General features: G+C 39.5%; 8 protein-coding genes, 1 non-coding gene and 1 pseudogene across 15 annotated transcripts; 3 read left to right on the forward strand and 7 right to left on the reverse strand.

Annotated features, from left to right (window-relative positions):
- Positions 1-13,737: 13,737 nt before the first annotated feature.
- Positions 13,738-14,775, forward strand: LOC136318455 (olfactory receptor 52D1-like). Its single transcript, XM_066250786.1, is given in 2 exon segments — positions 13,738-13,773; positions 13,776-14,775. Coding segments are annotated over 2 exon segments (1,011 nt in total). The 3' UTR covers positions 14,751-14,775.
- Positions 14,776-31,390: 16,615 nt separating this feature from the next.
- Positions 31,391-35,201, forward strand: OR52D1 (olfactory receptor family 52 subfamily D member 1). Its single transcript, XM_066250789.1, has 2 exons — positions 31,391-31,500; positions 33,774-35,201. Exon 2 carries the CDS (start codon positions 33,824-33,826, stop codon positions 34,775-34,777), a length of 954 nt encoding a protein of 317 aa, XP_066106886.1. The 5' UTR covers positions 31,391-31,500; positions 33,774-33,823; the 3' UTR covers positions 34,778-35,201.
- A 5,809-nt stretch (positions 35,202-41,010) lies between these two features.
- LOC136319617 (ubiquilin-1-like) lies at positions 41,011-42,567 on the reverse strand. Its single transcript, XM_066252791.1, has one exon. It carries the CDS (start codon positions 42,565-42,567, stop codon positions 41,011-41,013), a length of 1,557 nt encoding a protein of 518 aa, XP_066108888.1.
- An 11,895-nt stretch (positions 42,568-54,462) lies between these two features.
- UBQLN3 (ubiquilin 3) lies at positions 54,463-56,260 on the reverse strand. The gene is given in 2 exon segments (XM_066250771.1): positions 54,463-54,489; positions 54,491-56,260. Coding segments are annotated over 2 exon segments (1,797 nt in total).
- A 7,606-nt stretch (positions 56,261-63,866) lies between these two features.
- Positions 63,867-63,942, forward strand: TRNAF-GAA (transfer RNA phenylalanine (anticodon GAA)). Its single transcript has one exon. It is a non-coding gene; the product is annotated as a tRNA-Phe (tRNA).
- A 6,908-nt stretch (positions 63,943-70,850) lies between these two features.
- UBQLNL (ubiquilin like) lies at positions 70,851-72,622 on the reverse strand. The gene is given in 11 exon segments (XM_066252792.1): positions 70,851-71,047; positions 71,050-71,073; positions 71,076-71,121; positions 71,124-71,257; positions 71,260-71,316; positions 71,319-71,591; positions 71,594-71,773; positions 71,776-71,910; positions 71,913-71,990; positions 71,993-72,310; positions 72,313-72,622. Coding segments are annotated over 11 exon segments (1,752 nt in total).
- A 2,253-nt stretch (positions 72,623-74,875) lies between these two features.
- LOC136318451 (olfactomedin-4-like) lies at positions 74,876-81,878 on the reverse strand. Its single transcript, XM_066250770.1, has 6 exons — positions 81,761-81,878; positions 79,871-80,023; positions 78,811-79,035; positions 78,459-78,624; positions 77,896-78,055; positions 74,876-75,760 (listed from the first exon to the last, which is right to left on the reverse strand). Exons 1-6 carry the CDS (start codon positions 81,827-81,829, stop codon positions 75,037-75,039), a joined length of 1,497 nt encoding a protein of 498 aa, XP_066106867.1. The 5' UTR covers positions 81,830-81,878; the 3' UTR covers positions 74,876-75,036.
- A 10,388-nt stretch (positions 81,879-92,266) lies between these two features.
- OR52H1 (olfactory receptor family 52 subfamily H member 1) lies at positions 92,267-93,205 on the reverse strand. The gene is given in 9 exon segments (XM_066253786.1): positions 92,267-92,407; positions 92,409-92,454; positions 92,456-92,732; positions 92,735-92,828; positions 92,831-92,894; positions 92,896-93,013; positions 93,016-93,087; positions 93,090-93,157; positions 93,159-93,205. Coding segments are annotated over 9 exon segments (927 nt in total).
- Positions 93,206-101,193: 7,988 nt separating this feature from the next.
- On the reverse strand, positions 101,194-144,011 carry LOC136318454 (tripartite motif-containing protein 5-like). 7 transcript variants are annotated; one of them, XR_010728076.1, is made up of 9 exons: positions 143,893-144,011; positions 138,581-139,065; positions 137,440-137,535; positions 136,587-136,817; positions 117,450-117,472; positions 116,045-116,145; positions 115,731-115,757; positions 102,240-102,410; positions 101,194-101,444 (listed from the first exon to the last, which is right to left on the reverse strand). XR_010728076.1 is itself a non-coding variant. In XM_066250784.1 (8 exons), the coding sequence occupies exons 1-8, from the start codon at positions 143,954-143,956 to the stop codon at positions 102,403-102,405; spliced, it is 1,035 nt and encodes a 344-aa protein (XP_066106881.1). In that variant the 5' UTR covers positions 143,957-144,011; the 3' UTR covers positions 101,194-102,402. The 7 variants fall into 7 exon arrangements, 5 of the variants coding, with proteins under 5 accessions (XP_066106881.1, XP_066106880.1, XP_066106879.1 ...); XM_066250784.1 differs by having other exon boundaries at positions 101,194-102,410; XM_066250783.1 differs by lacking the exons at positions 101,194-101,444; positions 102,240-102,410 and adding an exon at positions 110,448-111,959.
- LOC136318458 (tripartite motif-containing protein 5-like) lies at positions 108,302-109,448 on the reverse strand (annotated as a pseudogene).
- Positions 144,012-144,179: the final 168 nt, after the last annotated feature.

Raw genomic sequence — 144,179 nt, forward strand, 5'->3', positions numbered from 1 at the left:
GATGCAGCCATCAAAAGAGCCACATCTGACTCATGAGCCATAGGTTCCTGACGCCTGTACTAACCCTTTCAAAACAAACCAAGATAATTGGCCTCCACATCCTCCTTCTGTTGTTGGGAGATGTTAGCTCGGACCAATCTTTCAAAAGTGGAATATTTACAATTTATGACTTGGTGGTAGGATCAGGCTCATATTCAAGCTAATTGGAATGCTAAGGCTAACCTGCATGTTAATTTTACACAAGATGAGCTTCTGGGGGGACAGTTTGCTGACTTACAACAGCAATGTGGGCATATAGGAAGGGTGAGGATTTGCTCTTATCTTCACAGATATGGGAGACCAGTGGATACCTTACAGAAAATTGAAGCCTTGGCATGAATCCGAAGTGGAAGAGAGAGAGATTTAACATCTTTGAGCTGCCAGAAGAGGAAATGGAGAGACTAAGCCAGGAGCCAAAGGTTATCAGAGAAGTGACGATGAAGACAATGGCAACACAAAAAGCTGAACTGCCTACTTGGGGGCAACTGAAGAAACTTTCCCAGGAGGCAGAAAATGTTTTAATTGGGACTAAGACTCCAAAAACATCCCTGACTCTGTTTCTGACAATGTTGGCTGTTGTGTCCATAACAATAAGTGGAACTAACTATTCTTACTAAATTTACATTCCTAATCTCCTTTAAATACACCTGTTAATTGGAAAAACACTCCCTTTTTCTGTTCATGTTAATAATTCTATTTGGCTTCCAGGACCACTTTACAGGTGTGGACACTTAAGGTCTAAAGAAGAAAGACAGGTTATATCAAATTATACTGTGGGCTCAGGTGGATTACCCTTTTGTATAGTTGCAGGATATCATTGCTTAAATATGACATCTCAGGGTTCATTATCTACTACACAGAATGGGTCACATCACCTTATTCTCTATATATGCCAAGGGTGGACCTTTCAGACTTATATTCGCCTACCTTATATGTTCATGATTGGTCCTGTGTTCTGGAATGAATCAATTAATCTCATTACCTGTGTGAATTGTTCTTTTTATACATGTCTCAATTCCTCTATTAATTATAATCAGTCTGTTGATTCTGTGCATATATTTAAAGCTATAACTGAAGTCTGAATTTCTGTTCAGATGCATAGGAAATGGTAAAACTCACCTGAAATGTATTTAATAGATGAGGCTTTAAAAATGATATATATGACACTTTTAGAGAAAAATTGAAATTGCTTTTTAGAACACTTTTATTAAGTAATATTGCTGATAAATTTTCTCAACTAAACCCTGTTAAACATTTAAAGTTATTGAAAGCTTCTACAATAAGCGCATTAATTGTCATTACTGTTTTATGTTTTTGTATTTGCTTGGTCTGGAGAAAGAGCAGAAGCGACTGTGTCGTTTTGGAAGATGAGCCTCCTTACAAGGAGGCTTAATGTTGCAGAATGAGTTAAAGAAAAAGGGGGGAGATGTTGGATGAATGCCAAAGCACCAAGTGACTTTCTGTTCCCATCCTGAGGAAGTGAAGGTCCAGACCAAGCATACATGATGAAAGGCAGTGGCGCGTCCAGGGAAGGCCTCAAGGACACGATGATTGGCCCTGCTGGAGCTTTCCGCAGGTCACGAATCAGACAGCAGATGGTGTGGTGTTATGTCTCAGAAAGGGCAAGAGCAATCAGTTTTGCAAACCTAAATAATAAAATTTGACACTGTACACTGCTTGTTAGTTTTTTATGCATGATGTCATGTTTCTGCTTAATAATTTGGATAGCTGATCTCTCCAAGTAACCTCAATCTTGGAGAGATTGGGGTCTTCTACTTGAAATATTGTTCCTGCCTCATTCCTTTGTGGCTCCTCTTCATGAAAACCTGAAAACAACAACTATGCCTCTCTCTATTTTATTCTCTAATCTGGAGTAAGACTTATACTTTTTAAGGGCAAATCTAAAAATTTACATAGTTTTGATTAGAAAACTTACATGTTCTCTCACTGCCAAGAGATCAAATGCCAACTCACTGGCCTAGAATTAAAGGCCCTCATGGTCAGTACTAAATGAATATTTCTGGCCTCAAATCTCAAATTTTCTTTCTTCAAAATACCCAGATAGGACTATTTGTTATGCAAACTTGAACCACAACTCCTCAACTCCCAGAGGTTGCCCAGAATGTGTATACCTACTCAAACCATTTTCCAGGCCACAAGATCAGTGAGGCCCTCCAAGAATACTTGGCTGATCACTGCCAACAGAGATAACTTCTCTCTCATAATTCTTACAACTCTAGTTTTGCATCTTCTTTTGTACCTGTTTCTCTGCCTGCCCTGCATTATAGCTATGTGAGTCCTATCTTTTCTACTGACTTACAAGCTGCAAGAACTTAGTACCGACTCTTTTTCCTTTAAATATTTATTTTGGGGGCAAATTCATAAATTGTTCTCTAGGGTCCAGGTCCATAAGCTTAGTACCTATATTTTCTTCTATGTAATTTATTGTTTCAGTTCTTATATTTAGGTCTTTGATATGTTTTAAATTAATTTTTGTGCAGGGAGACAAACTGTAGTCAAGTTTCATTCTTTTACATGTGGTTTTTCAATTTTCCCAGCACAATTTATTAAAGAGGTTTTCTTTTCCCCATGATGTGTTTTTGGCTCCTTTGTCAAAGATTATTTGTCCATATATATGTGGTCTTATTTTTGGTTTCTTTATTCTGTTCCATTGGACTATATATCTATTTTTTTGCTAATATCATGCTGTTTTGATTATCATGGCTTTATAATATAACTTGAAGTCAGGTAGTATGATACTTCTGGCTTCATTGTTTTTTCTCAAGATTGCTTTGGCCATTTGGGTTTTTTTATAGTTCCATACAAACTTGTTAAAATTTTGTTCTATTTCCTTAAAAAAATGACATTGGGATTTTGATGGAGATTGCATTAAATTCCTATATTGCTCTTGGTAACATGGCCATTTTAACTATGCGGACTGTTCCAATTCATAAACATAGAATATTTTTCATTTCATTGTGTTTTTTTAAATTTCTTTTAATAATGTTTTGTAATTTTTGTTTAGTCCTAGGTACTTTGTTTTGTTTTGGTTTGGGGTTGTTGTTTTTTTGCTATTGTAAAACGAGTTTTTTTTTTAGTTTATTTTCCAAAGTTTCATCTTTTGCATATAGAAAATCAATGTAATTTTGTATATTGATTTTTTATCCTGTGACTTGACTGTATTGGTTTATTGTTTTTAATAGTTATTTTGGTGAAATCTTTGGGGCTTTCTATATACATAATCATGTCTTCTGCAAAGGAAAGATAAGTAAAAGCCAAAAAATGAATGGAACTATATCAAACTAAAACACTTCTACACAATAAAAGAAACCAACAACAAAACAAATAGGCAGCCAACTAAATGGGAGATGACATTTTCAAACAACATCTCTGATAAAGGGTTAGTATCCAAAATATATAAAGAACTCACAAAGCTCAGCAACAAACAAGCAAATAATTCAATTAAAAAATGGGGAGAAGACCCGAAGAGACACTCTCCTAAAATGACATACAAAGACCAAAAGATATATGAAAAGATGCTTTCTTCACTAGCTATTTGAGAAATGAAAATTAAAACTACAATGAGATACCACCTCACATCTGTTATATTGGCTATTACCAACAAGACAGGTAATAACAAGTGTTGGAGAGGCTGTAGTGAAAAAGAAACCCTCATTCACTGCTAGTGGGAATGTAAATTAGTATAACCATTATGGAAGAAATTATGGTTGCTCCTCAAAAAATTAAGACTTGACCTACCATATGACTCAGCAATTCCCCTACTGTGTATTTGCCCCTAAAACAAAAACATTGGTACAAAAGACACCTGCACCCACATGTTCATGACAGCATTATTTACAGTGGCCAAGGCATGGAAACAACCAAAATATTCCTCAATAGAGGTTTGGATAAAGAAAAAGTGGTACATATATACACAGGAATACTACTCAGCCATAAGAAATGATGACATAGTGCCCTTTATGACAACATAGATGGACCTTGAGAATATTATACTGAGTGAAATAAGTATAAGTGAAATAAGGATGTGTAAGAGCTAAGAATTGTATGATTTCACACATAGGTGGGATGTTAAACAGAGACTCATGGACATAGATAAAAGTGAAGTGGCTACCAGGGAGAGGGGCATTTGAGAGAAAGGAGTGTGGGGAAGGGGTCCAGGGAAGAATGTAAAGAGGGACAAATACAAGGTGATGAAAAATACTTGACTTTGAGTGATGGGTATACAACATAATTCACAGTTCAGATGCTATAGAAGTATTTACCTGCAACTTATGTACTCTTTTTTGTGTGTGTGACAAAGACAGAGAGTTACAGAAAGAGGGACAGATAGGGACAGACAGACAGGAAGGGAGAGATATGAGAAGCACCAATTCTTTGTTGCAGCACCTTAGTTTCTCATGGATTGCATTCTCATATGTGCCTTGACCGGAGGGTGGTGGGCTATAGCAGACCGAGTGACCTTGCTTAAACCTTGGGCTGAAGATGATGAGCCTTGCTCAAACCAGATGAGCCCATGCTCAAGCTGCCAACCTCAGGTTCTCAAACCTGGGTCCTCTGCATCCCAGTCCTATTCTCTATCCACTGCACACAGCCTGGTCAGACAAACTATGCAGTCTTATTGATCAATGTCAACCTTTTAAATTTAATTTTATAAATAAAATGAAAAACATAAAAAAATAAAATATTTATTATATTCATTTCAGAGAGAGGATGGGAGAGAATGAGAAAGAGACAGGAATATCAATTTATTACTCTGTGTGCCTTGACTAGGGATTGAACCAGCAATTTCCACACTTCTGGATAATGTTTTAACCAGCCGAGCTATCCGACCAGGCAGCCTTGACTCTTCTTTACTATTTGCAGTCCCAGCAGGCTTACAGTAATGCAAGGTCTTGAACAGGAGATGTACTAAGTGAGTCACTGATCCCTTCGGAGGTTTTGTTGTCTTTATTGTAAATTGGAAATGCTAAGAAACTTAGCTAAAGATGTTGTGTATATCTAAATGTGATAATTGTGAAAACTCTTAGGAACAAAGACTTTTCAACTTTGAGTTCTAAAGCCTTCCTTATACTCTCCCCTCTAGCCTTCATCTGCCTTTGCTCCTCTCTCTGCACCAGAACTTCTCTATATTTTCTTCTCAGGAAACAATATTTTCTCCATGACATAGTCGTAGGACCCTTTTGCTTTTCCTACCTGAAAATATTTCTTAAACATTTTTGTTTGCCTTTGTGTGCAATATGTGGATACCTTTCATTTAGAGTCTTTTAGCAATACATAAAGTCCCGCCAAGTGGCTTTCAAAACACATAGAGTCATTTTATATATCCCTACATAACATATTATTCTCAGATAAATGTGGTGGTGCTTATTCATACCAATACATCTATATAGCCTAATAGGGTGTTTCTCCTGGGAAAGTAATGACTTGAAGAAGAGAGAATGGCATAATTTCAGTGAACAAGGGCATCAGATAGAAAATATAGAACTGAGGAAGTGGTAAAAGTAGAATCATGCAGGAAAAGAACAAAAACAAGAACCTGACTCAGATCAGAACAGCCTTTCTTCTTTTATATTGTCATAGTCTAACACTGAGAATTTTTACACTAGAGGCAGAGTACCTTAGGCCTGAGTCCAAAGTGTCTGAAACCCCAATTTACCTACTAAAAATAGCTCCAGGCACGGAAGATGCTGAGGGAGGTAGAGCAATAGTAGAGGTCCTGCATGCCCTGCCAATAGTCCCCATTTACCTCTGCAAAGTACATTACCTACACAATATAAGACTACCTCCAGAAATCAATCCCTTAAGCTTATGTCAACTCAGAAGCTCACAAACTACTGGGAATATAGAACACCCACAGTGCTCAAAACTTCACTGACTTAACATTACTTCACTCATATACAGTAGGAATGATCAGAACTGGAGGAATCTGTAAGAATATTCTATGTAGCCTCTCATTTTACAGACGTGATCATTAGAACCTAGAAAGAAACGGAGAGATATCAAATTTATACAGCTTGACAGTGGCAGAATATTTCAACCTAGGTCTTCTAACGTAATCTATGACTTTTTTTTTATTTTATTTATTTATTTATTTATTTTTTACGGAGACAGAGAGTGAGTCAGAGAGAGGGATAGACAGGGACAGACAGAAACAGAGAGAGAGATGAGAAGCATCAATCATTACTTTTTCATTGCGGGGTTGCAACACCTTAGTTTTTCATTGATTGCTTTCTCATATGTGCCTTGACCGTGGGCCTCCAGCAGACTGAGCAACCCCTTGCTGGAGCCAGCGACCTTGGGTTCAAGCTCGTGGGCTCTTGCTCAAACCAGATGAGCCCGCGCTCAAGCTGGTGACCTTGGGGTCTCAAACCTGGGTCCTCGGCATCCCAGTCCAATGCTCTATCCACTGCGCCACTACCTGGTCAGGCAAATCTGTGACTTTTTAATAGATAACTGACCAATATCCACAAGAAATAATGAATCATACGAAGAGTGCTTAAGTTTCATATAAATTAATTTCAGCTGAGTGTATTAGAATTTGAGAGACTCTCCCTAGAAGATCATCAATGAAATTGACTCAACCAGGATAAGAAGCACTAGTACTCTGCAGCTGCCCACATACACAGTATAACTACAAGTCAAATTATTGAAAGTACTTGCCTAAGTCAAGAAGGTGTTGAGAGCACTGCAGTATGCTTACCTTTTCACAAATTATTTTTGAATACTTGCTAGAAAAACAACATTAAGTAATAAATATTAGATGAAAAAGTTTTGAGCTATACAGACATGAGCTTGAGTCTAGAATATGCCACTTGCCTTGAGAAAGTTTCTGAATCACATACAGTTTTATTGCTTCACCCGTAAAGTAAATTACAATCACTCTTACATCCTAGAATGATGGGGATGATCAAACAACCTACAGAATGCACAGCATTTAGCCTATTGTCTGACACATAGCACTTTATGGATCTAATGATTGTGTTTCAATCCCAAACACTGAGTATTGAAAGTAAAACAATTAAGAATGGATAGGGATCTAGGGGTACAACACAGTAAGAATTAATTCTTGAATAATGTTGACTCATTTGTAGGAAAACACAAGCAGAAAGAGTTGAAAGGAATAGTGATTAGTAACAAAAGACACATACTTGAACCAGATTTGGGAGTGCAATAAAAGAAATCTGGTTTAGAAAGAACTTCTCAGATACCTGAGGTTTGTCTCAGACTAACAAGGCTGAAAATGTAGTAGAATTCAGTGCATTACCAAATATACTCCAAGATCTCATAGTCACACTGATTATCAAGGGAAAGGCAGGAGATCACCCAAACCCTGATCAATACACATAGATTTATCTGAATTTTATATCTATTGCTTCTTTTCTTATTCTATTGCTTTTTTGTCATAAGCCAATCTCTTTAACTTTCCCTTATAAAAAAAGTAATACTCTTAATTTATTGCAAAGTTGCTATCTTTACCCTAGGGTCTACGATGTACAGTATATGTTAACAACAGTAATAGTAAGTCAAGTTCTTTATTTAATGTAGACACACTTTTAGTCATGGGAATGTGTATATGAATAAGTATATCAAGTAATATTCTGGTTTACAAGAGTCATAAGGAAACATAATAATTTAGTGTATGCATTTCATTAAATGCTTCTTAATCTCCTGGATGACTTCTCCCTAAAGACCTCCATTCTCTTTCTTCATTCTGGACCAGCTGCTTCCTGGTTCTATTACGTAGCTGTCATTAAGGCATTCACTCTACTGCTCTTCAAGGTTGATATTCTGTTTCCTGGCTCACATATTTTACCTGGCTTTCATATTTTTGGCTGAGGGTCTTTCTCTTTCTATTTTTTAGAAAGACATTTATTAATTGTATAGCATGTCTTTTTTATTTTAAATGCAATACATATTTTTCTATCTCTCCTTCAACTGTTTGTAGAGAAACTTCCCTGTGCAATACACTTTGCCAAGCATCATAAAGATCTGGTGCCAATTTCCCTGTGGGTATTTTGGAGGAAGGGAGGAGGGGCAGTTTCTCCACACTTCCAGACATTAGCTGAATGTCCTACAATTTAAATAAATTCTGACACCACCTACCCAAAGTTAGTACAAGATTCCACAGGTTAAAAGCTCAGTCCCATAAGACTGCCTTCCTCTGAGCAGTGGAATGGCTATAAGCATGAAATCCCCCAGCCAAATACTGTTGGAAATTGGTTCCTCACAGTGGGATTCCTCTTGCTATCTCCACGTGTGATTGAGGCGTGTTTGAAAGACCAAGAAAAAACCTCCTCTCCACTTCTTCCACCTCTATACCATGTTTCTGGCTTCTGAGATCTTATCAAGGATGGGTCCTAAGAAACCTTGGGCAGATGAGAAATATGAGGGCTAAGGGTCCCAATGGTAGTAAATGCTATATCAGGAATATAATTCATTTTCTTGACCTTCAGCTCCAGGGTTTTCTTTTTCTCCCAAGCCAAGTCCTCATCCAGGGGCCCTCTTTCTTAGGGGACTTTCAGAAGCTAAAATGTGGGGTTGGCTAGAATTGAAGGTGATAGACATAAAATCACCAATGCTACTCAGTGTTCACAATGTTTCTCCAACTTCATCAAGAATTTGGGGGGCATTGTCTCTTTCAAATATAACAATCAAATTTAGAGGAAAATACACTTTACCCATTTTACAGATGAGAAAAATTAATGCCCAGAAGGTCAAATTAAGTTCAAAGTTATAATGCCATTGAGTGGCTTCATTCAAACATTCATTTATTCACTTAATATTTTCCTAAACCTAATAATTTTTATCCAGCAAAGACACTGGAACATACCTCCTTTGTCTGTGAACCATTACTATCTCTGCCTTTTTTTCTTCTGTTTATCCTTATTTCTCTATTTGATTGTCTCTCTATCTTTAGCTCTCTTTCTGCTTCAAAAATAAAGAAAAAAGAGGAAAGAAAAGAAACTAAAATCAGTCTCCCTTATCCTTGTGACTGGAAACTCTTTGCTTTCCCCTAAGGCCACCAGCTAAGACCTTGGAGACACACCTGACCCCTTTCCCTCCACCCCACACGGATCTGGGGCTTGCATCAACTTCATTTATAGTGTCACAGAAGCTTTTAAGGTCAATGATTATATAATTTTATTATTTTAAATATTTTTATTTAATATATAATTTTCAAAGATAAAATTTAATTATGTTTACAATTAGGTGTTTTTTAATACATTTACAAATTTAAACAACCATCATAAATATCCAATTTTAGAATATTTTCATCACTTTAAGAATAAGCTCTGTAGAAGACAATTAAAAAACTTAAGTAGCAGTATTATTTTACAATATCAATATTGACACTAGGATAAATACTATATCTTTTTCTACTAGTTAAATATGGAATGAAAACTTTTACATGTCAACTTTACAGTTTTGCGGGAGCATGTATCATTTCAAAATTATTTTAGAAAATAATCAGGCAAAAATGTTGAAGACCATTGGTTGGAATTAACATAAGACATGATAGGTACAGTAGTCTCCTCTTATCCATGGCTTCAGTTATTTTTGGTCATCTGAAGTCTGAATATTTAAATAAAAATTTCAGATATAAATAATTTATTAGCTTCATATTACCCACCATTTGGAGGAGTGTGACCAAATATGGCACCATCTCATGGAGGACCTGAATTATTCTTTTGTCAAGCGTATCCACACTGTATGCACTACTTGCCCTTTGGTCACTTAGTAACCATCTCAGTTATCAGATCACCTGTTGCACTGTGTAGTGCTTGTGTTTAAATAACCCTTACTTTACTTCATAATGGCTCCAAAAATCAAGAGTAGTTTCAGTTCTATCACAGGTATGTATGAACAGAGAATAATATAGTACATGTAGTGTTCAATTCTATCTGTGGCTTTAGGCACTCAAACTAAGCAAGGGGACTATTGTATGTACAAGAAAAAAGAATATAATACTTTGAAGGTTTTGACAAAAGGAATCCTTGGTATTGAGGCTTGATGTGTAGCTAATGTCAAAGGATGTAAAAGGAACTTGCTAAAACATTGATGTTATTTACTACCATGGCTAGTCTCATGGGCATGATATCCAGGCAGTGCATAAAAAATAAACCCACGCTTGAAAGGATCCTGTGTTTTTCTCTGTCCTGCTTCCATGCTCTTGCAATTCTTAATAGGCATTTTTGAACTAATGTTTTGTGAAATGAAATGTAATAGGACAACAGAGTATAAAAATGTCCACTGTCATTTCTTGCCACCTTATTTGTTTATATCAATAGTATTAGTAATGCTCTATGAACACAGAATACTATAGACTCATGTATGAAAATTCAGTGAGATGCACAGTATTAATGTGAAAAGAAGTAAGAAAGGAAGAGAGACTAATGAAGAGAAACAAAAATTACTGGATTGTATTTCCACTTTTCTAGAAAATGCTCTATACATAGCTTCCTTTTTTTACCTCTTTCTCAACTTTCTTCACTCCCACTTTATGCTCTCCTTAAAAATAAACACCATGGCTCAGATCCCTAGAGTAGGCCCTCTGGGTTTTCACACCTGAGTGTCACAGGGAGCAATAAATAACCTCCTGAGCAGAGGAAGCTGGGACCCAGAGCTAAACTGAAGACACTCACTGGGCTCAAAAAACAGGACAGATTACAAATTTCAACTCAAACATATCAACATTCAGACACCATTATCCTCCAATTCACACTTATACAACCTGCACAAAAAACACAGTTTTCACATCCCTAAATGAACCATTGCACACTGGTATACACCTGTACAAGCTATTATTTCAGCACATATTCTCTCATATAGCCTCACACTCACATATAACACAGGTCACAGAGCTCCAACCTCAGCATGCTCAACTTGTAAGCACACATTACTCACATAGGTACATTCTGGAAATCAGATTCCTCAAAAATCTGTGTTGAAAAAAAGAACTCAGAGTTCATTTATTGAAGACTAACTCTTGGGGGAAATTTGAGAAAGAGCCTTTATAGTGGCCCAGAGACAGGGCTGAATGTAATGCATTTGGAGGGATGCACTATTCCACCCAGAATGGTGCTTCAGCTCACTGTCTTTTTCCCTATTTACTTCTTTGCAAAACAACATTGCTTGTACCTAATTTTTCTGGTACTCATATACAAGATGCTCACAGAGTAAGAGCTTCCTTATAATAACCTTTAGAAATCTTCCGTTCAGGCAAGAATAGGCTAGGGAAAAGAGGGAAGAGCAGCTGGTAGTGACTCCAACTCTCCACTCTTCACCACCCAAGCTTTCCTTTAGTGGCTGGGGCCACTCTTGAAAGTCTCCAGGCAAATCAGAGGGGCTTTCTACTGTATCTTTCTCTTTGGAATTCAGGTGAGTAAAGTGAAATAGCATTAAATAACTGATATTACAATGCCTTTACAAAAAAAATAATAATTCAAATGTTGGCCATATATATAAACAGTTGAGATGAAAACACCAAATGTTAAATCAGGAGACTTGAGACCTAATTGTAGTTCTGACAGTAACAGGCTTTGAGGTTTGGGTGATATCAGATCACTTCTCTGAACTTGGACTTCCTCTTGGCAACACAGATGTGAGTATGATTATTATATTCTTTATCACTCCCATGTGATATAGAATACCTCCCATGCAGGTATAAGGTAAAGAGCTTGTAAAATTGTGGAGGGCATTGTTTTTGTGTCCAAACTTTTTAGTTTCATACACTTTAATTTTTTTTAAGCTAGAAAGACAAAGAGTGGGACAGATAGGGAGAGACAGACAGAAACAAAGAGAGATGAGAAGCATCAGTTCTACACTGTGTCACTTTAGTTGCTCATTGATTGCTTTCTCATATGTGCCTTGACCAGGGGCTACACCAATACTAGTGATCCCATGCTCAAGACAGCATCCTTAGGCTTCAGTCCAGCAACCTTTGGGCTCAAGCCAGTGACCAATGTGTCATGTCTATAATCTCATGCTCAGCCAGAGATCCTGCACTAAAGCCAGATGAGGCTGCGCTCAAGCTGATGACCTCGGGTTTCGAACGGAGGTCCTCTGCGTCCAAGATCAAAATTCTATCCACTGTGTCAGTGCCTGGTCAAGCCACTTTAATCTTTCTCAACCACAAAAACAGTGTGACATAAGTAAGCCAGCTGTTTTCATTCCCAATTTAGAAATGAGAAAATTTAGTCTCAAAAAAGTTATGAGAATTATTCAATGCTAAATAGTAAAGAAGTAGAAAAGCTGAGACTAGAATTACATTGTTGTCATTTTTTAAAATTACAGTTTACATTCTCTATTTTTCTATATTTCTTTCAGATGTACAGCATAGTTGTTAGACAATTATGAACTTTATAGAGTAGTTTCCATGATATTTTTAGTATCCACCTGTCCCAATAAATAGTTATTACAGGTTTATGACTATATTCTCTATACTGTAATTTGCATCTTTGTGACTATTTTGAACCTACCAATTTGTTGCTTTTTATAAATTCAGACTTCCCAAAGAAGAAAAGGAATTGTCCTAGGTCTCTTGTAATAGAATAAGGACTAAAATTCATGATTCTAGGCCTCTCATAAAAGGTTTTTTTTAAGAATTATAATATTACTGAGATACACAGTACATTATACTAGCTCTCTACAACAAAAAATAATTTACTCTTCCAGGATGTGTACTGTTGGTGAACTCTAGGATATTTCACTCCCTCCCTCAATTTACCTCTATTATCAATGACATTCTGAACAGGTCATTAACTCCACCATTGCACTGGTAGGTATACAGTGTACTGAACTGGTTCTACCATAGTTAGAAGTGCTGTCTCCTCAGCTAGCATAATTGATGCACATCTTGCTTTCATTCATGTTACCCTCAAGCAGGCACAAAACACTGTAGTTATTTAATCATGAAGCATTTGAGTATATTCAGGTAGCCTAGTATATTCTTTGTAGATACTAAAAGTGACATAGAAAATTAAGACATTTGGTGTATATCTGGGTAGATATGGTATAAGACACTGAATAAGTCAGTAAATCATTATGACATGAAGGCAAGGCGCCAATACAAGGCAAGATTCAATCAGAATTGAATCTTACAGTGAATATTGAGATTTTAGGTACAGAGATAGCTGTGTTGTGCAAAAGTTGCAATTGTGCAAAGATATAGTTCTTAGTTCAATAGACCTTTAAAAAGTAATGGATGAATAAAAAATATAAAAGATGACTAAAGTCTAGAGTAGAGGGGACGCTTCTGAGAGGCAAAGGCCTCCCAGATGTTAAACATACAGTTTTACTTATATGTAAAAACTAGAGAGGTTAAAAAAAACCCAAAAGTAAAAGGGCTCCTTGAGCAAAGGGAAGAGCATAAACTAAGAGCTAGAAAGTTTTCTATATGTAAACAAAAGAGAGTGAATGATGTGCAGGATGTAGTGGGAGATAAATCTGTAAGTATTGTTCTCATCTAGAAAGAAAAATCCTTAAATTCTTAGCTTGGTGCTTTGAACATAAAACTCAAAACATGAATTTTGAATATAGAGAAGGAAAAATGATAAAAATGGATTATATGTAATAGTATCTTTTAAGATTCTTGAACACATTAATGATAAACATTTCTCTTAGTCTAAAATAGATTGTTGATAGATCATCATTTTATGTGAATAAACCAAATACTTAATGTTACAGGACAGGTGTACTATCTTCCTTTGGATAGAGTCTTTTATTTGCCAGACAGAATGTCAACTTCCAACATTAGTGATGACAGGCTCCCATCGACTCTCTTCCTGATGGGGATCCCAGGACTGGAGTGGGCACACACCTGGATTGCCATTCCCTTTTGTGCCATGTATCTGGTAGCACTGGCTGGGAATGCTACCCTCATCTTTGTCATTGTCATGGACAACGTATTTCATGCACCCATGTACATCTTCCTTTGCCTTCTCTCACTCACTGACTTGGCACTCAGCTCTACCACTGTCCCCAAAATGCTGGCTATCTTGTGGTTTCATGCTGGAGAGATTTCCTTTGGTGGCTGCCTTGCCCAGATGTTTTGTGTCCATTCTATCTATGCTCTGGAGTCCTCAATTCTTCTTGCCATGGCCTTTGATCGATATGTGGCTATCTGCAACCCACTCAGATACACAATTATCCTCAACCATACAATCATAGGTAAGATTGGCCTTGCTGGGATATTCCGCAGTGTGGCTGTTGTCTCCCCCTTCATCTTTTTATTGAGGAGATTGTCCTACTGTCAGCACCATGTCATGGCACACACATACTGTGAGCACATGGGCATTGCTCGACTGGCCTGTGCAAACATCACTGTCAATGTTGTCTATGGGCTGACTGTGGCCTTACTGGCCGTGGGTCTGGACTCTATTCTCATTACTATCTCCTATGGTTTTATTCTCCGTGCTGTCTTTCGTCTTCCATCCCACGATGCCCAGCACAAGGCACTGAGCACTTGTGGCTCCCACCTTGGTGTCATCCTGGTCTTCTACATTCCTGCCTTCTTCTCCTTCCTCACCCACCGTTTTGGCCAACACCGAGTCCCCAAGCATGTGCACATCTTTCTGGCTAATCTCTATGTGCTGGTGCCTCCTGTGCTCAACCCACTCATCTATGGGGCTAGGACTAAGGATATTCGGAGTCGACTTATAAGACTGTTTCATTTGAAAATTTCAATATGAACTCTGAGAAAAGGTTGGAAATAAGAAGAGTAAATTTGTATGGTAGCTGTCTCAATGCATGTACATCGGCAGAAACCTATGATATCAGAGGACTGTGTTTATATGGGTGCAAACTCTGAAAAGGCCAGAAGAGTTGGAGATATCAATAATTACGTTGAAATGTCTTTTTATCCTGAGGTTCTTTGAGCAACTCTGAATAGCCCAGAAAGGTAAAAATATTTTTAATTTTGTCTCAGAAATATCTATGATTTACAAAATAGTGAGTCAATTACTGTTCTGAAAGGAGTCTCAGTTTCATGGTAAAAATTGTCTACTCTCAGTTCAAATAGAAAAAAAAATATTTGAGGTAAATTGAATTGAGATCCAATAGTTTGAGTGATTAAGCACACAGGATCTCAAATCAAAGTGCCTGGATTTGAATCCTGGTTCCTTCACTCCCTAGTTTTGTGGCCTTGAGCATTTTGTTAAATCTTTTTATGCCTCAGTTTGACAAACTGTTAAATGAAGGATAACGACAATATATAACTCTTAACGTTGTAGTGAGGAATAAATACATTTAAAAATGTCCTTAACATTTAACATGCTCAATAAAATAAATATGAAAAAGTTATCTGATCTTTTTAAATATTATTAGCCAAAGTACAACTTACTTAAGGCTGTTGTATATTATATCACTTCACAGGATTAGTATGATAAAGATATAACACATTTTCAAATATTTAGACAGTGCTTGTGATATGAATAGTGTTCTTTAAAACTCTATTTTCTCTACTTCTCTAGACTTCCATTTTGAAATACCTTTCTTTTTAGCCATAAAGTAATTTCTTATTTAAGATTTAAGGAAGATTGTTCAGAGGCCAGGTACTGTTCAAAATAATTCTTTCCTGGCCGGTTCATTCAGCGGTAAAGCGTCGGCCTGGCGTGCGGGGGACCCGGGTTCAATTCCCGGCCAGGGCACATAGGAGAAGCACCCATTTGCTTCTCCACCCCCCCCTCCTTCCTCTCTGTCTCTCTCTTCCCCTCCCGCAGCCAAGGCTCCATTGGAGCAAAGATGGCCCGGGCGCTGGGGATGGCTCCTTGGCCTCTGCCCCAGGCGCTAGAGTGGCTCTGGTCGCGGCAGAGCGATGCCCCGGAGGGGCAGAGCATCACCCCCTGGTGGGCAGAGCATCGCCCCCGGTGGGCGTGCCGGGTGGATCCAGGTCAGGCGCATGCGGGAGTCTGTCTGACTGTCTCTCCCCATTTCCAGCTTCAGAAAAATACAAAAAAAATAAAAATTAAAAAAAATAAAAATAAAATAATTCTTTATTGCTTTATTAACCTCAGTTCTAAAATACAGAAATTAGTCCACAGAAACTGCTCCCAATGGCCCCCAAATAACCCTAAGTTTAGGTATTTGTATGGACAATATCTCATATATTATCCAGAGTTTTTTGATGAAAAGAAATGTGATGTGTGTATCCAAATAGACTTGAATTTAAATTTTGACTTTCTCTTTTACTAACAGCTGCATAAATTAGGGCACACCACTTAACCCCAACCTTAGTATCATTGTGCATTATTGTTCCTTAATAAAAAAAATAAGCACTTAATAAAAATTAGTGGTAGTTGATAGTATTTAATTAAAAATCTTTAATTTATGAAAACTATGCTATGTTTATTATAATTGCATGTTCTAAAATCATTTATATTGTTTATATATTTACTTCTTGATTGTTGTATTTATTAGCATTCTAAACTTGATCAGATTAAGCATCTTAGGTCTTTTGTATGTATGCTAATATACTCTTAAATATTATAGAAAAGTTCTATAGACCATACTGGTATATATCAGATTTTCTGATGTATTAATAAATAAATGAATTATGTTTTTATTGTGCTATTACGATGAGTGATAACAATGTATGTCAAGCATAATGTCTGGCACATGATAAACATTCAACAGTTACACATTGCTTATTTTATATTACACTGGGCTGGTCAGCTGAAAACATATCCACAAATATCAGGACAGAGGGAAGGGAGAATTTTTCACTAAGAATTACAATTTAAGAAAGAGTATCACAAACTGCCTGGGTAAGACAAAAAGAGAAAGTGATAGTTTTGACCATGAAATAGTCCAAGTCTAACTATAGTTCACACTCAGGGAGCTACCAAGGACCAAGGCCAGTCATGTCTGTGGCCTCAGTAGAGCTCAGAAGAGAAAAAGCAATGTTAATCAGCTTAGCAATATATAAATTAAATGCAATCCTTATCAAAATCCCAATGTCATTTTTTAAAGAAATAGAACAAAAAGTCACAAGGTTTGTATAGAACCATAAAAAACCCCAAATAGCCAAAAAAATTCTGAGGAAAAAGAATGAAGCCAGAGGTATGATACTGCCTGACTTCAAATTATACTATAGAGCCACGATAATCAAATCACTATGATATTGGCAGAAAAACAAATATACAGACCAATGGAACAGAATCAAGAGCCCAGAAATAAAACCACATTTATATGGACAAATCATCTTCAACAAAAAAATAAAAAACACACAATGGAGACAAGAAAGCCCCTTCAATAAATGGTGCTGGGGAAATTGGAAAGCCACATGCAAAAGAATGAAACTTGACTACAGTTTTTTCCCCTGCACAAAAATTAATTCAAAATAGATCAAAGCCCTAAATATAGGATCCAAAGGGTGTAAAGAGGGACATATATAAGGTGATGAGAAATCATTTGACTTAGGGTGATGTGTATGCAACATAATCAGCAGTTCAAATGATGTGAAAATATTTACCTGAAACCTATGTATTCCTTTTGATTAAAGTCACTCTGTTAAAATTAATTTTCTAAATAAATTTTTTTTAAAAATAAGAGAAATGCAAAGGGTAGAACAGGAACAGGAAGAGAAGGAGGGACAGGACAGCTGTGCAGGAACAGCCACCAAGAGGACTGCTGAGAGAGCTTGAAGAGGTTGGGTGAGATCAGGTCCCTGGGGGCCACAAAGCCGGACAAAGATCAAAAGAAATGTGCAGCCCTTACAAGTTTTATAAATTTACTGAAACAGTGATGGATAAATCTCAATCAGGTCTTTGATAGGTTTATTGAGGTGAAATTGATATACAAACACTGTACATGTTTAGTGTATACGATTTGATTTGTTTGGACATATACATAACTTCATAGTCTGCATATTAAACATATTCATCACCCCTGAAAGTTTCTGTGTGTGTATGTGTGGGTGTGTGTTAATAATCTTCAATCAGTTTTAACTCAAGGCTGAAATAAGGTTAGTGGTTAACAGGAGAAAGCAATATTTTCCCCAAGTGATACTTCCCTGATCACCACAACCCAGTATTCAGTATTATTCATGCTGTCCAGGTTCATCCATGCTGTTTTAAGGGTAAGATTGTCTTCATTTTTATGGCTGAGTAGTATTCCATTGTATAAAATACACACGTAAAAAGAATTCAACTATTGAGGAAAGACAAAAGTCACTAATCATCAAGTATTTGCAAATTATTCAGCCTGCTCTTTCAGCCTGCCTCTGCTAGAGCCTTAAGCAACCTTACTAGACCAGTTTGTAAGTCACACATTGATTGAGAAGGAATCAGTGCAATGAGCAAATTGCAGAGAACAGTTTACAATGAGCCTAACCATGGAATCCTGCCATATTGGATATTCCTGTTCTTTTTGCCCTGAGTTTAGCTCTTTCAGTTTGTGCTGAGGGAGATACTTTTTTTATGATGCATAGTATTTCATAATTTATTTTTATATTTACTACTGTGCTGAGGGAGATCCTTTGAACATGGACTTTGAGTAATTAAGTCCCGATGAGGTCCTGAACAGCCAACCTTCTGAGTTCTCCCCAATGTCATAGCCCATTCTCAGATCTAACATTCACCCCATCACGCCCAAGTCAGTCTGTATGTGTCTCATACAACACACACACACACACACACACACACACACCCCTACATTCATTTTCTTGTGTATGTACAATTTTTATTAAAAATCCTTTTTCTGAGTCCAGAGGAAACTCTCTCTACCACCTCCCTTAACCTCCTACTTGATGGCCTCATTACTTTATTTTGATTTATTTGGTGCTTACTATAAATAAGCATAGTAAATTTCTTCACTGTGATTTGGATTACTCTCTGAGATTAGAGGAATTGGAGAGACTAAGCCTAGAGCCAAAGGTTATCAGAGAAGTGAAGATGAAGACAATGGCAACACAGAAAGCTGAACTGCCTACTTGGAGGCAACTGAAGAAACTTGCCCAGGAGGCAGAAAATGTTTTGATTGGGACTAAGACTCCAAAAACTTCCTTGACTTTGTTTCTGGCAATATTGGCTGTTGTGTCCATAACAATAAGAGGAACTAGCTATTCTTACTAAATTTATATTCCTAATTTCCTTTAAATAGACCTGATAATTGGAAAAACACTTCCTTTTTCTGTTTATGTTAATAATTCTGTGTGGCTTCCAGGACCACTTGACAGGTGTGGACCCTTAAGGCCTGAAGAAGAAAGACAGGTTATATCAAATTATTCTGTGGGATCAGGTGGATTACCCTTTTTTATAGGTGCAGGAGATCATTGTTTAAATATAAAATCACAGGGTTCATTATCTACTACATAGAATGGGTCACATCACCTTATTCTATATATATTCCAAGGGCAGACCTTTCAGACTTATATTCGCCTACCTTATATGTTCATGATTGGTCCTGTGTTCTGGAATGAATCAATTTATCTCATTACCTGTGTGAATTGATCTTTTTATACATGTATCAGTTCCTTTATTAATTATAATCAATCTGTGATTCTGTGTATATATTCAAAGCTAGCACAGAAGTCTGGATCCCTGTTTAGATGCATAGACAATGCCAAAAGTCGCCTGAAATGTATTTAATAGATGAAACTCTAAAAAAGATATATATGACACTTTTAGAGAAAAATTAAAATTGCTTTCTAGTACACTTTTATTAAGTAATATTGCTAATGGATTTTTTTAACTAAACCCTGTTAAACATTTAAAGTTATCAAACGCTTCTACAATAAGCGCATTAATTGTCATTGCTGTTTTATGTTTTATTTGTTTGTTTGTTTCTTTGTATTTTTCTGAAGTTGGAAACGGGGAGGCAGTCAGATAGATTCCTGCATGCACCCGACCGGGATTCACCTGGCATGCCCTCCAGGGGGCGATGCTCTGCCCATCTGGGCTGTTGCTCTGTTGCATCCAGAGCCATTCTAGCACCTGAGGCAGAGGCCACAGAGCCATCCTCAGCTCCTGGGCCAACTTTTCTCCAATGGAGCTTTGACTGTGGGAGGGGAAGAGAGAGACAGAGAGGAAGGAGAGGGGGAGGAGTGGAGAAGCAGATGGGTGCTTCTCCTGTGTGTCCTGGCTGGGAATCAAACCTGGGACTCCTGCATGCCGGGCTGATGCTCTACCACTGAGCCAACCAGCCAGGGCCTGTTTTATGTTTTTGTATTTGCTTAGTCTGGAGAAAGAGCAAAAGCAAATTGTGTCATTTCCGAGGACGAGCCTCCTTACAAGGAGGCTTAATGTTTCAGAATGAGATAAAGAAAAAGGGGAGAGATGTTGGAAAGAAGCCAAAGCACCAAGTGACTTTTTGTTCCCATCCTGAGGAAGTGAAGGTACAGACCAAGGATACATGACGAAAGGCAGTCGCGCATCCAGGGAAGGCCTCAGGGACGCGATGCTTGGCCCTGCTGGAGCTTTCTGCAGGTCAGAAATCAGACAGATGGTGTGGTGTTATGTCTCAGAAAGGGCAAGAGCAATCTAATCAGTTTTGCAAAATTAAATAATAAAATTAGACACTGTATTCTGCTTGTTAGTTTCTCACGCATGATGTCATGTGTCTGCTTAATAAATTGGATAGCTGATCTCTCCAAGTAACCTCAATCCTGGAGAGATTGGGGTCCTCTACTTGCAGTATTATTGCTGCCTCATTCCTTTGCGGCTGCTCTTCAAGAAACCCTGAAAACAACAACTATGCCTCTCTCTATTTTATTCTCTAATCTGGAGTAAGACTAATACTTTTAAAAGGCAAATCTAAAATTCACGTTGCTCTGATTAGAAAACTTGCATGCTCCCTCACTGCCAAGAAATTAAATGCCAACTCACTGGCTTAGAATTAAAGGTCCTCATGGTCAGTACTAAATGAATATTTCTGGCCTCAAATCTCAATTATTTTTCTTCACGATACCCAGATAGGACTATTTGTTATGCAAACTTGAACCACAATTCCTCAACTCCCAGAGGTTGCCCAGAATGTGTATACCTATTCAAACCATTTTCCAGGCCACAAGATCAGTGATGCCCTCCAAGAATACTTGGCTGGTCACTGCCAACAGAGATAACTTCTCTCTCATAATTCTCACAACTCTAGTTTTGCATCTTCTTTTGTACCTGTTTCTCTGCCTGCCCTGCATTATAGCTATGTGAGTCCTATCTCTTCTACTGACTCACTAGCTGCAAAAACTTAGTCCCGACTCCTTTTCCTTTAAATATTTATTTTGGGGGCAAATTCCTAAATTGTTTTTTAGGGTCCAGGTCCATAAGCTTAGTACCTATGTGTTTTTTTTTTGTTTTGTTTTGTTTTTGTATTTTTCTGAAGCTGGAAACGGGGAGAGACAGTCAGACAGACTCCCGCATGTGCCCGACCGGGATCCACCCAGCATGCCCACCAGGAGCGACACTCCGCCCACCAGGGGGCGATGCTCTGCCCGCGACCAGAGCCACTCTAGCGCCTGAGGCAGAGGCCAAGGAGCCATCCCCAGTGCCCGGGCCATCTTTGCTCCAATGGAGCCTTGGCTGCGGGAGGGGAAGAGAGAGACAGAGAGGAAGGAGGGGGGGGGTGGAGAAGCAAATGGGTGCTTCTCCTATGTGCCCTGGCCGGGAATCGAACCCAGGTCACCTGCACTCCAGGCCGACGCTCTACCACTGAGCCAACCGGCCAGGACCAGTACCTATGTTTTCTTCTATGTAATTCATTGTTTCAGTTCTTACATTTAGGTCTTTGATCCGTTTTGAATTAATTTTTGTGCAAGGAGACAAACCGTAGTCAAGTTTCATTGTTTTACATGTGGCTTTTCAATTTTCCCAGCACCACTTACTGAAGAGGCTTTCTTTTCCCCATTATGTGTTTTTGGCTTCGTTGTCAAAGAATTTTTGTCCATAAATATGTGATCTTATTTCTGGGGTCTTGATTTTGTTCCATTGATCTGTATATCTGTTTTTCTGCTAATATAATGCTGTATTGATTATCATGGCTTTATAGTATATATATTTTTTACTTTTTTAAAATTAATTTTAATGGGGTGACATTGATAAATTAGGGTACTTTTGTTCAGAGAAAACACTTCTAGGTTATTATGCCATTTGATTATGCTGCATTCCCATCACCCAAAGTCCAATTGTCTTCCGTCAGCTTCTAACTGGTTTTCTTTGTGCCACTCCTCTCCCCCAACCCCCTCCCTCTCCTCCCCCCACCCTGTAACCCCCACACTCTTGTGCAACATGGATGGACCTTGATAACTTTATAGTATAATTTGAAGTCAGGTAGCATGATACCTCTAGCTTCATTCTTTTTTTTTTTAATTTTCTTTTATTTATTCATTTTTAGAGAGGAGAGAGAGACAGAGAGAGAGAAGGTGGAGGAGCTGGAAGCACCAACTCCCATATGTGCCTTGACCAGGCAAGCCCAGGGTTTCAAACAGGCGACCTCAGCATTTCCAGGTTGACACTTTATCCATTGCGCCACCACAGGTCAGGCCCAGCTTCATTCTTTTTTCTCAGGATTGCTTTGGCCATTCTGGTTTTTTTATGGTTCCATACAAACTTCTTAAATATTTTTCTATTTCCTTGAAAAATGACATTGGGATTTTGATGGGCATTACATTAAATTTCTATAGTGCTCTGCGTAACGTTGCCATTTTAACTATGTGGATTTTCCCAATTTATGAACATGGAATATTTTCCATTTTATTGTGTCTTTTTTTAATTTCTTTCAATACTGTTTTGTAGTTTTTGTGTATTCCTAGATTTTTTGGGTTTTTCTTCTGTTTTAAAACAAACTGGTTTTTTTAGTTTATTTTTCAAAATTTCATCTTTGGCATATAGAAAAGCAATATAATTTTGTATATTGAATTTTTATCCTGTGACTTTACTGTATTGTTTTTATCATTTCTAATAGTTTTTTTGGTGGAATGTTTGGGGCTTTCTATGTACAGGATCATATCATCTGCAAAGGCAAGATAAGTAAAGGCCAAAACAATAAATAAAACTATATCAAACTAAAAATAATTTTTTTACTGTATACAATAAAAGAAACTGACAACAAAACAAATGAGCAGCCAACTAAATGGAAGATAATATTTTTAAACAACAGCTCTGATAAAGGGTTAATTTCCAAAATATATAAAGAACTCACAAAGCTCAGCAACAAAAAAGCAAACAATCCAATTACAAAATGAGGGGAAAACATGAAGAGACACTCTCCTAAGATGACATACAAAGGCCTTTAGATATATTAAAAGATGTCTTCTTTATTAGCTATTTGAGAAATGCAAATCAGAACTACAATGAGATACCACCTCACATCTGTTAGATTGGCTGTTACCAACAACACAGGTAATAACAAGTGTTGGAGAGGCTGTGGAGAAAAAGGAACCCTCATTACTACTGTTGGAAATGTAAACTAGTACAACCACTATGGAAGAAAGTATGGTGGTTCCTCAAAAAATTAAGAATAGAACTATCATATGACCCAGCAATACCTCTATTGTGTATCTACCCACAAAATGCGAAAACATTTGTACAAAAGACACCTGCACCCACATTTTCATGAGGCAGCATTATTCACGGTGGATAAGACATGAAAACAACCAAAATGTCACTCGATAGAGGATTGGATAAGAAGATGTGGTACATATATACAATGGAATACTACTCAGAAGAAATGATGACATGCTATCATTTACATCAACATGAATGGACCTTGAGAATATTATACTGAGTGAAATAAGTATGTGTAAAAGCTAAGAACAGTATGATTTCACACATAGGTGAGATGTTAGAGACTCATAGATATAAATAAAAGTGAAGTGGTTACCAGGGAGAGGGATATTTGGGAGAGGAAAATGTGGGGGAGGGGTTCAGAAAAGGGTTTAAAGAGGGACAAATACAAGGTGATAAAAAATTATTTGACTCTGAGTGATGGGTATACAACATAATAGACAGTTAAAATGCTATAGAAACGTTTACCTGCAACTTATGTACTCTTTTTTTGTGTATAACAAAGACAGAGAGATACAGAGAGAGGGATAGATAGGGACAGAGAGACAGGAAGGGAGAGAGATGAGAAGCACCAATTCTATATTGTGGCACCTTAGTTTCTCATTGATTGCTTTCTCGTATATGCCTTGACCAAGGGACAATAGCAGACTGAGTGACCCCTTGCTTAAGCCAGCAACCTAGAGCTCAAGATGGTGAGCCTTGCTCAAACCAGATGAGCCTGTGCTCAAGCTGGCAACCTCGGGGTCTTGAACCTGAGTCCTCTGCATCCCAGTCCTATGCTCTATCCACTGCAACACAGCCTGGTCAGACAAACTATGCAGTCTTATTGATCAATGTCAACCTTTTAAATTTAATTTTATAAATAAAATGAAAAACATAAAGAAATAGAATATTTATTTTATTCATTTCCGAGAGAGGATGGGAGAGAATGAGAAAGAGACAGGAATATCAATTTATTACTCTGTGTGCCCTGACTAGGGATTGAACCAGCAATTTCCACACTTTTGGATAATGTATTAACCAGCCGAGCTATCTGACCAGGCAGCCTTGACTCTTCTTTACTTTTTGTAGTCCCACCAGGCTTACAGTAGTGCAAAGTCTTGAACAGGAGATGTACTAAGTGAGTCACTGATCCCTTCGGAGGTTTTGTTATCTTCGTTGTAAGTTGGAGATGCTAATAAACTTAGCTAAAGATGTTGTGTATATCCAAATGTACACAGTTTTGAAAACTATTAGGAACAAAAAATTTTCAACTCTGAGTTCTAAAGCCTTCCCTGTACCCTCCTCTCCAGCCTTTCATCTGCCTTTGCTCCTCTATCTGCACCAGAATTCTTTATCTTTTCTTCTCAGTATACAATATTTTCTCCATGACATAGTCTTAGGACTCTTATGCTTTTCCTACCTGAAAACATTTCTTAAACATTTTTGTTTGCCTCCATGTGCAATATGTGGATACCTTTCATTTGGAGTCTTTTAGCAATACATAAAGTCCTGCCAACTGGCTTTCAAAACACATAGGGTCTTTTTATATATCCCTACATAACATATTATTCTCAGAAAAACGTGGTGGTGCTTATTCATACCAATACATCTATATAGCCTAACAGGGTTTCTGCTGGGAAAGTAATGACTTGAAGAAGAAAGAATGGCATAATTTCAGTGAACAAGGGCATCAGTTAGAAAATATAGAACTGAGGAAGTGGTAAAAGTAGAATCATGCAGGAAAAGAACAAAAACAAGAACCCGACTCAGATCAGAACAGCCTTTCTTCTTTTATATTGTCATAGTCTAACACTGAGGATTTATATGTACAATAGAGGCAGAGTACCTTAGGCCTGAATCCAAAGTGTCTGACACCTCAATTTACCTATCAAGGATAGCTCCAGGCATGGAAGGTGCAGAAGGAGGTAGGGTAGTAGTGAGGGTCCTGCATGTACTGCCCATAGTCCCCAGTTACCTCTGCCAAATAGGTTGCCTAAGCAATATAAGGCTACCTCCAGAGAATCCCTTGAGCTTATGTCAACTCAGAGCTCACGAACTAATGGGAATATGGAACACCCACAGTGTTCAACACCTCACTGACTTAACGTTTCTTCACTCATATACAGCAGCAGAAATGATCAGAACTGGAGGGATCTGCAAGAAAATTCTATGTATCCTCTCATTTTACAGAAGAAATTATTAGAACCTAGAAAGAAAAGAAGATATCTCAAATTTATACAGCTTGACAGTGGCAGAATATTTAAACCTAGGTCTTCTAAAATAATCTGTGAATTTTTACTAGATAACGGTGACCAATATCCACAAGAAATAATGAATCATATGAAGAGTGCTTAAGTTTCATATAAATTAATTTCAACTGAATGTATTAGAATTTGTGAGACTCTCACCTGGATCACTCATGAAGTTGACCTCCACCAGAATAAGAAGCACTAGTACTCTGCAGCTGACTACATACCCAGTATAATTACAAGTCAAATTATAGAAAGTATTTGCCTAAGTCAAGAAGGCGTTGAAAGCACTGCATTATGCTTACATTTTCATAAATGTTTTTTGAATACTTGCTAGAGAAACAATATTAAAAAAAAAAAGATTAGCTGGGAAAGTTTTGAGCTAGATAGACCTGAGCTTCAGTCTAGGATATGCCACTTGCCTTGAGAAAGTTTCTAACTCACACACAGTTTTACTGCTTCACCTGTAAAATAAGTTATAATCACTCTTACATCCTAGAATGATGAGGATGATCAAACAACCTATGGCATGCAAAGCATTTAGCCTATTTTCTGACACATAGCACTTTATGGATGCTAATGATTGTGTTTCAATCCCAAACACTGAGTATTGAAAGTAAAATAATTAAGAATGGATAGGGATCTAGGGGTACAACACAGTAGGAATAAATTCTTGAATAATGTTGACTCATTTGTAGAAAAACACAAGCAGAAATAGCTGAAAGGAATAGTGATTAGTAACAGAAAACACATACTTGAACCAGATTGGGGAGTGCAATAAAAGAAATCTGGTTTAGAAAGAACTTCTCAGATACCTGAGGTTTGTCTCAGACTAACAAGGCTGAAAATGTAGTAGAATTTAGTGCATTACCAAATATACTCCAAGATCTCATAGTCACACTGATTGTCACAGGAAAGGCAGGAGATCACCCAATCCCTGGTCAATACACACAGATTTATCTGAATTTTCTATCTATTGCTTCTTTTCTTATTCTATTGCTTTTTTTTGTCATAAGCCAATCTCTTTAACTTTTCCTTATGAAAAAAGTAATACTCTTAATTTATTGCAAAGTTGCTATCTTTACCCTAGGGTCTACGATGTACAGTATATGTTAACAACAGTAACAGTAAGTCAAATCCTTTATTTAACGTAGACACACTTTTAGTCATGGGAATGTGTATATGAATAAGTATATCAAGTAATATTCTGGTTTACAAGAGTCATAAGGAAACATAATAATTTAGTGTATGCATTTCATTAAATGCTTCTTAATCTCCTGGATAACTTCTCCCTAAAGACCTCCATTCTCTTTCTTCATTCTGGACCAGCTGCTTCCTGGTTCTATTACGCAGCTGTCATTAAGGCATTCACTCTACTGCTCTTCAAGGTTGATATTCTATTTCCTGGCTCACATATTTTACCTGGCTTTCATATTTTTGGCTGAGGGTCTTTCTCTTTCATATTTTTAGGAAGATTTTTATTAATTGTATAGCATGTCTTTTTTATTTTAAATGCAATATATATTTTTCTTTCTCTCCTTCAACTGTTTGTAGAGAAACTTCCCTGTGCAATACACTTTGCCAAGCATCATAAAGATCTGGTGCCAATTTCCCTGTGTGTGTTCTGGAGGAATGGAGGAGGGGCAGTTTCTCCACACTTCCAGACATTAGCTGAATGTCCTACAATTTAAATGAATTCTGACACCACCTACCCAGAGTTAGTACAAGATTCTACAGGTTAAAGGCTCAGTCCAATAAGACTGCCTTCCTCTGAGCAGTGGAGTGGCTATAAGCATAATATCCCTCAACCAAATACTGTTAGAAATTGGTTCCTCACAGTGGGATTCCTCTTGCTATCCCCATGTGTGATTGAGGCGTGTTTGAAAGACCAAGGAAAAACCTCCTCTTTACTTCTTCCACCTGGGAAGGGCCTAACTGCCTCTATACCATGTTTTCTGGCTCCTGAGATCTTATCAAGGATGGGTCCTAAGAAACCTCTGGCAGATGAGAAACATGAGAGCTAAGGATCCCATTGCTAGTAAATGATAAATCAGGAATAGAATTCATTCTTCTTGACCTTTAGCTCCAGGGTTTTATTTTTCTCCCAAGCCAAGTCCTCACTCCAGGGGCCCTCTTTTTAGGGGACTTTCAGAAGCTAAAATGTGGGTGTAAAGCCAAGAGCCAAGGCCAGGGCCACTATCAGAGGAGCCCAGCCCATGCAGGTTCGCATTGGATTCGGACAGTCGGTAAAGAAACCATGGAGCCAAAAACTGGTGGGCCATAGTCTTTAATCTAGCTTGCACCCGGCGGGCAAGTAAAAATACACACTGGGCTCCAAAACCCAGTCACATTCAGTGCTCACAAAGCTACTGATTTATCCGAGTTTCCTAGAATCAAAGGTTTCTAGCTCAACAGCCTTATTCTCCTCAGTTCCCCATTTCCTTCCTTATCCCAGATACAAACTCTGTACAAACTGGCATCTCACTCAGCACTCTGCCATCTTGGCTGCTTTTCCTGGCCTTCTCCACGTGGCCTCCTCCCGCTGCTGGCTCTATTCTCTCTGCTCTCTCATGCTAACCTCAGGAACCAAGAGAGCAAACTCCTGCTCCATTCCCATTTTATAGTGTAGAAATCCAAACCCTTAATCCAATATACATAATGGGGAAGTCTCTAATACAAAATCACTTCTATGAGGCATGATAGGATTGTACCACCTCACACCAAAAAGGGTGGGACAGGCTTAATCCCAAAACCAAGCCTCAGGCTACAACAATTCTCAACACACATTAATATCACCTGGGCAACGGCCTCTTTAACAAAGTGAGCATAATACATTTTATCTGCCCAACAGTGGGGTTGGCTAGAATTGAAAGTGATAGACATATAATCACCAATGCTACTCAGTGTTCACAATGTTTCTCCAACTTCATCAAGAATTTGGGGGGGCATTGTCTCTTTTAAATCTAACAACCAAATTTAGAGGAAAATATACCTTACCTATTTTACAGATGAGAAAAATTAATGCCCAGAAGATCAAATTAAATTTAAAGTTATAATGCCATTGAGTGTCGGAGCTTCATTCAAACATTCATTTATTCACTTAACATGTTCCTGAACCTAATAATTTTTATCCAGCAAAGACACTGGAACATGCCTCATCTGTCTGTGAACCATTACTATCTCTCCCTTTTTTTCTTCTGTTTATCTTTATTTCTCTATTTGATTGTCTCTCTATCTTTATCTCTCTTTCTGCTTCAAAACTAAAGGGAAAAAAGGAAAGAAAAGAAACTAAAATCAGTCTCCCTTATCCTTGTGACTGGAAACTCTTTGCTTTCCCCTAAGGCCACCAGATAAGACCTTGGAGACACACCTGACCGTTTTCCCTCCACTCCACATGGATCTAGGGCTTGCAGCAGTTTCATTTATAGTGTCACAGAAGCTTTTAAGGTCAATGATTATATAATTTTATTATTTTAAATATTTTCATCATTAATATATAATTCACATGATAAAATTTAATTAAGTTTAAAATTCAGTGGTTTTTAATACATTTACAAAGTTACACAACCATAATCAATATCTAATTTTAGAACATTTTCATCACTCTAAGAATAAGCTCTGTAGAAGACAATTAAAAAACTTAGGTAGCAGTATTATTTTAAAATATCAATATTGACACTATGATAAATACTATATCCTTTTCTACTAGTTAAAGATTGAATTAAAAAATTTATATATCAACTTTACATTTTTGTGGGAGCATGTACCATTTCAAAATTATTTTAGAAAGTAACCAGGCAAAAATGTTGAAAACCATTGGTTGGAATTAACATAAGAGAAGATAGGTACAGTAGTCTCTCCTTATCTATGCCTTCAGTTTATTTTTGGACATCAGCAGTCTGAAAATATTAAGTGCAAAATTCCAGATATAAATAATTTATTAGCTTCAAATTGCACAACATTCAGATGATTGTGATCAAATATTGCACCATTTCATGGAGGACCTGAATTATTCTTTTCTCAACATATCCACACTGTATGCACTACTTGCCCATTGGTCACTTAGTAACCATCTCAGTTATCAGATCACCTGTTGCACTGTGTAGTGCTCGTGTTTAAATAACCCTTACTTTACTTCATAATGGCTCCAAAGTTCAAGAGTAGTTTCAGTTCTACTGCAGGTATGTATGAATAGAGAATAATATAGTTCATGTAGTGTTCAATTCTATCTGTGGTTTTAAGCACTCGTGATTAAGCGAGGGGATTACGGTATGTACAAGGAAAAAGAATATAATACTTTGAAGGTTTTGATGAAAGGAATCCTTGGTATTAAGGCTTGATGTGTAGCTAATGTCAAAAAATGTAAAAGGAACTCGCTAGAAGATTGATATTATTTACAACTCATGCTCATGGGCATGATACCCAGGCAGTGCATAGACCCATGCTTGGAAGGATCCTGTGTTTTTCTCTGTTCTGCTTCCATGCTCTTGCAATTCTTAATAGGTTGAGCTCCAGCCTCAGCATGCTCAATTTGTGAAATGAAATTGTGAAATTAAATGTAATAGGACAACAGAGCATAAAAATGTCCACTGTCATTTCTTGCCACCTTATTTGTTTATAGTATCAGTAATGCTCTATGGTCACAGAATACTATGGACTCATGTATGAAAATTCAGTGAGAATGCACAGTATTAGCATGGAAAGAAGTGAGAAAGGAATGGAGTGTAGCAAAGAGAAACAAAAATTATTAGATTGTATTTCCACATTTCTAGAAAATGCTCTATACATAGCTTCCCTTTTTCACTAATTTCTCCCCCTTTTTCTCCCCCTCTTTATGCTCTCCTTAAAAATGAACACCATGGCTCAGATCCCTAGAGTAGGCCCCCTGGGTTTTCACACCTGAGTGTCACAGGGAGCAATAAATAACCTCCTGAGCAGAGGAAGCTGAGACCCAGAGATAAACTGAAGACACTCACTGGGCTCAAAAAACTGAGGACAGATTACAGATTTTAACTCAAACATATCAACATTCAGACACCATTATCCTCCAAATCACACCTATACAACCTGCACAAAAACACAGTTTTCACATCCCTAAATGAACCATTGTATACCAGTATACACCTGTACAGGCTATTATTTCAGCACATACCCTCTCATATAGCCTCACACTCACATATAACACAGGTCACAGAGCTCCAGCCTCAGCATGCTCAACTTGTAAGCACACATTACTCACATAGGTACATTCTGGAAATCAGATTCCTCAAAAATCTGTGTTGAAAAAAAGAAGTCAGAGTTTATTTACTGAAGACTAGCTCTTGGGAAGAGATTGGAGAACAAGCCTTCATAGTGACCCAGATACAAGGCTGAGTGTGATGCATTTGGAGGGATGCACTATTCCAGCCAGAGTGGTGTTCCAGCTCCCTGTCTTTTTCCTATTTACTTCCCTGCAAAACAACTGCTTGTACCTAATTTTTCTGGTACTCATATACATGATGTTCACAGAGTAGCGGCTTCCCTATAATAATCTTTAAAATTTTTTCTTTAAGGCAAGAATAGGCTAGGGAAAAGAGAGAAGAGCAGCTGGTAGTGACTCCAACTCTCCACTCTCCACCACCCAAGCTTCTTTCCTTTAGTGGCTGGGGCCACTCATGAAAGTCTCCAGGCAAATCAGAGGGGCTTTCCACTGTATCTGTCTCTTTGGAATCCAGGTGAGTAAAGTGAGTACAGCATTAGATAACTGATATTACAATGCCTTTACGAAAAAAAATAATAATTCAAATGTTGGCCATATATATAAACAGTTGAGATGAAAACACCAAATGTTAAATCAGGAGACTTGAGACCTAATTGTAGTTCTGACAGTAACAGGTTTTGTGGTTTGGGTGATATCAGATCACTTCTCTGAACTTGGACTTCTTCTTGGCAACACAGATGTATGATTATTATATTCTTTATCACTCCCATGTGCAGGTATAAGGTAAAGAGCTTGTAAAATTGGGGAGGGCATTGTTTTTGTGTCCAAACTTTTTAGTTTCATATACTTTAATCTTTTTGTTAGGCAAGAAAGAGAGAGACAGATATGGACAGACAGAAAGAAAGGAAGAGAGATGAGAAGCATCAATTCTTCACTGTGTCACTTTAGTTGCTCATTGATTGCTTTCTCATATGTGCCTTGACCGAGGGGCTACACTAATGCTAGTGTCTTCATGCTCAAAACAGCATCCTTGGGCTTCAAGCCAGCAACTTTTGGACACAAGCCAGAGACCATGGGATCATGTCTATGATCCCATGCTCAAGCCAGAGATCCTGCACTCAAGCCAGATGAGGTTGCACTCAAGCTGGCTACCTCAAATTTTGACCTGAGTCATCTGCATCCCAGATCAATACTCTATTCACTGTGTCAGTGCTTGATCAAGCCACTTTATTCTTTCTCAACCTCAAAAACAGTATGAAATAAATAAGCCAGCTGTTTTCATTCCCAATTTAGAAATGAGAAATTGAGTCTCAAGAAGATTATGACAATTATTCAATGCTAAGTAGTGAATAAGTAGAAAAAATGAAACTAGAATTCCATTTTTTTTTTATTCTTAAATTACAGTTTAAATTCTCTATTATTTTATATGCATTTCGGATGTACAACATAGTTGTTAGACAACCAAGAACTTTACGGAGTAGTCTCTGATATTTCTAATAACCATCTGTCCCAATAAATAGTTATTACTGGTTTATTACTATATTCTCTATACTATAATTTGCATCTCTGTGACTATTTTGAACCTACCAATTTGTTGCTTTTTATAAATTGAGACTTCCCAAAGAGGAAAAGGAATTGTCCCACGTCATATAACACTCTTGTGATAGAATAAGGACTAAAATTCAGATTCTAAGCCTCTCATAAAAGGTTTTATAATATTACTGAGAAAGGCCGTACATCATATTAGCTCTCTACAACAAAAAATAATTCACTCTTCCAGGATGTGTACTGTTGATGAACTCTAAGACATTTCACTCCCTCCCTCAATTTACCTCTATTATCAATTGACATTCTGATCAGGTCATTAACTCCACCATTGCACTGGTGGGTATACAGTGCACTGAACTGGCTCTACCATAGTTAGCAGTGCTGTTTCCTTAGCTAGCATAACTGATGCACATCTTGCTTTCTTACATGTTACCCTCAAGCAGGCATAAACACTGTAGTTATTTAATCATGAGGCATTTGAGTATATTCAGGTAGCCTAGCCTCTTTGTAGACACTTTACGTGACAAAGAAAATTAAGACATTTGGTATATATCTGGGCAGATATGGTACAGACACTGAATAAGTCAGTAAAACATTATGACATGAAGGCAAGACACCAATATTATGCCATTAAGAGTTGTTATCAGAATTGAATCTTTCAGTGAATACTGAGAAAAATTTCTAGGTTCAGAGATAGCTGTGTTGTGCAAAAGTTGCAATTGTGCAAAGATATAGTTCTTAGTTCAATAGACTTTTAAAAAGTAATGGATGAATAAATAATATAAAAGATGACTAAAGACTAGAGTAGAGAAGTAATGCTTCTGAGAAGCAAAAACATATTGTTTTACTTATATGTAAAAACTAGAGAGGTTAAAAAATACTAAAGTAATGGGGCTTCTTGGGCAAAGAGCCCCTTTAGCATAAACTAAGAGGCCAGAAAATTTTCTAGATGTGAACAAAAGAGAATGAATGATGTGCAAGATGTAATGGGAGATGAATCTGTAAGTATTGGTCTCATCTAGAAGAAAAAATTCTTAAATTCTTAGCTTGGTGCTATGAACATAGAATTTAAAACATGAACTTTGAATATAGAGAAGGGCAAATAACAAAAATGGATTATGTATTTTAGTATCTTCTAAGATTCTTGTACACATTAATGATAAACATTTCTCTTAGTCTAAAATAGATTGTTGATAGATCATCATTTTATGTGAATAAACCAAATACTTAATGTTACAGGACAGGTGTACTATCTTCCTTTGGATAGAGTCTTTTATTTGCCAGACAGAATGTCAACTTCCAACATTAGTGATGACAGGCTCCCATCGACTCTCTTCCTGATGGGGATCCCAGGACTGGAGTGGGCACACACCTGGATTGCCATTCCCTTTTGTGCCATGTATCTGGTAGCACTGGCTGGGAATGCTACCCTCATCTTTGTCATTGTCATGGACAACGTATTTCATGCACCCATGTACATCTTCCTTTGCCTTCTCTCACTCACTGACTTGGCACTCAGCTCTACCACTGTCCCCAAAATGCTGGCTATCTTGTGGTTTCATGCTGGAGAGATTTCCTTTGGTGGCTGCCTTGCCCAGATGTTTTGTGTCCATTCTATCTATGCTCTGGAGTCCTCAATTCTTCTTGCCATGGCCTTTGATCGATATGTGGCTATCTGCAACCCACTCAGATACACAATCATCCTCAACCATACAGTCATAGGTAAGATTGGCCTTGCTGGGATATTCCGCAGTGTGGCCATTGTCTCCCCTTTCATCTTTTTATTGAGGAGACTGTCCTACTGTCAGCACCATGTCATGGCACACACATACTGTGAGCACATGGGCATTGCTCGACTGGCCTGTGTAAACATCACTGTCAATGTTGTCTATGGGCTGACTGTGGCCCTGCTGGCCATGGGTCTGGACTCTATTCTCATTACTATCTCCTATGGTTTTATTCTCCGTGCTGTCTTTCGTCTTCCATCCCACGATGCCCAGCACAAGGCCCTGAGTACGTGTGGCTCTCACCTTGGTGTCATCCTTGTCTTCTACATTCCTGCCTTCTTCTCCTTTCTCACCCACCGTTTTGGCCAACACCGAGTCCCCAAGCATGTGCACATCTTTCTGGCTAATCTCTATGTGCTGGTGCCTCCTGTGCTCAACCCACTCATCTATGGGGCTAGGACTAAGGATATTCGGAGTCGACTTATAAGACTGTTTCATTTGAAAATTTCAATATGAACTCTGAGAAAAGGTTGGAAATGAGAAGAGTAAATTTGTATGATAGCTGTCTCAATGCATGTACATTGGCAGAAACCTATGATATCAGAGGACAGTGTTTATATGGGTGCAAACTCTGAAAAGGCCAGAAGAGTTGGAGATATCAGTAAGTACATTGAAATGTCTTTTTATCCTGAGGCTCTTTGAGCAGCTCTGAATAGCCCAGAAAGGTAAAAATATTTTTAATTTTGTCTCAGAAATATCTATGATTTACAAAAAAGTGAGTCAGTTACTGTTCTGAAAGGAGTCTCAGTTTCATGGTAAAAATTGTCTACTCTCAGTTCAAGTAGAAAAGAAAAAGAATATTTGAAGTAAATTGAATTGAGATTCAATAGTTTGAGTGATTAAGCACAGAGTATCTCAAATCAAAGTGTCTAGATTTAAATCCTGGTTCCTTCACTCCCTAGTTTTGTGGCCTTGAGCATTTTGTTAAATCTTTCTATGCCTCAGTTTGACAAACTGTTAAATGAAGGATAATGACAATATATAACTCTTAATGTTGTAGTGAGAAATAAATACATTTAAAAATGTGCTTAACATTTAATATGCTGGAAAAAGTAAATATAAGATGAGAACGTTATGTAATGTCTTTAAATATTATTAGCCAAGTGATAACTTATTTTAGGCTGTTTTATATTATACCACTTCACAGGATTAGTATGATGAAGATATAACACATTCTAAAATATTTAGACAGTGCTTGTGATATGAATAGTGCTCTTTAAAACTCTATTTTTTCTACCTCTCTGGTCTTCCATTTTGAAATATCTCTCTTTTTAGCCATAGGGTAATTTTTTATTAAAGATTCAGGAAAGATAGCTCAGAGGCCAGGTGCTGTTTAAAATAATTCTTTATTGCTTTCCTAACCTCAGTTCCAAAATACACAAATAAGTCCACAGAAACTGCTTCCAGTGGCCCAAAAATAACCCTAAGGTTATGTATTTGTATGGACCATATCTCATATATAATCCAGAGTTTTATGATGAGTAGTAATGTGTTGTGTGGATCCAAATAGACTTGAACTTATATTTTGACTTTCTCTTTTACTAACAGCTGCATAAATTAAGGCACACCCTTAATCAACCCCAACTTTAGTATCATTGTGCATCATTGTGACTGATACAAGTCCAGCACTCAATAAAAATTGGTGATAGTTGATAGTATTTAATGTAAAATCTTTAAATGTATAAAAGTATGCTATGTTTATTATATTTGCATGATCTAAAATCATTTATGTTTTTTATATATTTACTTCTTGATTGATGTATTTATTATCATTCTAAACTTTATTACAGTAAACATATTATGTCTTTCTTATGTAATGCTAATATATTCAATAAATATTATGGAAAAATTCAACAGACCATACTGGTATATATCATATTTTCTGATGTATTAATGAACAAATGAATGATGTTTTTATTGTGCTATTATGATGAGTGATAACAATGCATGTCAAGCATAATGTCTGGTACACAGTAAACATTCAACAGTTGTACATTGCTTATTTTATATTACACTGGGCTGATCAGCTAAAAACACATCCACAGAGGTAAGGGAGAGTTTTTCACTCATGATTGCAATTTAAGAAAGAGTATCACAAAGTCCCTGGGTGAGGCAAAATGAAAGTGATAGTTTTGGCAATGAAATAGTCCAAGTCTAACTGTAAAAGCCAGTTCACACTCAGGGAGCTACCAAGGACCAAGTCCAGTCATGTCTGTGGCCTCAGTAGAGCTCAGAAGAGAAAGAGTAATGTTAATCAGCTTAGCAATATATAAATTTAATGCAATCCTTATCAAAATGCCAATGTCATTTTTTATAGACATAGAACAAAAAGTCACAAGGTTTGTATAGAACCATAAAAAAACCCAAATAGCCAAAAAAATTCTGAGGAAAAAGAATGAAGCCAGAAATATCACACTGCCTGACTTCAAATTATACTATAGAGCCACGATAATCAAAACACTATGATATTGGCAGAAAACAAACTTACAGACCAATAAAACAGAGTCAAGAGCCCAGATATAAAACCACATTTATACAGACAAATCATCTTCGACAAAAAAATCAAAAACACACAATGGAGACAAGAAAGCCCCTTCAAAAATACAAATGGCCAACAGATATATGAAAAGATGCTCATCTTCTTTAGCTATTAGAGAAATGCAAATCAAAATGGCAATGAGATACCACCTCACACCTGTTCGATTAGCTGTTATTAGCAAGTCAGGTAATAGCAAATGTTGGAGAGGCTGTGGAGAAAAAGGAACCCTCATCCACTGTTGGTGGGAATGTAAAGTAGTACAACCATTATGGAAGAAAGTATGGTGGTTCCTCAAAAAACTGAAAATAGAACTACCTTATGACCCAGCAATCCCTCTACTGGGTATATATCCCCAAAACTCAGAAACATTGATACGTAAAGACACATGCAGCCCCATGTTTATTGCAGCATTGTTCACAGTGGCCAGGACATGGAAACAACCAAAAAGCCCATCAATAGATGACTGGATAAAGAAGATGTGGCACATATACACTATGGAATACTACTCAGCCATAAGAAATGATGACATCGGAACATTTACAGCAAAATGGTGGGATCTTGATAACATGATACGAAGCGAAATAAGTAAATCAGAAAAAAACAGGAACTGTATTATTCCATACGTAGGTGGGACATAATAGTGAAACTAAGAGACATTGATAAGAGTGTGGTGGTTATGGGGGGGAGGGGGGAATGGGAGAGGGAAAGGGGGAGGGGGAGGGGCACAGAGAGAACAAGATAGAGGGTGACGGAGGACAATCTGACTTTGGGTGGTGGGTATGCAACATAATTGAACGACAAGATAACCTGGACTTGTTATCTTTGAATATATGTATCCTGATTTATTGATGTCACCCCATTAAAAAAATAATAAAAATAAAAAAATAAATAAAATTATAAAAAAAAAAAAGAAAGCCCCTTCAATAAATGGTGCTGGGGAAATTGAAAAGCCACATGCAAAAGAATGAAATTTGACTACAGTTTTTTCCCCTGCACAAAAATTAATTCAAAATAGATCAAAGACCTAAATATAGGATCCAAAGGGTGTAAAGAGGGACATATATAAGGTGATGAGAAATCATTTGACTTAGGGTGATGTGTATACAACATAATCAGCAGTTCAAATGATGTGAAAATATTTACCTGAAACCTATGTACTTTGATTAAAGTCACCCTGTTAAAGTTAATTTTCTAAATAAAATTTTTTTAAAAATAAGAGAAATGCAAAGGGTAGAACAGGAACAGGAAGAGAAGGAGGGACAGGACAGCTGTGCAGGAACAGCCACCAAGAGGACTGCTGAGAGAGCTGGAAGAGGTTGGGTGAGATCGGGTCCCTGGGGGCCACAAAGCCGGACAAAGATCAAAAGAAATGTGCAGCCCTTACAAGTTTTATAAATTTACTGAAACAGTGATGGATAAATCTCAATCAGGTCTTTGATAGGTTTATTGAGGTGAAATTGATATACAAACACTGTACATGTTTAGTGTATACGATTTGATTTGTTTGGACATATACATAACTTCATAGTCTGAGTATTAAACATATTCATCACCCCTGAAAATTTCTGTGTGTGTATGTGTGGGTGTGTGTTAATAATCTTCAATCAGTTTTAACTCAAGGCTGAAATAAGGTTAGTGGTTAACAGGAGAAAGCAGTATTTCCCCAAGTGATACTTCCCTGATCACCACAACCCAGTATTCAGTATTATTCATGCTGTCCAGGTTCATCCATGCTGTCTTAAGGGTAAGATTGTCTTCATTTTTACAGCTGAGTAGTATTCCATTGTATAAAATACACATGTAAAAAGAATTCGACTATTGAGGAAAGACAAAAGTCACTAATCATCAAGTATTTGCAAATTATTCAGCCTGCTCTTTCAGCCTGCCCCTGCTAGAGCCTTAAGCAACCTTACTAGACCACTTTGTAAATCGCACGTTGAGAAGGAATCAGTGCAATGAGCAAATTGCAGAGAACAGTTTACAATAAGCCTAACCATGGAATCCTGCCACATTGGATATTCTTGTTCTTTTTGCCCTGAGTCTAGCTCTTTCAGTTTGTGCTGAAGAAGATCTTTTTTTTTTTATGATGCATAGTATCTTATAATTTATTTTTATATTTACTACTGTGCTGAGGAAGATCCTTTGAACATGGACTTTGAGTAATTCAGTCCTGATGAGGTCCTGAGCAGTCAACCTTCTGAGTTCTCCCCAATGTCATAGCCCATTCCCAGATCTTACATTCACCCCAACACTCCCAAGTCAGTCTTTATGTGTCTCTTACAACACACACACACACACACACACACACGCACACACTCACACATGCACATACGCACACACACATACATTCACTTTCTTGTGTATGTACAATTTTTTTAAAAAATTCTTTTTCTGAGTCCTAAGGAAACTCTCCCTACGACCTCCCTTAACCTCCTACTTGACTGCCTCATTATGGTATTTTGATTTTATTTGTGCTTGTTACAAACTCTAGAATCAAAGAGCTTGGGTTTCTTCATCTCTGTTAATCACAAACTGTGAGACCTTGGAAAAATTATAAACTAAATAAGGCACACTTTGTCTGCCTATACATGAGTCACCTCAGTGATAGAGCAGAGATGTGCAGAAGATAATGGGTGAACTGAGAAAGTATTGATGACTTTCACTAAGACATTGGAACCACAGAATTCAGAGTAGGGATAGGAGCCAGGGGAAATAAGCTGAGTTATATTTGGAAGTGCTGAGCCAGAGGTTCCTCTGGGACATCCAAGGGAAAGGATAGTGTGCTGTGGAAAGTACAAATAGATTAGCTTTAGGAACCATGTTAATTAATAACCATGTTAGTAGAAGTAAGAGCAAGTACTAAGAAAATGGCCAAACTCTTTGAAGGATGAATGAAGAAATAACCCATGTCAGAGGGGAATTAAGGTTGGTTGAGGCCTCGGGCACAGATGAAATCTTTGGGCCCCTTACAAAAAGAGAGACAAGAAAAATAAGAATGCATTTTAACCATATTTTTACATAATTTGTACATAATTAAAATTACACATGTGAAATCATACTTGGTGTCATTAGAAAAAAGTGTAAAGTTGGGTTTTTCCAGGGCCCTTTAGAAGTCGGGGCCTAGGACGCACACCCAGCACTCCCACCATTAAATCCGCCTCTGATCAGTTTAACATCCTCTCAGGATGCAAGTCTCTCTAAGACAATAGTTAAGAGAATAGATTAAATAAAAGAGCTTAAAGAAAGAAAAGTCGGTATATTAAATTCCCCAGAAAATTTTGGGAAAATAAAAAAATGAGAAACAGTCTTGAGAAAGTTTCTGCACCATACTGAGGATAAGATAGAGACTACAGAAAGTGGTAAAACATGATCACTGGAAGGGCAGACGAAATTCAGGGGTAAAGGGAGAGATAAAGTTTAGTAACCAATAAGGCAACAAATGCAAGCATTTTGCAGCATAAAGGCAGGAAGTGTGCAGAGGAAGGGAGGATGGAACTTCAGAGGTCATGGAGGTGGACCATATAAGAAAGGATCCTGTAACAGGGAGATATCAAAGGAAGAGCCCCGGCTGAGAGGGAAGTTAAACCTCCTTTCTTTGCAATACCGAGACTGGACATAATGACAGAGAGATATGGTCAAAGAGTGGGAGGCTTCCAGACATAAAGAAAACCATGGGTTCCTGGGAAGCAAAAGCCAGGATTCCTTTAGAGTCACTCAGGTTGGCCTAGCAGGGGATCATGGCGACGATGGTAAGGCTTGGTGAGGAACTGGGTTGCCAACTGAACAGGAACATAAACACTGAATAAACCATATATGATTTCCCTACTTCATGTTCAAATTCGCAAAATACTCTATTACGAAAGGTATCAGAAGGTGAAGCCCAGACCCAAGACCATTTAATATGATCATTTCTTTCCCCAAACAACATTCCCTTTGCCCAACCACCCCCCCAAATTGACATCACCCATGAGTTCCAAGCAATCTTTTTAATGTAGAGTAGGCTTGGGTAGTGAGGGAGGGGATGTTTCAGTATGCACATGTTCTGAGTAAGAGGAATTTCCAAAATAAGCTACTTCCCCTCCCTTCCCCTTTCCCCTTCTCGACCTCTTTCTCCATGGATTGGTGCATTACGGGTGTAAGCTGAAGGGACCTAGGCCTCTGGTTCCCCCAGCAACCTCTCAATGGCAGCGTGGATGTCTCCGCCTGTGGCCATCAGGGCCTGCAGGTTAGCATCACGATTAGTAAAGCCCATGGTCTTCAGATGTTCCACTTCTTGCTGGTACCTGCTTTCATTGAGGAGGGGTGAGGATGGTGAAGATTGGGTAGACAGGGAGCAGGCATTGGCCAGTGCATGGAGAAGCTGGAGAACGGCCACAGTTGGTTGGACAGGGTCTGTTCTGTAACCCTGTCCTGCACCCTTAGTTTCAGGGGCTCTTGTAGTCCCATGTGGTCTACCTGCACCCCAGAAACAGGATCCCAGACCAGATACCTCCCTGGACAGTATCTGCAGGCCCTTTTCTATTTGTATCAATGCCTGCAGTGCCTGTGGGTTGGTGAGGATGGGGAGTAGTGGAATATGATGTCGCAGGGGACTGCCAGAAGCCAGCTGCTGTAGCAGAGCTGGATTTTGCTGAAGGACATGCAAGGCTCTACGCAAGGCAGAGGGTGAGGGTCTTAGCTGACTAATTAGAGTGGCTTTCTCTGTGGGCTGCTGGCCATCCTGGGAGGAAAGATCTTGGCCTGAGCATGAGAGTGGCATACCAGTCTTGCACCCTGAATTGGCCTGGTTTGAGGCCATGCTCTTGGCCTGGGCAACTACTCCTGCACTGACCTCTTGTGCCAATGGCCTGACAGGAGCAGAAGTGGTGGGGATGGCAGTGGTGGTGTCAATACTGTTGTTTACTTTGGCCTCCCCATTGCCAACCTCTGAACCCAGATTGTGGCCTCTGGAAGTAACCAGTGGGGCCAGAGTGAAGAGTAGGAGCTGCTGGATATCAGAGCAGACTGGACGCATGGTATTATCACCACCTGGCACTGCCTTCAAGGCCTCTAGCCCTGGCTTATCTGCCTGAAGGAGCGCTTGTTGCTGGGCTGGGCTCTGCAAGGTTTCCAGAGCATTAAGATCTGGCTCAGGTTTCTGTACTGGCCTTGAGGACTCAGGAGCATGGCTAGTATTGACTGGTTTCTCACTTGCCAGGCCTTGAACCAGAGGGTCTTCTAAGAACTGCACCACAGGCTCAGGTGCAGCCATCAGGAGTTGAGCCAGCTGGCCAAAGAAGTCAGCCAGATCAGGTGAGCTCCGGGCTAGCCAGCCCAGCCTGGCTACGATCCCAGCACTCTCTGAGGTAGAGGGTTCAGAATGATGGGGGCAGTGGTCTATAGGGTCTGGCAGAGTTCTGGAACTGGACAGAGTTCCTTTCAGATGCATCCTTACCACCAAGTGGACTGTAGTCCCATCAAGGATACCACGTTGGCTCAGAATGTCTTGATCCCGGAGGATCTTTCCTGTGAAGATGAGCACCAGGCGGTCAGTATCACAGTGAAGGCGTTTGGAAATCAATTTCTTAAAGTGATGGACACTGCTATTTTCTGCCACCATAAATTCCTGGAAGTCCTGAGGGGTCTTGACAGACACTCTGATGATATGTGATGACTCTCGACCAGATACCAGGTGGCTGTCCCCTGCTTCTTTCCTAACCCGTTCCATATTTCCTTGAGAGCAGAGGCAGGACCACCCGAGGACCTGTAGAAATGTAGATGTAGCACTGAGCCCACCTGGTGGCAGGTACTGGTAGGTGTCCAGTGATGTTCTCTCACCCAAGTCCTATAGACACCACCTCCCAGTGTACCCCTGCAGCCACCGGGCTCCCGTTGGGATGGCAGCTGTCCTTCTCCGGGGCCAGCCTTAGGGGACATGATGTCAGTGATGAGGTCACAGTTGAGATCTGAATGGGGGAAGGGCAGAGGTCTCTACCATCTGCCTTAGGTTGGCTCTCTGTGATTTGAGTTAAACAGAAAAAAAAATTGTTCTTTTTTTAAAGACATGTTTTGCAGAAGCTTATTTTACTGTTAAAAACCATACCAATTGAGTTTGATCAATGAATATATATGAGTAGCAAAGACTACTATGGAGTCAGCTACAAAGTACTGATTCTAGTCACCTATCTTTCACTAAATTTCTATCTAATGATCATGGCCTAGTCAAGACGACAGGTTCCCATTTCTAAACAGAGTAGAGATTTGTATAATTAGTCCATTCAGCCTTAATTAAGGTCTTGTAGGCAGCTAGCATCTCTGAGAACCACAGGCTGAGTAACCCATGTAGTTGGTTATAAGAAAGAATCATGTTCCCCCAAAACTTGTAAACAGTTACTCCCAAAGAGATAAACTATGATTTCAGCTCTCACAAGATCAGACCTGAAACAAGAGAAATTGTAAGAAAGTAACAGCTTGAATTCAGGTCTTTATGACTTAAATAGATTTAAGGTATATTTGAAAAGAATATTTGTTACTTGGGAGGGGGCATATTTTGGTTATAAAGACAGAAAACAGGGTCTCTCTCAGGCACTGTTTTGATCAGTGGGTGGGCCCCTAGGTAAAGTCTCTAAATCCCTGTAGCAATTATTTATTTTATTTTATTTTATTTTATTTATTCATTTTTAGAGAGGACAGAGAAAGGGAGAGAGAGAGACAGAGAGGGAGAGAGAGGAGAGAGAGACAGAGAGAGAGAGAAGGGGGGAGGAGCTGGAAGCATCAACTCCCATATGTGCCTTGACCAGGCAAACCCAAGGTTTTGAACCGGCGACCTCAGCATTTCCAGGTTGATGCTTTATCCACTGTGCCACCACAGGACAGGCCCCCTGTAGAAATTATATATTTTTATTGAAAAGATGAATATATCAGGCTGTTCTAAGTTTTTGCCATTATAAAATGGAATCAGAGCTGCTATCCCAGAAAAATTGCTGGGTACATCTTACTCCTCAAACCTTTCGAATATTCGAACTGGACACAATAACCTTTGGACTGGGCCAAAAAACAGTGTGCTACAAACAACTCTTTGGAAAGCAGACACCCCAAAGACAGTACTGAAAATGAAACTACTTCTTTAGAATTAGCACCACTGGGTATAGCTAAAGAATAACTTAGCTTAGTTGCACCTATAGAAATTCCTTTCTTGGCTACTAACACCAATAGAAATTTCTTCCTTCTATTCATGCAATTACTCCCCTTCCCTTTGCCATTAATAGCTCCTAATGGAAACACTATCTGGGTTTCTGCCTGAATTACTGTTCCTTAAAATTGCAAGTTCCTAGAGTGAGTGAACTCTTGACTCGATCTTCACAAACCTGCCTTACCCATAGTTTTCCCTATCACAGCTAAGTACACAGCCAGACAGCTAATGTCAGAACAAGTCTTAAATTTGCCTTTCCCTTTAGTCTCCTTCCCTTTTCTAATAAGATTATCATTCAGTCGACTCTCCAGGCCCAAAACATAGAAATCATCCTGATTCTGCTCTTTCCACATCTAATTTATCAGTGGCATTATGAGCTTTTTCTTTGAAATATGTCCTAAATGTGATCATCTCAATACTTTCAATACTGCAACAGCCTGCTGCTGGTGTCCCTGCTGTCTTTCTTAGTTCATTAGAGTCACTACTTCCCATAGTTGTGCTGGTCTTAAATTGTCAATTACCAACATGGTAGCGGGATGGGCCCCATTGTTCTTATTGTAATCGTCCTCAGCAATAGCTATCAGGGAACTCTGAAAGAGACACACATTATTTACAAGTCCTGGAAGTTACACAGCACATATGGGACCCCATAAAAAGGTCAGAGAGGGAGAGACAGAGAGAGGGAAGTACAGACCTGGGGTTCTGCATAATTCAGGCAGAAAGCCAGATAGTGTTTCCATTAGGAGGTATTAATAGCAAAGAGATGGGGAGTAATTGCCCGAATAGAAGGAAGAAATTTCTATTGGTGTTAGTAGCCAAGAAAGGAATTTCTATAGGTGCAACTAAGCTAAGTTATTCTTTAGCTATACCCAGTGGTGCTAATTCAAAGTTGGGGCCCTAGTGTTCTGAAGGCTTACTTTTTATTGGTGGATTTAAAACCTGAGAGAAGTAATTTAAACCACAGTAAGAGAAAAAACAAGATGCCTCAATAGTCTATTATGGAAGTCAGCCATGATCTCTAAAACAAAGGAAATATCAGACGAGAGGGGGCACCATGGCTCTTTATCTAGTCCTGTAGCTGGCAAAGTGTTTCTTTGGAGATAGCTGTCTTTGAAGTTGAGGCCTCTTTGAAGTGGGTATCTGAGAAATCAAAGCTAAAGTCTGGCACTTGCATTACAAAAAAAAATATGCACCATCAAGGCTTAAAACTAAAAGTAGTGAAATGATATTTTAAAAATATAGCCCAACCACAATAAACAAAATAGGATGCTATTGGCAGAAAAACAGACACAGAGACCAATGGAACAGAAACAGGAACCCAGAAATAAAACCACAAGTCATCTTCAACAAAGGAGCCAAAAACACACAATGGAGAAAAGAAAGTCTCTTCAATAAATGATGCTGGGAAAATTAGAAAGACACATGCAAAAGAGTGAAACTTGACTACAGTTTGTTCCCCTGCACAAAAATTAATTCAAAATGGATCAAAGACCTAAATATAAAATTTGGAACTATAAATTACATAGAAGAAAACATAGTTACTAAGATCATGGACTTTGACCTCAGAGAACAATTTATAAATTTGAACCCAAAAGCAAGGGAATTAAAGGCAAAAATAAATCAATGGGACTATATCAATCTAGAAAGCTTTGCACAGCAGAAAAACAAAACAAAACAAAACAAAATACAAGAAAAAAACTGACAACAAAACAAATAGGCAGCCAATTAAATGAGAGATAATATTTGCAAAAACAGCTCTGATAAGGGGTTAATGTCCAAAATATATAAAGAACTCTCAAAGCTCAGCAACAAACAAGCAAACAATCCAGTTAAAAAATGGGGAGAGAATCGGAACAGACAGTTCTCCCAAGAGGACATACAAATGGCCAAGAGATATATGAAATGATGCTCATCTTCACTATCTATTTGAGAAATGCAAATCAAACCTACAATGAGATACTACCTCACACCTGTTAGATTGGCTATTACCAACAAGACAGGTAATAACAAGTGTTGGAGAAACTGTGGAAGAAAAAGGAATCTTTATTCACTGCTGGTGGAAATGCAAATTAGCACAACTACTATGGAAGAAAATATGTCAGTTCCTCAAAAAATTAAGAATAGAATTACCATATAACCTAGCAATTCCTCTACTGGGCATCTACCCCAAAAGCTTGAAAACATTGGTATGTAAAGACCCTCACATTTATTGCAGCATTATACACAGTGGCCAAGACATGGAAACAATCAATGTGTCCCTCAATAGAGGATTGGATAAAAAAGATGTTGTACATATATACAATGCAATACTACTCAGACATAAGAAATGATGATATAGTGACATTTACAACAACATGGATGAACCTTGAGAACATATTGAGTGAAAAAAGCAAATCAGAAAAAGCTAATAACTGTATGATTTCATACATAAGTGTGATATAAAACTGAGACTTATGGACATAGATAAAAGTGAAGTGGTAACCAGGGGGAAGGGGATGTGGGGGAGGAGGATGGGGGAGGAAGGATATAGAGAGGGACAAATATAAGGTGAGAGAAAAGGATATGACTTTGGGTGATGGGTGTACAACATAATCAACAGTTTAAATGCTATAGAGATGTTCACCTGAAACTTCTGTACTCTTATCAATTATTGTCACCGTGTTAAAGTTAATTTTCTAAATAAGATTTAAAAATTAAAAAAATAAAAATATAATTCAATTTACCCCACCTTTTATCCCAAAACCATCAATGGTTTTTCTTATTATACTTTAGTGAATCTAAATGCAGACTGCTTCTGTCCCTGGAACACACTTAGTGCTTGCTTGTTTGTTTGTTTTCTTTTTCTTTCTTTTTTTTTTTTTTTTTGTATTTTTCTGAAGTGAGAAGTGGGGAGGAGAAAGAAAAACTCCTAGATTCCCACATGCACCCCACGGGGATCCACCTGGCATGCCCACTAGGGGACGATGCTCTGCCCATATGGGCCATTGCTCCATTGCTACCAGAGTCATTCTAGCACCTGAGGCAGAGGCCATGGAGCCATCCTCAGAGGCCAGGGCAATTTTTGCTCCAATGGAGCCTTGGCTGTGAGAAGGAAAGAGAGAGATAGAGAGAAAGGAGAGAGGAAAGGGTGGAGAAGCAAATGAGTATTTCCTCTATGGGCCCTGGCCAGGAATCGAACCCAGGATTTCCACATGCCGGGCCGATGCTCTACCGCTGAGCCAACTGGCCAGGGCCTTCACTGTGTGTTTTTTGAACTGATGTTTCTTTTGACCAGGAACTCTTCTTGCTCCTGCCCTTCACTTTCATAACTCCCTTTGTTCATCACATCTCTGCTTAAATGATGTTCTTCCTAGACTACCCCAAAAAAGCCCACCTGTGGTTCTCTGTCTCCTTATCATACTTACTTTCTTCTTAGCCTCTCACCTTTGTTTGAAGTTAGATTGATTATTTGGTGCCTGTTTCTCTGTTGGTTCTGTGAAGGCAAGGCTTTGTGTCTAGAATACCCCCCTTCTTCAGCACTTAGCACAGAACCTGTCATAGAGATGGTGTTCAATTAACATTAGCTTAATAAATAAACAGATCTCCAAGTCTCCCTTCCCTAAACCTTGCACATCTAAGCTTATTTAAAAATTTTATAAATTCTATCTCCAAAATATATTTTCAGTTTGCCACTTCTTGCCATATGCCCTGTGGAAATCCCCAGTCTGACCTGGCTGGTTGTCAGTTGATTAGAATATTGTACTTATACACCAAAATTTGATCCTCAGTCAAGACATATAAAAAAATCAACCACTGAATGCACAAATAAGTGGAACAACAAAATCAATGTTTCTGTCTCTTTCTCACCTTTCCTCTTTCTCTAAAATCAATAAATAGTTTTTAATTGCATATTCTAAACAATAAAAAGTGACTCAAAAACCTTTATTGAATTATATATATAAAAAAAACCCCAGAAAACCTAAGGGCAACACCATCTCTCGCCACAATGCCTGCATAGGTATTCTGACAGGACTTGGCTTCCACCCTTGCTGCCCTCTCATTCACGTTCCATATAAATTGAAAACAAAAATCCATACTCTGTACATGTACATTATAAGTTTCTTAAGCATTTGTATTTCTAGCACTAGGCACAGTTTCTGACATACGATAAGTTTCTGGAAATATTTTACCGAACTAATAAGTTGCAAGAGATGACGTTAGTAAGTTGGAAGTAAAGCTCCATACTATACAAACAAGTTGAAAGGCAGGCTATACAACAGTGTGTGCAATATAATACCAGTTCTGCAAAATATATAAAAGAACACTGTCATAGAGTTAGCAGTGTTATCTCAGTAGTGGATTTATTGCAGGAGGTTTTTGTATTCTTATTTTATTTATTAATATTATCTAAATATTTTTAAATATTAAAATTTTTAAATTGGAAAGGGAAATCAAATTATGTTTTTAGAAAAGAAGGGTTTCGACTGTTAGAATAGTAGAGACTCAATGACGATTTATCAAGAAAATATTGGCTTGCTTTTTGAAAATCAATGACAAAAAGGAAATAAGAATTTAAAATGTAACTGATGACAGCACGGTTTCATCACAGCAATATCCTTTCTAAAAATATAATGAAAAAATTTTACTTAAAATAACCAAAAATATATAATGTTTAAATAAAGCTAAATGTGTAGAACTTATCTGAAAAAAACTACAGTTCTAGATTAAAAAAAAATAGAAACATTTCTTATTTTAAAAGAATAAAACTATCTCTAATACATTTCTCAATTTTTTTCTGATTGATAAATGTAAAGGAATGCCAACCAAAATGCCATTTTCCTTTTTCTGAAATTTGACATCTGAATTCAGAAAAAGCAACAAATTAGACAATGGGATTTTATAAAGCAATAATGAGTCATGCACTGGTCTTTTACTATTAAATATTTCAAAATTAAAATAATTGAAGTCAGGGGATTTGAAAGACTGGGGGAAAAAGATGAAGGAATTAAAAACTACAAATTGGTAGTTACAAAATAGTTCAAAAGAGATAAACTATAGCATATGGAATATAGTAAAAAATATTGAAATAACTGTGTATAGTACCAGGTAAGTACTTAAAATAACAGAGAGACCACTTTGTAAAGTATATAATTATCTAACTTTTATACTGTACACCTGAAACCTGCATAAAATATTATATATTGAGTGTAAACTGCAATTGAGAAAAATTTTTAAAGAAAAACCAATAGACAGATAAATAAATAAAATAATTGAAGAAGCATAGCAGTAGTACATTTTTAAAAATAGATACACGTATACTCATATGAGAAACATGAAAAGAAAGATATTTTAGTCCAGTGTAGATATTTTCAAAAGTCAAGGGTGAATAAATTTCAATTTAATACCACAAACTCTGTCCCTTGCACTATGAGTAAGGATTAAAGCATTAACATCATTTAGTGCAGTGCTTAAGAGTATAGGCTCTGGAAGTAGACTGTTTAATTTCAAATCCTGGCTCTACTATACAGAAACTGTGCAACTTTAAAGGAAATGCTTTTACCCTCTTCCTATGCCTCAGTTTTTCTCATTTGAAAAATAGAAATAATAATATGACCTGCATTAAAAAAAAATGTTGTGTGGTTTCATTTGTAAAAACACAGAACAAGGCCTAGCATATAGAAAAACATAAAAAAGTGTTAACACTTATTAAAAGTCAATGTAATTTTTGCAACCCTAAAATATCTAGAAAATTTTGGGCTTGTATTAATCCCCTTAGTGTGGGATCTTTTCAAAGCCCTGTGGATGAAAAAGGAGCCACATGCTGAACCTGACAAGCTCAGAAAAAGCATGCATGGTGGCCTTTCAAACTCAGAGACCTAAAGTGACCACACAGGATGGTCTGAAAGGAAAACTTTCTTAAGAAGTGAGAGGAGGGGAAACAGAGACAGATTCCTGCATGCACCCCAACCAATCAACCTGGCAAGCCCCCTATTAGTGATGGTCTACCTTTAGAGGGTCATTCATTGCTTGGCAACTGAGCTATTTTTATCATCTGAGATGGAGGCTCCAAGAAGCCATCCTCAGTGCCTGAGGTCAACTCTCTTGAACTGATAGGGTCATGGATGTTGGAGGGGAAGAGAAAGAAAGAAAGTGAGTGAGATAAGAGTGGGTGTGGAGTGGAGAAGCAGATGGTCACTTCTCCTGCCTGCTCTGACTGGGACTTGAACCTAAAACGTCCACACACTGGGCAGGTCGATGCTCTGCCACTTAGTAAATGGTCAGGGCCAAAACGTTCTAACTAAAAGCAGTTTATGGTGGGTAGTCATGTCCTAGAGTGGTATTTTTCTTAACAAAGGTCAATGCTCACCTTAATCTAGCTTGTTTGTTGTCTTTTCTAGAATATTGTCATATCTATAATAACTTACCTGATAACATATGGGTAATTTTCTTTTTCTTCCCTCCTCAGGGCATGCATCATACCAGAGCAGGAACCAACAAACACCCTCATTGTTGTTATTACCATGTCAATTACCACGTGTCCAGGCAGTGGCACAGTAGACTATTGGACTGGGATGCAGAGGACACAGGATTAAAACCCCGAGGTCACCAGCTTGAGCGTGGGCTCATCTGGTTTGAGCAAGGCTCACCAGCTTGAGCTCAAGGTCATTGGCTTGAGTAAAGGGTCACTTGCTCTGCTGTAGCTCCCCGATCAAGGCACATATGAGAAATCGATCAATGAACAACTAAGGAGCCACAATAAAGAACTGTTGCTTCTCATCATTTTCCCTTCCTGTCTGTCTGTCCCTATCTGTTCTTTCTGACTCTCTCTGTTTCTGTCACACACAACAAACAAACCATGTAATTACCTTATGTCTGCATATGCAAAAGAAATTTCAGTATAGAGGGAGTGTCCTTGGGTTATGGCAGTCTCAACATAGAATATTTAAAGTTTATGTCACTTCCAAAAACTTAAAAAAACTGAGACGTGAGTGTTCGGTTTACACTGTTAGTGTCATACTTATGAACTACCTGGGCGAACTAGTTTGGTTGCACACTGTGGAAGAATATGCAGTTATACGGCCTATGAGTGAGGGAGTTGGCATCTCCCAGTATGCTTCCCTATACCATTTTGGACTGTAAAAAGTGCAAGTATTACATTTGCATTAAGCTAATCTGTGTTTTGACTTACACCAAAATTTGGGTTACGTCACTGTCATAGGAATGAAACTATGTCGTAACCCAAGGACCCCCTGTACATACTTTTACTTTTAATCCAATCCCAAATATTTCCCCACTTTGCTTTCTTGTACCTCCCTAATCTATCACTAATCAATTTTATGTAACCCGCTTACATCTTCCCCTTTGATTCTAATGTATAAAATAAGTGGTGAAGCTGCCATTTTCCAGAGCATCTTCTCAATCCATTGAGACTTCGCTCCCCGGCAATTGTAGACAGCTTGGCTCAAATAAAGTCGTAAAAAATTCTTATAGGTTTGGAAGTTTGTTCTGTTGACATCACTTAATCTCCTCAACCATTTTCTCATTCAGTCACTCATTTCCTCACTCCTCATTCAATACTGACTTAATTATTTACCTACTGCTTTGCATACACCATACCCTATGTTAGCTGCTATTGGAGAACAGTGACTGTGCCTACCCCAGGAAACCCCTTCTCCTGGAAGTTCACCTCTTTCACTATGGAGCAAAGAATAGGGCTAAAGAGTTCAGTTACTGATGAGTCTATAGCAAAGATTCTAAATACCCCATCTACTGCAGAGGGCGGCTCTCCAGAAGACATGGCCATAAATGAGTCCATTTAATGAACTCTTCTCCCTATCCAGGACTTTTAGATGCAGATTCCCTCTTTTCCATCCATCCTGGTAAATTTTCTTTCCTTCCTCATAATAAGACACATGAAAGCAGCAACATTTCTTTATCCATTTTTTGTTTTCTTTTTTTCCAGGATGGAAATTAGAGATAGTAGCTGTACATCTATCTTTCCAGTCGGAAGTAGCCCCCAAACACTTGCCTTGTTAGTTTCAGAAAATGGAGAGGCAAGACTTTTTATCTTTGTTTCCCCTAGCACAGTCATAAACTACAGTTTCTTTGATTTTGACAAGCACTCTCCCACTGATGGGGATTAAAGTGAAGGATAGAGGAGGTCTTGGGATCTGGTGCTCCACTTAGATATTAAACACTAAAGCAATGGGAGAAAGTTGTCCCTAAAACCTCTTTTTATCTCTAAGCCACCTACAGGTAGTTAAAAAGTAAAGATAGTTTTGTTCAAGTATCTTGGGTTCTAAGTAGAGTTTCTGTTTCTCCCAGTCTCTGAAAGGGCCTCCAAAGCTGAGTCTCTGACATTTGAACACACGCCACAGCCACTTGTACCACAGCGGTGTCCTCTACCAAAGACACTTCTCTTTCCTTGACAGGAATATAATTTTTAAAAATGTTTATATTTCCTTTTTGTGATAAAACTCTGTGTTGTGTGTGTAGCCTTATACAGGTGGACATAAGGTGTGCCTCTGTGAAGACGTGTTTACCTGTGAATATGCACTGCATGTTGGTGCATTTCTCCATAGTGTGCTTATCAGTGTGAGTCCATGGGTATATTTACGCCTATGGGGACTGGAAGGCATGGTTTTTTCACTGGATTTATGAATTGTAACACTTTCACCCTAGAAGTAATAAGCAACAGGAAGCAACCCTGAATGGAAACTAAAATTTAGTCCAAAATTCCAAGGGCACTTCCTGTGTGTGACAACTTCTACCTCAGTGCCTTGTATCTAATGAGTCTTCTGCTGGAATAGTCTTACCTCCCCTCTCAAACCTTTACCTACTTCATTCTTACTTTTCAGATGGTAGCTTAGAGTGCATTCTCATGGCAGTCTTCCTTGTCTCGGCAGAAGAGATCAAACTCATCATATATTTTACACTCTGCTTTTTCTTCTTAGCACTTATCATCGTTTGTAATTACAAATGAGTACCACTCTTCAAATACAATGTGAACAGTTCCTACTAACAGATGATAAACTGATGAGGGCAGTATCATCTCTCTTTTACTCACATTGAATGCCTAATAGTGAAGGTGGAGCCCAAGGTAGGTATTTAATGCCATAGCTAGGAGGTGCAAGAAAGACAAAAATACAGGGCAGGTAAAGTCTGTGTCAATGACAGAAATTCTCTGAATCTGCTTGTTAAGGAAAGTAACTTTGTACACTTGGTGATATAGGGGCGTCTTAGAGCTCAGCCTGAATTTCACTCAGGGATCAGCCTCAAATCCAGAAAATGAGAGCCACCTGTACAATAGTCTTCAGGGGCAATAAAAGTAAGAACCTGTCCATTTTCACTCTTCAGTCAGGCCGGTGGTAGAAGCACTAAAGAATGAAATACATGGCCCTGGTCAGTTCACTCAGCAGTAGAGCATTAGCCAGGCCTATGGAGGTTTGATTCCTGGTTGGGGCACACAAGAGAAGTGCCCATCTGCTTCTCCACCCTTCCTCCTCTCCTTTCTCTCTATCTCTCTCTTTCCCTCCCTTCCCTCCTGCAGCCAAGGCTCCATTGGGACAAAGTTGGCCCGGGTGCTGAGGATGGCTCCATGGCCTCCGCCTTAGGCACTGAAATGGCTCTGGTTGTAATGGAGCAACACCCCAATGGGAAGAGCATCACCTCCTGATGGGCATACCAGGTGGATCCCGGTCAGGTGCATGCGGGAGTCTGTCTGACTGCCTCCCCACTTCTAACTTGAGAAAAATACAAAAAAAAAAAAAAAAGAATGAACTACATGGTAGCAGTTCCCACAGGACACAAATTTCAGGGGACCTTTGGAAGCTCACTAAGAAACCTGCCTCGGCTCACCCTGCTCTATTCTTCATGCCTCTGAATCTTCTAATTTCACACTTCCAATGTCCCCTCAAGCCCTCCCATCCATGCACAGAGCTCTGACCACTTCTCCCACATGTTCCCATTTCTCAGAGCCCACAAAGAATCAGACACAGGCAGCAACTGACACTGGAAATTGGATGTAATTGCATCTCAAGTCAGGCATAGGTGGAGCTCAGACTGGGGCACCATGATGGCACAGGGGCAGGGGTGGTTGGGTCACTCACAGCACCTTCACCCTGTTTCTGGCCCTCATTTGTCCTCATTGACTCTGAAGTGACAGTGTCTCTGCAGTAAAGGGCATCATAGTAAATTTGGTTCATAATGCGGTTGCATTCAAGAATGGGGGAGCTAAGCAGTGGGATATGGAAGAAAAGAGGAAAAGGTACAGTCAGAATGACTCATGCTCCTACAACTGCTTCAGCTTCTCTGCCGCAGCATCCACATCACCTCCTGTGGCTATGAGGGCCTGGAGGTTGGCTTCGGGATTTTGAAAGCCCATGGCCTGCAGTTGTTCAAGCTGTACCCGGAAGTGAGAGTCGGGCTGCTGCTGCTGGGAATTGTTACTAGCTAGGGCTTGCAGTATCTGGAGGAAGGGAGAGGAGTGGAAGCCTAGCTCCATAGATCCTTGTGCTGGGGGATCCTCAGGAACTGGGGCTGGGGAAGGAGCCTCGGGTATATGGGTGCCTTCTCTAGGCTCCGCACCTCCTGCCATATGTTCCAGCCCTCCTAGGCAAGGCATAAACCACAGTAGGAGATGAGGTGATTCAATTGCCAGGACCTTCAGAGCCTGCTCAATTTGCAGCAGGGCATGCATGGCACGAGGGTTTGCCATGGCTGCCTGAAGGTGCAGCAGCAGGGGCAGCTGCTGGCTCATCTTATCCTGCAACTGTGGGGCCTGATTCATGCTGGCTGGCCGCAGAGATCTTGGATAAGTTGGTGGCGGCAGCCAGCCATGTTCAGAGATCCCAGGGGTAGCCACCATGGGGGAAGGTGGTGAAGGAACAAATGAGGACCTGTTGGAAACACTCCCCAGCCCTGAGATAAGATCAGGCAGGCTGCTGTTGTGACCAGTGGAGCCATTCCCTGTACCATCTTGGCTTTCATTTTCCCTAGGACTAATCTCTGTGGGATATCTCAGGAACGCTGGACAAGAGGACTTGCCCTTCATTGCTACTGACTCTTTGAAGAGTGGGGGGGCTGACTCAGGTTTCTGGGATGAAGATGAAGTTGGAGGATCTTGATTTCCTGTTGGTGGTGCTTCTTGGCTTGGGCTGAGGGTAGATGCAGTCCCCTGCTGGTAGGTTCTCAGGAACTGGGGGGTCTCATGTAATTGCTGGAGATAGTCATAAAGCCCTATATTATCCGGAATGTTGGTAACCCTATTTTTAACTTCAGATATGTTCTGGTTCTCAGGCCACCTACCTCCCCTGCCACCTGAGCCTCCATATGTAGAAGCCCAGGGGTTGGGAAGAGGGTCACAGTTCTCCATCCTTGAAGGTTGACTGCTGTTCGTGGTGGCATTAGCAGTAGTGATAGCAAAGGGATTGCCACCAAACTGCTCCTGTACTGCATTGAGCATTGGGTCCATAATATCTGTGTACATGGTCCGAAGCACATTGTAGCCACCAGGGATGCTCTCCAGGTTACTGAGGGCCCGGTCCTGGCTACGCATCATCTCTTGCATCACGGCAGGATTGCGTAAAAACTCCAGCGTCTGCCGCATGATTTCGGGGTTGTTGAGAATATGGCCAATCTCAGGGTTGTGCTGGATCAGCTGCTGCATATGAGGGTTGTCAAGAACCAGCTGGTGCACAAGGCCTGTGTTGGATAGAAGACCCTGGACAAAAGGATCATCAATGATCTGAGCCACAAACTCGGGCACAGATACATCCTGCCACAACAGGGAGCTTGGATGGTCAAGGAAACTACCAGAAGTCAGACCCAGCCCACTGAGGCCTGTGAGGACACCTAAGCTAAAGGTGGGTGGCCCATCTGCTGGGTAAATGGAGCTTGGCTGAGGGAGCAACCCAGGGGCTGGGGAAGAGACTGAAGAAGCTGGGGACTCAGTGGCCACCATACAGCGCTGCATCTTGATGACCAAGTGGACAGTGAGTCCATCTCGCACTCCACACTGTGCCAGTGAGTCTGGATCCTTGAGAATTTTTCCAGCGAAGATTAGGATCAGCTGATCAGGGTGAGCCTTAAAGCGCTGAGATATCTCTTTCTTCAGCTGCTGGATGGTGCAAGTGTCTGTAACTGAGAAGTCCTCCTTGTCCTTGGGCATCTTCACTGTCACCTTGATGAAGTGGGGATCCTGGACAGGTGTTAGGCTGTCCTTTGGCACGGCCCCTCCACTCTTGGCCATGGTGTACAAGTAGAAGGCCCAGGTCTGTGGGGAAACAGCTGGAGGATGGGAATGTGAGACCAAAGTCATCCTTTTGGACAGTGGTGAAAGTAGGAAAAGTAAGCAGAAGAGGGCTTGGGATTTCAGGGTGGGAAAACTGGAAGGTTCAGATAGGAGAGGCAATGAGGGTTCCTGGGATATGATCCTTTGAGAGGATTATGGGTCTGAGAGATGATGGGGTTAGGGATGGAACACCTGAGACCCTGAGAAAGAGGTCCACAGTGGCAAGAAAAAGAACCCAGTTTGGCAAATACATACCAATCAGCTGTGACCCCGTCCTTCTTCTACTTATAAAGCATTCCAACTGCCCTCATCTTGCTGAACAGCCAGCCCTGAAGACTTCTGGGCTGAAACCCACTCCACTAGGTCACCTCTGTGACCTCAGCTGTGACATCACAGCTTCATACAATGGGCTCTTGAAATTTCTCCAGGATCCCTCACCCCAACCTTCAACTTTGCCACTTACTTTGTCTCAGTTGCCATTTTAATAGTGAGAGGCCTTGGCTGACCCTCCTTCTGAGTCTAAGAGTCCTGTTTCCACAAACCCTGGTATGTAGTATGTGGAAACTCACTTGGTTAAACAACTAAGAAAGATTCCTTAACTTTTTGTGTCCTCATTAATACTCAGATCCAGCTACTTTTCAGTCTACCTTCTTCTTCCTGACAGCTTATGTTTCTGTCTTTGCTCTGAGTCAACATTAGTCAAAAATTATTTCTATATTTTTAAAGTACTGAGTTTCTGATGGGCAGAAGCTAGAGTATGAGAGAGGGATGAAGGATAACAATTTTTTAGTTAAAAAGAACTGTTATTATCCTCCAGAACAACTCCAACAATAGATAGGCTATTTATTGAGATTAGAAAAAAGAAAAACAAAACAGAGAAAATATGGTTGTTATAGAGAAAATTAAGATTTCATTGTTACCTATATCTGATATGTCTATTTTATATCCAACTGGAAGTGTAGAAGATAGTTAAATATCATGAGTCTAAAGTTTATCCACATTGACAAGGTATTTAGAATCATGAGCTTAATGAATATAGAAAAAGGACAGAGGTTAAAAATAAAGACCAAGAGAAAGAAAGAAAGATAAAAGTTTTAAAAAGGAGAGAGTAACCACATGTGTCAAATGATGCTGGTAGACCAATAGGATCAGAACTTATAATTTATGTTGGATTTGACAAGACAGAATTACGACTATGATGAAATGAGTTTTGGGAAAACGGTGGGAGCAGAAAACTTGATGGCTTGGGTTTAAAATCACACGGGCTGGAAAGAAACTGGATCCAATAAGAGTATTCTAAATGAGGGGGAGAAAAAGAATGCTGGCTGTATGGTAATGTGGCGATAAAGGCTTTTTTGTTTTTTCTTAAGATGACAATATTACAACATAGTTTTATTCTGATGGGAATTATCCAATGAGAAAAAAAGTGATGCAGGAGAAAGAAAACAATTTCAAAAGTAAATTATTGAGTAGATAAATTAGTGGAGAGTTTGATTTAGGAGCATGGACATGTCATTCAATACAAGATGGAGGGCAGAGTGTACAAGTACAGATGCAAGTTAATCGTTCAAGTTAATGATGTACACAGCTGTAAGTCACTTCTGATCACTGTCTTCTTCTTGGAATATGCAAAAAGCAGAACATGCATTGTGATCAAGAATAGAAATGGAGCCCCTGGCTCAGCAGTAGAGCATTGGTCCGGTGTGTGGAAGTCCCAGGTTCGATTCCTGGCAAGGGCACACAGGAGAAGTGACCATCTGCTTCTCCAACTTTCCCCCTCTCCTTTCTCTCTTCCCCTCCTGCAGCCAAGGCTCCACTGGAACAAAGTTGGCCCATGTGCTAAGGATGGCTCCACGGCCTCTACGTCAGGCACTAGAATGGCTCAGTAGCAACAGAGCAATGCCCCAGATGGGCTTAGCATCGCACCCTGGTGGGCATGCCAGGTGGATCCTGATCAGGCACATGCGGGAGTCTGTCTGTCTGCCTCCCTGCTTCTCATTTCAGAAAAATACAAAATAAATAAATAAATAAATAAGAATAGAAATGGGGATGGTGAAGGTTTGAGAAAAGTGGAAGAATTATAAAATTGTTATCTCAGAACATAAGATCAAGGACTAAAAGACATTGGATCTTTAAGTGTGGTTCCCCAGACTAGCAGCATCAGCATCGCCTGAAAACTTATTACAAATGCAAAACCTGGAGCTTCACTCCCGACCTATTAAAACAGAACCTCTTGGAATGGAGCTCAGAAATGAGTGTTTTGACGCACTGTCCAGGTTATTCTAATGCAAATTCTGGTGAGACATATTGGAGTAAGATTATGTAGGAGGTTCACTAACAGATCAATTAAGGCTTTTGGTAATAAACTTAGATGTGATTAGTCAGCACAGTTGTCTGGTTTTTTTTGCCTACACAGAGATCAGGTGGAGTTGGATAGATCATGGTGAGTTTTCTAGGTGAGTGCTGTGCCAGAATGGTTATATCGATAGATATGGAATAGTGGTCAAACTATATAATAAGCAGAAAGCAAAAGATGGTGCAAGGAGAACACCTACCCCATTTCTAAGTCCACAGGGAATGACAAAGCAAACAGCACTGCTGGAAGAGCAGTGTCCCCAGTGCACAGACAGAATTCAGTTACAGCAAAAAAGATGAGGGAACTTTTGGAAAGTTGTAGGGAAGGGATAAGGGTTTTGTTGTTGCTAAATGGCAAGGTAGAAAGGTTTGGAGAATTGATGATGATTGGAATGTTGAATCAGAGAGATGTTCAAGTATATTTGGATAAGAATTTAAAAGATGACCTGGAAAGCCTAGGCTTTTTATGTAATCTGAGCCAACTAAGGTATAAGACTTAATTAGATTAATAGGATGTCTTATTGGGGATATAAAGCATCAGTTTTAGCTATATGTTTTTTTTTTCTTAAGGTGTATCATTTTAAGAGGTTGTGGTGGTGGAATGGAAGTCTTTGGGAATAGGTTTACAGGTGCACTTGGAGTTTTGTGCACCTATCCTTTGCTCATGCTGATGAATATGTCAAGGCTGAACAATGGGTGGTCTGTGAAGAGCACAGACATTTCTGTGGATCCCTTTTGCAGTCGAGAATCAGAATATTTACCACCTCCACTGTTAATGCCCTAGTCTCAGACACTGCCATCTTCTACCTGCTCTATCACAAAAACACCTACTTGTTTTACTTTCAACTTTTTCTTTTACCACAGTCTAGTCACTTCTCAGAAACAAGGCTAATAAATTAAATCACTTCATTCCTTTGTTCAAAATCCAGCACTGATTTCCATAGTAAAATCTAAAGTCCTCACTAGTCCTACAAATCTCTTCATGATTCCTGTGATGTCCTATCCCCCCTCCACCCCATTTTCTTGTTCACTCCAGCTACATCATTTGCTTGTTATTCTTCAAACACAAGAAGAGTCCTACCTGATGGCTTTTACTTTTATTATGCAGGCTCTTCTTCCTGAACATCCTTTTCCCAGGGAAATGCATGTTGAAGTCTCGAACTCCTTCTGATTTCTGCTCAATGGTCACCTTTTCAGAGGTCTTGATTATTGCCTATTTAGAATAAATAGCTTAATGGCCCTGGCCGGTTTGCTCAGTGGTAGAGTGTCGGCCTGGTGTGCAGGAGTCCTGGGTTCGATTCCTGGTCAGGGCACACAGGAGAAGCACCCATCTGCTTCTCCATCCTTCCCCCTCTCCTTCCTCTCTGTTTCTCTCTTGCCTCCCACAGCCAAGGCTCCATTAAAGTGAAATTTGCCCGGGCGCTGAGGATGGCTCTGTGGCCTCTGCCTCGGGCACTAGAGTGGCTCTGATTGCTGCAGAGTGACGCCCCAAGATGGGCAGAGCATCGCCCCCTGGTGGGTGTGCCGGGTGGATCCCGGTCAGGTGCATGCGGGAGTCTGTCTGACTGCCTCCCCGTTTCTGGCTTCGGAAGAATACAAAAAAAAAAAAAAAAGAATAAATAGCTTAATGTCCTTCATATTTCTTTATGGTATATCACCACCTGACATGTCTCTAAGTTGAATACTGTATCCCCACAAAAGGGAGTAAACTCCATAAGTAATGAATCTTTAACACTGCTGTTTCTTTGATGCTTAAAACAATAGTTGACTTATTAACTTATGGCAAGAACTTATTAAATTATTTAATAGTTGAGTAGTTGAACTACAATTGTTTTTGTACCAATTGGCTGAGATACTCATGATGAGATATGAAAAAACAAGATGGGACCTTGGTTCACCATAAAAAATGAAAGCTACCAGGGAAAAATTAAAAGCAACCCTCTTAAGATCAGAAACAAGACAGGGGTTCCCCCTTTCATCCTTCTTATTCAACATAGTTCTGAAAGTCATAGCCACAATCAGACAACAAGAAGAAATAAAAGGCATGCAAATTGGAAAAGAAGAAGTAAAACTGTCATTATTTGCTGATGACATGATACTGTACATAGAAAACCCTAAAGTCTCTGTCAAGAAACTACTAGGCCTAATAAATAAATTCAGCAATGTGGCTTGAAATAAAGTTAATATTCAGAAATCAGTAGCATTTTTATACACCAACAATAAACTGTCAGAAAGATCAATTAAGGAAACAATCTCCTCTACTATTGCAACAACAACAACAACAAAAAAGTATCTAGGAATAAATTTAACCAAGGAGGTAAAAGACTTATACTTGGAAAATTATAAGACATTAAAAAAAGAAATCAGGGAAGATACAAACAAGTAGAAGCATATATACCGTGTTCATGGATAGGAAGAATTAACATCATTAAAATGTCTATGTTACCCAAGACAATCTATAGATTCAAAGCAATTCCTATTAAAATACCAATGGCATACTTTGCAAACTTAGCACAAATATTTCAAAAATTTATATAGAACCAAAAAATTACCTGAATAGCCTCAGCAATCTTGAAAATGAACAACAAAGTGGGAAGTATCACACTTCCTGATATCAAGTTATACTATAAGGCCATTGTAATCAAAACAGCTTGGTATTGGCATAAGAACAGGCATACAGATCAATGAAACAGAAGAAAACCCAGAAATAAACCCATGCCTATATGGTCAATTGATATTTGATAAAGGAAGCAAGAGTATACAATGAAGTAAAGACAGTCTCTTTAATAAATGGTGTTAGGGCCTTTCCCATAGATGGCGATGGAGTAGGCAGATGTACCAACTTCCAACTCTCAGAACCAAAGTTGATAACAACTTAATTTTAAGAACCATTGTCTGGAAAAACCAACTCTCAACTAAACTAAGAGGACTCTTCAACCAAGGAACACTGAAGAAGCCACGTTGAGACTGGTAGGACAAGCGGAAATGTGGAGAAGACTTCCCAGCTCCCTGGAGCAAATGGCAGCCTGGAGAAAATTGCGTGGTAGAAAAAGAGTTTAGCAGAGGGGGGAGGGACCTGGGCCCCAGGAACAAAGCCTCAGCCTGCAGCCCCAGAAACTAGAAGAGGCATATGGACAGTATCTAGCTGCGAATCTAGTCAGGATACTGTTTCTGAGAAAGAGACACTTTTCTCAGACCCAGAATTCTTCTTAAAGGGACCACACAGAAAACCTCCTTCACAACCACCCAAACGGGGCTCTGGGGGATGGGAAGAGAGGAGAGAACTGAAGTAGCAGGAAGAGAGTGTAATCTAGGAGGCACAGGGAGAAACACTTTGAGGGACATCCACCCTAACCCCTGGGCTGAGTCTCTCCCCAAATCTGAAGAGAATATTTCCCCTGGAACCAGCAATACCAGCAAAGGGAAGCAGGACACCAGCCAAACAAGCTTTCCCACAAAACTCAGAGCAGAGTCACTAGGAAGGAGGAAGAATTCAGGACTGCAGTATGGTGTGTTAGGGTCTGACCTGCAGCGCCACCACCCACACTGCTGAGGGCTAGCTGGAGGGCAGGCAGCAGCTGGACACAGAAGTGCGGTGAGGGTGGAAGCCAGGCCAGCCATGCCTGAGGCCCAGCGTGAGCTCACTCTAGCCCTGCAGGGGCAGAGGGGATGCACAAAAGCAGTCAGGCCCAGCTGCAGGCCCACCTGCAACCCCGCTTGCAGGAGAAGGGCAGGAGCCCAGGATGGGTGGAGATTTGCTTCTGAGCAAAGGCCCTCAGGCATGCAGCCTCACCCAACCTGCAAAGCCGAGGCTTGTGGCCCTACACACGAGCTGGCTCCACCCACAGGGGTGGGGTGAAAGCCTGGGAAAAGGTGGAGACTAGCAGTTGAGCAAAGGTGCTCACCCCTGCCCTTAGTGCTGAGGCTAGTGGCCCATGCACAGCGTGCAACCCCACTTGTGAGTCTAGGGCGAAAGCCAAGACCAGCTGAGGCTTGTAGAGCTGGGCAATGAACAAAGCCCCTCCTGTGGAGGAGAGTCAGAAACTGCAGCAGGCCAGCAGTGGTAATGCCCATACCTGAACTTCCTAGGCAGCTGTAGTGGGGGTGGTGGGCCTGCAGACAGGCCACACCTAGGGAACACAGAGGCAACACCCATTGGACTCCAATGGCCAAACCCTTCTTATACACAGACAAAATGGGCACGCAGAGAAATGCAACCCAAATGAATCAAGAGAAATCCCCAGAAAAGGACCTGAATGAGTATAACCAAATTAAAAGTTGCAGAGTTTAAAAGAATGATTGTTAGGATGTTCAAAGAGCTTAGAACAACAAAAGATGGTTATTACAAACACCTAAATAAAGAGATAGCAAATATAAAAAAGGAAATTGAAATAATAAAAAAGAATCAGTCAGAAATGACAAATACAATATCAGAATTAAAGGCCACAATGGCAGAAATTAAAAGCAGGATGAATGAAGCTGAGGATCAAATCAGCAAGTTAGAGGACAATAAAAACAAAGGTATAGAAGCAGAGCAGCAAAAGGAAAAGAGACTCAAAAAGTCCGAGGAAACTCTAAAAGAGACTCAAAAAGCCTGTGACAACATGAAAAGAAATAACATCTGCATCATAGAGATTCCTGAAGAAGAAGAGAAAGAACAAGGAATAGAAGCTTTGTTCAATCAAATCATAATTTGAAAATTCCCTAAATTAAGGCAGGAAAAAGTCTCACATGTTCAAGAAGCCTGAAGAACTCCATTAAAGAGAAACCCAAAGAAATCTACACCAAGACACACCATAATTAAAATACCAAAGCTAAGTTATACAAAGAAAATATTAAAAGCTGCTAGAGAAAAAAAGACTATCACCTACAAAGGAACCCCCATAAAGATGACTTCCAACTTCTCAACAGAAACACTTGAGGCCAGAAGGGAATGGCAAGAAATATTCAAAGTAATGCAGAACAAGAACCTACAACCAAGACTACTAGGCTATCATTTAAAATTAAAGGAGAAATAAAAAGCTTCCCAGACTAAAAAAAAAAAAAAAAAAACCCTCAAGGAATTCACTACAACCAAGCCAATGCTTCAAGAAATGCTAAGGGACTTGTTGTAAACAGATCAAAGGGGGAAAAGAATATAGCAAAAGAGGAATACAGCTTTAAAGAATAAAATGGCAATAAACAACTACATGTCAATAATAACCTTAAGGTCCTGGCCTGTTGGCTCAGTGGTAGAGCATCAGCCTGAAGTGCAGGAGTCCTGGGTTTGATTCCCAGCCAGGGCACACAGGAGAGGCATCCATGCTTCTCCACCACTCCCTCTCTTTTTCCTCCCTGTCTCACCCTTCCCCTCATGCAGCCAGGGCTACATTGCAGCAAGGTTGGCCCAGGCACTGAGGATGGTTCCATGGCCTCTGCCTCAGGTGCTAGAATGGCTCTGGTTGTGGCAGAGCGATGCTCCAGATGGGCAGAGCATCGCCCCCTGGTGGGAATGCCAGGTGGATCCCAGTCGGGCGCCTGTGGGAGTTTGTCTGACTGCATCCCCATTTCCAGCATCGGAAAAATACACACACAAAAAAATAACCTTAAATGTAAATGGATTAAATGATCTGATCAAAAGACATAAGGTAGCTGTGTGGATAGGAAAACAGAACCCTCACGTATGCCATCTACAAGAGACACACCTTAAAATAAAAGATTCACATAGAGTGAAGGTAAAAGGATGGAAAAAATATTTCATGCAAATGGAAATGAAAAATAAGCTAGGGTATCAATACTTATATCAGACAAAATGGACTTTAAAACAAAGGCTATAATAAGAGATAAAGAAAGACACTACATAATGATAAAGGGAATAATCCAACAGGAAGATATAACTATTATAAATATCTAAACACCTAATATAGGAGCACCTAATATATAAAGCAGACTTTGATGAATATAAGGGGTGAGATCAACAACAATACTATAATAGTAGGGGATTTTAATACCCCACTAACATCAATAGATAGATCCTCAAGAAAGAAAATTAAGAAAGAAACAGTGGACTTAAAGGACATACTAGATCAACTCGATTTAATAGATATCTTCAGAACCAGAATATACATTCTTTTCAAGTGCTCATGGTACATTCTCCAGAATAGACCACATGTTAGGGCACAAAAGTGGTCTCAACAAATTTAAGAAGATTGAAATCATATTAAGTACTTTATCTGATCACAATGGCATGAAACTAGAAATCAACCACAACAGAAAAACTGAAAAATACTCAAACACTTGGAAACTAAATAGCATGTTATTAAATAATGATTGGGTTAACAACGAGATCAAAGAAGAAATAAAAAATTCCTAGAAACAAATGATAATGAGCATATATCAACTCAAAATTTATGGGACACAGCAAAAGCATTCCTGAGAAGAAAGTTCATAGCATTATAGACATACCTCAAGAGGCTAGAAAAAAGCTCAAATAAACAACTTGACCTTGCATTTAAAAGAACTAGAAAAAAAAACAGCAAGTAAAGCCCAGAGCTAGTAGAAGAAAGGAAATAATAAAGATCAGAGCAGAAATAAATGACATAGAGGCTAAAGTAACAATACAGAGGATCAATAAAATCAGGAGCTGGTTCGTTGAAAAGGTAAACAAGATCGATGAACCTTTAACCAGACTCACCAAGATAAAAAGAGAGAGGACTCAAATAAATAAAATTAGAAATGAGAGTGGAGAAATAACAACTGATGCAACAGAAATACAAAATATTGTAAGAAAATATACACTATGAAAAACTGTATGCCAAAAAACTAGACAACCTAGATGAAATGGACAAATTCCTTGAAACATACAATGTTCCAAAAATCAATCTGGAAGAATCAGAAAACCTAAACAGACCAAATATAACAAATGAGATTGAGACAGTTATCAAAAAACTCCCAAAAAAGAAAAGTCCTGAGCCTGATGGCTTCACAAGTGAATTCTACCAAATATTGAGAGAAGAACTAACTCCTATCCTTCTCAAGCTATTTCAAAAAATTCAAGAGGAAGGAAGACTTCCAAGCTCCTTTTATGAGGCGAGTATAAATCTGATTCCACAATCAGGAAAAGACAACACAAAGAAAGAAAATTATAGGCAATATTGCTGATGAATTTTGATGCTAAAATCCTCAACAAAATATTAGCAAACCGGACCCAGCAATATATGAAAAAAATCATACACCATGATCAAGTGGGATTTATTCTGGGGAGGCAAGGCTGGTACAATATTAGCACATCAATCAATGTGATTCATCATATAAACAAAAGGAAGGAGAAAAACCACATGATAATTTCAATAGATACAGAAAAAGCATTTGATAAAATCCAGCACCTATTCATGATCAAAACTCTCAGCAAAGTGGGAATACAGGGAACATACCTCAACATGATAAAGGCCATCTATGACAAACCCACAGCCAACATCATACTCAATGGGCAAAAATTAAAAGCAGTCTCCTTCAGATCAGGAAGAAGGCAGGGGGCCCCCTTGCACCATTCTTATTCAACATAGTTCTAGAAGTCCTAGCCACAGCAATCAGATAAGAAGAAGAAATAAAAGGCATCCAAACTGGAAAAGAAGAAGTAAAACTATCATTATTTGCAGATTATATGATACTGTATATAGCAAACCCTCAGTCAGAAAACTACTAGACCTGATAAATGAATTCAGCAAAGAGGCAGGATATAAAATTAATACTCCAAAATCAGAGACATTTTTATACACCAACAATGAACTGTCAGAAAGAGAAATTAAGGAAACAATCCCCTTGACTATTGCAACCAAAAAAAGAAAAAAAAACCTAGGAGTAAATTTAACCAATGAGATTACAGACTTGTACTCAGAAAATTATAATACATTGATAAAAGAAACCAAGAAAGATACAAATGTGGAAGCATATACCGTGCTCATGGTTAGGAAGAATATACATCATTAAAATGTCCATATTACCCAAAGCAATTTATAAATTCAATGCAATACCAATTAAAATACCAATGACATACTTCAAAGATATAGAACACATATTCCAAAAATTTATATGGAACCAAAAAAGAACACAAATAGCCTCAGCAATCTTGAAAAGGAAGAATAAAGTGGGAAGTATTACACTTTCTGATATCAAGTTATACTACAAGGCCATTGTACTCAAAATAGCTTGGTACTGGCATAAGAACAGGCATATAGATCAATGGAACAGAACAGAGAACCCAGAAATCAATCCACACCTTTATGGACAACTGATATTTTACAAATAGGTAAGAGCATACAATGGAGTAAAGACAGCCTCTTCAACAAATGGTGTTGGGAAAATTGTACAGCTACCTGCAAAAAAATGAAACTAGAGCATTAACTTACACCATTCACAAAAATAAACTCAAAATGAATGAAAGACTTAAATGTAAGCCGTGAAACCATAAGCATCCTAGAAGAAAACATAGGCAGTAAGCTCTCAGACATCTATTGCAGCAATTGCCAATTTATCTCCATGGGCAAGTGAAATAAAAGGCAGAATAAACAAATGGGTACTATATCAAACTAAAAAGGTTTTTCACAGCTAAGGACAATAAGAACAGAATAAAAGGACAAACCACGCAATGGGAGAATATACTCAACAATAGGTCTGATAAGGGGTTAATATCCAAAATTTATAAAAAACCTGTAAAACAACACCAAGACGACAAAGAATCCAATCAAAAAATGGGCACAAAAAATGAATAGAAACTTCTCCAAAGAGGACATACAGATGGCCAATAGGCATATGAAAAAATGCTCAACATCACTAATCATTAGAGAAATGCAAATTAAAACCACAATGAGATATCACCTCACACCAGCCAGAATGGCGCTCAATAAAACAACACAGAATAAGTGCTGGCAAGGATGTATAGAAAAGGGAACCTTCCTGCACTGCTGGTGGGAATGCAAACTGGTGCAGCCACTATGGAAAACAGTATGGAAATTCCTCAAAAAATTAAAAATCAGATTGCCTTTTGACCCAGCTATTCTTCTTTTAGGAATATACCCTAAAAACACCATAGCACTGTTCCAAAAGGAGAAATGCACTCCCGTGTTTATGGCAGCATTGTTCACAATAGCGAAGTTCTGGAAACAGCCCAAGTGTCTGTTAGAGGACAAGTGGATTACAAAGCTTTGGTACATATATACTATGGAATACTACTCAGCCATAAGAAATGATGACATTAGATCATTTACAACAACATGGATGGACCTTGATAACATTATACTGAGTGAAATAAGGAAATCAGAAAAAACTAAGAACTATATGATTCCATACATAGATGAGACATAAAAATGAGACTCAGAGACATGGACAAGAGTGTGGTGGTTACCTGGGTGGGGTGTGGGGAGGAAGGCAAGAGAGGGACGGGGTTGGGGAGGGGAGGGGCACAAAGAAAATCAGATAGAAGGTGACGAAAGATATTTTGACTTTAGGTGATGGGTATGGAACATAATCAAATGTCAAATGACCTGGAGATGTTTTCTCTGAATACATATACCTTGATTTATCAATGTCACCCCATTAAAATTAATAATAAAAAAATTTAAAAACCCCAAAAACTAAAAAAATAAAATAAAATAAAATGAATGGTGTTGGGAAATTGCACAGGTACATGTAAAAAAATGAAACTAAACCACCAACTCACATTATTTACAAAAACAAACTTAAAATGGATAAAAGACTAATATGTAAGTTGGGAAACCATAAAAATCTTGGAAGAAAACATTGCCAGTAAACTCTCTGATATCTGTCGTAGAAATATTTTTGCCTATATTTCTCCAGAGGCAAGTGAAATAAAGGATAAAATAAACAGATGGCACTATGTCAAACTAAAAAGCTTTGGCGCAGCGAAAGACACCATTAATTAAAATAAAAGAGACAAACCACACAATGGGAGGACATATTTGCTGATATGTCGGATAAGGGGTTAATAACCAAAATTTATAAAGATCTTGTAAAACTCAACACCAGAAAGGTAAACAATATAATTTAAAAATGGTCAGAGGAACTGAATAGTCACTTCTCCAAAGAGGAAATAAGCATATGAAAAAATTCAACGTCACTGATTAGAGAAATGTGAATTAAAACCATAATGAAATACCACCTCACACCTGTCAGAATGACTCTCATTAGCAAATCAACACACAACAAGTGAGGGTGTGGAGAAAAGGGAACCCTCCTGCACTGCTGGTGGGAATGCAGACTTGTGCAGCCACTGTGGAAAACAGTATGATGTTTCCTCAAAAAGTTAAATATAGAACTGCCTTTTGACCCAGTTATCCCACTTTTAAGAATATAGCCTAAGGCCTGACCAGGCGGTGGCGCAGTGGATAGCGCGTTGGACTGGGATGTGGAAGGACCCAGGTTCGAGACCCCGAGGTCGCCAGCTTGAGCACAAGCTCATCTGGCTTGAGCAAAAAGCTCACCAGCTTGGACCAGGGTCGCTGGCTCCAGCAAGGGGTTACTCAGTCTGCTGAAGGCCCGCGGTCAAGGCACATATGCAAAAGCAATCAATGAACAAGTAAGGAGTAGCAACACGCAACGAAAAACTAATGATTGATGCTTCTCATCTCTTCATTCCTGTCTGTCTATCCCTCTCTCTGATTCTCTCTGTCTCTGTAAAAAAAAAAAAAAAAAAAAAAAAAGAATATATCCTAAGAATCCCAAAACACTAATTTAAAAAAAGATATGCACCCCCGTGTTTATTGCAGCATTATTTACAACAGCCAACATCTGGAAACAGCCAAAGTGTCCATCAGTGGACAAGTGGATAAAAAAGCTATAATACATATACACAATAAAATACTATGCAGCCGTAAAAAAAAGATATTTTACCTTTTGCAATTGCATGGATAGACCTGGAGATTATTATGCCAAGTGAAATAAGCCAGGCAGAGAAAGACAAATATTATATAATTTCACTTATATGTGGAATCTCATAAACAAGGAACTGAGGAGCAGAACAGAGGCAGAGGCAGAGTCACAGGGAACAGAGGGACAGCTATCAGAGGGAAGAGGTGTGAGAAGATGGGATCAGAGAAGATAAAATAATTAGTGAAATTATATATACATAGCACATAGATACAGATAAAAGGATAGCAAATCCCAGAGGGAAAGGGAGCAACAGAGTCAGAGGAAATGGGCTATAGGGGGTGTAATGGGGGGCGCACTGTTGGGGAGTGAGGATGTTATATTGAGTGGGACACTTGAATCCATGTTAACACAATAAATTTAGAAATTTAATAAAAACTAAAAAAAAAGAAAATGCAAGCTACAAACATATGCTGAAGAATGGTGTTACTGGAAAATGTTGTGTCCCATGGAAGCCTGTTTTTTGTTTTGTTTTGTTTGTTTTTTATGAATGTGAGTAAAGGTGGTGGCAGCCTCACCTCTCCATGCTAGAGAGAGAACAGTAACAGTCCAGCAAAGCCCTATGGTTGTAAAACTGGCAATTAATAAGAGACTCTTAGGAGGATTAATAGTCAGTAAGACCTGACTGAAATGTGGACTTTTCCTATGCTGGCCCACTATTCTCCCACTTTCAAGTTTGAACAATTTGGATTTGAGAAATCAAGAAAATCTTTAAAACTAAATATCTGATTCTATTTATAATATTTTTCCCTTTAGTTTGTTTTGCCTTCCTTACATGTGGGTTTGTTATGTATCTTTGTGTATGCACATAAATATGTGTACCTGTATGTTGAATGTGTACTTATATATATATGTGAATCTTCAGCTGTGTAAATCTGTGTATCTTTACATCCCTGTCTGAGGCTTATATGTATGCATGGTGTTGGGTATATGAGCATGGTATGATATCTGTGCATGTAGTTCTATGTGTACTATGATTATATTAATATAAACATGTGTGTGTTTACATATGAAGGTAAGTGAGACTGGGATATCACACAGAGAGTTGCCTTTTTTGTGTGTGTGTGTGAAAGGAATAAAGCCAAACCTCAGATGGGAACAAGTGGGTGTAGCCATTTTATTGACATATCTTTCTACCATGGCCAATGGTCAATTATTTGGTAGAGAAGGTATTGGTCACTTTCTCCTACTCCAGGACTTCTCTGGCTGGCAGAAGAGGTGGTCAAAAGAGTTAGCAAGCAGGAAAGAAGGAAATAGGCAGGCATTGTGGCTACAATCCCTGGGATATCTTGAGCTTGCTAAAACAGCACTCAGTGGCAATGAGCACCTGCAGATTGGTGTGGTGGGTCTCAAATCCCATGGCCTGAAGAGATGCCATTTGCTTGCTGAAACAAACCTCAGGGCTTATAGAGGGTGGAAAGGAAAGTCTCCAGCTAGAGACTAGCTGGACAGCTCCAGATTTTGGCAGCACTCAGGTCCTTTGGGCTCAGCCTATCTGACACAACCCAGATGTCATGTATGTTGCAGTCCAAGCCCCAGAGAGATAAGGTGCAACCCAGGGCAGAAGAATAGGATCCTCACTGGCCAGCAACTTCAGACCCTGCTCAATCTGCAATATTGCTTGTGATGCCTTCGGGTTGGTTAGGGCTATAAGCCTGTCAGAAAGCTGCATCTGTGCAGGAAGGTGAGCAGCTGATGCCTCCACTGTTCACTCAGCTGGGACATACAAACAAAATCATCTGGGCTTCCAGGAAGGGGTTGTTCAGAAACAATTGCATCATGTTTCCTATGTTTTGGGAAGTGCTGTTCTCCTCTGACAGCTAGAAATCATCCTCTAACTTCTAGTCAGAGCTGATGCTGACATCGTTGCTTTTTCCCTGGGGTTGCTATGTGAGTTGTATGCTAAGTAAGGTTAGTTCCCCAGCTGACTGTTGAATGGCACAAGTATGAGTCTGGCCCCTGGTGGAGGTAATGATAATAATACTAGCCCTATAAGTATGGTTCATCTCACTGGGGTAGCACTGGCTGAGGTGATTAAAGATAAACTACAAGATCTATTATAGATGACGCAGGTAATAGGGAGCTGTGGGAGCTAGCTGGTCATGCTTTCCTGCAATGATGGTGGAGATAGGGATGATGACTGGACTTGTTCTTGCACTTGATTTTCCAAGAGAGTTGTGAAAGTATTGCCCCAAAGGGATCTTGTGTACTATTGAGTAATTGGTTATTAGAATCAGCATAGTTCTGATCCAGGGCACTGTCCCCATCTGTGATTGTCTCTACATCCAGGTGTAAACAAGGGCTCAGTGGATGCTCAAGATTCTGAGCCAGTATCTTATGAGCTCTTGAATCAAGACAAGGTTCCTGGCCAGCTCCAGCATCTGCCATAGGATGTCAGAATTGTCATAGGTGAGACTTCTGGGTTCTGCTGCACTGGTTGTTACATTTCTGGGTGTTCTAAGATGAACTGTCTCATGAAGTCCGTGGTGGACAGAAGCCACTGGGTGCTATTCTCCAGCATCTGTGTTATATACTTAGGACCACCCAATTCCAGGGCCTGCTTATGCACTTGAGGTGCACTAGGCTTCACAAAGAGGGCTAATTCCACTGGGGTATGACTCATACCAGCAGGCTGGAACACCCCACTGCTGTTTTCTTTGGTGATTCTGTCCCAGTGGCAGAGCTCATTGGTCAGTAGGTCCCAGGAGGAATGGGCTAAGGTTCTGAGACTTGTTTTGACTTGATGACCAAGTAGATAGTGTGGCCATTCAGGATGACCCTCTGTCTCAGTGTTTCATGGTCTTTGAGAAGATGGCCCGTGAAGACCAGCACTAGTTTGTCCATTTCACATTAAAAGTGAACCAATAGCTTCTCCTTGAACTGCCTCACCAAGATGTCATCAGCTATCATAAAGTCTTCCTCCTTGCCTAATGTCTTCAGTGTCACTTGAATGGTACTCAAAGAGATGTTCTTGTTGGCAGGCAGACCTGAAGGACAGCCAGTCTGAGCCATGCTGGATGTTCTGTACATGACGTGCTGCATGAATTTTAGTGGGAAGGCAGATGGGGAGCAAGTGGTAGTAGGGGCAGAAGGGATGAGGAGAGACTCTGTCTCAGGTATTATGTTCTCAGGCTACAGGCTTGTTTGTTTTTTTTTTGTCACCCCAAAAAGGAAGAGTAACCGGGCTGGACTAGGTATTTTGTGATGTTCTATCCTCATCCCAGTTGTCCAGATGTGGCCCAGCTGAGATCTGTCATGACTACTGATTTATACTTGCTACAAAATGGTCTAAGTAGAGATGGCTTCTCCTGGAGCTGTCCCTCCCCTTGCCCCACCCACCAAGAGCATAACTTCTTCAGAAAAAGGATATTGTGATGTTAACTCTGGCCTCACAGTCTCTGCCAGAACTAACAGAGAAAGGAGGATATATTTAGGGGGTTCAAATCTACATAATAAAATAAATTTTAAAAATTATGCAGAAAATTGAGAATAAAGTTATCAGGTTGGAACTATTAAAAATATATAAATAAATAAAAGGCCAGAATGGTTGTGTGGAATATGTAGTACTATGTGGGGTCCCTTATAAGAGCATTAGGCTTTTAGTATAAACAGTTGGGTCTACTGAAGCCATACACTAACCACCTGTAGGTAAGAATGAAATCTCTCTCATAGAAAGAAGCTTATTGCTTTTGTTAGTACTGTAATCTGGAAAAAGTTGATTACAAATAAAAATAGAGCAAGAACAAAGTTTTTAAATGAAAGAGAAGGTCATATTTTTTCTCTGAGTCTAAATTTAGGGATTGCAGACTTAATTGCGAGCATTCAGAGGATTGGGATCAAGGGTAGAGATTTTCTTTATCCTAAAAGCAGGAGCAGGGTTAGCCAGTGCAGCTCCCTAGAGGCATTCCAAACTAAAGGTTAATGAGCCCTTTCTTGCAAAGGTTAATAAATTATCTTATCATTTGGTCTTTTCTACATGTTATTACAGCAGATTTTTTTAGAATTATTTGTTCCAATGTTCTAGCATGATTTTAATTGCCTGCCTTTGTGTTGAAGCATTAAGAGGAAGATACTTCCATAAACCAAGGTGAGAGGGAAGGTGGTTAACAGTGGAATTTCTAACTAGACAAGTTTATGCAACTAAAATGTCAGATTCTCAGTACCATGCAAATTTGGAAGATGGTGATGGATTTTTATTTGGGTAGTAGATGAATTTCCTGTTGTTAGTAGATAGGTTAAAATGCATACATATGTCCAGGTTGGTGTTTGAGTGTGGATGGAAATATTGTATATGAGGATGCTTACCTCTAATTGGATAAATATTTGCAAATGTATACATGTGAAAGTATATTCATGAGGTAGTGTATGTAAAGTATTCTGGTATCTGTGTGACTGAAGACTTCAGGACCTGAAACCTTAAACATTCCATTCACCTGCCTCATGCGTAGGTGTACTGTGCAGATAGGAGTCAAGAAAAGTGTTCAGGCACATATGTACCCTGTGTCTTGAAGATGAGCAAAGAAGCTCCAGACAGTTGTCTAGGAGACTTCCTGCTATTACACTAAAGGGTTCTTTATTGAGAATGTCTGGATCAACACCTCAATACACGTCAACCCTACCTCAGGCTCAGCCATCAGTTGCTCACTTACTGGAGCAGGACTCAGACCTTAGCCCCTTTTCACTCACACTCAAAAGTGAGACTATGTTACACAGTGAGATGTTGATTTTTACACCAAGACACTGCCCCCTTTTCCTCCAGATACTCCACAGGTGGCTGGGAATAAGAAAGGGAACTTGGGCCTGACCTGTGGTGGCGCAGTGGATCAAGCGTTGACCTGGAACAGTGAGGTCGCCGGTTCAAAACAAAAACAAAAACCCTGGGCTTGCCTGGTCAAGGCACATATGTGAGTTGATGCTTCTTGCTCCTCCCCCCTTCTCTCTCTCTCTCTCTCTCTCTCTCTCTCTCTCTCCCTTTTCTCTAAAAAATTAATAAAAAATAAAAATAATTTTTTAAAAATACTATTTAAAAAAAAAGATAAAAAGGGAACTTGCACATCCCAGTCTAATGACCATCTCTCCTGGATCTTCACCAGAAGCAGAGGCTGTCAACCTGAGATCAAATCTAGCTCACAGAGTCCTACAAATGTAGGAGCTGAATTCACAGTTTCAACACAGAATATGAGATGTATTTTAAGTTCAGCTCCTATAATTCTATGATTCAAGTAAAGAGGGAGCAACATTTTCCAGCCCATATTTTGTTTCCCAATGAAAACTCAATTAAATCTACCCACACAATTATTAAAGAAAACTTTAATGAGCTGATTGAGATGCTAAGTTGAAAGAACTAAGTATAATCAATGCCACCAATCATTATGGCTGATAGCCATTTGGGGAAGTGGGCCACCTAGAGGGTGAAGAGGAGGACATACTTTTACCAATGCTCTTCCCATTGGGGCTCAGGGCCTGAAGGGCTTGTTGGGTTGGACAGCTTTGGGTAGAGCTGAAACCACAGAGGATCTTTTGGCTGCTGCTGGTGGTGGGTTGGGCTTCAGCGCCAGGAAGCTGAGGTCATAATTGACCAAGTAGCCATCATTGTAGACATACAGCTTGTGATCTAAGGGGCAGTAGTTGATGCCATGCAGCGTTTCCAACATCTTATCCAGCAGGATGCTGAGATGACTCTCCTGCCCATTAGTGGTATCGAAAGCATAGAAGATCTCTTCCTGGCGGGTGTTCAGGGAGCGTAAGGCATAGAGCACCCCACAGGCCATGAAGGCCCCTGACAGGGCGGGCTTGTACTGGCTGGTGCGCCAGGTATTCTCCACTTCCAGGGTGCTGGCATTGAGGAGGCTCACAACCAGGTTGCCTTTGCTCTCCTCCGTGGCATAGAGCACCCATAGACCCTTCTCGTCACTGGCAAAATCTAAGTCCTTCCAGGGCACACCAGCATAGGAGAAGCGGTTGTTGTAGGTGGCACCGGGCAACGGGCGCTGCAGAACCAGGCGGTTTGTAGAGAGGTCTACCTTGGCTATTTCACCTGTGCCATAGTAGTTGAAGTACATGAAGTTCTTGTACACAGTATTGCCACTGCCATCACCATAGCCCGTCTTCCGCTCCTCATAGTTCTTCATCAGCACCAGGTCGTCATAGGACTTGTATAGTCGGTAGTAGTCAAAGTACCTAGACCAAACCCCACATCAGAATCATCAGGAGACAGCAAGAAACAGAGTAACAAAGTGCTATTAAAAATGGGCACACTGGGCCTGACCAGGCGGTGGCACAGTGGATAGAGTGATGGACTGGGTTGCAGAGGACTCAGGTTCGAGACCCCGAGGTCTCCAGCTTGAGTGCAGGCTCATCTGGTTTGAGCAAAGCTCACCAGCTTGGACTCAAGGTTGCTGGTTCCAGCAAGGGGTTACTCAGTCTGCTGTAGCCCCACAGTCAAGGCACATATGAGAAAGCAATCAATGAACAACTAAGGTGCCACAACGGAAAACTAACGATTGATGCTTCTCACCTCTCTCCATTCCTGTCTGTCTGTCCCTATCTATCCCTCTCTATGCCTTAATAAAAAATGGGCAGGCTGGTGTTCTAATTAATAGTGGGCTTTGGAATCAAACAAAATTGATTTTTAACCTTTTTTTTTTACTTATACTATGACAAAATAAATAATTGTAAAAGCAAAAACCCAGTACCAGTAGTAATAAGATCAATGGCAATAATATCTAATAGGTACAATGTATGTATGATCTCATTTAATTTTAATAAAATCACTTTCAGATAAGTTTTATCCCCATAGACTAGGAGATTGGGTCTCAGAAAGATTAAGTAATTGGCTCCAGGTTAATCAGTTCATATGTCAAATTTGTAAAAAAAAAAAAAAAAATCTCTAAAATAATTACTAGAATATTCATTTCAAGGTAAATAATCAAGTAAATGATAGCTATTAATTTTTCTTCTTTAAGGATAATCTTCTATACTTAGACTTCACTGTCTATCTGTGCTAGAGACACAGGAGTTCTGAAGCTGGATTCAGGAAGTTTTAAGCTCAGATGGTCACTTTGGAAAGACTTTAAAATTATTCCTGATTTATGAGTATTGCTATCTCTTAATATCAGGCAGTAAGTGCTGCTATACCAGTAGAGATTTTGAAAGGATTTAAAAACCAAAGCTCCTGGGCCACTTTGCTCAGTGGATAGAGCTTTGGCCCAGTGTCTGGATGTCCTGGGTTCAATTCCTGGTGAGGGCACACAAAAGAAGCAACCATCTGCTTCTCTCCCCCTTCTCTTTCTTTTCCCCTCCCACAGCCAGTGGCTCAATTGGTTCAAGCATGGCCCTGGGTGCTTAGAATAGCTCAGTTGGTCAGAGCGCATCAACCTCAGGAGCTAAAAATAGCTCTGTTGATTCGAGCTTTGGCCCCAGATGAGATTGCTGGGTAGATCCTGGCCGGGGCGCATGTGGGAGTCTGTCTCACTATCTCCCCTTCCCTCACTTAAAAAAAAAAACCAAAGCAGGTAAGTATTTTTTGTATACTTCAAAATATCTATAGGACTTGGGAAGCATTTTCAGCAGAAAGCTCAGCCTCCTTAGATAAGCTTCCACTGGGATTCTTTAACGACTGGTTCAACCCGCATTCATCCCTCCCTCCCATGACCACCTTCTCAGTTGAGTTTATATCACACTTCTGTATGTACTGACTTTAAATACCTGGTCTGTGGTTTGTGTCTGCCTTCCTAGCCAGGCTGTCAGTTTACTGAAGGGCTCATTCATCTACTCATTGATTCATTTAACCATTCTTTAACAAATATTTATCTGCTCCTACTATGTTGTCCACACTTTTCTGCGTAATTTCATGTCATATTCTCATTTATTTAATTACTCTCATTTTACAGCCGGCTAAGAATAAGTCTGAGATATTAATTCATATGATTCAAACTCATATCTGTTTGATTCCAAGTGTCAAGTATGATCAATTTTACCCTCTGAACTTCTTCTGAGCAGAAGTTAGGATTCTGAGGTCCAGGTATAAAAGAATTTGTTTGGAGATAAATTAAGCTAAGCATAGAACCAGCTTTAGATTATGATGGGATTAGAAATTTCAGACAGTGAGTTTGTGAAAAAAGCTTAAAGCAGGTTGGGCTTCACCCATGAGAGTAGCCTCTCACGAGAGTAATCAGGCTGAGAATAAGTTTTCCTAGGAGCACACCTGAAATAGAGGCAAGAAGCTGGGATGGGACCACAAAGAAACCTGTTAGGGTAGGTAGGGAATATTTGGAATGCACCTGGTTGCAGAAGAGAAATCATCCTGGACTCACCTGCTGTCTGTACGCAGAGGGGCCACCCAGTAGAGGGAAGAAGATGAGTTAGGTGCTGAGTCTCGGCCCCAGGCTCCTGCCTTGTAAGAGAAGCCTCTCCAATTGAGCTGCACCACGAGGGGTCTGCTGACTTTCTGGAGGCCTCCATGGGCACAAGAACCTAGAGGAGACAACAGGCAAGGTATGAAATAGGTGTGAAGCACATGACCTCCAGAGAGCAGAATATGAATGTATAATAATCATGTGTGCAGTTGAGTGTATGTCCATGCACCTGAATGTGTACATAAGTATATAATCAGGTGTGATTGTGCATGAATAGAGACTAGTGTGTATGTCTGATTATGGGTATATTTACATGTCTATGTATATGGGTATGCCTGTGTGTGAGAGTGTACCGATATTGGTCTGCTTCCCTTAGTGATATACCAAACAAGGAAATAAAAGACTTACTTAAAACATCAAGATCTTTACTGCTCACCCCTCAGTACACCATAGCCAACCCTACATGCCCAACCCTGTCCTCGGGGATATGAGATCCTGAGAAGTTCCGTCTGAGGCCTCACCTGGGGGCAGGTGTGGGCCAGGGTTTATGGAGACCTCCTCTTGCTCCTTTTCCCTCTCACACTCGCTGAGGCGGCTCTCAAGGACATCCACCTCCTGACGGAGAGCATGGAAGCTGCGCTGGTTAGAGTCAGCCAGAAGGTTGAGTGTGAGGCTGGCATTAGCCACCTATGGAAATGAGATGCCAGGAATGTGGGCCACTGAGTGTTCTTAAGAACTGAACTCAGGCTTGCACATTTCTCAGCTCAGGGTCTTCTTCCTCAGAACGAAGTGCTTTTGGAAACTGTTAAATTTGTGATTAGATAAGACAGGAGGCTAAGGAGGGAAGAGAAATATTTAAATCCATCCATATACCTGGCTCTGGAGTTGGTAGAAGATGTTCTCAGCCTCCCTAATCTTTCCCTTAGCCTTAAGCTGGGCCGCCAGCTCCTCTGCCGCTTCCAGCTCCAAGCGCAGCAGGTTGAAGGTTGGGAACTCATAGGAGGAAGCAAGGGCAGGAGGACTTCTGGCCTTCGGGGTACCGTTCATTTCCAGGATCTGGGTATCCTGATCTTTGATGGTGCGTGCATACTCACTGACCTGGGCATGGGGAGATGGACAGGCAGTTCCTCCAAACTTCAACAGCTATGGCTCTTCCTATCCATTTACAAACCACCCCCACTCAAGTGCCACTCAGCTTACAAAATATTATCTTATCCGCCACCTTATTTGCTTTCACTAACAGTCCTTGGAGTGAGCATTAACATTATTCCTATTTTACAGCTGAGAACACTAGCATCCTTTTTGCTACAAGAAAAATTAGTCTTCCCCCTGCACCACCCAGATTCTCTCCTTTTCTGTTTAGAGCTGAGCACTCTCAGGAGGTTAGTGAGTGCATGAATAAATTGACTTCCAGCTTCCAGTATGGTCCCATACTATCAACCTTCCCCAGGAGTTCCACTAGAGACCATTGCAAATAGCAAACTGCCCACGTCACACTGCTGATGCAATATTTTGGTTTATTCATCCTCACTTTTAGCATCAATTCCAAGCTCACCAGCCCCAACCCACACCTCCCTCTACCGATTGCTCCTATTTTAACTCTTCCACTCAAACCCTGTCCTACCTTCTTTGCACTGGTCTTTCCACTTCCAAGCTTTTTTTTGCTCTCTGCCCTCTTTCCACCTTCCTGTGATCCATACTCATTAATTTACCAGTTAATGTAGGAAGCACCCTTTACACAAGCCTCTCTGTTACTTCCCCTGGCACCCAAAAACAGTACCTAATTTTCTGTTTATACTAAAGATACACCTCAAAGATGAGGGCTGTGCTTCTCTTCAGCTCCTTCTTTACTACCAGAACTCATCCTCATGCTGAGTCCAGGAGAAGCTGTGCCTATACCACTTCCTGCTCCAGCCCAAGCCCCAGAACTCACCCTGGACAGCTCCTGCTCGTACTTGCCCATAAGCTCCTGGGCTGTACTCCGTAGTTGTTCCAACTGCTTCAAGAGGATGTTGTTGTTGGGCAGGTAAACCACACAATGACATATATCATCCTTATCCATGGAGCCTGACACACCTCTTACCAGCTGCAAAATTATGGTTAAAGGCACATTAAGCATATATATTGAGGCACAATGAGCTTTTTGGCAACATGAGACAGGAGAAGTGGTTGCCCCTGCTCTGATGTGCCTAAGAACAGTTGTCTCTACACAGGAGGTGGTTCTGGACCATCTGGGCATTCTTCTGCCATGAGTTTGAGCGACTCTTTCTTTGACTTCCCAGACCTGAAGCCACAGTCTCCTTCCAACTCCTATCAGTAGGGCCACCCTCACCCTACTTCATGTACTGTCTGGATCTGGCTGTGATTCCCGATTCCCATAACTGGAAGCAGACTTTAGTCTATGAGAGAGAGAAAGGCTGCTCTGAAGGACTTGTCAAGGGACCAGTTTAGAGGCTACAGTTTTGTGCAGCACCCCCACTCTAGAGACTTTGTAAATCCCCACAGCTTTGCTTTGTCTTGAAGACAGCAGGTACAGAGAGGTCCAAATTGTCAAAGGAAAAAATTCATAATAATGGCACCATGGGGCAACAAAGTCTGGACTGCTATTTGGCATTCACAAGAACATGACAAGGTAGAATTTGTAACCCATGCTTTATAACGGGAAAACCAGAGATTCTGAGAATTAAATATATATGTATATATATTCTCCTGAGTTACATGATTAATAAGTGATCAGGCTGCAAGCTGCCTGCAGGTCTCATGTTTGTTCTACATCCAGTGCCTGTACTCCTAAGGGAGCAGCAGTGCTCCCAGCTGTGTTCGGGTGGGTGTGCAATGCAGGCCCACAGTGTGGGGGAGGCAAGCAGCTGTTTTGCCTCAGCTAAACGGGGGGGGGGGAGGTTCTAGAAATGAGAGATGCATCATTTGAAATCTTCTCCCCTTTAACTTGAATTGTACTTATAAACCCACTCATTCTAGAGCCAGTTTGCCTGAGTTCTACTTCTGGCCCTGTGACATTGGGTGAAATACTTTACTCTCTTGGTGTTCCAGTGTCCTTGTGTGTAAATGAGAATCTGATGCTTTATTTTATGAATACATATATGTAGCGATTAATTTGTAAAGACTCTTACTAGCCTGTGGTTATTATAATTATTTATTATAGATTCTAAGTTATTAAGACTCATTAGTTTGTTAGTTATTAGGAGCCGCTATGGCCATCTTCCCTTGCCCATTTTGAAGCTGGATGGGCTAGTTCTAGATTGAAGACTCCTTCTCAACTTGTTGGTTAGGCCTGTGGCACCAGATGAGGTTTCTTTACAGAATCTTTGAGAATTAAGATATGTCTCTAGTCCTCCTCTGAATAGTCCCATACCTAGTGTCTGTGGCCTTGGTAGTTAATCTGGCATTATCTTCTGCCTGCTGCAATTCCAGCTCAACAATATAGTTTGGGAGGATAATGAAGCAGAAATCACATGCTTACAACAGCCCAAGCTAACTTACCTTAGCTCCAGCATCCTTAACACAGGTAAAGGGTGGCAGACTTCTGCATAAAATGAAGGTTAATAAAGAGCATGTGGACAGCCTAGAATTTATTCCTCTCACCTTCATCCTTGTTTTCCTCTCTCACTATAAGCCTACCCAAGCCCAGGGATCTTCAGAGCAGGCAAAATATTCTGTCCTCCGTCAGCCCTTCCCTCTCCACCTTCTCTCTCTCCCAGAACATAAGAAGTTATTTAAAAGGACCCAAGAAGTGAGGGAAACCATTCCAAAACACAGAACCATCTCCCACTCTGCTTGCAAGCCCTCCACCATCCACCTATACCTGAGTCTGTCCTGGGAGCACCAGGGGCAGCAGCAGTAGAGTGGTCAGAAGGGTTAAGACGGGTTGCATGTTGCATCAGCTGCAGGATGGACTAAGATCTCTGAGTTCCCCTATGCTTTTATCTTTGGTCCAAGTGAACAGCCTTACCAGGAGGGGCTCAGATTTCAACATCTGAAGGGAGGGAGGGTGTGGAGAAGGTATGGGGATAAGGGGTGGGAAAGAAAGCTTGCAACACACTGGTGCCTCCTACAAATATGTGGTGGAATGAGTTTCTCACTATAAACAGGGTCTTTCTCATTCATCCCCGATCTGAGATCCGTCTTTATCCTGCTGGGCACCCCTGTTCAAACAGATTAAGGCAAACCTGATACATTCTGTGGAGGCCTTGGGATGGGTCCATTTCAGGAAGGAATATGGCCTTTCCCTCACCTTGAGGGAAGGAAAACTCTAGAAGGAAATGCGACCTTGCCCACATCTCAAGGACAGAAGCCATGAACTTAACCATGCGCCCTTGGATGAGGGACAAGCTGTATATCTAGGAAGGTTGCTTCAGCAACACTGTGCTGCTCTCCTCTGTTGTGTGCCCTGCCTCACTCCCAGAATGTGTCTCTTCCACTCTTACAGATTTTCTAAACATTTCTATCCCACCCCCCTATTCAAATGTAGCCCCCAATTCAAGCTCCTGATGCCAGTAGCCTCCACTGTCTATACTTCAGGAAAGTTCCATCCCAGTATCTTCTAACAACTCACACAGGTCTGCCGAACCTCCAGTTCTCTGGGCTCCCAACTGGTCCCTACAGCCAGAGAAGAGTTTGTGTTCTGAGTCCTGGATAAGGAGTCATAGTACAGTGGCCCTGGTGCTGCTTTGCCTCTTGAGTACTCAGGCCATGGTGAGTCTCACATCTGCCCAAATGCCAAGGAGAATGTTAGTCTTTCTGTGAAGCACGTGTCACTCTCCCTACCCTGTTTTTCCATTAAAGAATTTGGGTTTTGTAACTCTACTGTCTGTATCCTTTATTAATTTCTTATTTCTCACTGCACCCCCAACTTTAGATACTAAGGGCATTCAACATAAAGGTCCTCTGCTTACTTATCCTACCCTTTAGGATCCTTTGCCCAGCACACAATACCTGGTTGAGAAAGGCATATGAAACCTCCACTTCTCCTTCTAAGGAAAGGATCTGAGAGCTTAGGTGAGGTGACTCCACGTAGATATGCCCTAGGCTCTGTTAGGCAATCATTGATGAGAGATCATATCTTATCTTGCTTTATAGATTTTCACCCTCAGACTTCCTGCCTAAGCCCAGGGATCTATTCTCCAACTCCTCTGGCCTGGTCTTGATGTAACAGTGGGTCCAGAGGAGCCACAGAGTTCAGGGAGATAAGAAATGAGTTGGAAATCTAAGCTGCATGAAATTGGAAACCTATGCAGAATCAGTATCCAGGAGGGTGTTACTAGAACCTAAGGACAGGAGTGACGGAGGGGAAAAAGGGTGAAAGAACAGAGAGAACATGAAGCAGAAAAACGGGTGCTGGGTCATCTTATTACTATTTGACAGCTGAAACTAGCAAGTGGTACTAGTTGAAAAAAGCAGGAGAAGGCTAAGGATCTAAGTCAAGTAAGAAATAGCTTGGCCCCTGGCCGGTTGGCTCAGCGGTAGAGCGTCGGCCTGGCGTGTGGGGGACCTGGGTTCAATTCCTGGCCAGGGCACATAGGGAGAAGCGCCCATTTGCTTCTCCACTCCCCCCCACCTCCTTCCTCTCTGTCTCTCTCTTCCCCTCCCGCAGCCAAGGCTCCATTGGAGCAAAGATGGCCCGGGTGCTGGGGATGGCTCCTTGGCCTCTGCCCCAGGCGCTGGAGTGGCTCTGGTCGCGGCAGAGCGACGCCTGGGGGGGGAGGGCAGAGCGTCGCCCCCTGGTGGGCAGAGCGTTGCCCCTGGTGGGCGTGCCGGGTGGATCCCTGTCGGGCGCATGCAGGAGTCTGTCTGACTGTCTCTCCCCGTTTCCAGCTTCAGAAAAATACAAAGAAAAAAATTTTTTTTTTTAAAAGTAAGAAATAGCTTAGGGAAGCAGCCATGGTAGTGTCCACTTCCTTCTTTCCCTGAGCCAACAGGTCTTCCAGATTTAGGTATTATTCACCCAGCTCAGAAACCAGGTCAGTTTCCAGAACTGTTTATTCACATTGTGTTATTTTCCCAGCACCTTCTGTCTTCATCCCTTCAGCAAATATGGAATCTTTGCTTAGTGTTACACACTGTACAAAAGGCCCCATTCAGAGCCACCTTTCACTAATCTGATCCTGGCTAGATAGAGTGATGGAGAAAGGCAAGATCCTGATGCCTAAGCTGTCCTGGGCCTTCCTGCCTGTCCAGGTCCAGGCTTGACCACTTCTATATGTATGTGATACCTCTACGGAGATCAATATGGGGTTAGAAAGAGCTGTGATAGTCCAAGCATGGAAGGCACAGGGATAGGTCAGTTTAATATGTACCGTGTCCTCATGATAAGAATAGAAGTGAGGTGAGCATAGAGCCATCTATTGGCAGATAATGGATATTCCATGGTTAGCACTCTGCCTAAATGGGTCCTGAGCACTGCTTGACCATCTGAGGGCACACACTGGAGAAAATAGAGTGCTCATTCATTTTCATGAGAAGCTCTCTCAGGGCCCACATCCCTCATTGCTCCAACCCAGCAGAGCTGAAACAAGTGCTTGAGACTCTGAACTAGCTGCTGGGTCCGCACTCTGTAGACAGCAAGATTAAGGGCACATGTGGCACCATTATGTAGAGTTTAGCCAGCAGAATGTGGGCATGGCTGGGCACTGTGTGGCAGCCAAAATGGCAATCCAAGGAAGAGATGAGTACAGGTATTAAGAAGAGAGTGAAGATACTGGCATGAGACCTGCAAGTACCCAGGGTTTTGTGGTGGGCACCATGGGATGGCAAGGAACAGACATCATGGAGAATGAGAGTTGTGGAAGCACCTATGAGCTCTAGGTTCAGGGCTGGTGAGAGAAACATAATGGCCAGTTTGTACCAAATGTTTCAGTGTATGTCATCACATGCCCACTGAGCCATACACATAAACGCAGTAGGTGTGGGGAACACCCCCTGCCAACAATGTTGCAGTCTCTGCAGCAGAACTACAAGAAGCACCATGATACAAGCATGATGGGTCAAAAAGTCTACAGCCACTATACTGATCACACACTGGGTCAGCAATATTCCATAACACAGAGGCTGGCAGATGGCCACATAGTGATCCACAGCCATAGCGAGCAGCACTGACTCCACAATGAAGGCTACGTGGGCCAGAAAGAGCTGAGTTAGGCAGGCCTCAAAGGGGATCTCATCTGATGGACCCCAGAGCACAATCAGAGCCTTGGGCACTGTGGATATGGCCAGAATGAAGTCAGTGGCTGCCAGAATTCCCAGGAGTGGGTACATGGGTGCCTGGAGTGTCTTGCCAACTGCCATCTGCCCCAGTTGAAGGGCACATCTTGTTGAAGAGGCCATGTACATACAGCAGGCACAGACAGACAGGCATGCAAGGCCTGGTATTCCCAACAAGACAAAGGGCCTGGGCCTGGAGATGAGCATGGTCTGGTTGAAAGCAGGCAGAGTGGGATCCAGCTCCATCTCCTGGTTCCAGCTGGGCCTGTCCCTGTGGGGTATAAATGGAGCCTGAGAGAGGGAATCCACAGTTCTACAAATGCTAGATAGATGAGGACAGGGCTTAGGGCTTAGGGTGCTATAGTATTTATGGAGAGCCATCTTTATGCCAGACACTGTTCTGAGAATTCCGTATGCTGATTTACAGATTCCCTAACCGTCGTGTTGCCATAGGATGGATCAAGGTTAACAGCCTTACTCTTGGTCACACATCTGAAAAATAGAACCAGGATTTGTGTCAACACTCATTAGGCTAAAGACCATGCTCTTCTTCACATTGAGTGGGAACTTAAAACTCTGTCAACATGATAAATTTAAAAAGAAAAGAAAACAAAATGAAAGAAAAAGAAAAGAAAAGATCATGCTCTTCTGATAGTTTTCTCTGAATGGAATGTCTCTTCTTCAAATCAGGCTCATGGGGACATTGAAATGTGTTTTTCCTGATGATGTGTCCCAAAGTTATGTCTGTCATGTTATCTAAGCCTAATCTTTCCAACTGTCATATAGCCTTTGTGCTCCCTTCACTCCCAGAGAAAGGTAAGACAGAGGAGGGAAATACGCAATGGCTATTTTCCACTCCATTTACTGACAAGTACTCAAACAAAGCTCCTTTTCCAAGATCCTTTCCCAGAAGCCACTTTATTAGCTTAGACTCACTCACTGAAACATCACAGTTCTCCCAGACTGTCCAGTATTTTTTTTCCAGGGACCCATATCCTCTGATAATTCCTCCCTCCTGCTTTGATCCATCATAGCTCTATGTACTTGTGTCATAAATTTAATTTCTCCCTTGACCAATATAGACATTCATGTCCTGATTGAGCTTTGTGACCTTTATTTTCTTCCCATCTTTTGTTCATGGAGGAAGCCCTTGGATTATACAGAACTCAGTCTGGGAAAGTTCTGATCCCACTGAGGGCACAGCAGAGCATCCAGGTCAGACTACCATAGAAGCACCTGGTCCAGATGTGGCATTCATGCCACAATAACAGTACCAGTGGTGGTCAGTTTAAAATGGTTGAGGCAGGTGGACTTCACATACCTGGGTTTATGTGAGTATGAAACAGCCTACAAGAAGCTCTTCATGCTCCACCTAAAGACCACAATTATGTCTTTGAATTTCATAAGATATAGAATCTGGTATTTTAACCTAGTCCTAGAGACTGAGGAACCTGGGAGAGATGAGCAGAGAATCAGGTCTCTGGCCCTGGGTGAAGCTATCAAGCTTCTGTATGTGCTCCAGCCTACTTTGCAGCACAGCATCCTGGGCATTCTCTCACATCCCCACTCTGATGCTCGCCGAGTAGGGTCAGCTGCTTTACCAGCTAGACTTTTCTACATGGACGTCTTCTTTAGAAACCAGAGCTTCCTTGTGAAGGATGAAGCTTCACCAAGTCATGGGGACTCTCTCACAACGGGAGCCCTTTTGAGTTCCTCTGAACCCTGGGAACATTTTGCTGTGACAAACTAAGCAGGCCCAGACATTACAAAAGAAGAAGGGTGTGTCAAATCCCTCAGGGCTTGAGAATGTCTCTTATAAAACCACAGGGTAAGCACAACTGTACCCAGGCAGGGGCGTGGTTAAAAAAAAGAAAAAGTCCTGTACTCAGAGTGTGGGCTCTACTAGCACACTTCCTCTTGGCAATATTCCAGGGACAGCTCCCCTGTTTCCTCCAGGTTTTCCAGCCATACTTCTGCTCTTCCCATTTCCTCCTATAGGCTAAATGACAGGGAGGAGAAGGAAGCCGGGACCCATTTCCCACCCTCCAGCCTCAGCCTCTGTTCTGCGTTTGCTTCTCTGTAGCTGCAGTCACATGCTTCACATCACCTACCTGCCTTCTCTGCTCTCCTTGCCTGCCCAGTCTCTCACTTCATCTCCAAGCCTAGTGCCACGGTAGGTCAGGAGTTCTGCAAAGGACACATTGAGGGAAAAGTGAGGTAGATTCTCTATTCTCCCTGAACTCCCAGGCTCTACTGTCTCTGAGCTGTGGCTCGGAGTCCAGGAGCTTCTCCTTGCTGGTAACGCACTTTAAAGGTGTCACACTAATGTGTGCTCCTATCTGTGATCAGGAAACTGGTGTATAGAGAAGATAAGGTCACATAGAACTGGGACTAGGAATAAGATCTCCTGGATCACAGTTCAGGACTGTTTCCTGTCCTGGACTTTTTGCCTATTCTTCAATTGAGAACAAGTTTCTACTTGAAAGAAGCTGGCTTTACCACTCACACAGATATGGCAGCTCTACTTGCCCCTGGGATTTCACTCCCACTCTGAGGGTATCCTCATTCTGACTCCATTCACATTTCTTCCTGGCATGAGTCTTTGAGGCTATTAGTGGTACACAGACCTGCATGAACCAGCCATAGACTGTGACTTGTCCCCCCCATCTGCTGCCTCCTCTCCATGGGATTCTAAGCCAGAGTTCATCACTTCCTTCTCCTTTTTCAGGTTGATCCTTTTCAGGGGGCCTCTGGCTCCTTAGAGTTATTCTACTCAGAGAGGATCACATACCATGTCCTGCCTAAGAGACTTGAGGGACAAGATATTTCTTCCAGGAAAGAATAGAATATTAAAAAACATTAAATGCATCTGAAAGCATTATGGAAAAAAGAAAGAACAGTAAAAGAGGTCAAGAAATGAACTCAGACAGCAGTACAGGCTTGTTATATTATTGGGAGTGAACAGGTTAATCACTTTGAACCTTGATTTAAACAGAATATGTAGTCCCTATCCTGATTTTGGAGGAGGTAGGCATGAGAGAAAAACATGGTTCAAGTTTACATTTTTCTTGTTTCTGTTTATTCCCACTTAAGCACAGTGGTTAAGATCCAGAGTGGGTTTTGAAGCCACATTACCAAGGATGACACCCTACTTCTGCTACATATAAACTGTGACTTTGGACAAGATATTCAGTTTCTTTAAGCTTCAATTTTCTTTCTTATTTAAAAAAAATTATTGATTGATTTTAGAGAGAAGAGAGAGAGGAGAGAGAGAGAGAGAGAGAGAGAGGAGAGAGAGAGAAAGAATAGGCCAGGGAGGAGCAGAAAGTATCAACTTGTAGTTGTTGTATATGCTTTAACCAGGCAAACCTGGAGTTTCAAACCAGTGACCTCAGCACTTCAGATAGTTACTTTATCGACTGCACCACCACAGGTCAGGTGCCTCAATTTTCTTATCTCTAAATTCAAGATAATAATAAACATGCCTACATTATAGAAATATTGTAATGATAAATAAAATAATGTATGTAAAGCAATTATATAGGATAAAACAGTGTCTGAAACAGTAAATGCCTAACACATGTTAAATAATATTATTATTATCCTTAGTACTTTTTTGTATTAGATTTTATTGATTTTTAGAGAGGGGGATAAGAGAAGCAAGAAGCTTCAACTCGTAGTAATTGCTTCTTGTATGTGCCTTGACTGGGCAAGCCCAGGGATTCAAAGTGGAGACCTTAGCATTCCAGGTCAACACTTTACCTCTGCACCACTACAGGTCAGGCATATCCTTAATACTTTTATTACTCCTGGAAGAAAATAACTATATCTAATTGTCTTTGCCACATTATTTTAAGCATATATACAAAATCTGACCTAGGTATAAGATGCAAGAATCTGGACAAGATGGGAGCAAATGAGATGGCCAAGTGAGTGTGGCTCAAGTCTAAAAGGCAACAGAAATCAAATCCCAAAGCCCTAAAGAATGGTTAGATGTGGAAAGTCTGGAAGAGAGTGTATGAAGGATATATTTGTTGATATCTACTTTTTATAGAACAGTGTTCTATATTCTTAAGATGGGAAGTCAATTCCTTTATTAATAAGGTCTTAATCGCCCTTATTTAGTATAAGAGATGTAGAATTCATGAAAAAGAAAAGATATAGAATGAAGCAATTTATGTGTGAGAAAATTACCTGCTGATTTTGCATAATATTTTAATCCAAACTAAAATATGAATTTTATTCATGGTCTGACAAAAGGACAGAGTATTTGCAGTCTTAAAGGAGTCATTGGCAACTAGGTTAGTAAATTTGAACTTGAGAGAAGAACAAAGCTGTGGCTAATCTATTTTATTTGTGGGGTGTTTTTGTTTGTTTGTTTTTTGTTTTTGTTCTTGTTTTTTTTGAGTAAGAGGCAGGAAGAAAGACAGGAACATCAAGCTGTTCCTGTATGTGCCCAAACCAGGGATTTGAAATGGCAACCTCTGTGTACCAGAATGATGCTCCAACCAACCAAGCTATCCAGGCAGGGCTTAATTTTTTATTGATTTTTTAGGGAAACAAAGAAAATAAGGGTGAGAAAGCAGAAGGGGAAAAGAAGCATTCACTTGTTGTTCCACTAAGTCATGCATTCTTTGGTTTTTTTCTGTCTGTCTTGACCAGGGATTGAACTCACAACCTATTGTATTGGGATGATGCTCTTAACCAACTTAGCCAATCGACCAGGGCCTGTTTTCTCTTTTCATAAATAGTAAAAGGGAGGGAGTGCTTTCTTTTTTTTTCTCCTTAAGTTTTATTCAATCACATTTGAAATGCAACATTATATTAATTTCAGGTGTATAATATAACTATTAGAATTATATAACTTACACTGATCACCTCCATAAGTTTAGTGGGTTCTATATATAGCTATTACAATACTGTTGACTATATTCTCTATGCTGTGGGGTAGGAGTATTTTAAATGCTAATGATGAGTTCAAGTTTAAACACTATGGGTCCTAGGTAGCAATGACAGTGGTATTAGTAAATATACTAACATAACAGCTAACATTAGAACACTGTTTTAAAATCTGAAAAGCATATTTATCTACAATTTTTTAAAATTCTAGTACCAATCTCCTGAGGTAGGAAAGCAGACACTGAAATTTAAAGGAAAATCACATCTAGAAACTGAGACATAGTTACCAGCAAAGAGTCCATAAAGCCATAGAAATGCATGAAGTCTTCTGGGAAGGGTATAAAAATAATAACAGATAAATGGTTCAAAGACAGAGGGTGGAAAGAGGAAATGGAGATAGCACAGGACAGAATCCTTCCTTTGTTATTTTTGTTATTTTTCTAGGTCACTAAGCCTGCATGAAAGCCATTGGTGCCTGTTGGTGAATAAGCATGGGTTTGTGTTACTGCCAGGTTGAAGGATGCACATACATTTAAATTATCTTGGCTCAGGTCAGACTCAATTTATGTATTATTCTTTTAGTAAAATTTTTAAAGTATCGGCTGTTGACCAATTCACATTTTCAGCAAGAGGGAAATAACCAACCAGAAGAGAATAAAAGATAATCTCTTCTGATATTTTTGAGCATTTTTAAACATTTGGCACAGGAAGCAGAATCCTCGGTCACATGTGGCTAAATTTAAGACAACTGGAGCTTAGAAGGACAATAAAAACAGGCTCTGATATTCTGGAGTCTGTTTTTGGAACGGTGAGGCTGTGTTCAATGGGAAGGAATATCTCCGAACTGGAGAGGGGAGGGGGATGAGAAATTATGTTCTAACGCTACATATATGACTTCTTTACTATGTACCTGGGAAAAGTCATTTTTACTTTGTCCTCTTCCTCACTTTACTCAGCTTTATATTTTGCACTGGTTATATTATTGCTATTTGAAAGCAATGAATGTATTTGTTTTCATGTTTCCTATTTGCTACTCTTTCTATATAGAATATAAGTTCCATAGAAGCAGGATAGATCCTCTTTCATAATTTTTAACCTCATATTCTGAATGCTTAGAATAATGTTTAAAATATAGTATCTACTCAAATATTTTCCAAATGAATGAATATTTTTTTAAATTTATTGGAACAACTGTATATCTTTCTTTTTTCACAATATATAGTATTTCCTCAGTTCTAATGCTTATGACATTTGGACTCATCTTACCATAAATGTTACATCACCGTAGTGTTGCTCTTCTCATCCCCTTTCTCACTGTAGAAGTGTGTCTTCTAATTGACTCTCTTGCAATCAAGAAAATGAATTCTATAAATAAGAGCTCCACTAGTCCTTTGGACAATGGGGAGCATAGTTAACACTAGCATTCAACTGAACTAGCTTGAAGTCTCATCACTGTATGATACAAAGAGGACTGAAAGATTTTTCTTTTTTCTTCTTCTTTATCTTTCACAATGAGAAATCCAGTCCTTTTCCTAGGCCTCCAACTATTTTTAAGAGTCATGTCCTCCAGGGTCACTCACTTCCTCAATGTGTCTTGAAGCCTGAACACTACTCTTCTATCTCAGCACAAGTGCCAGTACCTCTGGCATTGATAAATATACTTCTCTCATTTCCGTGACAGCACTGCTGAAAGAACTCATTGCTTTCATTACTAATTATAGCAGATTTATACTGAAAATGTTTATATGCAGGGTGGATAGACATTTAAGGAAATTATAGTGAGGCATAACATGGATAATAATTGAATCAAATATTGTAAATATCCTAAATCCATTTCTTAATCCTATTAATAAGTAATGTCTAACTGATAATTTTACTTTAAGTCTCTCTCCCTTAGTGACTCTATCTCACATTTTTTCTTCATAACTATAAATCTCAATTTCTAAATTTTAATATTTTTCCATTAGAGTAATACAGCTCTCTGTTTGCACCTTCTTTTCCCTGATCAGATCTTGTAGAATAACCATAAGGAAACAACTCATCCAAGAATATTTTATACACAGGACCATCTTTTTCATAGGTATCATACCATTTTCCTGGTATGCAAAAGTACCTGCAGACAGTTCTTACTTCAATATCATTTGCTTTTATATTTTTGCTACATTTAAATACACTACAAATTATCTTAGCTATTCCAGTATACAGTGGAATATCATTCTATACCTTTGGTAGAAAACAAAAATATGACCTTATTTCTGATCTGCTTGGTCTTCACTCCATAGACAATGGGGTTGAGTGCAGGTGGAAGAAATGTATAAAAATCGGCAAAAATAATGTGAAATGTGTGGGAAATAATTATGTCCAAAGTGACAGGCAAGAATGGAGAAAAAGTCAGGTGTTTATGAGAATGACACAGAAGTGGGAACCACAAGTGCCAAGTGCCTTCTGGTGGGCATCTTGGGGAGGAAGGTGAAAAACAGCACAGAGAATGAGGGCATAAGAAAAGGCAATGAGAATCACATCTGAGATTACTGTCACTATGGGAACACAAAAGCTATACCAGATGTTGATTGAGATATCAGCAGAGGCGAGTCAGGCACTATCTATATGCTCACAGTATGCATGGGGTACAATGTGTGTCCGGCAGAAAGGCAGGTGTTTGAGCAAGAATACAGAAGCAAGATGATGCAAAAGCTGTGAAAAGAGATGCCCACAACAGTCTTGATGATGTTCTTGGGGGTCAAGAGAGTGGTGTATCTCAAAGGAAAAAAAAAAAGGCCACAAAGCAATCAAATGCCACGGCCATCAAGATGGCTGAATCCAGAACAAAGCTATAGCGGGGAAAACATTTGTGTAAGGTACCCTTGGAATATAATTTCTCAAGGCCCTAGCGAAAAGGTACTGAGTGTTTTAGGAACACTAGCTGTGGACAAGATAAGGTCAGTCATGGCCAGCATGAGAGAAAGAAGGACATAGGACTGTGAAGGCTACACTTCACTTCGGTGAGGTAGAGAAGGATGCAGTTTCCCACCCGGCCAAGATATAGATGATACAGAAGGGAATCCCAATCCACACGTGGGAATGCTCTTGGCCTGGAATCCCACCAGGATGAAGGTCCTGTGTTGTAGCTGCTCAGGTTGAAAATGACCATTGCAAACAAAGATTTAGCCTGGGTTCTGAGGACGGAGAGTGTTAAAGGATAGTTAGGGTCACTTGAATCACTCTCACTTCCAACCACTTGTCATTATTGATTCTTGAAAAGAAAAGGTGATCATATAACTTGTCATCCAAAATAAAAATTTTTTATTTAAATAAAGATTGATATTACAACTGAGGTTAACATGCATAAACCAGAATTATCTTAAATGTATTTGATTTATACAATCATTTTACATAGAAAGAATATCTTCTTCAATAATTTAAACAACTTTTCCAAGTCAACTTCCAGACCTGCTGCAATCACTCTTATACAGTTTATATGACTTTATGGGCATTATTGTTTAAGATCTGTCTGTTCTGTAATTGTTATATCAATTTCTGCCTCAAGATAATTACTCGTACTACCCTGGTGACTGTGATTCTAAGATTTGTGAGGTCAGCAGCCCTTAATGGGTATCTAGTAACCTAAGTCAGCTTAGCATATGCTAGCTGAATTCCTACACTATCTGGATAACTCAATTTTAATTAGGAAAATTTTCTATAACTGAGATCCATGAGCCCTGTTCTTACAAAAAAAAAAAGTTTTTAAACCCCTATACACTATACAGCTGCATAATAACCTAATATTCTGGACTTAATGACAATGTTAGTCAAGATTTCTGTCCTAAAGAAGAATTATTTCCTTCTCTACACATTTTTATTAGACTAAAGATACCCCCCCAGTAAATATATTTTCAGATACATTCACACATTGAATACTTAAAATTGCAAACATACTTTGTTATAAATTTACATTTTCTCATGCATTTTATCATCATATGTTATCCTCACATTATCTTACACAGAAATAAACTTTCCTTCCTCTCTATCTCTATTTCTATCTCTCTCACACACACATGTATGCACACATTCACCCATACACACATATGCACACACCAGACACACACATGTACTGCACACACACCAATGAAAATATAAACAAATTATTTTATAATTGGATTTTGGATTTTAACACTGCTTTACAACTTTCTAAAACTTTTGCTCAGAGAATTTTTTTTTTCGTAATAGTTTTTCCATGGTTTTGAGAGAGAACAGTGAGAGAAAAAGGGAGAAAGAAAGGAGAAAAGAAGAGAGACAACAAGAAGCATCAAATCATTGTTTCACTTAGCTGTTCCATTTAGTTGTGAACTCATTTATTGCTTCATATCAGTGCTCTATCATGGAACAAACCTGCAATGCTGGGATGATACTCCATCTACTGAACCACCCCTTTTGGGCAAGAGAATATCTCTAAAGACTAGGTTCCAATACCTTCTTTTTTCTCCAGTAATGTGTTTACATAGAATGCTTATGTAATCTACAGAAAACCAACCACATAGTAAGACCAGGGACTCCCAAGATCAGAACTAAGAGAAAGCATGTGATGGTCATGCACCTCAGGTTCCAAACCTGATAAAGACATATCTCACCTTCAACCTTGTATCTACTCCCACTTTTTGTCTCATTATTTAGCCCAGCTTATCATACTTTCCATCTCCCAGACCAATACTAATTTTCTCCAATGCGAAACAGGATTTCAGTCTTTTTTTCTGACCTGAGTTTGAATTATTATAAGAAAATAAAAATACTTTTCTTATAATAACTCACACTCTCCTCTATTGGGCCTTCATAACTCATATGGTCTTCATAACTCACATGAAAACACAATCCAGAGTTCAGACAGTGAGCCAGGTAGTCCAGCCCTCATCTGCTGAGTATCTGTGTTCCCCCTCTTAGCTTTATCTTGGCTCTTTTGTCCACTGCGGACCTAGAGCTCATCTATTGCAAACAACAGAGATCTGAGCAGGTTGTTCAGCCTTCATGTTCAAACTTCTCTTCTGCGCTGCTCATGTGCTCCAACAATACATGACATTAGCCCCTTAAAGTCCTATGTTTTGAATCACAGCTCTTCCAGCTTTTCTGAGGTTACCTTTTATTTATACACATGTGAAGAAAGCTCTTCTCAAGCTTTTATAGTTTCATGCACTCAAACAATGTTCATTCATTCAAAAGCATTTATAAACACACATGGACACACCTAAAGAAACTCTGAGGCTTGTTATTCAACAAATTCACAATGTGGGGCAATCTACAAAATAGTCTGCTTTTTGCAATATGTTAATGACATTTAGAAAAAGAGAGCTTTAAGGAGAAAAATACCTTTGTACATAAAAATAATTTTAAGAGAATGAACAACCAAATGTAATTATTGACTAGATTCTGATTAAACAAACCAGGTGTGAAAGATAAGTAATGTGAAACTGGGAGAAATATAAATATAAAATAGGTATTAGATGATATAAAGTAAATAGTATTGTTTTTATTAAATGTCATTATGGTACATATACACAGAAATTCCCATAACATCTTAATAAAATATGGACACAGAGTATGTGCTCTGTAGCCAGAAGAGGAGGCATTTTTATCCCAGTTCCATAATTTAACCACTTTGTGAACTTGTGCAAGCTAACTTGAACTGTATGATCCTTGAGTTCCTCATTTTTCAAAAGGATCTAATATCTATAATTTTAGTAATCATTAAAGTAATATAAAGTACTCCTCAAAATCACTCTTTAGTGTAGTACCTGGCACATAATTAGCATGTAAAAATTTTGCTCTTTTTATTAGATTATATTTTGTATCATTGGTATTATTACTAGCAGGCAGATCACAGAGTAAAAAAGAGAAGCACAATAGCCAGATACATAAAAACTAACAAGAGCATCACACAAACTCACACACTTAATTCCATTCTTTGTGTTAATGCTGTGGGTTCTTGTCACATGTCCGATACAGAAATTGCCTGAACACTGCTTACAATGGCCATTTTTAACAAAAATACATAATTGTCCATTTATTCTAATCTGTTAGGGCCCATTTGATGGAGTATATATGCAAGCACTGGAGATCATGACCATGACCTTGAATTATACTGGGGAACAATTTTTTTTTCCATTTTCTGTTGCATGGGGTTTTAGAACTTTTCTATATAAATCTGCATTGCTGATTCCAAATCTGAAATCCATTTTTTGGTGGATGCTCCAATTTTTATGCAATTTTAATTTCTCTTTTGTTACAGTTAATGGCATGCATTGGTTTTTAAATTGGAGTTAAAGGGCAATGACTCTTGGATTGAACATAACCACAAGGCAATTAATGTTTTACAAACATCACTTTTACATAAATGTAGTTGGGGTTTTTTTGTTTGTTTGTTTGTTTGTTGTATTTTTCTGAAGCTGGAAACGGGGAGAGACAGTCAGACAGACTCCTGCATGCGCCCGACGGGGATCCACCCGGCACGCCCACCAGGGGCGATGCTCTGCCCACCAGGGGGCGATGCTCTGCCCCTCCCGGGCGTCTCTCTGCCGTGACCAGAGCCACTCTAGAGCCTGGGGCAGAGGCCAAGGAGCCATCCCCAGTGCCTGGGCCATCTTTGCTCCAATGGAGCCTTGGCTGCGGGAGGGAAAGAGAGAGATAGAGAGGAAGGAGGGGGGGGATGGAGAAGCAAATGGGTGCTTCTCCTATGTGCCCTGGTTGGGAATCGAACCCGGGTCCCCCGCAAGCCAGGCCGACGCTCTACCACTGAGCCAACCGGCCAGGGCCCATAAATGTAGTTGTTTTTAAAGGTAAAAAATTATTATCTGATAAAAACACCTTCTTATTTTGTTTTAAGATTGAATCATGGCTTCTTCAAGTAAGCGTAAATGTAAGAATCGTTCTGACACCTTTTGTTATATGTGTGGCTGTTTACACACTTCAACATCAAAGGTGAGATATTTTATCATTTGTGATACATGCATATATTGCTTATTTTCAAGTTCTCCTTAGTGATCAAGACAAGAATTGAGCTCCTCATATTATGTGTCATAATTATGAGGAAATGCTTTGTGACTGGACGAAAGGAAAATGCAAAGGAATGCCTTTTGGTATTCCCATGGTTTGGTGTGAACCTAAGGACCACAGCAGTGACTGTTATTTCTGTCTGATCCATACAAAGGGCATCGGCAAGAGAAAAATGGCATATGATTGCATATCCTAATATTCTTTCAGCATTATGATCTATCCCACACTCTGAGACACTCCTGGTTCCAGTTTTCAATGGTTTTATTTCTTCTAAGGACAAAGAAAGTGAACATGGTGATCAAGTGTATTTTGATAAGATGCATGAGGAAATGGTTGTAGAATCTGTAGGGTCTTCTTCTGATGCCAAGCAGTCAATAACCCCTCAGCAGTTTAGCCAACTTGAATTGAATGACTTAGTAAGAGATTTGGGCCTATCAAAGAAAGCAGCTGAGATATTAGCTGCCAGACTTCAAGAGAAGAATGTACTTCACCGGTCAGCTAAAGTATCCCATTTCAGGAAGCGTGAATAAATTTTTGTGGACTTTTTTTCTGAAGATAAACACATTTTTTACTGTCATGATATCAGTAGTCTTCTCAGCCAGCTAGGTGTTACCATTTACAGTCCAACAGAATGGCGGCTATTTCATGACAGCTCTAAACGGAGTCTGAAATGTGTTCTCCTGCGCAACAGTAATGTTTATGCAGCGGTTCCAATTGGTTATTCAACTCATCTGCAAGAAGATTATAGTGACATAAAAATTGTCCTCAACTTTCTGAAGTATGAGGAGCATAACTGGATCATTTGTGTGGATCTTAAAATGATAAATTTTCTGCTAGGACAACAGAGAGGTTTCACAAAGTATCCTTGCTTTCTGTGATTGTGGGACAGCTGAGCTCAGGAGAAACACTGGACACAGAAGAAGAGGCCAGAACGTGAAGCTCTGGAAGTAGGGATGCAAAATATTGTGAATGAACCTGTAGTTAATTGAGACAATATAATTTTCCCCCACTTCACATCAAACTTGACTTAATGAAGCAGTTTGTTCAGGCTTTGAATAGAGAAAGTAAATGCTTTTAACATATTATTTCTGCTTTTCCTACCTTGTCTTTTGAGAAAATAAAAGCAGGTATATTCGATAAACCTCAAATTTGAACCTTCATATGTGAAAGAATTTTCCAGGAAGATGAATAAGGAGGAGAGAGCAGCATGGCAGTCTTTTGTTGCAGTTACAAAGAACTTCCTTGGCAACAAAAAAAAAAAACAGAAAATTATGAACTTCTGGTTCAAAGGATGCTGTTTGCTTTTCGCAACATTGGATGTAACACGAGTGTTAAGATTCACTTCCTGAACAGTCACCTTGATAAGTTTCCCAAAAATCTTGGAGCTGTTAGTGATGAGCAGGGAGAACACTTTCATCAAGATCTAAAGATGATGGAAGAGCGTTATCAGGGGTGATGGGACAGAAATATGATGTCAGACTACTGCTAGAGCACCAAACGAGATTGTCCTCAACAAGGACACAAATGCAAGAGCTACAAATGCAAATTTTTGCCTGAATAGAATTTAACTAAGTTTTGTGCAAATTTTATGATTAAAATAAGTGTTTTAATATGTTCTATTTCAAAATTGTAGACAAATTCTGATGCAATCGTATCTTTTAGTGTATTAGTGTATTTACTGCATTATATAAATTATTATATTTTCACAAAGATGATGCCCAAGAAGACATTCTACTTCATTATGTTAAAGTAAATGTTGAATATTTTACAGTAAGATGAAAACCTAAAATCTTGAATTGCAAAAAACTGTAGCTTACAGAGAAAAACTAATGTCAGATTTGAGATCAGCACACTCGAATTAGGTAAGAACTAGTGATTTTTGTGGATGCAACAAAAATTTTTTCCCCAGTGTTATAGTTAGGAGTTGCTCAGGAAAGAAAGTCAGTGTGTTTAATTCATGGCTCCTAGAAAATGGAGACTAGAGCTTTTCATTCCCTTCCCCCATGCTCTCCAAATCTGAATCTCAACCTTGGCCCTCCAATTAACCAGGATTCACCTAACCTTGGGTTAAGGCCAAAGAGAAAGAAGACAGATTGTGCTGACCAACACACAGTGACTCTGAAAGAGAGTCAGACACAACAAACATAGAGATGAGTGGAGGGCAAACGAAGGGACTGCTGGGCAGGTTGATTTCTGGCTCATTTTTTGGTTGTTTGTTTTTCTGGTCATGGCTCAATGTGGGAAAGTGGTAGGTAGTGATGGCCCCAGGGGCTTAGACTCCCTCTCATCTTATTTTCAAGGGAAGTATATAAATAAACTTATTTTAACCCTGCCCATGCCTGTGAGTTAGCACAGCCTCAGGGTGCATTTTTGGTTTTGCACTGGCATGTGAGCTGATGCACCTGTGCGTATGTGGTCCTGTGCATATGTGTGCCCCTCATGTCATCTGGGTTTCCAGCTCATACTCTCAGTTACCAAATAAAAGACTTTGGACAAGTTTTCTGTAAAATAGTGATAACATAATTCCTACCTCTCAAGGTTATATAAAGATCTAGAAATGAAGTAAAATAGTGCATGTGAAAATGTTTAATATAGTGATGGACTCATTGGCACTCATTAAAATTATTAAATGGCCCACTGCAAGGTGTACTGTTTTTCAGAGTGAGGCCCCATCATCTGCATTCATAAGCTCTACATGGACTATGTGGTGTGTATTTTTCCTCAGAGAACCAGTATATATGTGGATGTGAACATAAAAACTGAAAAGCAGGGGCCTGGACTGATGGCTCAGAGGATAAAGTAACCTCTGGGCACCATGATGTTGTGAGTTTAATACCTGGTCAGGGCTCATGGGAAAAGTAATCATGATTGCACTACTAAATGGAACAACTAAGTGGAATAGCAAGTTGAGGTTTCTCTCTCTCTCTGCCCCCCCCCTTTTTGACTCACTCTTTCTTTCCTTTCTCTCTCTCTCAATCATTGAAAAAAAATTTTTTTAATCTGAAAAACAGAAAAGTGGGTTGGATCTGTCTCTACCCAGGCAGGAATCTTGCATGCTATTCCCTTTGAAGAATTGTTTGAGGTTGTTTCTGTTGGAATTGAGTAGATGCCTATATATTCACTTTAACTTCAAAAGTATCATGTCCCAAACTGTGTCAACTATCCCTTCCGAGAAGCTCTTTCATTGCTCATAAGCCCAGCAAATGCCACCTCACAATGCATATGCATATTTTGTTGTTGTTTTTACTAAATTTCATTGGTGCTGTCCCTTAAAAATCTAATGATATCTGGCCAGGTGGCTCAGTGCATAAAGAATTGTCCCAGTCAGCTGAGGTCATAGGTTCTATCCTTGGTCAGGGCATACACAGGAAGCAATAAATGAGCACATGTAACCCTGGTGGTTGAGACCAGGCAGGATCACATTGGATTCGGGCATATACTCCCTAAAAAATAAGTCACAGGAACCAATAATAGGTTGTCTTATATATACCTTACTCTTCACTAACCAAATTATCTCCTCTCTTATATGCTTTGTCCATGTTACCAATATCCACTAGGTAACTGTCCAAACACTGCAATATTTACCTAAATTTCAGTCTCTATCAGGCTGACTTAGTTCAGTTTTTAGTCATCAGAACTGCTTTATCATAAGAAAGTTATTTGTTTGAACAGGTGTGTACCAATAAATTGTGTCTCTTCTCTCTCAGATTAACTTCTTCCATGATACAAAAAGCTAGGTCAACCACAGGGACTACAAATGAAAAAAAAAAAAAGCTTTGGTCTCTGTATTAGGTATTCCTTCCGTTGTATATAACAACAACAACAAAACCTAAAAGATGATGAAGTAGAGAAAAGAAATTTGGATGTCAGGTATAATTTTTTTTTAAGTCCAGTGTTTTATTTAGATAGCTAAATTTAACAGAGTGACATTGATCAATAAAAGTACATAGGTTTCAGGTAAACATTTTTATAACATTTGAAGAGTTGATTATGTTGTATACCCATCACCCAAAGTAAATCATTTTCCATCACTTTATATTTGTCCCTCTTTACATGATACCCGACACCCCCTCCCCCACATTTCCCTCCCTCAGGTAACCACTTCACTTTTATCTAGGTACATGAGTCTCAGTTTTATATCTCACCTGTGTGTGAAATCATACAGTTCTTAGCTTTTTCTGATTTGCTTATTTAACTCAGTATAATGTTCTTAAGATCCATGCATGTTGTCATAAATGGCACTATGTCATTTCTTATGGCTGAGTAGTATTCCAGTGTATATATGTACCACATCTTCTTTATACATTCCTCTATTGAGGGACACTTCGGTTGTTTCCATGTCTTGGCCACTGTGAATAAAGCTGTGATGAACATGGGAATGCATGTGTCTTTATGTACCAATATTTTTTAGCTTTGGGGGTAGATACCCAGTAGAAGGATTGCTGGGTTATATGGTAGTTCTATTTTTAATTTTTAGGAATCACCATACTTTCTTCCATAATGGTTGTACTAATTTGCATTCCCACCAGCAGTGAATGAGGGTTCCTTTTTCTCCACAGCCTCTCCAATGCTTGCTATTACCTGTATGGTTGATAATAGCTAATCTAATAAGTGTGAGATGGTATATCATTGTAGCTTTGATTTACATTTCTAGAATAGCTAGCGAAGATGAACATCTTTTCATATACCTGATGACTATTTTTATGTCTTTTTGGGGGAAGGGTCTATTCGGGTACTCTCCCATTTTTAATTGGATTATTTGCTTGTTTGTTGCTGAGCTTCGTGAGCTTTAATATATTTTGGATATTAACCCCTTATTGAGTTTTTTTTCAATTTTATTTAATAATGCTTTGTAGTTTTCAGTATATAGATCCTTTTCATTTTTTATTAAATTTATTCCTATGTATTTTTTTAGTTTATTTTCTGAATATTTGGGTTCTTTTATCTAAGACTAACTTTTTCATGATACACAAAGCTAGGCCACCCACAGGGTCTACACATGCAAACAAAAATTGCTTTGGTCCCTGTGTTAGGTCCCTTTTGTTAGATAAAACAAAATACAATTAAAATATAATGAAGTAGAGAAGAGAAATTTGGGTGACAGTTGTAACTTTAATCAAAGCCTAAGTTTGAAGTTCAAGTACCTTCTTCATGCTTGGCATATGTCATTCTCCAAATTCCATTTATTCCCCCTATATTGACTTTATCTTCAGTTCATGAAGAAAATATGAATCTATTCAGATCAATTCCAGGAAAAAAGAGCTTGTTTTTTAAGTTATCTTAAATAAATCCTTGTCCTGCATTGGATCAGGCACCTGTATTAAAACATCACTGCGTTATTGCTGGAATAATATAAAGCAATATTGGAAGCAAGTATTCATATTTAACTGTAATTAATTTAGTATCAATTTGAAGTAGATAATGATAACACAGTATGCATACTATAATTAGAAGAGCAATCACCACAAAAATAGAAAAGAGTAAAAAGGATTTATTCTAGAAATATCTGCTTAACTCAAAAGAAGCTAGTCAATGAGAAAGAGAACAATAAAAATTTATTTTCATATACAATATATAGAAGCAAATAACAATATAAAATAATAGAGTTATAACAATTATTTTAAATATAATTGTGTTATTTAACCAATTAAAAAGCAGAGATTGTTGGACTAAATTTAAAATATTCTTAATTTTTTTAAATGAGAGGAGGGGAGATATAGAGACAGACTCCCACATGTACCCTGACTAGGATATACCCTGCAACCCTCATCTGCTGCCGATGATCGAATCAACCGAGCTATTCTCAGCATCTGAGGCTGACACTTGAACAAACGCAGTAATCCTTAGTTCCTGGGGCTGGTAGTTGAACCAGTCAAGCCACTGGCTGCTAGAGGGAAAGAGAGAATGATGGAGGAGAGAGAGGTTAAGAGAAGCAGATGGTTGCTTCTCATATGATCGTGATAGGGGATCAAACCCAGGACTTCCCCCTGTCTGGCCAACTCTCTATCTACTGAGCCAGCTGGCCAGGGCCTTCAATTATTTCTAGCTACAAAAGACAAATTTTGGATTTAAAGAGACAAATATAACAAAGAAAAAAGATAGAATTCTGGTCAAAATGATGGAGTAGGTAAACACTGTGCTCATCTCCTCCCACAATCACATAAGAATTATAAATTATGTAATAGTTACCCTTAAAAATCACAAGAATATAAGCTTAACTAAAGATAAGCTGATTCCTATAACTAATGATGTAAAGAAGTCAGCTGGAGACTGGTGAGAGGGGCAGGGATGAAAGGGACTGGCCCAACTTCCAGATGAAGAGGTTAAAAAAATGAGGCAAATATCTTGGCTGAAGAAGTTTCATCTGAGAAATGAGCAGTCCCAGCCCCACACCAAGCTCCAAAACCAGGAGTAGGGAAGAGAAATCTACCAGTCTACCAGTGCAGGGAGGAGAAGTCTTCACAATATCTGGCTGTGAAAATCAGCAGGGACTCAGTTTAGGTGAGATGAAAGGTTGCTGCAGACCCATGTGTCCTCTTAAATAACCTTAGCAATGAGTCACTCACCAATAAACACTTGTTTTAAGCTCCACAGAAAACACAGAAGCTTGCCAATGCCAGGGACATACAAGGAGAAACTGAATTATCTCCCTTCAGTTTGAAGCCTGGAGGGGTTCGTCTTCCAAGGACTAAAAATGCCAGCAGGTGGCACTGTTTTCTTATTGAACCCTACCCCTGTATAGCCTGTAGACACAGGTCAATGACAAAACTAATACCACTCTTGCCCTACCTTGGTGATTCTCTGAGACCCTATAACCCACCTAATTCAAGTCTCTGATCCAATTTCTTCTAGAGGTTAAGCCACAAAAGCTACTGACCTGCCAGCTTACATTGCTGGTTTTCCTCAAGTCTTTTAAATGTGCACAGACCCCAAATCAGCAATGGCTGACCTTACTGGCAGTAGGGGCATTTGAACTTGGTTAACAGCATAGCATCTACAAGGCAGCTCCAAGACTAGTGCAGACAACCACCAAACTCAGATCACTTTGTAGCTCCTACCAGGTGTTGTGTTCCCAGACACAGAAAGTGGCTGACCTTAGCCTGCTCTGAAACCCTTCCCAAGGTGTCCCAGAAACAAAATACTTGGTGGCCAGCTTCAGGCCATACCAGAGAACCACAATTAGTACCACAAATAATACACACAAAAGGTGGAACCAGCAGGCACAAGAGATTCATTAATGTGAATCCTGCTCCATGGAATCAGCTCCTATACAATAGCTTGTTCACTATAGTCAATGACATTCTTCACAGGCACTAGGTCTGAGGGTCAATTCCACTTACCAGCATATCAACAGCAATCAAAACCCAACTACAATAGGAGAGTACACACAATCCACACAAGGGACATTTCTGGAGAACCTGGCTCAGGTGATTAGGGCACCACTGAGCCTCTAAGGACACTTACTATATGAGGCCACTCTGCTTAGACTGGAAGATGTGACAAGTATACCTAACCCATAGAAATAAACAAACAAGGCAGACAAAATGAAGAGACAAAGACATATGTGCCAAGTAGAAGATCAGGGCATTATTTAAAACAAACAAACAAACAAACAAAATAGAATAAGAAATCTACCAGATGCAGAATTCTATTTTTCTCTTTTTTTCTTTATTTTATTATTATTATTACTATTATTATTTTTTTTGAGAGGGGGGGACAGATAGAAATGGAGAGATAAGAAGCATCAATTCATAGTTTTGGCACCTTAATTGTTCATTGACTGCTTTCTAATATGTATCTTGACAAGGGGCCTTCAACTTAGCCAGTGACCCCTTGCTCAAGCCAGTGACCTTGGGCTCAAGCCAGTGACTTTGGGCTTCAAGCCATTGATCTTTGGGTTTAAGGTAAGTACCATAGGGTCATGTCTATGATCCCACACTCAATCTTGCTACCCCGTGCTCAAATTGGTGAGCCCATGCTCAAGCCTGTGGAACCCAAACTTCAACTGATGACATCTGGGTTTTGAACTGGGGTCCTTAGTGTCCCAGGCTGATGCTCTATCTACTGTGCAACCAACTGGTCAGTGGAATTCTAAATACAGTTTATAAGAATGCTCAATGAACTTAGGGGAAGAATAGATGATCTCAGTGAGAACTTCAACAGCGAGACATTAAAAATAAAAAAGAAGATAGAAAGCATTAAAAAGTAGTAAGAGAGGTTAGTTACCTCTAAAGAAGTTCCAACAAGATTATCAGCTGATTTCTCAATGGAATCTTTGTAGCCCAGAAGAGATTGGCATGACATTTTCAAAGTAACGAAAAGCAAGTACCTAAAACCTAGATTAGTCTACCTAGTGAGCCTATCATTTAGAATTGAAGGAGGTGCCTGACCTGTGGTGGCGCAGTGGATAAAGCGTCAACCTGGAAACACTGAGGTTGCCGGTTCGAAACCCTGGGCTTGCCTGGTCAAGGCACATATGAGAGTTGATGCTTCCTGCTCCTCCCCCTTCTCTCTCTCTCTCTCTCTCCTCTCTATAATGAATAAATAAAATCTAAAAAAAAAAAAAAATTAAAAAAAAAAAGACTCATTTATAAAAAGAATTGAAGGAGGCATAAAGAGCTTCCCAGATAAGGAAAGGCTTAGAATTCATTACCACCAAACCAGTGATAGAAGAAATGTTAAAGAGACTTAAGAAAAAGGAAAAAAGAAAGAGAAAAAAATATGAATAAGAATATCATCAAGAATGTAGAACACATGAACAACATAATAAACCAGATAAACCCAATGGCATCTCTAGACCCCTTCAACCAATTAATGCATAATGCAGTCTTTTTGAATTCATATAAAAATTCCTGGCCATTCAATATTTTAGGCTATAAAGCAAGTATCAATACATTTAAAATACTAAAATAATAAAACACATGTTTTCTGATCAGAAAGTAATAAAAATGCATAGCAAGAGAAAATATATCACTTAGTATTTTGTATATATTACAGTTTCAAATAACCAAAAGATTAACAACAACAACAAATCCCAAAGGACATTTGGAAATAAGATTAATTGAATGAAAATAAATAACTAATTCAAAAATATGGAACACAGCTAAACAATTCATTTGTACATTAAAATGATAACAGAAAAGACAGTGTAAAATCATTCATCTATATACCACTTTAAGAAACTAGAAAAATACCAACAAATTAAACACAATACACACAATAGCACATACTGGTGTACACATGTGTATATAGAAATACACAAGAGACTGTAAAATTAATAGTGGAAATCAATGATATGGGAAGGTTAAAAATAGATATACCAATAAAACAATAATATTTATTCTTGAAAAAATCAATGAGATTAATAAAAATAACTAAATTAACCAAAAACACACACACATAAATAACTAAAATCAGAAATAAAATTGAGGACACTACTGTGAATGCTGTAGAAATGAAAGATTTTAAGGGATTATAAAGACTAATTTTATATAAAAATCTGACAATTTAGAATAGAAAAATTTCTAAAAAGATGTCCATTACCAAAAACTAACTCACAAAATGTACAAAAAAATAAAACTAAGAATATCCAATACAAGCAAAAAAATATATATTTTAAACCCTTTCAAAGAGAAAGACCCAGAGAGAGATGATTTCACTGGTGAATCTATTGAATAAAGAATAGGCCCTGGCCGGTTGGCTCAGCGGTAGAGCGTCGGCCTGGTGTGCGGGGGACCCGGGTTCAATTCCCGGCCAGGGCACATAGGAGAAGCACCCATTTGCTTCTCCACCCCCCCTTCCTTCCTCTCTGTCTCTCTCTTCCCCTCCCGCAGCCAAGGCTCCATTGGAGCAAAGATGGCCCGGGCGCTGGGGATGGCTCCTTGGCCTCTGCCCCAGGCGCTGGAGTGGCTCTGGTAGCGGCAGAGCATCACCCCCTGGTGGGCAGAGCATCGCCCCTGGTGGGCGTGCCGGGTGGATTCCAGTCAGGCGCATGCGGGAGTCTGTCTGACTGTCTCTCCCCATTTCCAGCTTCAGAAAAATAAAAAAAAAAAAAAAAGAAAGAAAAAAAGAATAAATTACACCAATATTTCACAATTAAGAAAAAGTAATAGAAAGAAAAAAAACTGAACTCAATCTTTGGGGAAAATAAACCCAAATTCTAGGTACAAAAAGAGGTGTCTAAAATATTCTAGGCTAAATCACAGATATAGGAGCCTATAGATATTATTCGACACAATGGGTCATCACTCTACAAACAAATTTTAAACTGAAATAAATACATTAATTAAAACAATAAATTTCCTGGTAATTTATGTAATCAATTATTTCAATAACTAATAAAAGAAATGCAAAGAAGGATTTCCACAAGAACAAAGGAACCTCAGAGTCACCACCAGAAACAGCACAGCCACACAGCAGAGAAGAAAACTTAGTCTTCCTTTTCCTAAAGTTCTGATGCTGGACCTTCTTCTCAAGTCCTACCTGCAGCATCTCCACTGTCAATCCCTGCAACCGATGCTCTAGATTCGAGATGAGATCTCTCATCAAATGGCTCTGCTGGACCAGCTCTTGATCATCTTTTTTCAGGTATCACAAACTATGTCACTCCAGCTCTCCAGCTTTTGCAGCTCTTTCTGCTCCTCACTGTCCAGGATACCTCTCTGTTTTTTAAAACAATCCTGACACTGTCTTTGCTTTTGTACTTGATTATTCAAGAATGAGAAAGACTGTGAGGAACTCAGGCTGGCAGAAATTGGGAGCCAGAAAAACAAGTATTTGAGTTGGAAGTTCTCCCAGTGAAGGGAGATACACCAGAAGAGCAGTTCTTGGGGAAGCTGACTTTTCCTATTATTTTTTCTCCATCACATTCCAAAATAATGACCTCAAGTCTGAATTGTTTCGGCCAACCCTGAACAAAAAAGGGACACCTGATATGGCTCTGCTCTCACACAGATGCCCAGGAGAGTCACACTTCACTTCATTACACCTGATCCCCCTCTTATACACACGCTCTTTCTAGCATTGAAAGCCAGGGACATATCCATGAGCCACTGGCAATAGGCTTCCCTTGAAAGAGTTAAAGGCTCAAAATAATGAGAGAAATGAACACAGAATTCACTAGCCATTCTCACCAGAGTCTCTTGATGAGAATATCTAAACTAGAAATATCTGTGTTAATTTTCACATGTTAATGTTCAGCCTCATCCCTATAAAGAAGACAATAAAGAATGACGAATCAAGGACTAGGGACATAGGGACTGTCAGGGAACAAGATTGAAGGGAATTCCAGAGTGACTAAAGCCCATGGTCCTGCCCAGATTCCTTCAGAAAGAGTCTTCTCCTGCCTTCCAGAAAGTCCTCTCCTCTCTGATTTCAGATCTTAATGTCTCAGCTTTCTGTTGGTCTGCCCTCAGCCTGTCCACAGCTGCCTGGAGCTTCTCCTGTGACAGAGGAATCACACCAGGAACCATGCAAATCTCTGTCTTGAAGGAAATCTGATGTGGTTAATATGTTTTTTAAAGTTCAGAATATAGAGGTGATCACTCCATGTCAACAGAAGACTGATTGTTTGTGTCTTATAAGAAGAAACATGATCCTGTAGTAAGGAAATAACTTGGGTCTTGATCCACCCAGCTGCCCAGTTACCCCTCCTGTCCCAAAGGGAAATGACCACTTGCTTGGACATTAAACCAATACCTATTAGCACAAGGCATAAAAATATCTACTCCTGCTTTAGAGTCTTCTCATCATTTTATAATTGTATGAAATGCACAGAAATGTCGTTCAGACCTTGAAGATGAGCATGGAAAGAAAAGTGATCACAGGCCTCAGGGATATGGTGGCAAGATACCTCATGTCATATGCAAAGTGGAGATTCCCTATCAAGTTTCATTTTCTGCCCTGTCTTTCCCCCATCCTGCTCTGTTACCTTGTACTCCTAGGCAACCTACTCCATGAGGAATGTATGGTGATCACACTCTTGAGACCACTCACAAAGCCAGCAAATTTACCTCCCATCCTCCTTACAGAAGAGCAGGAATTTCTCTCCATGGTGCACACAGGGATCTAGTTCTCTTTCGCTTCTCCTCTGGGCTCAGTTTGACCTCCATAAACTCCTCTACTATGTTGGCCACATGCCGGTTAGGTCACAGGTTTTCAAGCTGGTAAATAATTCAGCACACAGGGCAGCTGCTCTCTACTTCTTAGCCAATTGTGAATTCCTTGTTGTTTGCAGTGATGCAGGTTTGACAGAAGCTGTGCTGACAGTCCAGGCTCAGGGCTTCTGTCAGGAGCTCCAGGCAGATGGGGCAGGTAACTTCATCCATTATGTTCTTCAGGATTACTGAATCCATCGCAGTGGCTACCCCACTTTTATCTGTCCTGATTTGAGGATCTCGTGCTTACAAATTCCTGCTTCATTGAAAAGGTTAAAGGGAGGCCACACAGAAAGAGAGGCATAAAATGATATTACCTATGTTGAAATCAGGAAAAAGGCAAGAAGCAATATTGAAGGACAAGAAAATAAAAGGTAGAGAAACAAGTAAAGTAGTTCACTGTCTGGTAGAGGAACTTTTCATAACAATTTTAAATACTTTTTATTCATGTGACTTGACTAATTTAATTTTTCTCTGTGGAACAGTTGTTACAGTTCTTCACTATACTGAGCAGAAAGATGAGCTGAGGCCTTTCTACCAAGACTCTGTGTGATCTACCATCTCTCCAGCTTCCACTTCCCATGCCAAAATACACATCCTCAGTGAAAAAAACACCAAGCCACTTATGCGTCTGGGTTGTTATACCTGCACTTCTCTCAGTATGCAATGCTGCCTTTCAGATAACTCTCTCCTTCAGATGACTCTCTCCTTACATGTTCATTTAAGAAAGACCTGCTCTGACTTACATATTTGCATTGTAAGCATTGCCATCATTTTCTGTATATTTGAAATTATTTCTCTTATTATCATAAAATAATGTGACAATGTGTTTGTATACATGTCAAGAGCAAACCATCTTTCAGAATGTACATAGAAACAGTGACTTACAAAGGTCATTTATCTTCATTACACAGGGTGGAAATTAACCCAGTGCATACAGGGACAACCTGTAATGTTCTGTTACTACCCTACAGAGTTAATGAAAGACAATTGAAATAACTTAAAACGGTCTAGGATTCCTGTGTTGACAAATAATGAAATTTCACATTGGTCTGTAATAATGCAAAAAAAATTGATAGGAGCTGAATTTTGTGTATGTATGCGGGTGGTGAGAAGGGAGATAGTATCACAGGATCACATATGTGACATACACTAAAAAAATGTAGGAAAACAATTGAAAAAGTTTTCAATTTTATATAAGATCATTCAACAAAATTTTAATAACTATATACTACACACTAATGAAACTAATATACATAAACACAATAATGAGTTTAAAGAGAGAGTTTAAACCACTATGACCCTGGCACTTACTTGGAAATGAAATGAAATAATCAGCCATATACATGTTACAAACAAGAAGATGTGAAAAAACTACTAGAGAGGCATGCATTTTTTGGAGATTCAGATAATGGGGGCAGATAAACGGTTTTCCAGCAATTACAACTTGAAAAAAAAGAATTGAACTGAAAGCCAAAGAGACGAAAATATGGCATACGGGAGAGAAAATCATGTACTAGGTAATGAAAGTGACCTGTTCATTAAAGACAGACCAACGTGTCTGAGTTTGAAAATGCTGGTGTGGCTGGGTGCAGAAAACTGCTAGGCTCTTTGGTCTCACATGAGCCTGTAGTGACCTGACACATGGCATCTCCCCAATCATGTAACATTTAAGGCCTCTTTTCCAAGAGCAGAAGAAATTATCCCTTAGGTCAGGGGTCCCCAAACTATGGCCCGCGGGTTGCATGCGGCCCCCTGAGGCCATTTATCCGGCCCCTGCCGCACTTCCAGAAGGAGCACTTCTTTCATTGGTGGTCAGTGAGAGGAGCATAGTTCCCACTGAAATACTGGTCAGTTTGTTGATTTAAATTTACTTGTTCTTTATTTTAAATATTGTATTTGTTCCCGTTTTGTTTTTTTACTTTAAAATAAGATATCTGCAGTGTGCATAGGGATTTGTTCAGTTTTTTTTTATAGTCTGGCCCTCCAACAGTCTGAGGGATAGTGAACTGGCCCCCTGTATAAAAAGTTTGGGGACCCCTGCCTTAGGTGGTGGTATGTTTGATGGATCCAGTGGGGAATTGGGAAGATGAGTGGGATGGATACACAGGCACGCAGGAGAGAAATAATGAAGCTTTCAGGAGGAGATGAAGGAAACGGAGAGCAGGGGATGGGAGTGAGACACAGGGTGAGGCTAATTGTAAAGACTGGTGGTTAGATTAGCTATCTGGGAACAAAATGTTATCAAACCTGGTCTCCTTCTTCTTATGAATATAGGGTAGTCTCACTTTTATTTTTATGTTTTATTTTTTTTTAAAGAATCCTATAATATTATATAAATGGCCTGAAGTGAAAAGTGCATTTGGACTAGGAGGGCTTATTAAGGATCACAGATGCTAGCAAGTAACTTTACACTTCAAATTTCAAAAGGTGATTGTGACTTTTACAAACAGCTGTGTCTTGATTAGGCCCTGCAGCTGTGTTCATGGACTTTCACAAAGTAATCAGTGCTTTGTACCTCTAGGCTAAATAATCTATGATGTTTCATACTTATATACTGGGTTAGGCTTCTTCAAAAGCAAAGATGACATTGATAACAGACTTCAAGTACCAGTGTAAATGTCATCACTGAGAGCTCACTAGAGGCAGCCAATGTTGGAATGCCGAGTCCTGTGTCTCCTGTCCTGTACCCCAGATAAACCAAGTGACCTGGAAACAAATATTTTTGGGTCAAACAAATGTTAATGTCAAACTGGAAATGATGGTGGTGTTTATTCAGAGACGGTGGCACATAGTGGTAACACAGTGATTAAACAACACTAAGAAAAACGATCATCCACAGCTCACCCCAAGGATACAATGAGTTAGCAGTACTGGGAGGATATGTAACACAGCAGAGGGAAGTCCAGGCTGTGGATGTTGAGATGTAGAACAAATGTATGTTTGGGGAGCATACAGAGATTAGCAGTCAGGATAAAGACTACACAGAATCCTTAAGCAAAATGAAAGGTCACTTAGATCCCATATTGATGACTACAGGCCATATATTTATTCTAATAAAGATCTCAGGTCCCCAAATAAAGAAACTTATAATCACCATTGGGTGGTAGCCCTAAATACCCACATATTGTCTTTGGTTGGTCTTACAGTTTGAAATTTCCTAATGTTGTGAGCCCAACCAAATTTCCCCCTGTGGATACACATCTGTTTTACTGATAGCTCAACACAGTCATGGGGCCCCAGAAATACAAGAAGGCATGATTGCTACTTAGAGGTTCAGAGGTCATGTGGAGGAGAAAGCCCTGGAATGGATTTGCAGAGAGCAAATTTACACCTGGTACACGCCAGACTTTTTAATTCAGGAAATTATCTCTGTGAATTTAATGAGAAGAGAAAACAAAACTCATAGCAACTTAAAAGTTTTATATTTTCTGGAGAGGGCTCCATATAAGGGGCCAGAAACATCTGCTAAAAAGTAGATGTCCCTCAACACAAAGTTTTTTCTTGTTGCATGTAAAAGTTCAGGTTTTACCTTGTAATTACATACATCATCCTGAGTAGGGTATTCCATTAAATGAAAAGACATGAATGTCCTTGGAGAGTCATTTCTCACTCATACAATAGTGCAGCTTATTCCTAGTGAGTCAGAGATTAAGTCACAATAGCAACATTGTGACAGAAAGGCAGTGATAAAAGGAACAACTTAGAGATGAATTTCCCTATTCTACAGATGAGGGCTAAAATATAAATGTGTGTGCATCCACAGAGGGATTCTGGATATTACCACCTTAGAATTCTTTCTCTCAGTCTCCCAAAGTAAGGATTGTGAAAATTCCTGTGGACAACCAAGTATGAGAAAAGATGATATTTGACCAAACTGTAATTTTTTCTTTATAGCACTGATAGTGATGGGAATGGGAAGTTAAAATGCAAAAATATATGGGTATACCGCCAGAAACAGATTTAACGGCCAGCGCACTGGGCATGCTCTCTGGGCCCCAACTTCTCAAGTGCCCTGCAAAACTCCAACTTTAAACTTTTTTATAATGACACCAAGTTTAAGGGGCCCAATATTTTCTTCTGTGCCCGACGCCTCAACCGACCTTAATCTGCCTCTGGATCCCACCATGTCCTGAATGAACGTCCATTGCAGATAATACGCCCCTCCTATCTCATTGGAAGGAGAAGAATGGAATTCTCTTTATCTTCTTCAGAACTATCAACTTGCTGTAAATGCAAGGCTGACCTGGGCAAGAAAATGCTTACCTACACTGTTGTTAAGAAATCCCACAATTGTACTTCTGAATATTGTATCACTGTGAATAAGTTTTCAAAATGGAATAAACAGAGCTAATATTTAAATTCACTTTTCATTAAATAGAATTACTCCAAAAAAATGGGTGGGGAAGATATTATATATAAAAATACTTTACAATTAGCTAAAGTTTAAAGAAAGTTGTCATTCTTTTCCTCAAGTTATTTTATTTCTTAAAACAAAGCAAGGGTTATATTTTTAAAAGTAAACAAATATGCATTTTAAAATTATTTTTTCAGTTACATTGAGAGGCAAAATAAAAACTAATAAACAGCAAACTTGATAATGCCTTATATGCTAGAAATTACAGAAGTTACTGAAAACATTGTTGTTCAATTTTTATAATACTACATTAGGCAAATTTTATTTATTTTTTACAAATAAGAAATAGAATCATATAAAATTCAGATTATTTGATTAAGGCCAATATGTAGCCAACCAGAATTATAATAAATTTCTAACTATCACAGACACAAACAAATATACACACAGGCTTTTCTATCACTGGCAGGGTGGTCTTGACAGCAGCACAGAGGTATCTGGGATCTGAATATGAGACTCCAGTAAAAACCAACCTAGTGTCCCTAAAGGCACAAACCTATTCCATGAGACACAGGCACAGTTTATATTTTTCAGATTTGCAGAGAAAAAGTTTATTAAAATGAGACACGTGTTTTATACTTAATGACACTTTCCTTCTCACAGTGAATCTAACTATGCTGTGCTTTTTAATACCTGGGCTATTTGAGGTAAATTGCATTCAAGTGTATTATTCAAGGTTACACTGCATGTACAAAGAGAGACTGCACTTGAATTCAGACACTCTGGACACAAAACTCCCACTCTTAGCATATATTATTGATGATATTTTCCGGTTCACTCCTTGAGGTATAACCAATATTGTGGGAAAACTGACACATCCATGGAGATTCATTCTACAGTGAACAACTCCTATACCAAGTCTTGAATAGTATACAAAAGTAGTTTAAAAGCTTTCCTTATTCTTCTCAGTAGCAGAGGAAATGAGATGATAAAATTTTGGCAGAAATGTCACTTACATACTGGTGTTCTTAATGAGGCATTAGTCATCATCCTTTATATTATATATAATGATGAATTAAGATAGTCTATTAATATAAACAAGGTGTCAAAAATATGACACAAGACAAATTTTATGTTTATTGATGAATGAAGGAAGCAGAAATGGAAAAAAAAGGGACACAGCAAGGAAAGGTTGGTGAGAATGCTGTAGGTGAGCTCAGTGCTTTATGTGCACCTAAGACTGGAGGCTCTTAAAAGAATGTGGATCTTGCTAACACAGTGTCATAGGACCAGGACATGTCATAAGATTGAAAAATGGATACATTCTCTGACAAAATGAACATGAGGAGAATTTATAGATGAGATTCCCCTGGTTTGTGATATTCAAAAATGATACAGTTCTCGCCTCACAGTCTACAAAAATGCCAACACGACAGGGACGAACAGGCAAGGAAAGAGTTCTTTTCCAGGGACAATTGCTGGACTCATTTTCAAAAGCTTTATATTGACATTGTTTCTCTAACCCTATGACCCAAACACCATATTTAGGTTCATATCTAGAGTAATTCAGTGGACAAGGAAAACTTGGAAAAAAATCACTCCCTACAGAGTTTTTTTCAAAGAGTTGTGCACAATATACTCCCAAGACCCAGGCACTTTTCTGTGACACATCTACCTCCCAATAATGTTTTCCTGATGGGACGATCTGTGAGCCAAATACAGCATAATTATGATAATCATTGATATGCTTATTATAATTTGTATTCAATGTTGACACACGTCTCGCTTCTCTCTGATCCTCAGAAATGGTAACAGCTTTATGATTTATTGGACTACACAGGGTCACGTGAACTGTAGAAAAAATTACAAGGTTGGTTAAGAAATATGAGGTACCTTCATTTGTGACATTTTAAGAGAAATCTTGAGAATTATGTGAATGGGAACAGGGAAGAACTTAGTTCAATTCTTGGGGAGAGAGGTAGAACACTACAGAAATTTAAGATGTATGTGTTTGTGTCTGGAAAGAAAACATGGGGCTTAAGACAGGAGACCTAGTAGCAAATGTAAAATTCTGCAAGAAGGTTAAGACAGAGTGGTATCACAATATTGTGATATCTGCTTACCCCAGTAGCGACGCACATCAGTTAGCCCTGAAATGATAAAAATCCATAATATTAAATATAAGCAGAGGATTCAGCATTAAAATCTATTTTCTTTCCAGATCAGGAGAGACAGTGGGGTCCATGTGAGGTAGTGCATGAAAGAAAGGGAAAACAAGACAGCAGGCTACCCCCCATTAAATACGACCATATCCTCCACACATAATATCCATCCTCCTTTGTCTCCTCTGTCCACACTTAGAGACTGAGCCCTCCTCCCTCTTTATCCCACCAGCACAGGAATCCCGCAGCCACCCTCTTGCCCTAGCATTCCTCACCATTCCACTCTTCCAGCACCACTCCCAGGTCAGGAACTTGGAACACTATCCTTTCTTTCTTCTTAAAAGGTTCTGGCTTCTTCAGAGTGAAGGCATTACTCCTAGAAAAGATAAAAAATTGACCTCCACACCTCTGACTTTTTATGCCTCTTAAACCACCGACTTCTATCTAAGGACCCCTTTCAAGCACTTAAGCTAACATCCATGGGGAACCTGAGAAAGGAGAGACTCTTGACTGTAGAGCCAGAAGAACCATGCTCGTGTCCCACTTTATATGTAAACATTTTGTCAGTTTAGAAAGGCCTTAGCCTCTCAAAAGAACAGATTATTCCTTCTAAAATAACAACTAACCTTTACGTCTACCTCCTGAAATCATATAAAATTATAAGATGTCATTTTTTTTAAAAAAGGAAATTTTAGTCTCTTACATTAATGTGAAGAAAGTTGCTGCATGAATGGGGAGGGATAATACATAAAAGTGAGGTGGCAGAACCTGGTTCCTGGTTGTCTGAGATATTACAAGTGTGGGAATTCTGTCTGGAGAGGACCAAGACCTTTATATTCTACTCCCCATTAGTAAGGCCCTCACAATAACATCTGAGATTTCAGGTTCTCAGATAAAACAAGAACACTTGGAAAAGAAGACACTGTGAATACCATACTAATAATAGTGGTCTGAGTTTCAAAGTGAAAGACCTTGATGAAGCCAAGTCGGTGTACAAATGTAGAAACAAGGATGCTGCCCTTCCATTCTGGTTTCAAAAGTACATACTCACAGTGTATCAATTGTTTACACCAGGGCCAAAACATTATTTGCAACTGAAGACTGTTATTGGAAAATAAAAATAACTGTATAGAAGGAGCTAGTCTCTTCTTATTAATTTAATTTAAATTATAAATTAATATTATATTTATAATTTAAAAATTAATAATATAAGTACATAAATATCAAAATATAAATATGTGTAATTATATATAAATATAAAAATTTAATATAATTTAAATATAAAAATGTTGTCTTCAATTATGGATACTTGGCAGGTAAAGAAGACACACTTACCCATAATAGATCAAGTAGCTAGTGGAACCTGAGATATATACAGGCATGCTGAGTAAATAAAATTTATGAAAATACAGGATTCTGATGATGCAACATTTTGGTCCTAATTCTGCTACTGGCCCAAACTCTGCAACTTCCACCACCCAAATTTCCTATAATAGAAAATGGCCCATTCTTAATAGTTTTAGAACACTCAAACCATATGAACAGAAATTTAAGATAAAACTACACCCAAATTTTCCAACCCTGAGTAATACTTTTTTCTCATTAACCTCCAGTTAGCTTAAATGGCTTTAAGCCTCTTTTCATAGCACAGATGGACCATCTCTGGTCTCCCACATGTACCTTTCCATGATGCCATTCACATCCTACAAAGAAAAGAGAAAATATGAGTCAAGAATTGTTAAGACCTCCTAACTTAGAACGCTTCATCATGTCCTCTCTACCCCCTGGTTTGGTGGGAATAGAGATGTTCCCAATGTGAGAGCCAATAAGTAATGACCCAGGTCAATCATTCCATAAGATTCATGTGAGTTGTCAAGTTTCCAAAAAGGTAGAAACATTCTGACTCTCTGTGATGTTGGCATAAGGCTTCTAGTGCCTGGAAGTAAGACATATTTATGAGGAAAGAATATTGCTTCTAATTTTTATCCCCCAAAGTTCATAAAGATCCTCATGAGATGTTTTAAAGGATCCATTGTTTGTTCTTTCTTTCACCATAATATAACGTGATGAACTATTACTGAAAATACATTATGCCAGCTTGGGAGAATCAAGGATAAGTAAATAATCATATTCCTCAAGAAGTTAACAGGACTCTGCTGAGGAGACAAGCAAACAAATGTACTAATGTAGACTTGTCTCAAGTCGTCCCTCACTATATACACCATTTATAAATGACCTAACTCACTCTCTAAATTTAACACACACCTGTACAATTTCTGAGTTTTTATTTTTATTCAAATTTGTCTCTCTTTTTTTTTTTTGTATTTTTCTGAAGCTGGAAACGGGGAGAGACAGTTAGACAGACTCCCGTATGCGCCCGACCAGGATCCACCTGGCACACCCACCAGGGGCGATGCTCTGCCCACCAGGGGGTGATGCTCTACCCCTCCGGGGCATCGCTATGCCGCGACCAGAGCCACTCTAGCACCTGGGGCAGAGGCCAAGGAGCCATCCCCAGCGCCCAGGCCATCTTTGCTCCAATGGAGCCTTGGCTGTGGGAGGAGAAGAGAGAGACAGAGAGGAAGGGGTGGGGCGGGGGACGGTGGAGAAGCAAATGGGCGCTTCTCCTATGTACCGCTGAGCCAACCGGCCAGGGCCTCAAATTTGTCTCTTAAATACAGGCTAATATATTCCCTATTAAAAAAACCCATAAGATCCAATAACTTGGGATCTCTTATATGTACTTTCACCACACAGTTTCCTCCCTTATTCCCCTTTGTCCATGTTACCAATATCACTCAGTCACTGTCCTATATGTGCATTACAATCTCCACCAAGCTGGCTTAATTCATATCATTAACAGTTTTTAGCCATCTTAAATTTCTCATCATCATATATTTTTTTGTTTTCACACATACATACCAATACATTTTGCCTCCTTTATCTCAGAATAACATCTTCTATGACAACAAAAAGGAGACCAACCACTGGGTCTACACATGCAAAAAAATTGCTTTGGTCTCTGTATTAGGGCCTTTCTGTTGTATATGACAAAAAAATTAAAAGTTGATGAAGTAAAGAAAGAATATTTAAAAACCGTTGTAACTTTAATCAAAACGTAAGTTTGAAGCTCACACATTGTCATCAGGATCTGGTCATTTCATTCTCCAAATTCTATTTATTTCATCTATATTGACTATATCCTCAGTTCATAGTAAAAATATAAATCTCCTCATATAAGTTACAGGAAAAAGGAGAACTTGTCTTCCTAATTATATCAAATAATTATGTGGCCTGCATGGTTTTGGTCTTCACTGAATCAGGTGCCCTTATTAAAATATCATTGTGATGTTTCTAGAATAATATAAAGCAATTTTATTTATTGCTTTATATGTAATTCATACATTTCTATTGCAATTAATTTAGTACTAATCTGAAGTAGATCATGATAAAATAACATGCATATTGTAAGACAAAGAGCAACCACCACCAAAATAAATGAATAGTAGAACTTAAAACTTTATACTGGAAATTCTTGTTTAACTCAAAAAAAGCTAGACAATAAGAAATAGAACAATGAAAATTGCAGGCAAAATATAGAAACAATGAATACAACACAAATTAGTAGAGCTACATTGACAATTGTATTAAATGTTATGGTCTTATTCCACTAATTAAAATGCAGAGATCTTAGGATTAAATAAAAAGCAATTTCAATTAATGCCAAATATAAAAGAAACATTTTGAATTTAAGGACACAAATATGGCCAAAGTAAAAAGAGTTCTGGTGAAAATGATGGAGTAAGTAAATGCTGTGTTCATCTCCTCCTACACTCACATGAAAATCATAACTAAATTACAGAGTAACCTCTCTTTGAGAACAACATTAGTATGAACCAAACAAAAACAAAACTCCTAAAACTAATATAAAGAAGAAGTCACCTGGAAGATGGGTAAGAAGTGAAGAAACAAAATTGGCTGGTCTCACATTCATGAATGGGGTTTAAGAAACGAAGGGGATAGAAATGGCGCCGTGAGGAGCATGACCGAAAAATCTCCCCAAAATTTCAACAAATTCATCAACCAGAGACAGAAAAATCTATCCTTGGAGCATCCAATACTTCCACACCCTGAAGGTGAAGGTAGGGTCAAGCGAAAATTTGACTAAATATATAATCAATCCTGAAGGAAATAAGTCGGACAAAGAAACTCTCTGCCTTCCTCACTAACCTGAGCAAAGGCTGCTCTCACTTGGAACTGAGAGTTGGGAGGAGCTAAGGGTGTGGAGGTAGCTAGGCTGCGGCACGGACATTCGTTCAAGCCGAGGAAAGAGTGTGCCTGTGGTGAATCAGCCCATGCAAGCAAACACCTGTGCACCGCGCCACCCACATGCACTGCAAGCATCCCAGCCTCCCATGCCACGAGCAGCCCGGCCTCCCGCATGCCACGCCACAAGCAGTTCAGCCTCGCGTGCGAGCAGCCCACGCATGCGAAGAACAACCACCCACGCATAAGTGACCGCCCGCACCATGAGCAGCAGCTGCCAGCAGTGCACTGGGAGTGCGCCAAAGCGAACTTCCCTACACCCGAGCTTCTCTAGACGGGTGGGGCACCTCACCCAACCATTCAAGCTAACAATCAAGCATTGGGGGAGGGGCGCGCACCTTGCAGTTCATTCTGGAGAAATTCCGCGGATCCAATCCCTGAAATTAGCTTAACCCACAGGCTGCTCACCTCCCAACTGACCTACGGGGCTTTAATTGACAAGATCTCTCTCAGTTCAGGTGTCCAAGACAAGAGGCGTGATATTTTTTAGTGCCTCTTGTTAAAGGGGTGGGGGCAACTTCTGATTGGCAGAGCTTGCATACTCAGGCATATATGCTAAAAAGAGGGACTTGGCAGTGTTAAGCCCTCCTGTACTGCAGGCAGCAACTAGTGCATCTTCTTCCCAGCCAAAACAGGCTACAAAGTGCGGAAAGCCTGGGGAGAGTGGTTCCACAGAGTGCTAGGTGTGCTGAACAGGCCTGGAGGCTCATAGAAAGTCACCTTGAAAGCAATTGGCTCCCAGCCTTGCCTGATTACACTGGCTGCTCTGACTGCCAGAGCCTTACCCAGAGCCCTGTGTTGAGTGGGGATAGAGTGGGGATTTGCCAGCTCTTTGAGCCTCTTACTCCCCAGGCAGAGGCAGCGGCAGCCTCATAGCTGGATCATCAGGCTGCTAATTCAGGAAGGAGAGACTAGGAGAGAGGCTCCGGGAAAACAGACTCTCTCATTGTTGGAGCCTGCAAACACTAACAAGCCTTGACTACCAAAAAGACTGAAACCAAATATATGACATTGCCATAGCATCTCATCAACTATAAATCCCTACCTAAGCATGCCACAGGGGCAGAGCCTAGGGTACAAAGTCACCAACAGGAAGAGGGAGAGGAAAGAAAAGGAAAGAAGAAGTTAACCTCTCAAATTCAAGAAAAATCCACAGACTTTATAATATGTTCCACTTTTTTTTTGTTGTTTGCTTCTTTCATCTTCTTGCCTTTATTAGTATTATTTCCTCCACCTTGGTCCTTTTATTCTCTGCCTGTCTTACTCTTTCCTTTTCTTGAACTACACTACCCATAAGTGTTTCATTTTATTTCTTTTCTCCTTTCTTACTCTCCATGAGGGTTACATTCCTAAACCCTTTACACTCTCTCTCTCTCTCTCTCTCTCTCTTTGTTTTTTTCTTTTTTCTTCCTTTCCTTTTCCCTTTTTTCTTGTTTCTCCTTTTCTATTAGTTTCTTCTTTTCTCCTTTTAATTTTCCTCTCATTCAATCCTCAATCACAACAAATTATTTAATTTGGGACTCAAGTGTTTTGTGTGTTTTTCTGTGGCATTTTGGGTGCTTTTTACTTCGCTTTTTAACTCATTAGCATTCCTCCCAACCCAGAATCTCCATTCTATTCAGTCTTTGCTCCACTTAATACAATAGTTTTTTTTCCCTTTTTTCTGGTTTCTATCTTTTTCCTCTCATTATATCTCTTAATCGACCATCACTTACAAGCAAATCATTTTATACTTGACCCAAATTTTTTCCTCTTTTGCATTTTGTGGGTCCCTACTTCCTTTTTTGCCCCTTGAACAGTTTCCCTCAACTCAGGCTCTCTGTTATAGGCAGTTTTTGTTCCATTTAGCATAATATAATTCACAGTTTATCACAATATTTTCTTGAGGAGGGAAGAGGAGGGGAAGAGAAGAAAGAAAAGGGGAGGAAAATAATAAATTATTATTGGGGTTTTTTTCCAATTTTTTTTTACTTTTTCTCTCTACTTTTTACTCATTATTAATTCTCATTAATGCTATCAACAAGACCACCCTCAGATGCCATTAAAAAAAAAGGAAATGAAATATCATGGATACAAAAGAAAGCGAAGTAACACAGATAGATGTGAAAAAATCTATGGAGAAAAAATTTAATATATTGGAAACCTTGGAGCTAAATGACAGAGAATTTAAAATAGAAATCCTAAAAATACTCAGAGATATACAAGAAAACACAGAAAGGCTATTTAGGGAGCTCAGAAAACAAATCAACAAACACAAAGAATATATTACCGAGGAAATTGAAACTATAAAAACAAATCAAACAGAGATGAAAAACTCAATTCATGAACTGAAAAATGAGGTAACAAGCTTAGCTAATAGAACAGGCCAGACAGAAGATAGGATTAGTGACATAGAAGACAAGCAATTTGAGGCACAACAGAGAGAAGAGAGAGACTCAAAAATTTAAAAAATGAGAAAGCCCTACAGGAATTATCTCACTCCATCAAAAAGAATATCATAAGAATAATAGGTATATCAGAGGGAGAAGAGAGAGAAAATAGAATGGAGAATATATTCAAACAAATAATAGACGAGAACTTCCCAAGCCTGTGGAAAGAACTAAAGCCTCAAATTCAAGAAGCAAACAGAACTTCGAGTTTTCTTAACCACAACAAACTTATTCCAAGGCACATCATAATGAAAATGACAAAAACCAACGACAAAGAAAAAATTCTCAAGGCAGCCAGGGAAAAGAAGAATACAACATATAAAGAAAGGCCTATTAGATTATCATCAGATTTTTCAGCAGAAATTCTACAAGCTAGAGAGTGGACCCCAATATTTAAAGCCCTGAAAGAGAGGAACTTTCAGCCAAGAATACTACACCCATCAAAGTTATCCTTCAAGTATGAAGGAGAAATAAAAACATTCACAGATACAGAAAAGATGAGGGAATTTATCATCAGAAAACCCCTACTCCAGGAAATACTAAAGGGGTTTTTCAAACCAGATCCAAAGAATAAAACAAAACAAAACCACAAGTAAAAGCTCCACCAAGAAGACAATAAAACCAAATTTAAACTGTGACAACAAAAGCAAAAAAAAGGGGAGAGGACGGAGATTAACAGTAGCAAAGGACAATAAAGTGCAGAAACACTCACAAGATAAGGTACTACAATGAATATGGTAGGTATCCTTTTCATTACTTAATGGTAACCACCCTTGAAAAAACCATCACAGAAGCACATGACTTAAAAAAGGTAGCAACAGAGGAAAGAAGTATGGAACACAAACAAACAACAAATGATAGAAAAACAAAAGAGAAGAATCAAACAAGATACAAAACTAACAGAAAGCAATTTATAAAATGGCAATAGAGAATCCACAAGTGTCAATAATTACACTAAATTTAAATGAATTATACTCACCAATAAAAAGACACAGAGTAGCAGAATGGATTAAAAAAGAAAATCCAACTGTATGCTGCCCACAAGAAACACAACTAAGCAACAAGGATGAAAACAAATTCAAAGTGAAAGGCTGGAAAACAATACTCCAAGCAAAGAACATCCAAAAAAAAAGCAGGTGTAGCAATACTCATATCTAATAATGCTGACTACAAGACAGCAAAAGAACTCAGGGACAAAAGTGGTCATTTCATAATGATTAAGGGGACATGGAATCAAGAAGAAATAACAATTCTTAATATATATGTACCAAACCAAGGAGCACCAAAATATATAAGAGAGCTACTTATTGACCTAAAAACAAAAACTGACAAAAATACAATCATACTTGGAGATCTTAATACACCACTGACGGCTCTAGATCGGTTATCCAAACAGAGAATCAATAAAGATATATTGGCCTTAAATGAAACAATAGAGCACCTGGATATGATAGACATCTACAGGACACTTCATCCCAAAGCGACAGAATATACATTTTCCTCTAGGTACATGGAACATTCTCAAGAATTGACCATATGTTGGGCCACAAAAATAACATCAGCAAATTCAGAAAAATTGAAATTGTATCAAGCATATTTTCTCATCACAAAGCCTTGAAACTAGAATTCAACTGCATAAAAGAGGGAAATAAAACGACAAAAATGTGAAATCTAAACAACATACTTTTAAAAAATGAATTGGGTGCTGGCCGATTGGCTCAGTGGTAGAGCGTCGGCCTGGCGTGCAAGGGGTCCCGGGTTCGATTCCCAGCCAGGGCACACAGGAGAAGCGCCCATCTGTGTAGAAGGGCCCCCTCTCCTTCCTCTCTGTCTCTCTCTTCCCATCCCACAGCGAGGCTCCATTGGAGCAAAGATGGCCCAGGCACTGGGGATGGCTCCTTGGCCTCTGCCCCAGGCGCTAGAGTAACTCGGGTCACGACAGAGCGACACCCCAGAGGGGCAGAGCATTGCCCTCTAGTGGGCAGAGTGTCGCCCCCTGGTGGGCATGCTGGGTGGATCCCAGCCGGGCGCATGTGAAAGTCTGTCTGACTGTCTCTCCCCGTTTCCAGCTTCAGAATAATACAAAAATAAATAAATAAAATTTAAAAAAAATGAAAGGGTCAAAGAAGAAATAAGCTCAGAGATCAAAAGATATATACAGACAAATGAAAATGACAATACGACATATCAGAATCTCTGGGATGCAGCAAAAGCAGTAATAAGAGGGAAGTTCATATAACTTCACGCCCACATGAACAAACAAGAGAGAGCCCAAGTGAACCACTTAACTTCACACCTTAAGGAACAAGAAAAGGAAGAACAAAGACAACCCAAAACCAGCCGAAGAAAGGAGATAATAAAAATCAGAGCAGAAATAAATGAAATAGAGAACAGAAAAACTATAGAAAAAATTAATAAAACAAGGAGCTCGTTCTTTGAAAAGATCAACAAAATTGACAAACCCTTGGCAAGACTCACCAAGGAAAAAAGAGAAAGGACTCATATAAACAAAACCAAAATGAAAGAGGAGAAATCACCACAGATATCATACATATAGAAAGAATTATTGTAGAATAATATGAAAAACTATATGCCACCAAATTCAACAATCTAGAAGAAATGGATAAATTCCTGGAACAATACAACCTTCCCAGACTGAGTCATGAAGAAGCAGAAAGCCTAAACAGACCGATTAGCAGGGAAGAAATAGAAAAAAAGTTATTAAAAACCTCCCCAAAAATAAAAGTCCAGGCCCAGACGGTTATACTAGTGAATTCTATCAAACATTCAAAGACTTGATTCCTATTCTACTCAAAGTCTTCCAAAAATTGAAGAAGAAGCAATACTTTCAAACACATTTTATGAGGCTAACATAACCCTCATTCCGAAACCTGGCAAGGACGGCACAAAAAAAGAAAATTATAGACCAATATTTCTAATGAATACAGATGCTAAAATACTAAACAAAATACTGGCAAATCGAAAACAACAACATATTAAAAAATAATACATCATGATCAAGTGGGATTCATCCCAGAATCTCAAGGATGGTTCAACATATGTAAAACGGTTAACGTAATATACCATATCAACAAAACAAAGAACAAAATCCACATGATCTTATCAATAGATGCAGAAAAGGCATTCGATAAAATACAACACAACATTATGTTTAAGACACTCAACAAATTGGGTGTAGAAGGAAAATATCTCAACATGATAAAGGCCACATATGATAAACCATCAGCCAACATCATATTAAATGTCATAAAACTGAGTACTTTCCATCTTAAATCAGGAACAAGACAGGGTTGTTTACTCTCTCCACTCTTATTTAACATGGTGCTAGAAGTTCTGGCCAGAGCAATCAGACAAGAGAAAGAAATAAAAGGCATCCATATTGGAAAAGAAGAAGTAAAGGTATCACTTTTTGCAGATGATATGATCCTATACATTGAAAACCCCAAAGACTCCACAAAAAGATTACTAGAAACAATAAACCAATACAGTAAGGTCGCAGGATACAAAATTAACATACAAAAGTCCATAGCCTTTCTATATGCCAACAATAAAATATTAGAAAATGAACTCAAAAAAATAATCCCCTTCATGATTGCAACAACAACAACAAAAAATACCTAGGAATAAACATAACAAAGAATATAAAGGACCTAGATAACGAAAACTACAAAGCATTGTTAAGGGAAATCAAAAAAGATACAATGAGATGGAAAAAATATTCCTTGTTCGTGGATAGAAAGAATAAATAAAAGCAAGATGGCCATATTACCCAAAGCAATATATAAATTTAATGCAATTCCCATCAAAATTCCTATGACATTCTTTAAAGAAATGGAACAAAAAATCATCAGATTTATATGGAACTATAAAAAACGCCAATTAGGCCTGACCTGTGGTGGCCAGTGGATAAAGCGTCAACCTGGAAATGCTGAGGTTGCCGGTTCAAAACCCTGGGCTTGCCTGGTCAAGGCACATATGGGAGTTGATGCTTCCAGCTCCTCCCCCCTTCTCCTCTCCCTCTCTCTCTCCTCTCTAAAAATGAATAAATAAAAAAAAAATAATAAATTTGACCTGTGGTGGCGCAGTGGATAAAGCGTCGACCTGGAAATGCTGAGGTCGCCGGTTCGAAACCCTGGGCTTGCCTGGTCAAGGCACATATGGGAGTTGATGCTTCCAGCTCCTCCCCCCTTCTCTCTCTGCCTCTCTATCCTCTCTCTCCTCTCTAGAAATGAATAAATAAAAATTTAAAAAAAAAACAAAAAAAAAACGCCAATTAGCCAAAGCAATCCTAAGGAAAAAGAATGAAGCTGGGGCATTACAATACCTCACTTCAAACTATATTATAGGGCTATGACAATCAAAACAGCATGGTATTGGCAGAAAAATAGACACTCAGACCAATGGAACAGAATAGAAAGTCCAGTAATAAAACCACATATATATATGGTCAAATAATTTTTGATAAAGGGGCCAACAACACACAATGGAGAAAAGAAAGCCTCTTCAACAAATGATGCTGGGAAAACTGGAAAGCCACATGCAAAAGAATGAAACTCGACTACAGCCTGTCCCCTTGTACGAAAATTAATTCAAAATGGATCAAAGACCTAATATAAGACCTGAAACAATAAAGTACATAGAAGAAGACATAGGTACTAAACTCATGGACCTGGGTTTTAAAAAGCATTTTATGAATTGGACTCCAAAGGCAAGAGAAGTGAAGGCAAAGATAAATGAATGGTACTACATCAGACTAAAAAGTTTTTTCTCAGCAAGAGAAACTGACAACAAAATAAACAGACAGTCAACTAAATGGGAGATGCTATTTTCAAACAACAGCTCAGATAAGGGCCTAATATCCAAAATTTACAAAGAACTCATAAAACTCAACAACAAACAAACAATCCAATAAAAAAATAGGAAGAGGACATGAACAGACACTTCTCCCAGGAAGAAATACAAATGGCCAACAGATATATGAAAAAATACCCATCTTCATTAGTTATTAGAAAAATGCAAATCAAAACTACAATCTGATACCACCTCACACCTGTTAGATTAGCTATTATAAACAAGACAGGTAATAGCAAATGCTGGAGAGGCTGTGGAGAAAAAGGAACCCTCATTCACTGTTGGTGGGACTGTAAAGTAGTACAACCATTATGGAAGAAAGTATGGTGGTTTCTAAAAAAACTGAAAATAGAACTACCTTATGACCCAGAAATCCCTCTACTGGGTATATACCCAAAAACTCAGAAACACTGAGAGATGACGTCAGAGTAATGGCGGAGTAGGAAGCGATACCGATAAATCTCCCCCAAAACTCAACAAGATCTTCAACCAGAAACAGAAAAACCTATACTTGGAGCTTCCAGATTCTTCGCAATACACCCAAAGGTATGATTGAGTGAAAAATTGGCTAAATATATAACCAAACCCCGAAGGAAATAGGGAGTAAGAAATGCTCCGCCTTCCTCACTAACCTAAACAGGGCGGCTTTCTCTGGTAATTGTGAATATAGAAACTGAGGCGGGCAAAAGGGGTGAATAGATCCAGGCCGCCGCAGCAAAAACGGCCGAACCAGGCTGTGGCTCAGAGATCCAAGCCAAGGAAAATCTGATCCTGTGGCAACTCGGGCAATACAAGCTAACACTCGCGCCAAACCCAAACAAAGAAAGACAAGCGGAGCGGCCATTTTACCCCGGTCTCCTGGTCGGTGCGCAGTTAGTGGAAGAGAGATTTCTTCCTAAGCCGCGGAAGTGGGTGCCCGTGTTGCCCCACGGAGAGGCAGGGTCAGAGGCCTTTCTGTGGGCTGAGGGCAGAGTCTCTGGGCAGCCCCAGCGCCCTGGGAAAGCCACGCACGGGAGGGAGTGAGAACTAATCCCAACGGTGGAGATTTTCCGTGCTGGAGGCTGTTTCACTCAGAGGGAACCGCGGCCGGCCTCATATCCTGGTTTGCGCGCGCAGATAAGGAGTGAGCGATTCCTCCGAGTGCCTCGGCAGTGCGCGCCCGTGTTATCGCACAGAGGGGCAGAGTCAGGGGCCTTTGTGTGGGCCAAAGCGGAATCTCGGGCCGCCCCAGCGCCTTGCAAAAGCCGCACACGGGGACGGAGCGAGACTCAATTCCAACGCTGCAACTTTTCCCTGCAGTTGGGGGTTTCACTCAGAGCGTGAGACTGCTGGCCGGATATCCTGGTTGCAGACAGTGAGTGAGAGTTTCCTCCAAGCGCCCCGGAAGTGGGCGCCCGCTTGTGTTACCGGATAGAGTGGCAGAGCCAGAGGTCTTCGAGTGGGCGGAAAGCTCGCCTGATTATGCTAGCAGCTCTGACTGACTGAGCCTTACCCAGAGCCCTGTGCTGAGTGGAAATAGAGTGGGGAGTTGCCAGCAATTTGAGCCTCTTACTATCCAGGCAGAGGCAGCAGCAACCCCATACCTGGACTATCAGGCTACTAATTGAGGAAGGAAAGACTAGGAGAAAGGCTCCAGGAACACGGACTCTCTCACTGTCGGAGCCTATAAATGCTAATGAGCCTCGACTCCCAACGAGAATAAAGCACAATACATGACATTGCCATAGAGACTTATCAACTGCAAACCTCTACCTGAGCGTGCCAAAGGGGCAGAACCCGGGGTACAGAGTCACCGACCAGGAAGAGGGAGAGAAAAGAAAAAGCAAGAAGATAACCTCTCAAAATCAAGAATAATCTGCAGACTTTATAACCTATCCCATTTTATTATATTTGTTCGTTTGTTTCTCTTATCTTCATTCTTGAGACTTTTTTTTCCTCCTCCAATTTGGCCGATTAACTCTCTACCGGTCTTACTCTCTCCTCTCCTTGAACTACACTACCCATAAGTGTTACATCTCCCATTATCATTTCTTTTCTCTTCCTTTCTCTCTATGAGGGTTGCACTCCAAAACCCTTAACTCTCTCTCTCTCTCTCCTTTCTTTTTTCTTCTTTTAGTGGTTCCCTCTTTTTTTCTCTCTCTCTCTTTCTTTTCTCCTTCTATATTAGTTTCTTCCTTTCTCCTTTACATCTCCTCTCATTCAAACCTGAATAACAAACAAATTATCTTATCTGGGACTCAAACCTATGTTTGTGGCATTTTCGGGGGTTTTTACTTCACCTTTTTAACTCACTAGCAGTGCTCCCATCCCTGGCTCTCCATATTATCTAGTTCTTGTTCCACTAAATACAATAGTAAGTTTTTAATTTGTCCCCCCATTTTTCCATTTTCCTCTTATTCCTCTCATCATAACTCTTAGAAAACCAACACCTAAAAGCAAATCATTTTATTCTTGACCCAAATTTTTTCCTTATTTGCTTTTTGTGGGTCCATACGCTCTTTTTTTTTTTTCTTTTTTCTTTTTTTTTTTTTTTTCCTTTTTTTTTTTTTTTTTTTTTTCTTTCTCTCTTTTTTGCCCCTTTATTACTTTTCCCCAATTCAGGCCCTCCATCACAGGCATTGTTTGTTATAACTCACAGTCCACCACAAGATTTTCTCAAGAAAGAGGGGAGAGGAGAGGAGAGGAAAAAAAGAGGGGGGGAATAATTTCCTTTTTTAAAAAATTTTTATTTTATTTTATTTTTCTTTATTTCATTATTAATTTTTTTTAAAAAAAACAACTCTTTTCGATTTGTTATTTTTTTATTTTTTTAACTTTTTATTCTTTATTAAATCTCATTAATACTATCAACAAAACCACCCTCAGATGCCATTAAGGAAGAGAAAATCGAATATCATGGATACAAAAGAAAGAGAGGTAACACAGCTAGATGAGGAAAAATCTATGGAGAAAAAATTTAATATATTGGAAACCTTGGAGCTAAATGACAGAGAATTCAAGATAGAAATACTAAAAATCCTCCGAGATATACAAGAAAACACAGAAAGGCAATATAGGGAGCTCAGAAAACAACTCCATGAACACAAAGAATATATGTCCAAGGAAATTGAAACTATAAAAACAAATCAAACAGAGATGAAAAACTCAATTCACGAGCTGAAAAACGAAGTAACAAGCTTAGCTAATAGAACAGGTCAGATAGAAGAGAGGATTAGTGAAATAGAAGACAAGCAACTTGAGGCACAACAGAGAGAAGAAGAAAGAGACTCAAAAATTAAAAAAAATGAGATAGCCCTACAAGAATTATCTGACTCCATCAAAAAGAATAATATAAGAATAATAGGTATATCAGAGGGAGAAGAGAGAGAAAATGGAATGGAGAACATACTTAAACAAATAATTGATGAGAACTTCCCAAGCCTGTGGAAAGAACTAAAGCCTCAAGTTCAAGAAGCAAACAGAACTCCAAGTTTTTTTAACCCCAACAAACCTACTCCAAGGCATATCATAATGAAATTGACACAAACCAACAGCAAAGAAAAAATTCTCAAGGCAGCCAGGGAAAAGAAGAATACAACATATAAAGGAAGGCCCATTAGATTATCATCAGATTTCTCAGCAGAAACTCTACAAGCTAGAAGAGAGTGGACCCCAATATTTAAAGTCCTGAAAGAGAGGAACTTTCAGCCACGAATACTATACCCATCAAAGCTATCCTTCAAATACGAAGGAGAAATAAAAACATTCACAGATACAGAAAAGATGAGGGAATTTATCATCAGAAAACCCCCACTCCAGGAATTACTAAAGGGGGTTCTCCAATCAGATACAAAGAACAAAAAAAAAACAGAGCCACAAGTAAAAGCTCCAAGAAGAACACAATAAAACCAAATTTAAACTGTGACAACAACAAAAAGAAAGAGGGGGAGAAGACGGAGATTAACAGTAGCAAAGGACGATGGAGTGCAAAAGTACTCACAAAATAGTTCGCTACAATGAACAGGGTAGGGACCTTTTTCATTACTCAAAGGTAACCACCATTGAAAAAACCACCACAGAAGCACATGAGATAAAAAAGATAGCAACAGAGGAAAGATGTATGGAATACAACCAAATAAAAACAAAAGATAGAAAAACGAAAGAGAAGGATCAAACAAGACACAAAACTAACAGAAAGCAAGATATAAAATGGCAATAGGGAACTCACAAGTATCAATAATTACACTAAATGTAAATGGATTAAACTCACCAATAAAAAGGCACAGAGTAGCAGAATGGATTAAAAAAGAAAATCCAACTGTATGCTGCCTACAGGAAACTCATCTAAGTAACAAGGATAAAAACAAATTCAAAGTGAAAGGCTGGAAAACAATACTCCAAGCAAATAACATCCAAAAAAAAGCAGGTGTGGCAATACTCATATCGGATAATGCTGACTACAAGACAGGAAAAGTACTTAGAGACAAAAATGGCCATTTCATAATGGCTAAGGGGACACTGAATCAAGAAGACATAACAATCCTTAATATATATGCACCAAACCAAGGAGCACCAAAATATATAAGACAGCTACTTATTGATCTTAAAACAAAAACTGACAAAAATACAATCATACTTGGAGACCTCAATACACCGCTGACGGCTCTAGATTGGTCATCCAAACAGAGAATCAACAAAGACATAGTGGCCTTAAACAAAACACTAGAGCACCTGGATATGATAGACATCTACAGGACATTTCATCCCAAAGTGACTGAGTATACATTTTTCTCCAGTGTACATGGATCATTCTCAAGAATTGACCATATGTTGGGCCACAAAAACAATATCAGCAAATTCAGAAAAATTGAAGTTGTACCAAGCATATTTTCTGATCATAAAGCCTTGAAACTAGAATTCAACTGCAAAAAAGAGGAAAAAAATCCCACAAAAATGTGGAAACTAAACAACATACTTTTAAAAAATGAATGGGTCAAAGAAGAAATAAGTGCAGAAATCAAAAGATATATACAGACTAATGAAAATGACAATACGACATATCAGAATCTATGGGATGCAGCAAAAGCAGTGATAAGAGGGAAGTTCATATCGCTTCAGGCATATATGAACAAACAAGAGAGAGCCCAAGTGAACCACTTAACTTCCCACCTTAAGGAACTAGAAAAAGAAGAACAAAGACAACCCAAAACCAGCCGAAGAAAGGAGATAATAAAAATCAGAGCAGAAATAAATGAATTAGAGAACAGAAAAACTATAGAAAAAATTAATAGAACAAGGAGCTGGTTCTTTGAAAAGATCAACAAAATTGACAAACCCTTGGCAAGACTTACCAAGGAAAAAAGAGAAAGAACTCATATAAACAAAACTCAGAAACACTGATACGTAAAGACACATGCAGCCCCATGTTCATTGCAGCATTGTTCACAGTGGCGAAGACATGGACACAACCAAAAAGCCCTTCAATAGAAGACTGGATAAAGAAGATGTGGCACATATACACTATGGAATACTACTATGCTATAAGAAATGATGACATCAGATCATTTACAACAAAATGGTGGAATCTTGATAACATTATACGGAGTGAAATTAGTAAATCAGAAAAAACCGGGGGTGGGGGGAGAGGGAGAGGAAAAGGGGCACAAAGAAAACTAGATAGGTGACAGAGGACATTCTGATTTTGGGTGATGGGTATGCAACATAATTGAATGACAAGATAACCTGGACATGTTTTCTTTGAATATATGTACCCTGATTTATTGATGTCACCCCATTAAAAAAATAAAACTAAAAAAAAAAGAAAGAAAAAAAATAACAATAAAAGAAAAAACCAAGATCCACATGATTTTATATATTGGTGGGACATAAAAATGAGACTAAGAGACATGGACAAGAGTGTGGTGGTTACTGGGGGTGGGGGGGAGGGGGGGCGTGGGAGGGATGGGGGAGGGCGAAGGGCACAAAGAAAACTAGATAGAGGGTGACAGAGGACAATCTGACTTTGGGTGATGGTATGCAACATAATTGAATGACAAGATAATCTGGATATGTTTTCTTTGAATATATGTACCCTGATTTATTGATATCACCCCATTAACATTAATAAAAATTTATCTATAAAAAAAAAAAGAAACGAAGGGAATATCTTGGCTGCTGAAGTTCCATTTAAGGAATGATGAGTCCTAGCCCCACAATAAGCTCCTCTGCCAAAAGTACCAGTGCCTGGAAGAATGAAAAGCAACAAGAACTCAGTCCAGGTGAGATGGAGGAAAACTGTAGACCCAAGCAATTTCTTAAAGTGCTCTACCACTGAATCACTCACCCACAAACACTTGTGCTAAGTTCTAAAAAAATGGACAAAGCTTGCAAAGTATCAGAAACATATTTGAAGAAAATGAATTGTCTGGCTTCAGATCAAAGGCTGAAGAAGTGAATCTTCCAGGGACTAACGTGCCAGCAGTTGCCATTGTTCTCTTGTTGACCCTTAGGCATACATAGCTTACAGGGGCAGGACAACAACAAATCTCAGTCTCTACTAACCTGGTTAACACCATTCTTACCCCATCCTGGTGATTCTCTAAGACCCCACAGCACCCAATTCAAGCCTCTGTCCGAATCTCTTTCCGAGGTTAAGCTATACAAGCAGCTCACTTAATAGCTTGCACTGATGGTTTTTCTTCAGTCTTTCAAATATCCACAAATGACACACAAACAGTAGCTGACCTCAGGAAGCCCTTTACCTCTTGCAAAGGGACCCCATCTTACAATAATGGCAGCTGACCTTGGATACAACATAGCCTCTGCAATACACCTTCAAGCCCAACATAGACAACCAGCAACCTCAGATCACTTTGTAGCTTAAAAAGGTGGTGCTGGGCCAGACACAGGCAGTGGCTGACCTTAGCACACACCAAGAGGCTCCAGGACCAACAAACTTGGTGGCCAGGTTCAAAACACTCCAGAGCACCTCCCAATTTGCACCACAAATTACACACACAAAGGGTGGACCCAGCAAGCACTAGAGCCCTGTTAGAATGAATCATTGTTCATAAAGAGAGCCATCGTATAATAGTTTGCTTACTGTAGTTAATGCCATTCTAAACAGCTACTCAGCCAGAAGATCAATCCCATCCATCAACATGTCAACAGCAATCAAGGCTCAACTACTCTTCTACAGCAGAGTACACATAAACATTTCTAAAGTGCTTGGCTTGGTGAACAGGGGAACTGCACCCAAACGCCACTCTGCTTAGATTGAGAGACATGGCAGATATACTAATGTAAACATAACAACATAGGGAGAAAGCCAAAATGAGGAGAAAAAGAAACATGTTGCAGATGGAAGATCAAGACAAAGTTTTTTTAAAAAATGACTAAACAAAAGAAAGAAGCAACCTACCAGATTCAGAATTCTAAGCACTGGTTATAAGGATGCCCAATGAACTTAGAGAAAGATGAGATGATCTCAGCAAGAACCTCTCTCTCACTGAGATATAGCAAACATAAAAAGAAAAGATATAAAGCATAAAAAAGACCTAGTAAGAAATGAAGAATAATAAAGAATATTAAAATCAGCAAGAGAAAAGCAATTAGTTACCTACAAGGGAGCTCCAACAAGACTATCAACTGATTTTCACTAAAAGCTCTGAAGATGGAAGGAATTATTCATGAAATATTCAAGGTGATGAAAAGCAAGTATCTACAACCTAGCTACTCTACCCAGCAAAACAATCACTTAGAATTGAAGGAGACATAAAGAGCTTCACAGATAAGAAAAAGCTGAGAGTTCACCACCACCAAATCATTATTACAAGAAATGTTAAAGGGCCTTAAGAAAAGAAGATATATAACAAAAATATGAATAATAAAAGGATCAAGAATGTAGAACATATGACTGACATTATAAATCAGATCAATCTAACTGGCATTTCTAGACTTTGTCACTCAATTAATGCACAATACACATTGTTTTCAAATTCATATAAAAAAATGGGCATACACTATTTTAGGCTATAAATTGTGTCAATAGTAAAAGACTAAAATAATAAAATACATGTTTTCTGATTGAGTGATTAAATTTAAAATACACAGTAGAAGAAAACGTAAAATGTCACCACCTATTTGTAAATTAACATAGTTTCAAATGTTCTAAGGGTTAACAAAAGCACAAATCACAAAGGAAATTTCAATATAAATAAAAATGATTGAAAATACAATAAACAAAAAGCATGGAATATACTAAAACTAATTATTGATATCATTAAAATGATAACAAAATTGACTGTATAAAATCAGTGGTCTAAATTCCACTTAAGAAAAAATAACAGCAAGCTGAGCAATACACACAGATTCATGTGTGCATTGCATATACATATACACACAGAGGAAACTATATAATTGACACCAGAAATCAATTATATAGAAAGGTAAAAAATAGATAAATCAAAAAAAATAAACTTGTTTTGGAATAACACCAGAAAATTTAACCAATCATACCTAAATTGACCCCCCAAAAAGTAAATCATCATTCATAAGTAAAAGAGAGAACATTACTGTGACTACAATAGAAATCAAAGAGATTAAAGGGATTATAATGCCTTTATGTTTACATATCTGACAATTTAGAATGGACAAATATTTTAAAAATGTGCATTATCAAAAACTGACATATAAAATGAAAAAAAAGAAAAGCTAAGAAAATCTAATACAAGAAAGAAAGTATTTTAAATCTTTCCAAAAAGAATGGTCCAGAGTGAAATTGGTTTGACTGGTGAATATATTGAATACTTAAACTAAGAAAATACCAATCCTGCAGAGTTGTTTATTTAAAAAAAAATAAAAATAGAAAAAAATATCAATTTTTCTTTAATAAAAAAAAACACTCTTGGGGCATTAAGTGGTATCTGAAAACTATTCTAGGCTAAAACACAACTACAGAGCCATATAGAATATAACTGGATACAATAAAGCTTTTCTCAGATTTTGCACTGTAATTGATACATTAATAAAAACAAGATTTTCCATGGGAATTCATTCATTCAACTATTCCTGTAATTAGAGATGTAAGGAAGGGTATTTCAAGACCAAAAGAACCTCAGTGTCACCAGGAACAGCATAAGAACAGTAGAGAAGGAAAATTACTCTTTATTTTCCTCAAGTTCAGATGCTAAGCTTTCTTCCCAAGTCCTACCTGCAGCATCTCCATTGTTGACCCCTGCAACCGATGCTCCAGATCTGAGATGAGATTTCTCACCAACTGGCTCTGCTGGACCAGCTCATTCTCATCCTGTTCCAGGTCACAGAGAATTTCTTCCTCAACCTTCTCCAGCTTTTGCAGCTTAATTTGCTCTTCATTGGCCAGGATATCTCTCAATTTTTGAAAACACTTCTGAACACGCTGGCTCTCACTTTGTATGTGATGCTTTAGAATTGAAAAAAAGAGAAAGGGACTCATGCTATCAGGCAGAGATGAAGCCAATAAAAGAATTATTTAATATGGAAGTTCTCATAAAGAGGGGGGATGGAGCAGAAGAGCAATTCTTGGGGAGGCTGACTTTTCCTATTATTTACTCTTTATTACATTCCAAAAACCATGGCCTAAAGTCCAGATTATTAAGGCTAATCCTGAACCAAAATGAGACACCTGGGTGTAGCATGACTATCACACAACTGCCCAGGACAGTCATGCCACCCTGCATTACTCCTGACTCCCTCACCATCCTCTTTCTAACATTAAACACCAGGGACAGCGCCATGACCTCTGGAAGCGTTAAAGACTCGAAATATTGAAAGAAATGAACAAAGAATTCATTAGCCATCCTCACCAGATTCTCTATGAGAATGACAAACCTACAAATATTTGTGTTAATTTGTGACATGTTTATTTTCAGCCCACTCCTATCAGAGAAATGATAAAGAATGCCTAATCTATCACTCTGGACATATCAGCTCAGGGAACAAAGAGGAAGGGAGCTCTTTGTGACTAACACCCGAGGTTCTGCCCAGGTTCCTGTCTAACTACCTCAGGAAGTGTCTCCTCCTACCTTCCAGGAAGTCTTCTCCTCTCTGATGTCAGCTCCCAACTTCTCAGCATTCTGCTGCTCTGTCCTCAGCTTGTCCAGAGCTGCCTGGAGCTTCTCCTGGTAGAGAGAAATCACACCTGAATCAAGATATGGGCTTTCTCAGCATCAGTGTAGAGCAGGGGTCACCAAACTATGGCCCGCGGGCCGCATGCGGCCCCCTGAGGCCATTTATCCGGTCCCCACCGTATTTTCGGAAGGGGCACCTCTTTCATTGGTGGTCAGTGAGAGGAGCATAGTTCCCTTTGAAATACTGGTCAGTTTGTTGATTTAAATTTACTTGTTCTTTATTTTAAATATTGTATTTGTTCCCGTTTTGTTTTTATACTTTAAAATAAGATATGTGCAGGGTGCATAGGGATTTGTTCATAGTATTTTTTATAGTCTGGCCCTCCAACGGTCTGAGGGACAGTGAACTGGCCCCCTGTGTAAAAAGTTTGGGGACCCCTGATGTAGAGGATACACTGGGAAGAAATCAGTCTGATCTCTAAAGAAATTAGAGTTAACAACAACTATGAGAATCTGTGACTTGAAGGAAAGCTACAGTAGTGAATGAGTTTTTTAAGACTCAGGTGATAGAGGTCAACATTCCCATGTCAAAAGGGATTTTAACGAGTTGTGCACTTGAACCATGTATGGTTTTATGAAACAATATCAACTACATAAATTCAATTGATAAAAATAAATAAATAAATTACTATCTCTCCATATACAAAAGAAAAATAATATACAGAGAAGTCTGATTCTTTTTGTCTTAAAAGAAGAAGCATGATCCTGTAATGAGGGAGAACATGGGTTCCATTCCATCCAGCTGCCCAGTTACCCCTCCTGTTCAAAGAGGAAATGACAACTTTGCTTGGGCACCAAGACTCCACCTATCAACACATAATATAACAATATCTGCTTCTGGTTTAAAGTCTGCTCATCATGTTGTAATCAGGTGGAACACACAGAAATGTCCTTCACGTATTAGAAGGTGAGCATAGGAAGAATACTGATTAGGTTCTGAGCTCTGGTGGCAAGGTCTTTAGAGTGAAATGCAAAGTGGAGATTTCTCATGAAGTACCATTTTCTGCCCTGTCTTTCCTCCATCCTGGTCTATTACCTTGTACTCCTGGGCAACCTCCTCCATGAGGAATGTGTGGTGATCACGGTGTTCTTGAGACCGCTCACAAAGCCAGCAAATGAACTGTCCATCCTCCTTACAGAAGAGCCAGAGTTTCTCTCCATGGCGCACACAGAGATCTCTCGTTTGCTCCTCTTCTGGGCTCAGCTTGACTTCCCTGAGCATCTCCACTATGTTGGCCATATTCCGATTAGGCCGCAGGCTCCCAGGGTGGTAACTGATTCGGCACACAGGGCAGCTGCTCCCTTCTTCCTGCCCATTCACGGAGTCCTTGTTGTTTGCAGTGATGCAGGTTTGGCAGAAGCTGTGCCCACAGCCCAGGCTCAGGGGTTCTGTCAGGAGCTCCAGGCAAATGGGGCAGGTCACCTCCTGCTTTATGTTCACCAGGATTCCTGAAGCCATCACAGCTGCTCTCTGGCTCCTATCTGTCTTGATCTGAGGCTCCTTTTGCTCACAGATTCCTGCTTCATAAGAAAAGGTTAATAGAAGGCAGAGTAAGAAAGGTAGGCATACATCAATACTAACTGTTGGCTGGGCAAGAACAAATATTAAAGAACAACAACAACAAAAAAGATAAAAAGACAAAGAAAGACATGATTACTTGATAGAAAAAAAAGACTTTTTACAATCATTTTAATTACTTTTAGTTCATCTGACATGACAAATTTCATTTTCCTCTGTGTAAGGGTTGTAATTGTTCTTTACTCCTATTGAACAAAAGAATGATCTTAGGCCTTTCTATTTACTAAGATCCTGTGTGATCCACCTTCTCTCCTGCTTCTTTCGCATGTGCAACACATCCTCAAAGGTAAAAGCACTGAACCACTTCTGCATCATGGTTTTCATACATGCTATTCTCTCAGTATGCAATGCTGCCCTGTTATTAGTAGGACTTACTCTCACCCTTAACTTTCTCCTTACAGGTTTCTTTATCAGAAAGACCTGCTCTGATTTGCATATTTACACTGAAACCATTACCATCATTTCTTATATGTTTCAAATGATTGCTATTATCATGATATAATCTGTGGCTATGTGCTTGTGTACGTGGCAAGAGTAAACCCTTTACCAGATGTGTACACAGAAACAGTGTGTCACTTTCAAAGATCATTAATGTTCAAACAAGGAGTCTAGATAAACAATATATTCAGGTCCCTCTTCAGAAGCCTTTTCCAACCCCATTAAAGTTAATAAAAAACAAACAGGTAACTTAGGAAGCTCTGGAATTTCTTTGTTAATAAATGCTGAAATTTAGCATTGGCTAGTAAATATGTCAAAGACAATGACAAGAGCCAAAAGATGTATATGTATGTGGATGGGGGGAGGGAGACAGTACAAACATATTCATATGATCACACGTAACATACCTGAAAAAACAGAAACACAGAAGAAATGAATATTAGCTTGTGAAAATAGTCTCCCAATTTTATTCAATATCATTAATTTTTAATGACTATGAATCATACATGTTGTGTAAAGCCAGTAGCCATGGCCACCATCACAGCCACCTGGCCCATGCAGGTTCGCATTTGATTCGGACAGAATGTAATGAAACAACTGAGCCAAGAACAGGTGGGCTATTAGCGTTAATCCTAGCTAGCACTCAGCAGGCAAAAAATACACACAGTGGGAAAACACTTCCCTTTCCATTCACGGCTCCCAAAGCCACTGACTGATGCGAGTCAAGTTTCCTAGAATCAAAGGTTTCTAGCTCACCAGCCTTATTCAACTCTGTGCCCGATCTCCTTCTCTCTGCACAAACTCTGCACAAACTGGCTTTTCCTTCAGCACTCCACATCTTGGCTGCTTCTTTTCCCCTTCACATGGCCTTTCTCGGCTCTCCTCCTGCATAGGCTCCTCTACCCCATTTTATAATATAGGAATTAAAACCTTTAATCCAATATACAAACAAGGAAGTCTCCAATACAAAGTCACTTCTCTGAGGCATAATGGGATTCCTCATGAGAGTGTACTACCCCACATCATGCAACAGTCAAGGGTGTGGGGAAAAGCTTAGTCGTAAAACTAAGCCTTAGGCTACAATGACGCTCCCTGCTTAGAGCCTGTCCCCCAAACCAAATGCAAACTATAAGCTAGCAAACATATATATCATATTGTAAAGCCAGTACTTGTGGCCACCATCACAGCAGCCTGGCCCATGCAGGTTCGCATTGGATTCAGACAGTCAGTAAAGAAACAACGGAGCCAAAAACTGGTGGGCCATCATCTTTAATCCTAGCTTGCACCCGGTGGGCAAGTAAAAACACACACTGGGCTCCAAAACCCACTCACATTCAGTGCTCACAAAGCTACTGACTTATCCGAGTTTCCTAGAATCAAAGGTTTCTAGCTCACCAGACTTATTCACCTCTGTTCCCCATCTCCTTCCCTCTCCCTGCACAAACTCTGCACAAACTGGCTTCTCACTCAACAATCCGCCATCTTGGCTGCTTCTCTTGGCCTCCTCCACCTGGCCTCTTTCTGCTCTCTGCTGTCTCCTCTAATGCTAGTCTCAGGAACTGAGAGTGCAAGCTCCCGTTCTGCCCCCACCTTATAGTGTAGAAATCAAAACCTTTAATCCAATATACAAAATAGGGAAGTCTCTAATACAAAGTCACTGAGGCATGATAGGATTGTACCACCCCACATCAAAAAGAGTGGGAAAAGCTTAATCCCAAAACCAAGTACCAGGCTACAAGGATCCTGCCTGCCCACAGCCCGTCCCCAACACACATTAATATCACCTGGGCGATGGCTTCCATGTGGGCAGCGCCATCTTTAACAAAGTGAGCATAATATAATTTATCTGCCCAACACATATTTACAAACTTATTTGACCAACAACATGCTAACGGCTAAACTAATACACATCAACATACTAATGAGTTTAAATGGAGCATTTAAACCACTATGACCCTGACACTACCTGTAAAGTAACAGTATCATAATCAGCCATATATATAGAAACAAGCTGATGTTAAAAACACTGCTAGAGGGGTGTACATGTTGTTGGAAAATCAAATAATGGTCAGTTAAAAGGTTGTTCAATAATTCCAACTTGAAAATATAAAGGTAGAACAGAAACAAAGATAAAGGAAATATGGCATACAAGAGAGGAAAAACTGTTTTAGGTGAAGGAAGTGACTTGTTCGTAAAAATGCACCACCTTGTCTGAGTTTGAAAATGCCGTTGCGGCTGGGTGCACAGAAAACTACTGGGCCTTTAGTATCACATGAGCCTGCAGTGACCCTGACACATGGCACTTCTTCAATTGTCTAACACTTAGGGCTTCTTTTCCTGAAGGAAAAGAAGTTATCCATGTTTAATCATCAGTGAAGAGGGAGGAATAGTCACCTTAGCCTTTGCTTGGTGGTATGTTAGATGAATCCAGTTTGGAATTGGGAAAATAGTGCAGAGACCATATACAGTTAACTCGTGGTTACAGAGACTGCTCCAGATCAGGTTGTGAAGAACAGCAAGATCAGAGGTAGACATTGTATTAGGGGTAGATGTTAAATGAGGTCTAACTGTGTTCATAACTCCAGAATGGTCTAAACATGGGTGTAGGGCCACCAATTATTTCTCATCCCATTCAAGATCCAGTTCATCCTGAGACCTATCAATACCATTCTTGGGTAAATAAGTTTGTAAAACGCGATTTTTAGGTTTGCTTGCTTATATTTTGCATTGGCCTGGGCAGTGCCATGTGTAAGTAATCTGTGAAAGGCTGTGGTGCTTGTCCTCAGGGCAGCAGATTGCACATTGTGGATTAATTTTCTGACTGGGAGGGGCCGTTGTATTGCTAATGTTTGCTGGACAAGGCATTTTTCCCCCTGCCTGGATTTTGCCAGGAGAGAAGGAGTGCAGGTGTGGAACCAGAGCTGAGAGGCTTTAAGAGCTCAGCTGAGGCTGGTGGGAACCTTTGATTCCAGGAGTCACCAGAGAAGATTTTCTGGGCTGTGGATCCAAAGAATGCACCAGGGGTCAGGGAGCTCTGAATGAGAGGGACTCAGACTTCCCTGCTGTTTACTAGTCCACCAGTAGACTTTAATAAACAGCATGGCCCACCATTTTTGGCACCACTGTTTATTTACCATCTGCCTGAATGCAATGAGAACCTGCATGGACACAATGGCAGCGGCCTCTAGCCATACAACCCTATAGAAGAGGGAGGAGCAAAGCATGCATGTAGGAGCTGCAGAACATTGTCACAGTGGGGGTACAAGGAACTAAGGTCAAAGCAGCTGCTGCCCAGGACACAGAAGAGGGAAGTGCAGAGAAACCTGAAGCCCCACTCATGGAGGGAACCCCACCCTACCTGCCCAGTGACTCCAGTGCTCCACAGCAGGCAGGGAGATGGGTGTGGGAACATGAGTGGTGTCTGAGCTGCAGGAATATTACAAATGCCCAGATTATCCTTGAGAACCTGTGGGTTTGTGCCTAATATCAGGTCCCTAACCCTGACGTACTGACCAGAAATCTGAGCCCACAAATTGTCCTCAAAATCCAGCAAGACTTCTGCCCATGAGATCCTTAGGGGTTTAGGAACAGGAGGTTTCTCTTTTTTTAAATTCTTAGTTAGAAAGTTAAGTTTAACACGGTGACATTGATTAGTAAGAGTACACAGGTTTTAGGTAAACATTTCTTTTAGTATTTAAACTATTGATTACATTATATACCCATTATCCAAAGTCAAATCATTTTCTGTCACCTTATTTTTGTCCCCCTGAGATTTCTATCTTAAAGCCTAATGCCCAGAAATTAAAGGACTTACAGGAAATGCCCCAGGAATCAGCACAAAAGCAAAAGATTTAGAAGTGCCTCAGACCACGTGTGAAGAAGTAGAAAAGCCATTTCTGGAGACCTAGATGTGGTGGTGGAGCTGGTGAGGGTGGGGAGGAGGTTCATTGGCGACCACCCCCTACCTTGCCAGCTCAGGGCTGCATCTGCCTGTAACCAGTCAGAGCCACTTGGTGTACTGCCCCATCTTGCTGCTGCAGCCCCTCTGCCAGAGCTGACTGGAGAGTGCCCGCACCCAGCGCCCTCCCAGGAGCATCACCCTGGCCCTACCATGGGGACAGGAGCCACTTCTGCCACCTAGCTCAGGTCCCACAGCAGCCATTAGACCCAGGCATCCTCTCAGTGATCTCCCATTAATCTCCTAGCTCTGCTAACTGGCTGGAAGGGGTGGAGGATGTGCTTCAACGCCCCAGGGTTAGAAACGAAAGAAGGCACAGTTCTTATCAGGCTACCAACTCTGAGAAACTGCACAGAGCACAGAGGAAACTCACCACAATCTTTCGGGTTAAAAACCTGATTCAATTGTTCTAGAATTCCATCCTGAGGGGTAGACATGTTCACAATTCCCTCTCCAAACCAGAGGCTTGAAATCCACAGAGCTCCTTGAGGACCGGAGTGAAAATGAAAGTTAAAATTCTTTGGGGAGGGGCAGAGAGCAGAACATTTATAGACCAATGGGAGACCTTCACCAGGGCCACTGGGAAGTGGGAAGGCTTTGTGTCTCTGTCAGTCAGTGAGAGCTTCCTCCCTACATGCCAAATTTGGGTTAGATCCCAGG

The sequence above is a fragment of the Saccopteryx bilineata genome, chromosome 1, assembly GCF_036850765.1.
Source record: "Saccopteryx bilineata isolate mSacBil1 chromosome 1, mSacBil1_pri_phased_curated, whole genome shotgun sequence".
Lineage (NCBI taxonomy): Eukaryota > Metazoa > Chordata > Mammalia > Chiroptera > Emballonuridae > Saccopteryx > Saccopteryx bilineata.

Bases quoted from the DNA above. Each gene is read 5' to 3' on its own strand.
- OR52D1 (XM_066250789.1), top strand. From the start codon at position 33,824: ATGTCAACTTCCAACATTAGTGATGACAGGCTCCCATCGACTCTCTTC.
- LOC136319617 (XM_066252791.1), bottom strand. From the start codon at position 42,567: ATGGAACGGGTTAGGAAAGAAGCAGGGGACAGCCACCTGGTATCTGGT.
- LOC136318451 (XM_066250770.1), bottom strand. From the start codon at position 81,829: ATGCAACCCGTCTTAACCCTTCTGACCACTCTACTGCTGCTGCCCCTG. The intron at 80,024-81,760 runs GTATAGGTGGAT...ATAATTTTGCAG, and splicing joins TGCTCCCAGGACAGACTCAG to CTGGTAAGAGGTGTGTCAGG. The intron at 78,056-78,458 runs GTGAGGCCTCAG...TGTCTCCTCTAG, and splicing joins TGGCCCACACCTGCCCCCAG to GTTCTTGTGCCCATGGAGGC.
- LOC136318454 (XM_066250781.1), bottom strand. From the start codon at position 143,956: ATGTCTACCCCTCAGGATGGAATTCTAGAACAATTGAATCAGGTTTTT. The intron at 117,473-136,586 runs GTAGGACTTGGG...TTTTCTTTGTAG, and splicing joins CAACAATGGAGATGCTGCAG to GATGTGAATGGCATCATGGA. The intron at 115,459-115,730 runs GTAAGCAGATAT...TTTTTTCTACAG, and splicing joins TGATGTGCGTCGCTACTGGG to TTCACGTGACCCTGTGTAGT.